The sequence below is a fragment of the Pyrgilauda ruficollis genome, unplaced genomic scaffold, assembly GCF_017590135.1.
Source record: "Pyrgilauda ruficollis isolate IOZ18807 unplaced genomic scaffold, ASM1759013v1 scaffold62, whole genome shotgun sequence".
In the NCBI taxonomy this organism is placed as follows: Eukaryota; Metazoa; Chordata; class Aves; order Passeriformes; family Passeridae; genus Pyrgilauda; species Pyrgilauda ruficollis.
In genome coordinates this window covers 2,136,615-2,273,152 of record NW_024527933.1, presented here as the reverse complement: position 1 = coordinate 2,273,152, position 136,538 = coordinate 2,136,615, and the positions used below count along the sequence as shown (strand labels likewise).

Genomic DNA, 136,538 nt, shown 5'->3' with positions numbered 1-136,538 from the left:
GACCTATCAAAGAACTGGAGTCAGGCACTGCCAAGTTGTCATGTCAAAATCTTGAGTAGTTTCAGGTTTTCTTGCCACATCTCACCCATGTATAAAGTAAGGATGTTTGCTTCATAGAATACCTTGAAGTATTATGAGCCACAGTGAAGATGAAGAACACATTGTCTAAATCACATCTAGTTTCTGTCCAAAAATCTAACATTGATAGACTAATGAAGTTATGGGGTGTTTGATTTAGAGAACTTCTTTTAATTCCTAGTTTTGCCTTCTTTCTTTTAAAGGGACAGGTTCATAGTTACAGATTTGTCTGGTCACAGAAAGCATTCCAGCACTGGAGATCTACTGAGTATTGAATTACAACAGGTAAGACCAGTTATTATACCATGAGGGATTTTTAATGTAAAATAAATTGTTTAGTAAAGTGTTTCTAAATAAATTTCCTTAGTGTAGCTGTCTGACTGCACATGCTTTAGGTGTAGTGTTTGGTAACTGAGCTGTTTCTTTCCATAGGCCAAAAGCAACTCCTTACTCCTTCAGAGAGAGGCAAACGCACTTGCCATGCAGCAGAAGTGGAATTCTCTAGATGAAGGCAGTCGTCTTACCTTAAACCTTTTAAGCAAGGAAATTGATTTGAGGAATGGTGAGGTAAAGAAAGGGGTGATTGGGATGAAACAAATCTTGGAGGATGTTTATATGTATATAAGTGCATGAATTTTAACTAAGAGTTGAAACTTGGTTTTAGCACTCCCAAATATTTATTGCACTGTGTGCAAGCTGAGTTGCTGTTGTTGCACTCAGTTATTTCCCTGAGATTAGGCAGGTGCACCTGCTATGCTGCTGCTGTAAACATGCATTTACAAAAGTGGGACGAATGTGACAATCATTTTCATGCAATCATTAGTTTTTGTCCAGTTGTACATGTTACAAATTTAAACATTTTGTCAATGGGCTCAAATTTCTTTAGTATTCATTTTATCTGTTTCAGTACTTTATTCTGATTTGATTTAGCCTTGTATCCTATATTGTCCATGCCTGAAGTTCATTTTTGTCTGACTAGCTCTCTTGTGTTGTAGAAATGTTGTGTGCTAGAAATGCATGTTCTGTTTTCACTTTAATTCTCCAGTGTTGTGTGAAGCCAGTGAAAAGCCAACTTGATATTTAGAGAACATATTAATTCTTTTTTAGACTGATTATCCTGAAGACTGTGCAGACACAAAGCCAGACCGAGACATTGAATTGGAGCTGTCAGCCCTCGACACAGACGAACCTGATGGGCAGGGGGAACAGATAGAAGTGAGTAACAGTTGGGTCTTTTCATTAGTCTTTGTAGATTAGTATGTTGATAGCAAAGCCTTTTGGTTTTAGTCCTAGTAATGACATCCTTTATTTAGCACCTGGGGTCTTGTACTTCTCACTCATATACCTGGCAGTTAATACTAGTGAAGTTAAAAACAGCTCACAGTTTATACTGCTCTTGTCATTCACAGCCATCTTTGAACAATTGGCTTTTCCTTTAGTGAAATGCGGAAGACATTCCAATAATATGACATAAAATGAAGGAGTTTTATGACCAGACTCCTGTTTGCATTAGCATGGTGTAGTAGAACTTCATAGGAAAATGTAAAGCTGGTAGGGACAGAGCTGATGGGCATTTCTCCTTCTCTCTTGTAGGAGATTCTGGACATACAGCTAGGGATTAGCTCCCAAGAGGATCAGCTGCTCAATGGAACAACCGTGGAGAACGGGCATCTGCTAAAGCAGCACCAGAAAGAATCTATGGAACAGAAGAGACAAAGTTTAGGTGAAGACCTTGTGATTCTGTGAGTGTTAGACAAACAGCAGTGTCTGCCAGTGTTAGACAAACAGAAGCATCAGAATAGTGGAAGCATGGTTGTGTAAGGATGAACTACGTACCTGCTCAGACTTGGATTAGACATCTGCATTGTTTGTACATGGTGGAGTGAGAAGAACCTGTTAAGAAATAGAATTAGGCCACAAAGCTGAAAGTCCCAGGCTGGTACCATTGTTCGTATGCATCGTTGTAATCGTACACACTGAAACGTGTCACAGCTGTTCAAAATACCTTTCACAGTCAGTAAGCAAAAAATGCAGAATATTTTTATAGTTAACAAAAATTAAGAAAAACTTCAAAAGGTTAAATGGCGGACTGTTTGCACAAATCTCCATGGAGAGGTAGATTTTGAAATACACTATTTTAGGTTTATATGTTCTGTAGTCTTTAATGAGTAAAGCAGCCTTTGAAAATGAGGCAGACTACTTTAACATCTCGAGGTTACCATTCCAGAGGAAGATGTTTAGCCTGTTGCTAAAAATGAGTTTGTCAGTATTTATTTAATGCACACAATTCAGTTCCGGATACTTGTGCATGTCCTTGTTTAATATTTGTGTAACTTATTTTTCTCCTCAGGGAGGAGCAGAAAACAATCCTGCCCGTAACTTCTTGCTTCAGTCAGCCGATCACAACATCTGTTAGCAATGCAAGCTGCCTGCCCATCAGCACATCAGTCAGTGTTGGCAGCCTCATTTTGAAAACTGCTCACATTATGTCTGAGGATAAAAATGACTTTTTAAAGCCTGTTGCAAATGGCAGGATGGTTAACAGCTGAAAGGCATTCATCTTTCCAGCTTGTGACCACACCATGGAAGCATTTACACTAGCTTTTTATATATATAATATATATTATATAATGTATATTTTTTTTAAAAAAAATAATATTGGGGTCATGCATTTCCTGTGGACTCTTTGATACTTCAAGCCCCTCTCGCATTAGCATTCTGAAGAAAAAAAAACTTACTTTAGTAGGGTAAGGCGTTCACTTTCCACAAATGAATGGAATTTGGACATTGTTTTACTTAAGCTTAAAGCAGCTTTTTATGAGTTTGTAGCAATCCGGTGCAGTATCTGAGCCATTCTTGTTGAAAATGGCTTCTGTAGAAAACTAACAACTCAGTTATTTAAACTAGCAGGATCCTACGATGATACATCTAGTGAAAGGAAGACTAACTTATTTGTCTCTATTTTGTTTCACGAGAGGAGAACTTTTGTCTTGTTGCAGCTGCTTTTTCTTTAGTTGTGGAACTTTGCATGGAGTCTTGTTTCCTGTTGGAAGACTGAGAGGTGGAGATTTGGACTTGAGGCTTTTACAGGGTTAACACACCTTTAGCTTTGCACTGCTATGTTATTTGCAGGTCTGTGGGGCAGTGCTTTGCTGCAGCTTTTGGTTTCCATTCCCCCCAGTTTATGCTTTAGTACTGTAGATACACATACACAGGCTACTTGTCCAAGTAAAGTTACCAGAAGTAAATCAAGTGCCTAAGTCCTCCAGCTAATGTGCTAGGTATTGATTTCCCCAAGCTACACATGAAACAATTTCCAACGATTTTGAGAGGTTATGCACTAATGTAACAGCAATTTTGGGTTTTTTTCTTACTTTTCTTTTTTTCGTTGATAGTTCTCAACTTGGAGATTATAGGATCCAGATGACTTGGCAAAAAGTATCAGGTGCTCTTGGCTTTCCTTTGAAAACCCTGTATCTAGTGTTTGCACTGACTAACAAGATGGTATTGCTGTTTTTTGTACTGTTTTGTTTTAATTTAAACTAAATATTGGGAATTTAAGGTGGTTGTAATTACCTTTGTTAAATGTTGTTAATCATAATCTTGTATTCAGGTTTAATTTTTGTTTATTCAGTGGCAACTTATTTTCAAAGACCTTGAAAATACAATGAGATAGCATTATCTGACCTTCAGAGTGCTGAAAACTGTATGAATTTATGCCCTGTTAAGAGGTGACAGAGAATCATGTTAGACATGTCAACTGAAAATTGGTTTTTCATAAATACACATGAACTAGAGCCCTGGGCATATTTTTTTGAGAAGCTTAAAAATCCACTTTTTTTTTTTTCTTTTAAGAAAGCAGGACTCTCCCTCCTGATGATTACTCTCTTCTTGTTTGTCCTCTTATTTTTCTTTGTGACAAGTTTTACATTTTTTTATGTTTTTATTAACTTCTGTGAAGTTGTTTACTCTGAAAATTGTACTGGAATATTTTAAGCCAAGCTGATCTTTCACCAGGTGTACTGCATGTAAGGGCTTTTCCTGCTAGCAAAATGCTTAAAGAGGATCATGTTACTGGTCGTCTGAGTTGTTATTTTACAAAATCACAGCTATGTGGTCGGGTAAGATTTTGATAACTGTTTTGTGCACGCTTCTGGGGGGTGGGGGTTGGCATTTCCCTGAGGGTTACTGATTAGACTAAGTAAATATTGGTGTTTGATATCTCTCCTAACGAACCTGTCCATGAAATAATTATGTTGTAAATATACCTGCAAATCCAAGGGTTAGTTTTGATATTCTGGTGTCAGTATGGAAGATCTTACACATCTATTTAATACTCCAGTGTCAAGGAATGTATGTAGAAAAACAGTCAAGTAGTCTTTTCTTAGTTTCCTTTGGCTGTTGCTGTACCTTCTCCAGCCAGTGCCACCTCACTAGGGTTAGACTGACGCTTCTTTCACTCGCTACGTGAAGTGAATGGATACAAGAACCAGACCACCTTTGTCACCTTAACTTATTTCCTATTGATGTTAACTTTAACTTAGAATGTTAGACATAAATATGATTGTTGTATATTTTATACCAAGACCATTCTGTAAATATGAATTTATATTACTTTTGAAATGCTTCTGAGATACTATTATTTGCTGTACAATGTAATTCCAAAACAGATATGCAAACAAGTATGTCTCTTTCATGGATATTTAAACAGTGAGATCTTCCATGTTGAAGGTGATGTAATTTTTTTAAAAGATTTTTAAATTTTAAATTGCTATTTTGTTACAAAAATAGAGAAAATATAAAGGTTTGAGAAGTCCTTATTTGCCCTCAGGGAAAGAGCCCTCTGTGCACCAGAACTCCACAGAACATCTTCAGCATGATCTGAGGGTGAATATATACTACATAAATTGATTGTGTATTTACCTTAACTTTTTAATTTTAAAATGGCAATTTTAAAAACTTGGTTGTGCTCTGCTGGAGGGGTTTGGGATAAGCTGCTTACACACATTTGCCTGTTTGTCCAGTGAAATAAGCCTGACATATTCCTGCCAAGGTCTTGGCATATTTAAGAACAAGTGTATCTCTAGACTCTTGTCTGCAGCGGGAGGTCCCGTGATAGAGCAGTTCTCTAGGATGACCATACACTTCATGTGGAAAGTTGGCTCTCAGCTGAGGCTAGAGTTTTCTAGTTGAATTTTTAACCTATAATGACAGGCAAAAGAATTATTTGAGGGTTTAACAGCATGCTGGCTTTGTCTTACGGTTTTAACACTGACTGGGTGGTTTTTGCCACCAAACTAATGCCCTCCAGTGCCCTGACAGGGAGAAGAAGCTGCAGGTGGGAACACCTGGCTCTGGCTTCCTTCTTTGTTGAAATTTCAGCCCTTGACCCTTTACAAACAAGTATGTATTCATTTGTTAATTGTAAATCAGGTGCCTTTGGGCTATGGAAGGGCTTATTTTCTGACACTGAGAGAGTGACTTACCTTTGTGTGTCAATAGCAGTGATGCCCATTTAGGTTTTGGCCTAATTTACTGTGCTGTCAGAAAAGAAGGCCCGGAGCAGATCGGGGAAAGAGATTGGCTCTTTTGCTTTGCTTGGACAAGCATTTTGGTTTGGTTTGGTTAATTTTTTTTTTTTTTTCCCCATTAGGGGTACAGCAGGGATTTCACATGCAAGAGAGACAGGAATTATTAGTATCTAAGTTAATTGTGTTGCCTCACTACCTGGATTCATTCCTTGGTTTGCCTCATTTCCCACATAGGTCTTAAAAGAGACTAATGCTTGTGCTGGGAGAATGCTTGTGTGAGAAAATAACTATCTGTACATTCTTAACATATACTTAGAGCAGAGTGATTGCCCTGCTACTGATATTTTGTTCCTGTAAACAGGTGACAAGAAATGAATCTTAGTGTTTATGCAGATTTTGCATTGTAGAATGTATACTAGACCCTTCAAAGGCAAGGTTAGACTCTTTGCAAAGCAAACTGGCGTTGGTTCTTGGTAGTCTAGTACAGGGACACTAAAGTTTGGCATTTGATTTAGGAAAAAGAAAACAGTTGCACACAGCTGATTATGTTAAATAAGCTCTTAATTAAGCTCTTTGTAGAAGTCTAATTTGGAAGGTTTTAGTGCTTTGATAACTCAGTTGAAATTTTAATTTCTCCTGTACTCGAGAGCTGAATGCTGTTCTTGTATAATAGTGTACTAGGCTGGATGAGGTACAAAATAATGCACAGTGGTCAGAAACAGCTGAGGAAAGAACGCTTAAAATAACTCAATCTAAACTCGGAATAGTTCCAAACATTGGTTTTGTTTGCTTTTTTAAAGCACAAGTTGTCAAGTTGTACCTGTTGCTGTACATAAACACTGTATGCCAGCAGCTCCTTGATCATATTTGTGAACAGACTTTTCATTATTAGACTGGTATTAAAGGAAGGTGTTGAATTTGAGAGTGTAACAAAATGAGAAATGATCAGATGATCTATAGGATGTAAAAGTCCATTTTTATGTTGTAGTTTAATCCCTTTGTTAGGAAGTTCCCTCTCATTGAGGGACCTCTTCTGCAAGCAGAACACAATAAATGTGCTTTTTTAAATGACCCAATTTCCCAGTATAAATGAACAGCTGACTTTGGCAGTAGTCATCCCCCTGCATCTCTTTGCTGGCAAGGGAGCAGGACAAGGGTGGGAAGAATCCCCAAAACTGTCACTGATGAAATGAAACAAATCTGAATAATCAAAGTGCCCAATGCCCAAACATAATTCTACACCCCATTTATTTAAGGATGCTTGTGGAAGCTTTTAATCACTCAAGATTCTGCTGTAAAAGCTGAAATAAAGCAGAGCCTGGCTGCGTTTCTTACTGCCAAAAGCCAAGGTCATTTGCACATAGCCCATGGATTTCTCCAGAGTAGATCTCCGTTACCCAAGGCATGGGAATGCATGCGTTTTCTTAGCTGGGCAAACAAGTACATTATACAGTAGTTGTGATACAACACACGTGGCTTTGATTTGTACTGCACATACCCACTGTACAGCCACTCCGAAGTATTGTGGTTAGCTTGCAGCATCTGCTGTCGCATTGATACTGTTTACTGCGTATTCTTTTCCCTGGAAGTTTTAAAGAAAATTTTTTTTTCTTGTTGCATTGATTACATTTTATAAATTTGCTTAGCTGGAAAGTTTGGGAAAAGAGGCCTGTTTGTCAATTGTACAACCGATTGTGAAGCTCTAGTGTGAATATTTTTACGTCTGTATTAGACATTTTCTTTGCAAATCTATTGTTCGATTGAAATGTAAATGAAATAAAAGATGGTGTACACCCATCATGTATAAAGCAGGCACCATCGCTACGATGGATTTAATGCTCATTTTTATGGCGCATTCTCAGCTTCTATTTAAAACTATAATTTAAAGAAAAAAAAAATCTGTAAAATGAAATGGGGATATATGGGGGAGTAAATTCTATTCCGTTTATTTCGGTTTTGATTCCCAATGGTAATGTTTCCCTTCGTGTTAGAGTAGGGGGGCCCCGGCGGGGCCCGTGTGTCGCTGTAGCACTGACGTGCAGAGGTTGTAGCTTTGGCTGGGCACGGATAGAGCATCCCGGTTCGGTGTTTGAGAGACTCGATGGAAGAAGTTTGCAGTATTGACATGTATTTGCATGCACGAATAAAAATTATTTGTCCACCTTAACGGGCTGTTTGTCGTCAGCGGGGGCTGGGGAGGTCCGGGGGGAGCGGAGGGAACGGAGCCACTCCGGGCTGGGCGGAGCGGGGCCGGGGACGCGGCCGGTGCCGGTGTCGGTGCCGTTCCCTGGGCGGGCGGTCCCGCCGTGCCGGTGCCGGTGCCGGTGCCGTTCCCGTCGCGGGGCGGCGGCAGCGGGGCCGGGCCCGGCTCCTCCCCCGGCCGCCTCCTTCCCGCCGTGCCCCGCGCAGCGGCCCCGGAAGGCGGCGGGAGCGGTGAGGCGGCGGCGGGACTGGGCCGGGGCAGCGGGGCCGCTTCGCTTCGCTCTTCTCGGGAAGCGCCGCTCGGGCCGGTGCTCCCGGGCCCCGCAGAATCTCGGGTCGGGGCGCGGCTCCCCGGGCGGGCGAGGAGCGGCGGTGCGGCCCGGGGAGGGCGCGGGGAGCGGAGCCAGTTCGCTCGGGGCCCGCGGGGATCACCGGCCACAACCAAGCCCTGGTCCCGCCCCAGGTCCGGCCCCGCTGCGGGGCGGTCCCGGTAATCCCGGGCCATCTGGCGCTGTAATCGGCTGAATCTGGGGTTAGCTCCCGCGGAACCTGCGGCGTCCGGCAGGAAAAGCGGGAGCCGGGCTGAGTCCGTGGGCAGGAGAACCGGGAGCAGGGCTGAGTCACACTGTCCGTGGGCAGGAGAACCGGGAGCCGCGCTGTGGCACACACACGGCCTGGGCTGGCTGGAGACCCCTGCACCACCGAGCGTGAGCCCACATCAGCTGATCTGATTAAAATTTCTTCTTCCAGGTCTTGGTAGAAGCTTGTCTCTGAAAGACTGGGAAGGAATACAGGTCAGAACACTTTAATTTGTATAATTACATTGATAGTTTTTCAGCTCAAATAAATTGTTGTTGAATAATGCAAGTAATACTCGGTAGCTGGGAATCGGCCTGATGGAGCTGTCCAGTGAGGCTCTGAGGTTTTAAACTGAGTTTTAAGTTGTGGTTTAAGAATTAAGCCAGGTGACTGACTGCTTCGAGGGCTGTTTGAGAGTGGGCTGTGTTCTCCTGGGGTTAAAAACTGCCCTGAGGAAATAAAGGACCATCGTGATGCATGTTTGATCAGGAATGCATCCTCTCTTTTGTTACTTTATTTTTAGAGCATAATGACTACTGCGGATGATAAACTGCTTGGTGAGAAGCTGCAGTATTATTACAGCAGCAGTGAGGGTGAGGATGAAGACAGTGAGAAGGAGGATAAAGAAGGGGAGAGCAGCATTCCTGAATGTGTAGGCGAGGTGGAGCTCAGCAGCGATGGCAGCGCTGTCAACACAGGTATCATCATATCAATGTACTTCTCTTGGACATCCTTTGTTTATTGGAAATTTTGTATGTTCTTCTAAAACTCTTTTTTTTTAAATGGAATTCCTGGGTTTATGCATATTTGAGTCAGAGGCTGATCAATTCCTGGCTGTTGTCTAACCTTATTTTTAATAGCTGTTCTTTTTTTAATGTTTGACTTCTCCTATGAGAGAATTCAAATTCAGCATCATATCTGAAGCAATCAGGTTTTGGATAGAAAGCTGAGACAAGGCTGATTTGTACAATTTGGATGATAATATATCATTATTTTTGTTCTAATGAAAGCCATGCTAACAATAGGGGGACTCTTGTGGGCTGGTGGTTCTATTTCAAGAGCACAGATATTAATCTTTGGGACAATTATATGAGTAGCCAAGTTGAATAAATTGTAGCCTTCTTATTAAAAAAAAAAATAGAAACTCAAGGACATGCAAATGGCAAATGACTTATTTCAATGTTTTGCATTAAAAAATATGTTATGCATAAACAAAAACGTTTATGACTGGGTCGCTGTTTTACTGATTTATAAATTATTCCTTGCTTGTAAATGGTAGGTAAAATTGTGTTGTCTTTTTTACACGAAATGGCTCCACACTTACTTGCAGGTCCCAAGGGAGTGATCAATGACTGGCGAAGGTTTAAGCAGCTGGAGACGGAGCAGCGGCAGGAGCAGCGCAGGGAGATGGAGAGGCTCATTAAGAAGCTGTCCATGACCTGCAGGTCTCACTTGGATGACGAGGCTGATCAGCAGAAGCAGAAGGAGCTTCAGGAAAAAATCAATGGAAAGGTAGGGTGGCACAAAGGCATTAAAATGCCACGTAAGTGTTTAACAGTTTTGTTTGCCTGTGATGACAAATAAGTGACTTAGCTGCAATACCAAAGAAGTCCAAAAGCTTTTTCCAGATTTCTCATCTGTTGACCAAGTCAATCTCAGGGGATTAATATGAAGAGTTGTCCAGCAAAATTATGAATGCTGCCTCCCCTGCCTGATATTAGGAGCCCTTATTAGTATTTAGTAATTAATAATTAGTATTTAGTATTAAGTATTAATTTAGTATTTAGTAAGTGGGTGTTGAGAATTTAACTCTGAGCTCCAGAAATTGCAGACATTGGATGTAGTGAATGGTTTTAATCAGCTGGGCTGTTAACTAGCCCTGAGCTGTAGTCAGAGAAGTTACTAATTTGCAGACATGTCTGTGCCTTCAGATGATGAAAGTTGGCTGTGCTCTCCTGTATCTTGAGTGGTGCAGGTAAGTTTAATGAAGCAAGTGACCAGATGCAAAATACATAAAATTATGTTAATTTCAATTCTACAGGCACGATGGTGCCACAAAATATTAACTGAAAAGCTAAATAAAGAGCTGGTGAGAAAGAAGCTCATCTTAGGTCAGGCACAGTTTCCAAATCAGCGCTCCCAGCTCGGTGAAAGCACATGGCCACCATTAACCTGGATTAAAGTGGGAGCATGGAGCAGCCACTTGTGTTATTAGTGCAGCTTGTGGAAACTGGAATACCCAGGGCTGAAATCGCTGTTCCCACTGGGCATGGTTTCTAATTAGATCAGAATGGAGTGTAATACACAGGGTGCTTGAACCTTCATGGGTTGTACTTTGCTGTTATTAAAGATGAGTGACCCACATTAATCCTCTTGATTTATGTTCTCATTATGTAAGTGACCCATATAGTGGTGCAGATGTTTTTCAGGAATCTGTGTGTTTTTTAGATGACTTTACAGGAATACAGCATGATCCACAATGATGAGGATGATGAGGAATTCCTGCAGCGCTACAGGAAGCAGCGGATGGAGGAGATGAGGCAGCAGTTGTACAGTGGGCAGCAGTTCAAGCAGGTGTTTGAGATCACCAGTGGGGAAGCATTTCTGGACACTGTGGACAAAGAGCATAAGAGCACACTGATCATGATCCATATTTATGAAGATGATATCCCTGGCACTGAATCCCTGAATGGCTGCATGATCTGCCTGGCTGCTGAGTACCCAACAGTGAAATTCTGCAGAGTGAAGAGTTCCCTCATTGGTGCCAGCACTCGCTTCACTAACAATGCCCTGCCAGCCCTGCTGGTCTACAAGGCAGGGGAGCTCATTGGCAATTTCGTGCGCATCACTGACCAGCTTGGAGAAGATTTTTTTGCTGTAGACCTGGAGGCTTTTCTGCAGGAATGTGGTTTGCTGCCAGAAAAAGACCTACTGCTCCTGACTTCTATACATAATCCATCTGCATGTTACAGTGAAGACAGTGATCTGGAAATAGACTGAGCCATTTATGCCAAGGGCCCGTAGGTGTAGTTGTGCTGTGGGATGTTCTTGTGCTAGGGATTGTTCTCTCTCCTCCATTGTGTGGGTATGTATTCCTCCCCTTCATGCACTTTGACTTTTGCTCATTAAAAATAACAACAAATTCCTAACATTTTCTTAAATTAATTCCATATCTACAACTAAAACAGTCTCATTTCTGTGCAGTTCAAATGTGTTTTACTTACCACGAAGTTCTAACACGATTCAGTCAGTTTAGGAGATTGTTGCAATGTCTCAGCATCCTTGCACGTTTCAATTGAGATGTGGCCACCAACTCCCTAAGAAAATAACTGAGACTGCAAATAAAAGAGTTTTTAACATTCAAGACTTACTAATCTGGTGCTGAACAGCACCAGTTAAAAGTGTGAGGTCCCATGTTCCATTCCAGTTTGCAGTCTCCTTCCTGGGAGTATCTTGTTCTAACACTTGGCCTTAAATTTTTGTTCCTTTCTCAGTTACAAATAACAACAACCCCTGGCTTCCTCTTGAAAATTGTTTTTCAGCTGGAGAGAGTTCTTCTTCCCTTAACCTTCCCTGAGACATAAATGTAATTACAGTTCTTAATACATTCTTGGGTTCTAAAACACCAATCCTTGGAGTTCACAGCAGTCACTTGATCAGAAAATGAGCTCTGCCTCTTCAGAGAGACTGCCTGCTACAAAGAGCTCCAACCTGTGTGCTGAACAGCAGCAAGGAGAATTTTATTGGCAAAATGCAGAATTAGGACTGGAATAACCTCAGGATTTCATCCCATGCTAAAATTACTAAATTAGTGGTAAAGTTCTTTTCTGTCTGCCTTCAGTAGTAGTAAGTAGACTATCATTACCTAAATACATGACCCAATGTAATGCCATGTTTAATGATTAAATTTAATTGCAATTTTTATGTAAAGCACTTTGGAACATCAGAAAGAATTGCAGATGTGTCTGTGGATCCTAATAGGATGTTAATAAGAATGGATTTTGGACTAGAAAAAGAAGAATTTCTAACTGTATCTATTTGGACTGTGTTTTAAAAAGTAGTATGAAAAGAAAAATAAATAATCCGTAGTTTAAAATGACTGAGTTGGCACAGATTGTAGCTGTTTTAAGGAAACTGGCAGAAATCCAGGTTTTCAAATGTGGTGAGAGATTATTTCTTTTCATCTGAAAATTGCAGAAAAAAAAACCCCTATGTAAGTTATATGGGATTAAATCATTGAGTGTGGATATCAGCACATTTAAGGAAAATATCAAAGTAACTGTAGCTCATATCCAGGGTGAGATTCAGTGAAGTCTGTTGTGCAGACAGGGTGCATTTTAGCATCATCATAAAACCTGTCTTGGAGAGGGGATCAAGGCAGAGCTGTCTGCTTGAGTTGCTTTGAAGTTCTATTTTTATAAAGTGCTTTTTTTTTGCCCCCCATGGCAGCAAAACTGTAACAGGATCAAAACCTCCCCTGCTGCTCTGTGTCCAATGGCCTGGAGCAAGGTGAATCCTGGTGAGGAACCTCCTGTGCTCAGGTAGGGGAGAGGTGGTTTGCAGTGCCAGTAGCAAAAAGGAGAAGAAAAAAGGTCTGAATCCAATTAATCATTGATCTGGAAGAATATACAAGCACAAGGGAGGGAGGGGAGAGAAGCTGTGCCCTAACCCTGCTGCTCGTTCATGCACAGGCCTCACAGCTGTGAGCAGGGAGAGGAGGCTGAGCTGGGAAAAAGCTGCTGCTGCTTTTGCCCTTTCTTGAAGCTGAATTTTCAAGGAGTTCTATAAATAGGAGTTGAAAAAGCACTTGTCATGTAGGTGTGCAGCCTCTGGGAAATGTTCTGTTTTGGAAGGAGCGGCGCAGTGCAGGGAGGCAGCCAGGAATGGTGGGTGTTACAGGCCCTCGTCCTGGCATCACCTGGCTTTGCTCACAGTAAAGATGTTCCAATACAAACAGCAGAGTTTGGGCACGGAATGCGAGGGCACAAGGAAGCAGGATGGTTGCTTGGCGAGGGCAGGAATGAAATCCCAGGATGAGCTCAACATGGACATTTAATCGTGGTGCCAGCACGGGTGCCCTGCAGTACAGGACAAGATTTAGCCAAGAAAAGATTACACTGAGTTTTTCTGGCCTCCCATCTGCCTCTTCTTTGTAAAATGTTCAAAATATGCCTTTGCTGAAAACCCAAACAAGTTTTCCTGTTTGGTCACTGGCCTGACTCCTGTGGCAGGGGGGCCTGCTGGGGTGGGCTGGGAGAGTCTGGAGACTCCCTCCAAGGGGGGATTGCTTTTCTCCTCCTGCTCAGTGAATCATTGCCTCTGAGACCACACAACCCCAGATGCATGTTTTCCTTGTTGCTGCAGGAACCCAGGCAGCCCCATCCTCCTGTCCCTGTCCATCCCCACCGCAGGCAAGCCACAGCTGGGCTGCTCAGAGGCATGTTTAAAAACACAGAGGATGTCCTACGAGCTGTGTTTACCAAGAGCTCAAATAGAGGGTACTTCTGGCAGCACTCTCCTCTCCAGAGCACAGCAGGGAGCCCTTGCTGTGGTTGGTGATGCTGGTGGCCCACACCATGTGTGGGTGCAAACACTGCCTTGGATGTGGCTGTACCTTGTGCTGGGCAAACTGGTGACGGTGGGAGCGATTTCTGCAAGTTGCCATGGCTGGAAAACCAGCACAGAAAACAAGAGCTCAGCAGTGCTGGGCTGGGGGAAGCTCTGTGTGCAGGGCTGTGGGTGCCTGGGCTCCTGGGGGAGATGTCAGTAGTGTCTTGGATGCTGTGCCTGGGGTTGGTATGTGTTGGTCCTTCAAAGAAACGATATCAAAGCTTTTCCTGCTAGCAGGAAGGAGATGCTTTGCTGTCCTGGACTGGTTGGAAGCGGTGCCAGGTTTGCCAGCGGTGGCTCAGCCGAGCTATCCCAGTGGAGCATCCTGCCTGGCAGAGAGCAGCCAGGCGCTCTCGGTGTGCCCCGGGGCTCTCGTGCAGTTATCAGCTGGTCCCAAAGCAGCGCTGGCAGCCCCCGATAGCCTCGAGCAAACGAAGGATGTTTGTGGTTTAACTGAAACGAGCCGAGCTTGTGCCTGTCGCCAGATGGAAGGGAAGGATGCTCGGGGCTGGAGCGGCTCCCTGCCAGGAAGGGAAGGGAAGGGCGGTCACGAGCACAGCTGGAAGCCACCGAGCACAGCTGGAAGCGTGCGGGGAAGGACCGTGTGCTCCTCTCCATTGCTGCTCAGCACTTCTGCACAGCACAGTGAGGCTGGGAGCACTGGGCAGTCCGTGTGCCCAGGGCCAGCCAGGGGAGCACAGAGCAGGTGAAGCTGCCTGCTGTGCCCTCGGGGTCTTGTTGGCCTCTCTGCCTCCCTACATCCCATAAGGGAAGTAAAATCCAGATGATATCCTGGTAATGCTGTCCCACTTCTGAAGGGTTAAAGAGAGTGAGTGAGAAGGCTCATGCCTTGGGAGTCTCTCCTTGCACATGTTCCCTTGCTATGACGTTCTCCTACTACATCCCTGCCAAGGCACCAGCCCTTTAAACCTCCCTAGTTTAAAATTCCTGTAACACCTCCCTGGGAATCCTGCTGGATGGAGCAGAGGCTCAGGAGTGCTCTCCTCCTCCAGGACAGCAAAGGAAGGAGCTGCAGCTGCATGCTCTCTTACAGACTGTGGCTATTTCACATCTACAAAACACCCAGGCAGCCAGATTTATGTGTGGATAGTTTTTATGTGAGAGAAATACACAATGTTGGTCTAAGCGGTGTCACCATGGAAATACAGAATATCCTGAATTGGAAGGGACCCACAAACATTATCACAGTCCATCTCCTGGCCCTGCCCAGGACAACCCCAACAATCCCACCCTGTGCCTGCATTGTCCAAACACTCTGAACTGTGGCATTTGAGCAGCACAGGGCTGGGGGTGGCCAGAGGGGAGCAAAGTTCCAACTGCCTCAGGACACTCAGAGACCCCCATGGAAGCTTCTAAGGGAGAAGTTGCTCCATTTATTGCTTCAGGTGCAGTCAGCAATGGCCCAGCACAGCGCTGGTGGGCACAGCCAGAAATAGAGGAGTTTTAAAAATCATTTATTATTTTAAATGTCCTTTTTCCTGGAGCTTAACCAGGATCTGATGGGGATCAAGGCCAGTGACAGTGGCTGCCAGCTACCACATGGCTGGGCAGGGCAAGGGCTGAGCTCTGTTTCGAGAGGAGGACAGAAGCAGACTCTGTGTGCTGTGAGGGTGTGTTTGCTGAGCTGTTAGTGCAGAGAAGGGTGATGATTTTGGGATGGAAGAGACTCCATCCCTTTGTGTGCACAGAGGTAGCATCTTGCTCCGAGCAGCCCTGGGCTGGCAGCCAGTGGCACATGCCAGGGTGGCACAAGCCAGCATGACACAGGTCTGGGGATCGACCTCATGCTTCTCTCTGGTCTCCTCCAGAAGAGACACTGCTTTGGTTCCTTCTCCCAGCTGTGCATGTGTGCTGGGTAGGCTGTTGCAGGAGAACTGGATCAGAACAGGCTTTTACTGCAAGCTCAGGCACTACTGAGCAGCACAGACACTGAGTCCTCCCCATCCCTCCACATGCTGCCACCTCCTCTGCATCCCTCGGGCAGCCCATCGCTTCACCAGGTGCAGCAGGGGAGGAGGGAGTGCTCCCTGGGCTCTGGGCTCCTGTTCTGAGCAGGAAAGAGAGTCTCTACTGGAAATAGATGTTGTGTGAAGAAAAATTGGACTCCCGGTGAGTAAGAATTAAGTCAGTGCTAACCAGTTAATTAAAATGAAATTTTTCCAGTCTTACACTTTTCACTGATTCTAAAAATGATTTTCAGGCATAACGTGGATATGACCCCTCTGAAGAGGGACTGCTGGTGGCCTGGTGCTGGGAGGCAGTGGGGATGGAAGGTGACAAAGCACAAAGTCCAGAGTGTCCGCTGGGGAACTCCAAAGCTGTTTTGTGCAAGGTATTCACTATCAAGAGAGCTGGGTCTGCTGAGGACAGGGCTGGCAGCCACACTCCCATGGCACTCAAGCTTTTCAGAGAGCAGGGAGCAGCCTCTCCTGGAGGGCTGGCATGGAGGACACCCAGGGTGGGACCATCTCCTGTCCTGTTTCTGTTCGGCACAGGGCTGGCAGGTTCCTGCATCCCCACCATTCGCTGTAGGAAGGAACAGGATCCTCAGCGCCGGGCTGGGAGCTCAGCTCAGCCTGCACCAGGGCGAGGACAGTCCCTACCTGGGCAGGTCAGCCCTGCTAGAGCTCTGTAGATGATCCAGCAGCCCGAGGGCTGCCGTGTTCCGCAGCGTCCGGCACGTGGAATGCCACGTACGGGCACTTCTTCACGTTGAGGCACACGAGCTTCTCGAGGGATGCCGTCTTCACGATCTCAAAGCCAGTTGCTCCACCAAATGTACTGGGTTTCCAGTACTCTGGGGAGCAGATGGGATTTCCAAAAAGCCCCTTCAGGGAAAATGGAGCTCCGATCTCCACCATGCTTTCCCCAAAAATGCCATTGGGTTGGGGTTTCTCCAGCAGCAAGCCTGGGTAAAACTCCAGAGCATCAATGTCTCCATACAGCTCTTCCAGCTCCGCTGCTTTCTCTTCCTCTCCTGCACCAAGTGAACATCAGAGTGCTTTAGCAAGAGACTCACACCTGGCAAGGACTGGCCTGGCAGTGGGCAAAGGGGGAGTGGATCCCTCGCAGGCAGTGGCAAGCCTGACTTCCAGGCTAGGGACTGTCCTTTGGCCTGGTCCTCCAGCCCCCAGGAGGAAGGACCCCTGCATCCCCTGACACCCCTGCATCAGCCCACTCTGCCCCGCTGTGGGGCCATGAGCAGGCAGGGCTGGCACGGGCAGGAGCAGCTGCTCCAAGCCCAGTGGCAGAGGGGCAGCTCATGGCCTGGTACTCACCCACGGGCACAGAGTCCCTGCCCTGCCCCAGCAAAGCCCCAGGAGCAGCTCTGCAGCCCTACCTGTCAGCTCCTGGAAGGACTTGTAGGGCTTCATGCCAAACCTTTTCCGATACTCGTTGAAGGGCTGGAGCCTCAGCTGCCGGGACTCCTTGATGACCCCAACGGCCACGTGCAAGACATTGGCATTGATGGTCTGTCCCCCACCGATCTGGAGGGGAGAGACAAGGAGGAGCACACATCAGGCACAAGGCAGCACCAGCTCCAGAGGGCCACCACACTAAAGCATCCATGTCCTGGGCTCGTGTTGTGGCACCAGCAGGTCACTGCAGCAGCAAGAGGAGGGGGAGCTGGTGGGCAGTGCAAAATCCAGCTGTAGAGCAGCTTGGTCAGGTCAGCCCTGCTCCCAGGGCTGGGCACAGGGCAGGAGAAGTCCCCAGTGGACAGGGACCCAGGACCTGAGAGGGTGAGAGAGATTTCAAGCTCACTGCGAGAGCACAAGGGGCCTCAGGCTCAGCCTCAGCTGGGCTGCTTGGCACAAGCAAAGGGTCAGGAATGGAGCTGCAATCGCTTGGAAGAAAACATCCATGCGATGGCAGCAAAGAACAGTGCCAGGCGCTGCTCCAGGGGGAGCTCCCGGCTTCCACAGGCTCCTGGCATCACCGGAATGTTTACTGCAGGGCACCAAGGGCAAGCAGCTGGGGCTGCCAGGGCCAGCCTTGCCACGGTGCTGGTGGGGAGGACTCCTGATGTGCTGCCCTGGGCAGACTCGGTGTGACATGGGCACCACTGCACGCGTGTCCCCCTGGGGAGGGCAGAGCAGGACCTTACCCTTCCTGCTACCTGCTTGGAAAAGGACTCCACCAGCGCCTCCACGCCGTAGTCCATGAGCATGGAGGTGTTGTAGAGGAACTGCTTGTAGCTGTACTCTTGTCCCTGGATGATGAAGGAGTCGGGCATCAGCCCGTGCCAGTGATAGAGCTGGTTGAACTCCACCGCGATGCGATTCCGGTACTGGAACTGTGACCCAAACAACAGCTCGGGGTCGAACTTGAGGCTCAGGTAGTACCCACTGAGGTGCTGCACGTAGTCCTCAACAACAATCTTAATGGTCTCCCCTGGGCAGGAGAAAAGAAGCAGCTGGCAGCAGCAGGAGCCACCAGCTCTGTACCTGAGATGTTACCCACATCTACCACAGCAGCCATCCACCTCCTCCTGACCATTTTGGGTGGACCAAAGCCAATTTTTTTGCTATATGGACCAAAACAAGCAATTCCCAGAAGGATGCCAGAGCAACTGCCTTAAAGGCAGTTTTGGCCATTACCCTCAAAAAGAGGCTGGCCAGCGTGTGAGTCCTTGGGGGCCGCCCAGGGGGGTGGGACAGGGCGGTGGCAGTTCCTCACCGATGAGGATGAGCCGCGCCGTCTGGAAGAGCTGCTCGTCGCTCCAGGTGGGGTGGTCCCGCTTGAGCAGGTCGCAGACGCGGTTGTGCTCGCGCAGCCAGAGCGTGGCGTACACGCAGAGCCCCGGCAGCAGCCCGAACACCTCCTGCCCCACCGCCAGCTGCTGCTCCTCGGGCACGCCCGACGGGTACACCATGTGAACCGGAGCCTCGGTGACCATGGGCGGGTACACCTCTCCATCCACCACCTGGGGACACACCAGCGAGAGGGCAGAAAGGGCAGAGGGGACAAAAACATCCCGGTAAAAGCCTGCCCAGCCATGAGCTGTCTCCCTAAGGGCACCGCATCTGCTCTACTGCAAGAGGTGAGTAGAGTAGAAACACCTCTCTCCTACAGCCCCAAATGCTTGCTGCCATCTGGGCAGCTGCACCCCAAAGATTGTCCTCCAGCCAGCAGCCACACAGGGCATCAGGGCTGGGGTCTGCCAAGAACTGCCTGAAGAACATGGGCTTCAAACAACCCTGGCTCACAGGGCTGGGGTGTGTTTCAGTGGTGCTGGGTGGTACCTGGAATTTCAGCTTCCCATCTCGGAAGAGTCGCAGCTGGTGCTGCCGCTGCAGGTTGTCCCCGTACAAATGTCCCAGGTCCACCTGTGGAGAGAGCAGGGCATCGAGGCTGCTCCGAGAGGCACAGGGACCCCAGCACCCCCTCGCTCCTGCTGCCCCCATGCCCTCACCCCATGCCCCAGAGCCTTGGTGAAGCCACGTCCCATCTTCCCAGATGTCTTGAAGAACTGGTGGGTGAAATGCTGGGCGAAGAAGGCAAACATCATGTTGGTGCCTCGGGGATCAGCCTCAAACTTCTGCCGCAGCAGGAACCTCTCTGCCAGGAGCTGGGGGTCAGGGAGCTGCAGCTTCCCTGCAAAGGATGGAGGTTGAGGGAAGATGCCCAGTGCCGACCCAGCCGGGCGCTGGTGCTGTCTGCAGGGTTGCTGGTGGTGTCTGCTGCAGCATCAGGCACAGACTTATCTGCACAGACACCTTGCAGCCCTGTCACACAGGCTGTGACATGCCCCAGCAGCTCAGCCTGAGCTGTCCCAGCAGCAATCCAGATGCCATCAAGCTCCTCCTGCTGCAGAGCCAGTCTGGGCAGGACAGTGGCAGCACGTGGCACTGCCAGTGGTGCTTTGCAGATGCGTCCATGGCAGCAGAAGCTCGGCCATGGCTGGGTGGGAAACACTCAGGGTGTGGGTCCCCTGGACCAGCCACGTACCTTTGGTGCCCATGGGCGTGGGGCAGTTGTCCGGCACGGGCGGGAGGACGCGGGTGTAATAGCTGACGTTGGCATAGGCCTCCCAGCTGATGTAGCCATAGTCAGAGTTGAAAGTGGGGGGGCTGGGGATGAGATTGGCACGAACTGAAAGGAGAGAGGGGGATCACCACTGTGGGGCTTGAGGCAGCAACCCACAAGCTCTGCCCCTGGTCCCTGCCTGCCTGCTCTGTGCTGCCAGACACCCCCTGACACCCCAAAAACCAGAAAGGTACCAGCAGTGGAGGTATGTGGGTGTCCTGGGCTTTGCTCCGAGCCTTTTAAAGGCTGCAATTCCCTGCAGAAAAGGAGGGCTTGTGCTAATATGCTAAGTGGATTCTTGGATGATGAATGAGATGACAAACCCATAGAAATGGTGAAGCCAACAGCCGGAGCCTTGTAAGCGTGTCGCTCCAGCTCCAAGAGCTGGAACCTAAATATTTATGCAAAGTGATGAATATGGAGACATGAGTAACAAGGGCCATATTTCCAAGGGCTGCTCTCTGTGCAGCTGTGAAACAGCTCCTTGGCCTGGGGAGTGCAGCATGCCAAGAGCTGCTCGTTTTCCAGCCAGCTGGCAGCTTGGCACAGTGTTGGGGACCCCCTACACCCCACTGCAACCTGGCTGGGCAGCCCCCCCGGGCACAGTGACAGTGTGACAGGGTGATGGAAGGACAGGGTGGCAACCTTCTGGGTCTTGTGGTGAGGTGACTCAAGCCTGATGCCCACCCTGCTCACAGGAGCTGCTCAGCATCGCTGCAGCCCTGCTGTCCCCACCCACACATCTGTGCATGCCAGGGGGTCCTCGAGTCCTGCTGAACCCCAAGACCCTCTCCAAGCCCTCACCTGTCAGCACGAGCCTCATGAGCGTGTCCCTGATGAAGGTGCTGTTGATAATGTCCCAAAACCACTTGAAGTGGGTCAGGATGAAATGGTAGAAGGCAGGACTGGGCTTCAGCAGGTTGTGGAGACGTGTCCAGAACTCAGCTGGGGGAAACAGCCCAGTCAGTCTCCCTGCTGAGGAGCCAGCCCAGCCACACCAGTGGGTGCTGTGGGCACAGTGCTGCCCTGGCACCCACAGGTGCCAGATCCCCGGGACAGGACTCACGGGAGGTGCAGTTGACCCCGTAGTACCCGGTCCGCGTGCAGTCGCACTCGTATCCTCTCAGGCCGACCCTCACACACACCCCTTGGTTCTGGCAGGGGAAATAGCAACAGGGATTCACTGCAGGGGGAGAGAGAGAAAGAGAGAGACATCACCATCCAGGCAGCACATCGCTGCATCTGCTGGCTCCCTGCTCCTCAAGGGGGACAGTGCCTCGGACACAGCCCAGCCAGGCCCAGCTCAGGGGAGGAGGTGCAAGCACTGCCCTGTTGTGGTGGTCTCCCCCATGCCTGGGGGCGTAGCTTCGTGCCTGGGGGGCTGCTGTGCCCCCAGAGCCCCTGCCCGGGCTGAAGCAGTGCAAACAGCCACTGTGTTAATAACAACAGCCATTGTCAGGGCCGTTTGCTTTGGCAGGGCCCCGAGCGGATGGAAAGGGCCTCTCTGGGCTCACTCCCGGCTCCCGCCCAGCCCCTTCCTCCACCACCTTCATGCCCAGCCTGCAGGGACGAGATAAGGCCCCTTCCAGCCCTTCCCAGGGCAGTGGGACCACGTGGGACAGGGAGACCCCCTGGCACAGAGCAGCTCCCACGCTGAGCCGGCTCCATCCCCACCAAGCCTCTCCAGGCTGTCCTGGAGCAGGAAGATCCTTGTAACTCCACCATCCACAGCCCCTCCAAGAGCAGCAAACCTCAGGGGACACAGAAACACAGTCCAGGGTGGCCAGAGGCTCCTCTGCCTTCCATCAGCCAAAGGAGTGCTCTGGAAATTGGGATGTTCTCTGTCACAGCTGCCTCCTGAAATCCTCACCAGTGGCATTCCCAACTCACCAAGCCAGGTCTGGACAGAGCCTTTGTGCCAGGAGGGAAGTACCTAAAGCCCAGACCTGGCTGCACACCTGGCTTTGCCAGAACACACTGGAGGCCACCAGCCCCACCAGGGCACACAGCACTCATGGACAAGGTGCCACCAGCCCAGCACAGTGCCCAGCTCTGGAGCTGCTGGCTGCAGGAATGGGGGACGGGCAGCACACCCCAAGTGACAGCCACTGCCAGTGTGCCCAGTGCCACAGCTGATGGAGGAAGGTCTCCTGAGCCCAAAGCTGCTCCATGTGGCTCCTGAGCTCACCAGATCCCTGCCAGACCTGCTTCAGGTTCTTCTGGAATTTGGGAACAGGTTCCATTGCTGGGGTGGTAGGATGGGCATGCAGAACAGAAACCACATTTTTTGCATAGGAAATTGCAGCTAAAAATTAACATCTTTGGAAAATAAAGGCAATTTTGTGAAGTTGCTCGGTCTCCCAGCAGGCACATACTCGGGGCAGGGCAGGGAGCCCGGGGCTCAGCCAGCAGCTCTGCCGGGCTGTGCTCAGCCCTGTGGTCCCAAATCCCTCACGGCACAGGGCCCAGCTTGCAAAGACCTGTTCAGCTCCCAGCACTTCCATCAGGCTCCCTTTCATCTTGGATCTTTTCATGTCTCCAGACGGGAGGCAGCAGGCAGGATCTTATTTATCTCAGACAAATTAAGGTCAGACCACCCGTTCAGATTTTTGCAAGATGGGAATTTTTGGAAAGAAGGAAGTGTTGCAGCGCAGCTGGAGCATCCTCTGGGCTATTCCCACGCCGGTAGCTCCACACTTGGCTCTGCTGCAGACCCGGTAAAAGCCCAGAAGAGCAGCCCCGTGCCGTGCCCGGTGCAACCCGGGCAAAGCCGGGCTCTTGTGGGCGCCGCAGCCACGGGGCTGGGAGGATGCTCCGGCACAGCAGGTCGAGTCCTGCCCCATCTCTCCAGCTGATACGGGAAGTCAGGAGGAGTTCGCTCGGCCGGGGCGCTCCCGGCTGCGGGGCTCGATGGCACGGGGTGCCGAGCCCTCCTCCGAGGCGGGTTTGGCAGCGTGCCGGGCCGGGCCGGGCCGGGCCGCCTCCCACGGTTCACCGCAGTGTCAGCGCCGCGGCTCCCGGAGGTGGGGTGGGAGCAGCGTGTTCCAGCCAAAAAGGGTGGGAAGGGGCTGGAGCGTGTCCTGGCCCGCGACACCAGCCCCATCCCATCCTGACGGAGCCTCCCTCTGCAGCAGCTCCGTGCCTCTCCACGCCCCGGCCAGGAATCCTGCGCTGGCCTTGCCAGAACGGCTCCAGGTGTGGGGAAAGGCGCTGCCGGCGTGCCCGGGGAGCTGAAAAATGCCAGATTTCGGGGACAACATCCGTTCCACAAACCGCAGCCAAAGCAACCTGGGGTGAATCACGGCCGGGATGGAGCCGGGCTCGCTCCAGTGGACACGGCCCCGCTGCCGCAGGCTTTGAAGACAATGGAACGCTTACGCACTTGGTTTTTCTGATCCTGGAAGGTTTCTCGGGCCCACAAACTGTTCACAGCACACACACCACAGCCAGATTGTCATCTGCAACCACTTCTGGCAGCACCATGAGCAGGAGCAGCGTGCCAGGCTCACAGCTGTGTTCCACGTGGGCTCGGCGATCCTCCCCCTGCACCTGAGCCAGGCTGCCTGCCAGGGATGGCCTGCAGGGGTGACACAGCCCCGGGGCTCTCCTGTGCTAGCTGGCTTCACCCTGCAGCCCGGGCTGGCTCTCCGTGAGCCCCACTGCGGAGGGGATGTGCTGGGAGGAGGTGCAGAGCAGGGGCAATGGAAACAGACACGAATGCAAGGCAGCTCTGCCAGAGGTGCCCACCTGCCTCCACACAGCTGGGCCTGTGCCCAGCCTGCCCTGTGGCTGGGGCTCGGGCACACAGGGACGCTGGGGTGCTGCCACTGCTCCTGTCTGGCAGTGTGAGTTGTGCAATGGCTGCTGAGAGGACAGTCGGGTTTACTTTGCAAGAACGCTTGAACAAAACTAAACCCCTGAAGGCAAGTTAGCAGCCAAAGGCAATATCTGCAGGGAAAAGTGAGAAACACCTTGGGACCAGCCTGGCTCTGCTCGCAGCCAGAGGAAAAGTCTACAGAGAACAAACACCGTGGCTCAGAGCCAAGGTGCAGCCAGCGAGGAGTCAAGTAGAGTGCTCTGAACAGCAAACATCAAGTGAGCAGGAGATCCCAGCCTCAGCCCAACATCCTGTTATTTGGTCTTCCAGAGCAGATCCGAGGACTAGATTAGGGCTGTGGTGCTCCTGGTGCAACGCTGGGGAGGAGCAGAGCCTGGATCTCTGCTGGCAGCACCTCAGGGCACAGCACAGTTCCCCTAATTTCTCAATCAGATATCTCCCTCCCTAATTAAGGCTTGGAAAAAAGCCGTTTTTTCGTGTACATCATGTATCCCAGGTATTTATTTTTCCTCCACATAATGAAATTTGCTTTGATCCTGCTGTGCAGCAGTCAGCTCCAGGGCTGCACCATTCCAGCTGTTGCATCTGTCCCAGCTGCTTCAGGCACGTGGGTCCTCAGCATGTCCCCAGGCCCTGTCCTGTGATCAGCAGGACACACAGATGCTGGCCCCAGCTGTCCTCAGCTCCCAGAGGAACTTCTCAGGAAGACAAAACACATGTAAAGAGATGGCCAAGCCAGAGAAGGAGCAGCGCAGAGGTTGTCCCTTGCCTGTCCTCACCACCTGTGGTCCAGCTCAGCCAGTGACAGCCAGGTCTGTCCCCTGGGGTCTCTCCTTTCAGCAGATGTGGCTGATGTGCCCTGCAGTGGGGTGCCTGCCACCTCCCCAGCCACACCCAGCCACACTGTTTCTGTGGGTGGACTGTCCCATCCTGCCGGGTCACATCCCAGCTCCTGGAGTCCCCTGCAGAGCTGACATGGCTGCCCTCTGCATGGCCACGGGATCCCTGGAGCCATGGGTCATGTTCCCTTTCTGGGATGTTCACGGCTGAAACAGGAAAGTCTGCACCTTGAGCTCACTGGTTTTGCAGAGGACCAGCTGCTCCAGCTGAGAGAAGTCCCTGCTCTCCTGAAGGATGGGGTGGGAAGGGGTGCAGGCAGTGGGAAGGGCAACACCCCCTGCTCTGCACCAGCTCTGCTCAGCCCAAACCCACTCGGTTTGTGTCAGTCCTGCCATGGTCCTGCTCCCCCTGCCATGGGGGTTCCTGCTGCACTCCACATGTTCAGCCTGCACTGTAGGAGCTGGGGACAGAGCTGATGGGGTTTGAGAAAGGGTTTTATCTAACCACATGCTCCATGGGTGCCTGCCATAATCAGCATCTCCTGGTGTGCCTGCCGTTGGACAGCACGTGGTGAACTCCTACGGGGCATGGCAAGGAAACGATGGCTGAGGCCACCAGAGCCATCCCGGCTGCTCCCAGCCCTCCATCCTCACTCCCAACTGCAGCGTCACCGGGCGTGTGGCAGCGGCAGCGTGTTTGGGGACAGCGGCAGGGGCCCTGGCTGCCAGCATTCGCGGGTACTGTCCCCCTCTCCTCCGAGAAGCCCCGTCCCGGACGGGAGGCTGCCGGAAGCAGCCGGGCACTGCCCCTCAGCCCGGTGGTGGCGCCGGCCCGGGGTGGCCGCGGTCCTGGCGGGGGTCCAGCCCTGTCGTGCGTCCCCGGCCGCCTCGGGCCAGCGATGTCTCCCCCGGGCCCTGCGTGTGGTCCCTGCGGGGCCGCTGCGGGAGGCGGGGGGGGAAGTTTGTTCTACCCGAGCGCTTCTGCTCCCAGCCGGGCGTGACGGGCCGCAACCTGCGGGCACCCTGACCCGGGCGGGGGTCGTGGGGCTCCTGCCAGCCGCCCCTGCCCACCCTGCCTGCCGTCCGCCCCGGACACGGAGGGCACCGGCGGGCGAGGACGAGCCGGGGGCGACGAGCGCGATCCCGCCCGGGAGCCGCCGGTCCCCGGCCCGGTCCCGCAGCGCTCCCCGCGTCCCCGGGACTCCCGGTACTGGACCCTGCGGTACCAGTCCTCTCGCACCCCCCGGTGCCGAATGTCCCCTGTTCGGGATGTCGCCGCTCCACCGGTACCGACTCCCCCGCGTCTCCCTCGCTCCCTCCCTCCCTCCCGGTGCGGTCCCGCCCCGCGTACCGGAGCCGGTGCCGGCGGCGCTCCCGGCGGCGCAGAACAGCACGGCGTGGGCGAGCAGCAGCCGAAGCCCCGCGGCCGGCGGGGCCCGGGCCCGGCACCCACCGCCCATGGCAGAGGCAGCTCCGCCGCGTCCCGCCGTCGCACCCGGCGCGGCCCCGCCGCCCCCGCCCCCGCCGCGCTGCCTCCCGCCCCCGACGGGACGGGACGGGGCGGCCTCCGACAGCCCGGCCCGCCGGGGGACTGCCCCGGCTGCGCTCCCCTCCCCTGGTCCGCTTGGCCACCCCTGCATCCCCAGCCGTGCCCCGATCCGTGTTTCTCCCGGGAACCCCAAGCTGCCTCGTTTCCCTCCCAGTTTCCACCTACCCGAACATCTCCATGCCCTGCTTCTGGTTCCCACATCCCGCTGCATCCCCACGCCCTTGTTCCCACGTCCCCCTACATCCCCATTCCACCCATCCAGGTCCCCCAGGACTCCATGCCCACCCCCTGATCTCCTTGGCCTGGCTCAACTCCTGTGCCTGGCCAAGAGGCTGCTCTGGCAGTGCTGCCCGGCTGTGCCAGGAGCCTGGCTGCCCACAGCCGCCAGCGGCCAGAAAAGCTGAGTTTATCGGTGAAACCATCGCTGGGTGTTTCCTCCCGGATGCTTTGTTCCCAGCATCAGCCGCTGCCAGCCGGACAGGATTCAGCCAGCCCGGCTCGGGCAGGCAGCAGCCACCCCACAGGAACAGAGTGGGGCTGGGACAGGCTCTGCATGGCTCTGGGGTAGGCGAGAGCGTGGTGAGCTGCAGACCTGGCTGGGATGTCCCCACACTGGTGGAAGCCAGAGCTCAGAGCCTGCTGACCCTCTCCTGTGCTGCGCTGTGGAAGTGGCAGAGACCCCAGCGCGGGCCTGGCTGTGTGAGAGGATTAGCCTGGGTTTTGTTGAGCTGCAGGAAGCCCTGGCAGGCTGGGGGAGTGCAGCTCCTGCCTGGATCCCGCTTGATTCCTCTGCGGGGGTTTCAGCAGCAGGGAGGGAGTGTCCTCACAGGGCAAGTGGCTTTTACAGGTGTCCAAAAATGCACAAGGGTCTCAGATCCAGCTTCAGCAGGCAAATGCACCAGCCATGACATAAACATGAGCTCAGCAGGCTCTGGATGCGCTCACACAGGGTGGGGACTCTGCCTCTGCTCCCGCTGAGGAGCTCACCCAGAGAATTGGGGCAGGTTTTGCTGTTTGTGTGCAGTTGGTGCAGTCAGCGTGTGCGGGGCCGCAGCTGCCCCCTGCCAGCCTCCTCAGGGGGGTCACAGCCCCAAGGAAGGCAGTGGTCCACCCTGTGGGTGTGTGTATTTCCCCTCCATTCCCTCTTGCAGCACCTCCAGCCCCTGCTCTGGCCGGTCCCCCTCCTGTCCTGCACTCTGTTGACCGCAGCACGTGTGACCTGGCACAGCCTGACCCCCTCCCCGTGCGGGGCAGCCCCGCGGTCCTTGGGGATGTCCCGCTGCAGCAGCGCTCGTTCTCACTGCCCCCTCCTTTCCCTCTCGCCAGGTTTCAATAACCACGCTCTTGCACAACACCGGAAATGGTTGCAACAGCCCGGGGCCAGCTGTCTCGCCAGGGCTGCCATGGAGGGGCTGTCCCGGCACTGCTGGTGAGGGAGGGGGCTCTGCAGGGTGTCCTGCAGACTCCCACCGCTCCTGGTGTCTCTCGGGTATCCAGACCCCTCACTCCAGTGCTCCGTGCTCAGCTCTAATCCAGCAGCCACTGAACTCCCTGGTGCCAGCCCCGACTGCCACCAGACGTCCCGTGACTCTGTCTGAGCTGCAGCCCACGGTGCCTGGCCTCAAGTCCCAGGGTGGCAGCCAGCCCTGGGTGCCCAGATGAGTTCCTGTCCCCAGCCAGGGCAAAGGAGGCTGGTGCAGCTCGGGCGCTGTGTGAGGCTGTGGTCTCACAGCCTTGGTGCAAGGACAGGGCCACCTGAGGCACAGAGGGCACGTCTGGGGATTTGCCACAGGCTTGGCAACCTGGGCACTGTGTCTGGCCAGCAAATGCCCTGACACCTCTCTGGAGTAGAAAGGGGATCTCCAGCGCGGTGCTGCCAAATCCCACGAGTGCCTCACTGCCCTGTCCTGGGGACAGCAGGAGACAAGCAGCCCCCGGGCCCTGCTGCTCCAGGGCTGCTGGTGCTGCCCCCGGGATGTGCCGCCGCCAGACCCAGGGGATGCTGCGGGAATGGCTGCGGCACTTCGGCTGCGGCGCAGCACAGGACGGAGAAGGCAGGCTCGGAGCCGTGCTGGGATGCAGCAGAGCCCCGCCTGAGCACCGGTGAGAGGTCACCGCCCCGGTCACGGCACCGCGTGTCTGTCCCGGCGGGGGCGGCGGGGCCCCGGTGCTGCCGGCGCGTCCTCCGTGGGGAGGCAGCAGAACACCGCCGATGGCAGCGCGGCGGCGGCGGCGGGAGGCGCTGGGAGGCGCTGGGAAGCACGGAGCATCGCTGGTCCTGTGCAGCTCTGCCCTGGGCCGCCCCGCATCTCCCCTCCGGTCCCCTGAACCCCTCATTCCCCGAGTTTGGGGTGGTGCTGCCCCCGGAATGCGAAATGTAACTGGAACAGAGGGTGAGACACCAGCACCTGTGGTGGATCAGCACACAAAATCCTTCCCTCCATCTGCCCAAGGATGCTGGAGCCATGGGAACACCCGTGCCTGGGGACACCTGGTGCTGTGCCCCGTGAGACAAGGGGCAAAGGAGCAGCTGAGGGAGACCACCCACTCTGAGCCGCACAGAGCCAGGCAGGGGAACCTCACAGCTCCCCACACCAGCCCTGTCAGACCTGTGTCCCTCTGATCCCAGGGGATCTGCATGGCTGTGGAGCATCCCATCCTTGTCCGTCCCTGAGCAGCTTCTCTGTGGCATATGGTTCAGTGGGAACATTGGCTGTGGGCTGCAGAGGATGGGCAAAGAACACGGAAGCTGAACCCCACATTTTTCTGCTGTGAAGCTGAGGTCACTGGTGGCAAGTCCTCGTGGGGAATGTCCCCAACAGCCACAGAAACAAGGCACAGCAGATGCTGGTGGCTGAGACCCCTCACGGGACAGTGCTCAGGGCTAGTCCCCTCTGGCTCAGGGGGGCTCTGTGGGCACAGGGCCAAGCAGGGCAGCCCAGGGGGCCAAACCCTCCCCGAAGGCTGAACAGGGCTGGCGGCCCCTTCCCCAGCTCTGCCGGGCACAGCAGAGGAGGACCCAGCATTTCCTCCAGCATGGGGAGCTGACAGACAGTTTGGGGGGCTACAAATCAGAATTGAAAAGCCGGGGCTGGACAGGCTGTCTGGGAACTCGTAACCTGAGCCCCAGGAAAGGAGGACTCAGGAAAGCGCTTTCAGCAATCATATTCATCATCTTCAGCTCGGGCTCATTAGGCTCGGGGAGCCCAGCCCCGCCACCGCCAACGCCTCCCGCACGCAGATAGAGCCGCCGGCTCAGACAAATAAATGCTTCCAGCTTCCCGGTGGATGCGGCAGGTCAGGGAGCATCTGATGCCAATTACCCGCGGTGTAGGGTTCCCGGGCAGCCCCGCGCTGCGAGGCGGCTCCCGCCCGGCTCTGCCCGGCCACCGACACGTCCCCTCCCGTTCGGGGTGGCCCCACGGGTCACCCTCTGCTCGCGGTGCCAGCAGCGATGGGGGCAGCCGAGGGGAGAGTTGCAGCCTTCTGCCGCAGGGGAAGAACAGCGCTGTGCCCCCGCGCTTTGGGCTCCTCCATCCCGGACCGGGGCCCGGCACGGGGACTGATCACCCCAGCGCTTCAGGGCATGGTTGAAGGCCACCTTACCGTGCGGCCAACCCCACCAGCTTGTCACTGCTGCCACTCCCTCTCAGGCTGTCCCCACACGCGTGCTCACGACAGGGACCCTCCTCGCTGCTCCCTGGCATGGGGCACGGGGTGGAGGGATGTCCCGGCTGGTGCAGCAGGTTTGGAGCCATCCTGGCCGAGGGGCTGGCAGAGCCCCGAGCACTGGGCAGCCCTTCACCAAGCAGGGGGAAGAGTTTTGGGGCTGGGCATGGCCGTGTGACAGCACGTGGGTGCCCTGCTGAGTGTGGGATCCCTGGGGCTGCTCATCCCCACCTCAGGCCTTGAGCAGAGGACAACTGTGGGAGTCTTGTCAGATTCAGGTCCAAAATCACAACAGGACATGGAAACCCATGGAAAGGGCTGGGGAGGGTCCAGGTGTCCATCCTGATGGCAGCCAGCACAGCCACACAGCCTCGCCAGGCACGCTGGTGAAACGGGCACAGGTGGCTCTGCTGGCCCCGTGGCTCCTGGGGACAGCTGCACGTTCCCTCTTCTCCAGGCCCAGGCTGGCCTGGATGTCCTTAATTGCCCAAAGGTCGGTGTCCCCGAGCCCGGGGCCACGTGTCGGAGGGACTGCGGGCAGGAACCTGACACGGACACAAGTCACTCGGGATCAACGCTGGGGGTCAGGAAATTACAGCGGACACGAACCTAAATACGCTGCACGTCCCCCCAGGTAATCAGGGGCCGGGCCAGATTCCAGCTGACAGCTTAAATGCCTTAATTCCTCGGCCCCGTGGTTCGAGGGGGTCCCGTGTGCCGTGGGCTTCTCCCAAATGGTCTCTGAGCTGGAGATTTGTCTGTAATTGGAGGCGTGTTGCATTCCCCTGAAAGTAGCCAGGTCCCGCTGGAGGGGGGCTGCGGGAAGGCAGCAATTTCCCTTATGGAATTATTTACCTGATTAGAGAGTTTATTTTATCAAAATTGCTTCAGAATGGGGTTGCTCAGTGTGTCCAGCACAGGGAGCTCCCCGGTGGGGCTGGCGGCCTGGAGACAGGTAATTTGTGTGGTTAATGGGACTAATCCACCAGGCAATTACACCAATAGATTTCACGGCTGCGAAGTGCTCTGTTCCCATTAATTAAAAATCTGTTAAGAAGATTAGCACGTAAAGGTATCAAAAGAAACCCACGAGTTTCTTTCCCCACAGGCCCCCCGAAGGCGAGTGTGGGAGTGCTGGATTGCTCACATTAGCACAAAAATGATTCTTTTAAAGGTAAGGGCTTCACATCCAAAGTGACTGCTGACAGTTTACCCCGACTCCTCTACCAAGAGGTCCTTTATTTTTAATTACAGTTTTTTTAAAATTAGCCCTGATTGTTCGCGTGGAGTGTTAGCTTAAATATATTTGGAACGTGTGTTTGCCCTGTGTGTGGTAGCACAGGGTGAGGAGGGCAGCCCCTGGCCCAGCCCTGCACCCCCTGTGCCCCCACTGCTGGGCTGGTGCTCGGGACTGCCCAGGAGGGGTCAGGGCTCCGAGGGGTCTGAGCTGAGCATCAGCATCCCACTGAGATGTCAGGGATGGTGACGGCACCACCACTGGTACCACCACAGGTGGAGGCACCAAACCCAGCTCTGCAGCAGGCACTGGGCTGCGTGGGCACCTCCCCAGTGTGCAGGGGGCACACGACTCCCACCAGAGGCTTCTGTGTGGCAGGAGACCTGTGCCACCACCGCTGCACCCCAGGACACCCCACTGCCACCCCAGCGGGAGGCTGCCGGCCAGCCCAGCCCAGCCCAGCCCCTCGTGCCACTCCTGGGCTTTGTCCACAGCCAGACACCAGCAAAACAAAAGCAAATTCCCCAGCAGCTGAAGGTGCCATTTTTATGGCTGGGCTGAACGGAGGAAGTATTTTTTGATCTGTTAAAAATCCTGAATATTATCTGACAGTTTATCTTGTTTCTCGAATCCGTGTCTTTGCAGCAACGCCAGCTCATTTACATGTGTATTGCGCCTGCCTCCACGGGTGCTGAGGTCAATTGAAACTCAAGAAAAGAGGAGAAATTTATGCAAAACTGTTGATTGCATTTGTATGTAATGAAATCATCCAATATTCATCTGACTATAGACTCTAATCTGAAAGGAGAAGTGAAGGACATAAGAGTCACTGGAAAGCAATAATGAGCTTCTGTAGTGATTAAAAAAGCACTTGAGTTTTCTGAAAATCCAGCCAGAAATCGTGTCTAATCAACACGGAATATAGGAGGCAGAGATTACATTGATACATTTTGCAAAGCTCACTGCTGAAAATGTATGCGCGCTGTAAACTCTGACATGCCATCCAGGGCCTGTTGGATACAAATCCGGGCGGCACAATCAGCGCCCGCTCGTCCCTGGCACAAAGCAATCTCGGTGTCTCTGCTCGATGACTCACAAGGAGCGCAATCACATCTATTTTGAAGAGCAATGTTGTTTTTTAACTATGTCGAGAGCTTCCAGCTTCCTCGGAGTTTTTCCTTGCCTTCGCCTCCGTTCCGCGTGTCCCTGCGGCCGCGGGCTCGGTCCGGCGGCTGCGGCAGCCCGGTGCCTGCCCCGGTGTTGGCCAGCTGCTTGGAGCATGGGAACATCCTGGTGGAGCTGAGAGTGGCTTTGGGCAGCCTGGGAAGGGCACAGGTCTGTCCTGAGCAGGGATGGGCACAGGGGTGGGCACAGGGATGTTGGGACTGTGACCCCCAGGGGACCCCCACCCCTCCAGGCCACAGCAGTGCCCACCAGGTGGGACCCTGCCAGTGCCCCAGGCTGGCAGGTGCTGTCAGCAGAGACCTGGGGACAGCCCAGGGCACAGCAGGGCGTCTGGCCACGGCCCTCCCTCACCCTCTGCCCTGCCAAGGCCAAACCGTTTGGTGGCTGATGTGGCATCACTGACACCGACCCACTTTAAACAGCCCAGCTGCTTTCTGGCCCACGTCCCTTCCCCTCCTGGGTTATTTGGCACAGCTGGAGCTCCTTTCCCACCCGCCAACAGCATCAGCTGCACCTTCTTATCAGCTCTGGGTGCAATCCAGGCTGGAACCAAGTGAGAGGCTCCTGCTGGTGCCAGTGGAGGAGTGTTTGGAGCAGGCAGACTTTGTGCTGCAGCTCCTGGTGTGGAGCAGCAGATGATTTGTGCTGTAAAGGGAAAGTGGGACCTCTCCAGGGCCACCCTGTGAGCCAGCCAGTGGTGAGTGCCCATCCTCTCTTTTCCTGGGTGGTGCTGTGTGACTGGGGGGTGCTGGGGCTGTGCTTTTTTAATGCTTGTCCTGCAGGGAACAGGATGGACAGTGGGGGCACAGCTCCCCAGGTTCATGTCCTATCTGCCCTGCTTTGGTGGTACCAGGGCTGAGAGCAGTTTCTGTGGGCCCTGTGGCTGCTCCTGGCTGATGCAGGGCACGGGGCTGAGAGGGGGACACAGGTGAATGGGCTCCCAACCATCCAGGCAGCTCTGCCCCCAGCCCAGCACCAGGGTAGTTTACCACAGGTTTTGTCCCTCGTGTAGTGCTAAATATTTGGGAAATTCCCATGTGCATGACCCCCTGTAGCTCCACTGCCTGCCTCCAGCAGCCCACTGCCACCACCCCAAGGGCTTGGAGAATGGGGAGAGGCTGGAGAAGGCTCCAGGAGCAGCAGCAGCTCCCCACCTGCCCTGGCTTTGTGGGGCTCCCAGCCCAGCTGCTGCTGCTCCTGGGCAGGTATCAGGGAAACCCTTCCAGCCCAGGCTGCTGTGGGGATGCTGAGGCTGCAACAATGGCAAAAAAAAAAAAAAAAAAAAAAAAGCCCAGTTGATAAATGTCAAAAGAAATCCAGTAATCGGCTGAAAGCAATTTCCCGAGCTGTGGAACCGCCCTGGGCTCGCCATCTTCCTTTATTCATTTATCATGGTAAGGGCTTTGGCCAAAATACACAAAGCAGAGAAATTGTTGACATGTGGGGCCCTAGCAGAGCAAATCCTTCATCCTCCTCCCCCTTCCCGTGGCACACAAACTAACTTTTGGGGAGTTGTTTATTTAAGGAGTGCAGAGCACTTGGTGCTCTTTGAACCCAAATGCCTTGGGAGCAGGGCTGGGGCTGCCACCACCTTCCTGCCACTGCCTCCTGCTGCCCTGGAAGTACCTGCTCACTGTGAGGAGCTGAGCTGTGTCAAGAGCTCAGGACCTGCTCTGCTTGCACCTCCTCCAGCCCCTCAGCTATGGTGCCAGAGACTCAGGCTGGGGAGGCAGATGCTGCTTTTGGGAAGTTCCTGTCTTGGCTTTAGGTCTTCTCAGTCCTGGCTAAAGCAGCTGTGCTGACAGCACTGGTTTCAGTTCTCTCCCCACGGAGCCCCTGCCCACCCTGCTGCCATGGCAAGGGGCAAATGCTTGCTTGGGAACACACCAGCCAGCACCTGGCTGTCATGAGGCTGCTGCTCCACACCTCATTTTGACTTTATTTCCAGCAGAAATAAATGCTGAGGTTTGCAGCAGGAGAGGCAGGTTCCTCTCGTGCCTGGCCTGGCTCCAGGGGGCTGAAGGCATGGGGCAAAGATGGGGCACAAAGTGAGCAGGGCAGTCCTTCCACTGTGCCTCCAGCAGTTTCCAGTTCTCCTTCTTGATATTTTATTTTCAATCTCAGCTCATCCACTTCTGTTCCCACCTGGATAAAGGACAGCAAGGAGAGCTCCCCCCTCCCTCCAGCAGACCCCAGGGCAGGCAGTGGGAGCAGCCAAGGCTGCCCCTGCCCACCCCTGAGGCTGTGGCATTCCTGCTCCAGGGGCACTGTGGCACTGGGATGGTGTTTATCCAAGCAGCTCCTTGGTCTTTGCTGCCAGCAGCTTGTCCATCTCTGCAGCAGCCTCATCTGCCATTTGCTGGATCTGTGGCAAGACAGTACAAATCAGAGCTGATGTGAGGTGATGCCACAGTTTAAAGGGGAAGGAGTGACCAAACCACCCTGTGGAACAAAGCTTCAGGTGCCAGCAGAACCCCAGCAGTGCTGGGGCAATAACTGGCTCTTCCTGGGGATTTGTTCCCACCAGCCCTCAGGGAATCTGTGCCAGGGTGTGAGAGCAGGGACTGAAAAGAGAGGCCCACACCAACTCCTGGCTGAGCTGCACAAGTGGCTTGGTCAGGTTTAACAGAGAGCCTCAGGGCAGAGACAGAGCTGCTGGTGCTGGCACCAGGGAAGAGGGGCTGCTACCTCTGCTGGCACTGCAGGTAGTGTCAGTGCCAGGAGTTCACACATCACGTAACAATCTGTTCATCTCTTGTAAAAAGAAATAAAGTGGTGATTGCTCAAGCCCTGCCCAGGGATCAGCTCTCTTGGTAACAAGAGATGGACATGGCCAGTGTGCAAAAGGGATGAAAACAGGCAGGTAAAGTCTGGGGCACACCGTGTGTCATGCACGGGATCCATGGGATCAAGATCTGCTTGTCTGCAAGGTCTGACAGTGACCTTGGCTCATAATGGAAAATCTGGGTACAAGAAAAGAATTCCACTGGAGATGTTACCTCCACCAGTGCAGAAGACATCTGTGTGCTCTGGGAGAGAGGCTTCCCAGCAGGGTTTGGTTACAATGGCCATTTTTCCTGCTTGCACAAACGCTCTGTATATCGATGTTTATTTTTGTGAGCACACACAGAACTGTCCCAGAGCATTTGCAATGTATCTAACTTTAGCTGCTAATAAACAAACAGCTAAGAAGTAATGGCCTGCCTTCAGAGGCATCAATTCAGCAGAACACTTAGGCTTGAGCCTGAGTTTATGCCCAAGTAATTGACTTTAGTGACATCTGCTCTTAGGGAATTAGGCATGTGCTTAAGTATTTTCCTGAACTGGAGCCAAAAGCTCAGAACAGAGATAATCTTGCAAGCCTTTTCATTAATAGCAACTGGAGCAAAGCTCATTAACACATTTGCAGTGGACAGGCATGGCAAAAGTGGTGGTACAGCCATGGCCATGGATTGTTTTGCTCCCTAAATGCTGCTGGTTGGTGCAACAATCCCTCACAGTACGAAAGCTTTTGGGAAATTCTTTTTCCCTGTGTCAGCTTACAATGGCTCATATCCTAAATCTGGCTTTGAGACTGAAGCCCCAAACCTCACAAAGAAAAAGCAGATACAAATGTCATTGCCAGCTCTAGAAATCCAGCCCAGGGCTGTCCATTGCCCCGCTGGGTTCTCAGTGCTGAGGATTTGTCAGCAAGGGCTGGGACAAACCACTGAGCTGTGGGACACCAAAATATGGCAGAAGGAAAGACAAATTACCTGCTTTTCTAGCAGCCAGATGGTATCTTCTGACACTTTGCTCTTGGACTTCTTTATTTGGGTGATGCTTTTGCTCCTCACCTTTCTCAGGGCCTCTTTGGACTTGTTGGTGGACTGCTTGGCCAGCTTGGCCAGGCTCTCCCTGTGCTCCCTCGTGACCCTGGGAGGGAGAGGAGAGGAAAAACACCGAAAGGAAAAGCAGTGTCATGTGTAGCACAGCCAGATTTATTTTCTGTGCAGGACTCTGGGTAAATGAGTGATCCTCTCCAACTGGTGCTGCCCTGCTCAGGGACACACAAAAGCTGCTGGTTTTAGATGGAACTGGCTCTGTGTGGAGACACTGCCTCAGGGCAGAAGGACTGAACAGCTCAAGACACGTTTTTATTCTGCTTTGGTCCACCTGAGAACATCTGCCAGCTCTGCACAGCATTCTAAAGAAGCAGCCTTGAACCTAGAATGGAAAATTTCCAGCTCAGCCCTAAGCTGGGGATCTTGGACTGAATCTTGCTTTTTAGTTCTTGCTGCAGTGCCTGAAAGTCATCTTGAAATGTTCAGACTTTCCTTACTTCCTGCTGCCAAAGCATGTGTGGGAAAGAGGAAAAATCCAGCTCCAGACTCAAAAGATCAAGCGAAAAGTGTCATCCTAAAAAGCACAAAACTGCAAAGCCAGGAGGAAATGTCTGCTCCTGAAACTCGGGTTTGCCTCCCTGCAGCTGAAGAGCCTGAATTATGTACCTGGAAGCTAATGAGCTTCTCTTTCACTCAATCTTATCCCAGCTCACCAGGACCAGGATTTCCCACCAAGATGATATGAACACCTGGGTTGACAAGAGGATGCTGCTGGACGTGGTAAGTCACAGGTAACTCAGAACAGGAGAACTTCTGGTGAGCCCTCCCCTGATGTGGGGCCAGTTACTGCTGTGGTGTCACCAAAAAAATGTTCAACTTTCTATCCCAAACTAAAAACTGGTGATGAGGGGGTCTGGCCATCAGAAAGGCTCAGGAATGGCTGATGTGTCCCCTAAGCTTGGGTCATGCTCCATGACCACTGTCAATTGCTAGTGCTTAACATTAATATTTTAATTATTTTCATAGCTCTTGGAGTTTCCAGACCGCCTGGAGAAGGAAAATCCCCGGTGCAATCCCTGAGACTCACTAGCAGGAGAATGCGTGGGGGTGATACTGCAAAATAAACATTTCACAGGAGTATTTAGAAATTGGCTGCAACAGCCTGGCTCACTAAAACCCTGGGGCTAGGACTCTTTCCACAGAGAGCTCAGGAAACGTGGGGTGAGAGTGCCTGGGCTCTGCCCCTCAGCGGGTGTGGGTCAGGGGGGGCTCTGGGGGCACAGCTGGACCCTCAGCCTGTCCCCACAGCCAGGTTTCTGGCAGCCATCCCCACCGCACAGTGCCAGAGGGAAGAGGTTTCCCAGAAGCAGTTGGTGTTTACAGGAATTCGGGATGGCCAGGAAAGCTGGCAGACCCAGAGAGCCAAGCCAGCCCGGGCACCCCGGCCTGTCCCCTCCCTGTGGAGGGAGCTGGCCAGGGAATGTCACATGGAATCTCAGAAAACCCTGAGCTGGAAGAGCCCAACACCTGGCCCTGCACAGGACAGCCTTCAAATCCCACCCAGTTCCTGAGAGAGTTGTCCAAGCACTCCTGGAGCTCTGGCAGCCCTGGGGCTGTGCCCGTTCCCTGGGGAGCTCTGGGGGAAGAGCCTTTCCCTGAGCTCCAGCCTAACCCACCACATGTGGCAGGAGGCTTCTGGCCAGCACAGGCTGACCAGGAGGGAGCAGGGATCCCTGTGCTTCCCCTGCACCCCAGCACTGATGCTCTGGGGCTTCTCACATCCAACCTCCCCTGGCAGAGCTCTGGCACACCCGGAACGCCCAGTGCCAGCTTACAGGCACAGCACCTTCCCAGGCAGCTTTTTGGGTGAAACAGGGAGTCAATGCTGGCTGCTCAGCCTGCAGGAGGGAGCTGGGAATCTCTGCCATCCCCTGCTGGCAGGGAAGGAGCTGGGAATCTCTGCCATCCCCTCCTGCAGGGAGGGAGCAGCAGCCGGGGGCTGCTGGGCTGTGCCCAGGGTATCGCTCGCCTGCCCGGGGCTGCCGAGCCTTGAAGGAAATGTTTTTGTTTATGCAGCACTGCCAGATTTCCTCTGCTTCTTGGCACGGGGTCACAGCTTTCATGCCTCCTTGTCTGTCTTTATTAACACCAATTTCTTTTTATCACCGCGCAGCGCCGGGGAGTTTCTCAGCGGGTTTTATGTTCCAGCCAGACTGTGTGTAAATTCTCAGCAATGCTACCAATAATGCCAGAAACAGACACTTTTCCAAGCAGATGCTGTTTCTGGTTAAGGAATCCATCAACACGAGCCAGGCCCCAGGTTTCTAAGGACAGTTGTTTTAATCCTGCCCCCAGATCTGGGACTTTTAAGCTGTTCTTAGGTATGTTTTCTTTTCTGTCTAGCAACCATCGTCCCTACCCCTTCTTAAAGCCAAAACAAAGTGTGAACTGAACTTGGGGAAAGGGGGTCAGATGGGGAATGAGGACAAGCTCCCACCCAGCTGCCATGGAGCAGCAGGGTCAGTCCCTGCCATTCCCCCAGGGACAGCCTTGTCCTGCCTGGCCCAGGGCAAACCTGCTGACTGACATGGCAGGGGGGTCACATCTTTTTTTTTTTTTTTTTTTTCTGAGGAATATCTTTTTTTCTGCCTCCCCCAGCACTGCAGCCCTCGAGGTCCCACCCCAGAGCAGACCCTCAGAGAGGACAACCCAGCTCAGCTCAACACAAGACATTTCTCTGGGTAAGAGTGGTTCCTGTACCTCCAACACCAGGAATTTCCTGTGAAGGACAGGGATCAGTTAAAGGAAAGCAGGCTAAACTAAACACTCTGCATTCATAATTGCAGATAAACACGGGCTGCAACATTTATTGCTCAATAAAACAGGCGAGAGGCTCCTGATGATGAGCAGGAGCAGCTCAGAACAGCTTTGGGGTGTTTCCAAGTGAAATCTTTTGGTCTTTTCTCCCCATAGTAGGTATCTTTGCTTATTTCTTAAAGGGCAAAGGGAAAAAAAGGCTCACAATGAGTCATTAAACTTTCAAATGAGTCATCTGGCTTTCAGTAAAGCATGTGTAAAAATATTACTGATTTACAAACAATATCCAGTGTAACACAATAGGTCCAAAAAAGATGAATCTAAAAATGAGGCAATACCATAAAAGACACAAGGTCAGGTCAAATTTGGCCAAGAGATCAACCAATATTAATGTTCCCATGGATGGTGTTCTTTTTTTTTTTTTTTTTTTCCCTTTTTTTTTTTTTTTAATTTTTATTTTTAAACCCTCAGAGGCTACTTTTTATACAAATAAATATTGCCTGTGCAGTGCTAGCCACACAAACAGGAGAATGCCTTGGGGAGCAGAGGGATCCTGGCAGGCAGCAGAAGTAAACACCAACCACACGAGTGTATTTTTTCTGTTAAAACTGCATTGCAAAAACTAAACTGATGGAATAAATACTGAAAAGCAAACTCCATGTTTTAATGCTCTGCTGAAACATTCTGGAGCACAGCTGGGCCTGCACAAGGCAAAATATGGCACATGTGTGTCCAGCTGATAGGTCACACTGAGGAGTGTTATAATGACAGATAAGGACAATTTGGATTTGGTTTCATTTTTACTGTGCCTCCCTTCATGAAAGAACCAAACTCTGCAGAACCAATATTAATATTGTCTTTTCATCTCTGATTTGTTGCTTGTTTTGCACACCTGACGTAATTCTGCAATTTCACTGCATCTCTGTCATATATTCTTTCATGAACTGCTGGAAATAATGTAAAACTTCAAGAAAAAATTTAAAAAGTAAATGAGGAATATAATTATCTTTGCCCTGCCTTTTTCATTAGGGAGTTTTAAAAGGCTGGAAGTGTTTGTCTTTGTGGTAAGTGGCTGAAACTCCCACAGCCCCAGACATGGAGCTAGAGAGCAGAGGGGACTGGAGTGCCAGTGAGGGCAGATCCACGGGCACAGCTCCCAAAATCCTTAACTCAGGACTTGCCAGGCTCCCCAGCAGCCAGGAAGGGACCAAGAGCTGCAAGCCTGACACAGGAGGGGAACACAGGAGCTTCCCTGGGAAGAGAAGCCCTGGTTTTGCTCTGCAGCACCACAGAAGATAGTGACAGACCGCACACATTTGTTTAAAAACACAGTATTTTGTTAAAGCTCGGGATTTGCAGTTTTGGAGTTTCCTCCCCTGCAATTCCTATTCAAGGATGACCCAAGTGCCCATTAACAATCAAACCACTGTGCAGCAACCCGGGAGCCTCAGCAATTACAAAGATAATGGTGCCCTCCTCCTCCTCTGCCTCCTCTCCTGAGGAATGGGGGAAGGGCAGGGAGCACAGGGAAGGAAAATCAGCAAATAGAATGATAATGTCATTGCCTCTCACCACCAGCAACGGAAAGCTGCAATTAGACTGATCAAAATGCTGGGTAAAATTCCACAGAATGTTTAAAGGAGATTTACAGCACAAGAAATACCTGCTTCATCTCTACCAAGAAGTCACCTGCTTGTGCAAGGGGTTTGTGCATGCCCTGTGTGGGAGCTGCTTGTCTTTACCATGGTTGAAACCATGCCCAGCCACACCTGCCCAGGTGTTCAGATGCTCCATAAGGTCTGAGCACCCACAGGAACTGATGAATTTTGCTTGTGCCTCCCAGGGCTGTGCCAGGCTCTGTGTGTGTCAGCGGGTGGAGCTGCTGGGAGATTTCTCATTTCATCTGAGAGGAGCCCCATTCCCAGGCAGAGCCAGGATCACTTCTCCTGATCCAAACTGAAGCATGGATGCAGCAGCACCTCCTGCCTCGCTCAAGGTCTGTGTTGGATGAGGGAAGTGATGCCCAGCCCTTGCCCAGAGACAACCTGTTTTTCCAGCCCCACACCCAATTTTCCACACAGCCAGTGGTTACACACTGTGTAGTACACAAAAGAGTGAGCAGATTTTTTGCCAAAGCTATAAATTTCCTTCCCCTCACTTTCATCAGTTCCTTTTAGTGTTCTCTGCAGCAAGGTGCTGCTCTCCCCTAACATCACTGCTTCAACACCACTGTTCTGTGCTGGTGCAATTGCAGGAATTTAGAGCAGAGCAGCAAAGAATCAGCCCCTGGATTTAAGCAATACAGTTTCAAAAGCTTTTGGCTCTCTCTTTCAAAGTGCTGCAGCCAGCCAGGACCAAACTTCTTCTGCAGAGGGAAGATGAAAAATAAGATCAATCATCAGATACCAAGATGTGGTGACAGAGCTCAGACATTCCCAAGAGGTTTCACAAGACCCTCCTGAGGGCTCAGATTTTTTCCCTGAACCTGAACTGCAGCTCTTTGGAAAGCAGCTGCATGGGGATATGCAGCAATCCTGCATGTTTACCCTCTGAAGGGCACTCACTGCAGGGCTCTGTGTTATCCTGCAGGATGCAGGGCTCGGGCATGGCACTCACTTGGGAACTGGCACCCGGATCACCGTCCCGTCCACCTCTGGGTTCAGGTTCATGCCACTCTCCCTTATGGCCTTTGCAGCTGCAGCTGTGCTCTGTAAAACAGATCAAAAGGTAAAGGGAATTAGGAAATAATCATTCCCATATGCCAGAGCTCTGTCAATAGTTGGCAATCCATCTCCACGGAACATGGAAACATTTACTTGTGTTACCAGTGAGATCAGGAAGTTACATTGGTGCAGAGAGCTTTGATCAAACCGAATGGGGAACTCCGGATTGGGGTAGGGGGGCACGCCGGGAGGAGAGGGGAAGGGAAGCAACAACAAAAGAAAACTCTTTGGCTTCTTTGAAACCGTTTGAATGGTTTGAGGCAACGCAGAGTGAAACCGCAATAAATTCCCAAGGCAGGGCCCGACTGTGGCAAAGGAGATGAAAGATTCTGAGCATTTAAAAATTCCACTTGAGTGTTTCTCCCTAGAAATCACCCAGTGCCAGTTTTGAAACCCTAACGAACTTAACCACTTCAGCACCACAAGCTGACCACAGGACAGAAGGGCAGTGGCAGACGGCTGAGAACCAGCGCTCGTGCCCAGCTCTGTTTATTTTACAGCTCATAACTGAGGATTAACTTCTCCAAACTCCCCCGCCGCTGGCTGGCACTCTGCTGTGTTTGGAAGGTGGGCTGGCAGGTTTGCTTGGTGACTGCAAGGTGATTCCAGGGCTCCACCCCAGCACAAGGTGGGAGTGCACCTCTACAGAGTGCCAGGCTTTGGGGTTAAAGCAGAGTTTGGCCAAGAACACCCACAGGGCTCTGCCAGGTCACTTCATTCTTGACTCTGACAAGCCCCAGGAGTTTTTTTCCTGTGCATGATGCTATTTCTGATACTCTTTGCCATCATTAACTTTAGCTCCAGGCTGCTGCAGTATTTATGTAGCTCAGACTGTATTTATAAAGCTCAGCTTTTGCCAACTGAGGCACAAACTGAAGCTCTGCAGATTTGTTCAGGTCCCTCGTGTGACATCACTGAATGAAATGAATGCTCTGCTGGTGTTCTGCAGGAGACAACTGCTGTCCCCTGAAACTACAAGGGCAGAGAGAATGCAACCAAAATGATCTCAGCACATTAGGAATGTCAGTGTGTTATTCCATGGACAGTGCCTGCTCTGCAGGAAAGAAATACTCAGTAAGAACTGTGTTGTTTAACATAGATATTGGAGGAGATAGAAGAAGAGGAAAGTAATGAGAGAAGGGAAAATATTGCAATATTGCCTCCATCCCCTTGTAGCCTGTGAAAAAATAACTGTATTTAAAAACTCACTGTTTGGTTTTATAACTCTTGGGAAGACTTTGGCTCTGCAAGTCCTCTTCTGTGATTATTTTGTTTCTCAGACTCTTCAGGCAATTTTATTTGCTTCTCAGTGTCATGAACTACTGACTGTATGCTATAAATAATGACATCAAGTGATCGTGTCTCTAATGGTTTTAGTCCAATCCATCACAAAACAGGTGTGGGTACAAAGCAACTGTACTGAGAGAAATGTTCAAGTGCTCCTTTAGCATAGGAAGCAAACGTGGGCAATGCTATCTAGAGGATGTTTAATTTCTCAGGCTGAGCTCCTGCCTGGACACAGGATAAGCCATGGAGGGACTTCCCTGGCCCTCTCAGCACCGACACGCCGCGGGACCTCGCTGATGAGGGGCCTCCATTCCTCAGGGCCTTTATACCCTCTAAGAAACACTTAGGCATCAAGTGCCTTGCACTGACCTCCTCTGAGACTTTGCTGACTTAATTAATTGGGGAAAGCCTTTGCAAAATAAATAGAGATAAGCCCTGGCACAGCTCCAGCCCTGGAGCAGGAGGAGTTGTTAACCTTGTGCCCCGTGCCTGGCTCTGGGACCTGCTGCAGGGCACCACCAGGCTTGGACTGAGCTCAGCTGGGATTTGGATTTGCTGCCTCGTTCAGGGGCAGGCCTAAGGCTCCTGCAGAAAATGAAAAGAGCTTGTCTCTCACAGAAGATAAACCAGAGCCCCTAATTCGGGCTCTGACCTGGAGGAGCTGCCAAGCCCAGCAGTGCCCAAGTCGAGCTCTGTGACAGCACCCAGCACGAGCCTGCTCAGCCCCACCTGGGAAGCTGTTCAGAAGGTCACAGCCTCCTCTCATGAACTCTCAGGGACAGCAGCAGCCCTGGTAATACATAAACAAGTTTCAGAGGTGTCTGATGAAGTCCCCAGCACAAATTCCAACTACACGTCTGGCTCTGTGCATGGCCACGTCTTGACAAGGAGCTGAAACAAATACAAGAGGGCTGATACATCACTGCAGCCATGTGTGCAGTTCAGGTGAGTGTGTGTGCTCAGACTTCTCATAAATGCATGGGAAATGGGGAGGGCTGGAAGGGCACAGTGAATCTAGGGATCTTGGTGTTCTTTTGCAGATCCAACTGCAAAAGTGCCTGCAAAGCAAACCCCTGTAACTCTGGCACTCCTGAGAGCAACTACAGCACTCAGTAACTCTCCTCTGACCCTGTGCTGCTGCAGGTGAGCTGCTCTGGGAGCCACGTGGGGCTGGGAGCTGCTGTCAGCAGCAAAATGCCCCTTCTGCTCTGTGTCAGCTCCAAGTGACACAGCCCAGCCCCAGCCTGCAGCCCTGCCACGTCTGACTGACTCTGTCTAAATGCTCCTTTGCTCGGCATCGACCTGTTTGTTCCCGTGGCAATTATCTCCCCTGCCAGTGTGTCCTCACCTCTGGAAAACTGGTCATGTTCACTGTCATGAGCTGAGGTGACTTCTGTGAGATCTGCCCCAGCTGGTTCAGCGGAAACTTCCCATCTTTTGTCACCACAGTTATGTGATCCAGGGCCCCTCAAAAGAACCAAACACAGGGAGCTTCAGTGAGACAAAACACTGTGCAGGGATGCTGAAGAAAAACGTGTCCACATTGCCCCACTTCCCTCCTGCCATGCAAAATGCAGAGGTTACAAAGGAAAAAACAGTGTTTATTCAGACTTCAGGTGCTGTTTGTGTTCAGGCATCCCCTGTGTATTCACAAGTTAAATATTTCAAAGCTGCTCTAAAGCACAGAAACATGAAAACAAAACTCTTGTTTGTTTTTGCTGCTAGAATAGGAAAACTAAGCAGGATTGTTAAGAATTAAAGGGAAATGGTTATTTTTTAAATTCTTACAACTTAAAGAAAACCAAAATGTTGCTATAAAAATCAAGACAAATATTGTCTTTAACTTAGCAGTGCTATCTTAAACCCCTCTATTTTTTTCCAGGCCCCCAGAGGGGTGCTGTACACTGCCTAATTTAAAGTATTCCATTTCTCCCTGAGCTACTCTTAATCTGCTCTCTATTTTCTGCTGTAAAATGTTAACAGGCCAAAAGGCACATGGGACAGGAGGTACTTTATCAGTGCAATTTAAAAAAATACCTATGGTTAAAATAAATAGTTAAGAGACCGAGCTACACTTCCCAGCTCCATTAAAGACAGAAGTGCCCCTGCCAGAGCTGGGGTGGTGAATGATTCCAATTTGGTCATTGTTTAATGTTAAATTTTACCCCTGAAACTTGATATGCTTACAAATGTTCAGAGTGTTATAGTAACTGCAGCTTAGGCAAACATTCACATTTCTTCCTAAAACACAGGATCCATGAAGGAGGCTTGTACAGGTTACTGCCCACAAAGATGCACAGCAGAAAAAGGTTTGTATATGCCAGACACCAGCCCAATGGCAATTTCCAAAAGGATCATTTAATGGCAATTGGATTTTTCCTGCCCTACTGCACCATTAGCTGACAACCTGCTTCTTCATCACATCTGCAAACAGTTCAGTTAGACACTTTTGACATCTCCCACTTAAAAAAGCTATTTCCAGGAAGCTATTAACAAAAATGGATCCTTCCTGGTCAAGCTCAGGGTGAAGAAAGCCTCAAGCTGGGATGTCAGGGTTGTAGGAATTGGATAACTCCAGGAAAAGAAAATTGATTTTGAAAAAAATCTGAGTTGTCCATTACTAGGATTTGTATTCTTATTTACAGGCTACAGAGCATCACACGAGGAAGTTACCAACCTGGTGAGGTTCTAACATTGAGATTTCTGCTGAAATCTTCTTTCAGAGCTTCTATGACTGCCTGCATGTCTTCACTGGTTTCCTCCAGATTGATAATATCCTCAACTAGGGCAGCACTGATATTCACTTTGGCTTGACTCTGCCCTTTACCTTTAGCTGCAGATTACACAAAAAATTAGCTTCTATTTCTGACAAGTTAGTTAGAAAGTAGAAAGAAGATATTATTAAAGTGCTGCTCAGACTTAGAATCAAGTCTAAGATAAACTGAAGCAAAACCAAAGTAACTGTATTTTCAATGAGTAAAGAGCTCACCACTTGAGCAGCCAAAAATAAATAAACACATTAAACAATACCTATAAATATTGAAAGAGAGGTTGCAAAACCGTGAAGAAAGCTGCCATTTTTACCTCTTTTGGTAGCCAGCTGTCTGCTCAGCAGCATCGGCTGCACACAGCGGCCCGGCGGCAGCGGAGCCGCGGGCAGCGCCCCGGGCAGGGCACGGGAGCAGCGGAGCAGCAGCGCCGGGAGAGGCCGGAGACAGCGCAGCGCCAGAGCCATGGCTGCCCACCTGCGGGAGAGGAAGGCAGCGGGGCAGCGAGGGGCTGAGCCGCACCGAGTCGGGTTTTACCGGGGGCAGGCGGCAGCTCCGTGACGGGGCAGCAGCTCTGGGGGCTGCCGTGCCCACCGGGCACATGCTGCGAGAAGGGCTCGGCGGTGCCGGCACGGCCCGTGCACATCTGTCCAGATGTGCCCGTGACACCAGCCCACGGCTGGGAGCGGCTCAGCCGGTACCGGCTGCGCGCACACCGGCGCGGCTGAGGCTGCCATTTCTGCCTCAGGGCTCGGACAGCCCCACATTCACGGGGTTTATTCCGGCTGCGGGGCTCCGGGCACTCCCCGCGGAGCTGCGGGAGCGCACACGGCACTCGGGCCCCGCGGAGTCGGCGGTGCGGGCGGCAGGGAGCTGCCGCTGGCGGCCACCGGGGGCGGCGGCCCTCCCTGCGCCGGGGACACCCGCACCCGGCCCCGGTCCCCATTCCCATCCCCATCTCGGTCTCGGTCCCGGTCCCGGTCCCGGTCCCCATTCTGATCTCGGTCCCGGTCCCGGTCCCGCACAGGTGCGCACAGGCCCCGCCCCGCCCATCCAAGCCCCGCCCCTCATCTTATCCCGCCCCTCCCTGGCCCCGCCCACACCGCTGCCGCCGCTCAGGACGGCCCGGCCCGCTCGCCCCGGTGCCCCGTGGAAAGCCGCGCCGAGGACCGGGCATCGGGGGCTGGCAATCGGGAATCGGGGGCCGGGATCGGAGCCCGGAGGCGGCGAAGGGGAGGGGAAGGAAGGCGGGAGAGGGCGGGCGCCACCGCCTCGCTCACCGTAGCGCGGCCCTGCGCGTCCCGGACAGCGTCATCGGCCGCGCCGCAGCGTGGCGTCACCGCGCGGCGCCAAGGGCGGGGCGCGGCCTGCGCGGGGTGGCGGCGAGCGGCGCAGCCCGCACGGCCATGGAGCCGGGCCGCCAGGCGCTGCCGCTGGAGAACGCCTCCATCCTGTCCGAGGGCGCGCTGCAGGACGGGCACCGCCTGTGGATCGGCAACCTGGACCCCAAGATCACCGAGTGAGTGACCGCGGAACCGCCCCCGCAGCGGCGCCGCCCCGGACGGGGCCGTGTTCCCGCAGCAGCGCCGAGCCCTGCCCGGCCTTCTCCGGCCCTGCCCGGCCCCGGCCTCAGCCCGAGCCCTGCCCGGCCTTTCCCGGCCTCAGCCCGAGCCCTGCCCGGCCTTCTCCGGCCTCAGCCCGAGCCCGGCCCGGCCCTGCCCGGCCTTCCCCGGCCTCAGCCCGAGCCCTGCCCAGCCTTTCCCGGCCCCGGCCTCAGCCCGACCCCGGCCCGGCCCTGCCCGGCCTTCCCCGGCCTCAGCCCGAGCCCTGCCCAGCCTTTCCCGGCCCCGGCCTCAGCCCGAGCCCTGCCCGGCGGCTCGGGCTGGGGCAGCGCTCCCAGCTGCTGCCTGTGCCCCGCGGCCGGGGGGCTCCTTGCCCGCTGCAGAGGTTGTAAAGCTCTGAGGAGCGGCCCTGCCTGCCGTGCTGTGCGGGCAGGGATCGCCCAGCGTGCTGTGTTTGTGTGTGCGTGTCCTCCCCGCAGCGAGGCTGCGCGCAGCACCCCCTGAAGCTGAAAACTTCCCCAGTTTGGAGAGCAGGGATATGTAGAATGTCAGGCTGGAGATTTTCAGGGTGGCGGTGCTACAAGGAGTGGTAAAGCAAGGCACAGCCCTGGGAATTGTACCCAGAGTGGTTGGGGTCTGTGGGGAAGTGCAGGTGGGCAGGGCAGACCTGCCAAGCAGCAGCTCTGCTTTGGGGTTTTGCTGGGCGTGAGTTCAGCAGAGCAGGGTGGCTGCAGCAGTGGGTGGTGAGGAGGTGGGAGTGCTGGGACTGGCTGCTGTGGGGGTAAATGCACGAATCAAACGTGTGTGTGAGGATTTCATGTTTTCTCCAGGCTATGGATAATTATCTCCTGCACAAGCATAGCATTTGAACAGCTGAATTGTCAAGGGAATATGATGTGCTGTCCAATATTTGGATAGGGTGCTGTGAAATCACTAGGTTGTATAAAAAGGAAAGCAAACCAAAACAATTTGGGCTTTGCACACTCACAACAAACAAGCATTTTTGATTAACTATTGTGTATGCCTGTCGTGGAATACTTTTTCCTCCTGGCTCTTTTTGTCTGTGTGCAGGTGCTGGGGTTTGTTCTGAGTGTGGCTCATCTGAGCAGAGCAGCTCCCTAATAGCCTCTAAATGGGATCATTAATGCTTTGTGATTTCAGCCATTCAGCTTTGGAGGTTTCTGCATTCATTACCACTTCTGTCCCACAGCTCTGTCCCTGTGGTTTGTCCACGTTCACTGACCACGTGAAATTCGATGTTGGAGTTCTTGAGTGTTGTTTGCTGGGTGCTCAGGGGTTCAGGAGCAGGGTGAGGGTGAGGGTGGGAGTGCATTGATCCTTCACGGCCCAGGGGGATCCTCAGTGCTGCTAAAGACCCTTTCAGAGTAGGTTGTTCCTTTTAGTCTTGGCCAGATAAGTAATATGGCAAAATTTACTGTTTTCATCACTTGGATGAAGTGAGTTTGGTGGTTTCTCAAACCTGGAATGCTTCCATGCTCCTAAACGTTTAAAGTTTGCCCAGTGATGAGTGACAGTGCTTGCTGCTTATTTCAGGCTTTATAATTCTGTGTCTTGCTTTTTGTTTTGCTTTAAAATGGCTCTTCTCTCCAGCAAATGATGTTGTGTCTCCATTTCCTTGTGAATAAAAGAAGAGGAAGCTCCTTTCAGCACATTGTCAGTGTAAAGAAAGTGTGTGGTCAGTAAATTTCTATAAATCATCTTGACCCTTACCCTCTCATGCTAAGGGCTTACATCTCCAGTTCTGGTTGTTCCTCTGAATTATTCCTGTTGAGGTTACTACTCACATGACTAAATCAAACTCCTGAAAATGAAATGTTTCTGCATTTGCTGATTTTATCTGTTTTTTAAAGAGCTGCCTTTGTTATTTCTACGTTGGATTTGTTTGAGGCAGAGTAAGGTTGATTGAGTTGTTGGCAGAGTTAATAAGTGGTTGTGACACTCTCGAGCAGAAACGAGATCAGAAAGTCTTGAATCAATCCAAGACTTCCATTTAAAGAGCAAACTAGAGCTGCAGTCAAGTGCTGGGGAGTTAATAGGTAATGTACACATTGCAGCACAAGCTGCAGGAGCAGCATTTATAAATGTAGGGCTGCCCACAAATTACAGCCTGGGAGCTGATGCTTTGGGGAGGTTGTTGCACACACCGAGTGACTGTGCCTCAGCTGGGGGTGCTGACATGCCCTGGGCACTGGGTTATGGTGGCTCTTCAGCTGGCATTCCTCCCTGCTGGCAGTGGTTGTGGGTGATTTCTTTTGTCCAGCACCCTTAAAGCACTGCCTGCCTGTGGGAGCAGGTGCTGTTGGGGGTCTCGAGTGTGTTCTCAGCAGCTGGGAGCAGGACAGCTGGCACCAGGGGACCTCACAGCTGCTTGTGGCACAGGATGGTGTCTCCAGGCACTCTGGGAGCCGTGAGATCCCTGCCGTGGGGTCTGCATGAGGATGGCAGCAGGTGGTTCCTCGTGGTTTGGTGTCAGCACCACGGCAGGGCAGGGCACGCGCTGTGGCTCAGCTGTGTGGTCTCATCACCCCGTGGGGAAAAGCCACATGGTTCAGTTCTGTCTCCGTGTGGCAGGTGGGCTGAAATTGCCTCCTCTGCCCATGCCTGCTCCTAAAGCTGCCTGAGACTTCCCAGCTTTTTGGGCAGGCAGAGATCTCCTTTTCAGCTCTCTGGTTCACATGGCCCAGTTTCCCGTAGCCTTTCAACGCCCATTCATTTTCCAGGGGCATGAAGGAGCGGGTGTTGAACTTCCTCAGCTGCCGTGCTGCTTGTCGAGGATCCCATCCCGATGAGTCTCACCTAGAAAACAATGTGTGCACAAGCTGTTGTCACAGCCCCCCGCTGGCAGCTCCCAGTGGGGCAGAATTCCTCGCAATAATAGATTTCGCATGTGGCCCGGTCCCCGCGCGGGGTCCTTGGGACAGCATTGTTCAGAGGAAGCCTTGCCTGCGTCTGAATAGCGCTCGGGGTGCCAGGAGGAAGAGAGGAGGAAAAGGAAATGGGGGAGCTGCAGGTTTGTCTCGCATCCACATCAGATGACAGGAAGTGGGGATGGAGGTTGGCCGCGGATCCGCGGAGGGGCTGCAGCCGTGCCAACGCTTCCAAGCTCTGGGTGACACACGTTGTTGCCATAGTAAAGCTTTTTACATCTTCTCACCTTTTTTTTTTTTTTTTTTTTTGGTTATTAAGGCTTCAGGTTTTCCATGACAGTCTTCTTCTTCCGTAACTCTTGGCTTGAAGAGCTACTTGTCAAGTTACTGTTAATGCCCTCAGTATTTTAACAGTAACAGACCATAATCACAGCCTAAAACATTGATTATGCAGGATTTCTGAGCTGCTCCACAGAGAGGAGGTGACCTGCAGTTGTAAAATTGCAGGCACGGTTGGAAAAAGGGTTCTAAACAAAATAGATCACATAAGTTATTTCTAGACTGTTGATGAAAATTGTTTTAAAGGAGCAACTCTCAGCTCACTGCTAAGAAGGTATTATTTGAATGCAGATGCTCTCAGGAAAAAAAAATTAAAAAACACCCCCAAAAAGTTCCTTTTGACAAGGCAGCTGCAGGGTCTTTTAGTGCAGAACTCAGGGAGAATCCTCCCTGCCCTTCCCCTGCCTCTGTAATGGCCAGAAGGGGAACAGCATCCTGCTGTAAGGACTTTATTTCCATACTGCTGGAATTCCCAGGGCTTTTTGGAGCAGTGTGTTCACAGAAACAAACCACAGAGGTGCGTTTACATATCTTGGAGGCTCTGGAAGTCCAACACATGGAGTTTTTATACATCACATCTCCAAAGTCAGTGTTTTCACTGGTACATCTGTGTCTGCTTTTTTGGAAGTGTGAGGTGGTGAAATTTGGCTACTGCATAATCAGCTCCTTTTCTTCACCCTGCTCTTTCCAGTTCCCCTTGCTTTCAGAGCAGTTTGAGAGCTCATAGGTGTTGCAAAGGATGTAGGAAGCCTTCCATAATCAATGACAATGTGTGTGTTCCCCTGGGGGGTAGCTTGGCCCTGCTGCCCTGCTCGTCTGTACACACGCTGCACCTTCACCTCTTTAAAAGTGCACATCCTGAATGTCCACTGTGACCCATCCTGTGGGATGACTCACATTCCTGGAACTTTCTTGCCTGGCTTCTGAAGCTTAACAAAGGGCTAAGGCTCTTTTCAGACATCCTATCAGGCTTTATTAGGAAAAATGTTGTCTGCCCTTCCCATCTGGACAGTGCCTGGTGCACTTGGCTGCCTTGGGCCACTGCTGACCATTCATGGCTGGACATGGGAGGTTTCATCTGGTGCCTGGTGTTATCCTGGTAGGCTCTCTGAGCACTGAGTGTTACCTTAAACACTGAAAATTGGGGTTAGACTGTGTGGCTTGCTAACAAACACAATACAGCTGCTTGGGAGATGAGTCCTGACCAAGACACCCTTATTAAACACTTAAATAATTCTTAAATGTCAGGGATGGGGTCAGGCAGTGAAGGAGCAATGTCACTTTTCTCCTGGGTCAGCCAGTGCTGTTAAACACTTCAATCCCAGGGAACCAAAAAAAGCTGCAAAGAACTTTCAGGATTAGATGTGGCCTGTACAGCATATGTGCTCCTTGTTTTAAGTTGCTCAGTGCACCAGATACTAAGCAGACAGATTTACTCTGGCTTTCCCCAGTTTTATTGGAAACAGCACACTCCCCACTGGATGGCAGGAAGATAATTGGCTAAAAAAGTGTCTGACTTCCATGAACATGTCACTGGAAAGCTGTCTGAACAATACAGCTGCTTGGGAGATGAGTCCTTACCAAGACACCCTTATTAAACACTTAAATAATTCTTAAATGTCAGGGATGGGGTCAGGCAGTGAAGCAGCAATGAGTGTCACTTTTCTCCTGGGTCAGCCAGTGCTGTTAAACACTTCAATCCCAGGGAACCAAAAAAAGCTGCAAAGAACTTTCAGGATTAGATGTGGCCTGTACAGCATATGTGCTCCTTGTTTTAAGTTGCTCAGTGCACCAGATACTAAGCAGACAGATTTACTCTGGCTTTCCCCAGTTTTATTGGAAACAGCACACTCCCCACTGGATGGCAGGAAGATAATTGGCTAAAAAAGTGTCTGACTTCCATGAACATGTCACTGGAAAGCTGTCTGAGCCAGAAGCACTGGCAGATTTAGGCTGGATGATGCTGAGGGCTGGCTGGTGCCTTTTTTGTTGAGGCCTGCTGGCAATTCCTGGCTGCAGGTTGTTCTATTTATTCTGTCTTTCTGCATCCCCATCTTTTCCAGGCAAGTGTCTGTGTGCCCTGGAGTGTCCTTGCCAGAGCACTGGCACGGCTGGCACAGGGCAGGGATGGGTTTGTGCTGGGAGAGGGCAGCAGGAGGAGCAGGGTCCTGAGGGATGCAAGTGCTGTGGGCTTGAGCTGGGACAGGAGTACAGGGGATGGAGCTTCAGGTGCTCACATCAGGGCTAGAGAGAGAGAGAGAGAGGAGGGTTATGCTTAAAAGTAGGAGTGATTTAGTGAGGCAGGAGGCAAAACCCTCCCAAACCCCTTGGGAGCCATTGCATAATTGTCCAAAAGGCAGCTATTAATAGATCTCTGTGCCCTTCAGCTGGCACTGCTGGGAGGGAGCTTTGTGCCTTGGGGCTTTGGAAAGTCACTGGTAGTGCTGCTCAGAGCTGTGGATGCTGAAGGGGCACTGCACAGGGCATCCTCCTCTGCAGGGATTTGGGAATGTGTGTGTGACACAGCTGAGTGAGAGCTCTGTGTGTTTGGGGTTCCTGTCTGTCTCCTCATGTCAGTGGGATGAAACATCATAAATGTTTTCTCTTCCCTTCAGATACCACCTCCTCAAACTCCTTCAGAAGTTTGGCAAAGTAAAGCAATTTGACTTTCTCTTCCACAAGTCTGGTGCTCTGGAAGGGCAGCCCAGGGGTTACTGTTTTGTCAACTTTGAAACCAAACAGGTAAGTTGCTTTTTATCTAAAATTCTGATATAAATGACTGGCTTCTCTCCCTTTTTTTTCATTTTTTTAATGCTAATTCAAAACTACAACAGGAAAGGTTAAATTCAGTGCTTTGTCTACACAAACCCACAGATTCTAACAGCTCTGCTCTGTCACAGCCACTGTGACTGCTCCTGGAAGTAGCAACAGTGATTTTCTTTCTCCTCTGCTGTCTTCTTCTGAATCCTGCTTTTTAGTGCTAACCAGAAAGGGCCAGTTCTTTGGTCCATTTTGCAGCTGGTGGTAAGGAAGTCAGAAGAGCCCCAACACTGTGCATCTTGAAAATGATTCACAGCAAGGTGGAGCAGCAAGGCAGATAAAGTCTGGGTACTGGGAGTCTCAAAGGTGTCCCTGGATTGGGATACAGGGGGATAAACTTTCTGTGCTGTCAGTGAGCTGTACTTACAGTAGGCTAAATACCAAAGAGAAAAGGGCTCTTTCCATGTGAGTGGGTTTTGACTAAAGGCTTGGTTTGTTTATGGAGCTGTCTTCCTGTGCAGGAAGCAGAGAAGGCGATCCAGTGTCTGAATGGGAAGCTGGCCCTTTCCAAGAAACTGGTGGTGCGGTGGGCACACGCACAAGTCAAGGTAAGCTGGCTGCAAGGAGGAATTGCTTTTCCTTTGCAAAACTTAAAAGCTTTAATAATAAAGCCTTCTTATCGAGGCAGTCTTGGCCTGGCAAAAGAATTCCAGTCTGTTCTAGGAAATAACTCGGGGAGTTGATGTTTACAATCTGCAGCTTCTCCTGTCTGCCCGAGCTGTGCTGGATTAGCTGTGAGTGAGGACAGGCCCTTTAACCTGGGGGTCTTTGGGAGGGGGTTTCTGCTCAGAGCAGTGTGAACAGATTACTTCTCTAAATGCCCATGTTTTAACTTTTCCCAAACTTAGTGAGTAATTGGCTGGAAGTTTGAATCCTTCCCTTTGTGGTTTTTTTGCATAGGAGAAGTATGGAAATTCCCAATTACCGGTTACTGTGTTACTTGGTTCCACTTCTGAAAGCACTTATGTGGCAGCAGCTCTAATTAGTTTTGACTTTAAAGTAACATACTCTGCATCTAAGCTAAATATCCCTTTATTCCTTGCTCCGTCACATAAACAATCAAGTTTTTAAGATTGACTTAGGCAGTTCCTTCTGGAACATCCTTATTTTAATTTTTTAAAATTCTTTTCTTGTTTCTCCTACAGTTATTTACTATTTTGTATTTGATAGAGCAATTTATTTTGAATAACTTTCTTTGCAGATAAACAAATTTTGGGAGAAGCAGAGAGGAGATGCCTGTTGCTATTTTCCTTTGGATAGTTTTATTTTAGTTGATTGTCCTGCCAGCAGCTTCCTGCTTTGTCTTATCAAGTATATTAGTGCATCTGTTTTGGATGCTTAAAAATCCAAACCAGGTATCTTCATTAATGGAGACCACATTGTTTTAGTTACTGACTTCAAGAGCTCTTGTCAGCACATCCAAGCTCATGCAAATCCAGTCTCCATTTTCTGTGGCTGTGGAGCTACTGGAGTGCCACGTGCTTCCGGATGCCTGAGGAATGATCAGGCCAAGGAGTCTGAGCTGGAGGAGTGAGTGTCTGCCCAGCTGCTCCTGGGTCTGGGGAGGAACACGCATAAATAATCACCCCGCTTCACATGCCATTTTCCAATCCCTGAATGGAAAGACTTAACAGCGCAAAACTTTGGCTCACTGTAACAAGAGTTTGTTTTAGACAAGAGCAGCACGGTGCTGAGCAGCTCTGAGATGAGTGGCCAAGGCTCACCAGACGCTGTCGGTTTGAGCAGCTCTGCTGAAAAACAAACCTGACTCTGTGCCAAGCGAAATAAGGAAGCAGAACACTGCAAATAGTTCAGGAGGCCCGTTGCCCACAGAGATGACAGACTCACAAGCTGCCTCCTACAGAAAGGAGGGGGTTCCTAACTGATTTTTTTTTCCTTTTTTTCCCATCTTTTCTCCCAGGACTGCCCAATTCTGTGCAGTTTTGTGCTTGGGTTACCTTCTGACTCTGCACATAAAGAGCACAGCAAACAGTGCAGTAGTTACCTTCAAGTTTACCATCTGTGCTTCCTGCCTTATGTAGAGGGGAACAAGAAGTGACAGCATAAGGTTTAAGGATCCACAGTACAATGCACATAACTGTTCAGTATCCAGCCTGCATTCCATGTTGGTACTAACCAAATATTGTGGTTGGGATTTGTTTCAGTGTTTGGCCACCAAAATCTTCCCTAGCAAAAGCTCCACCAAACCTGAGGCTATGTTAATCCAGCTTTAAAGTCCATCTGTGGGAAATGTTTCTTTGTTCCTAATTGCAGCTGACTCAGTCCTTGGTCTCTTGCTTGCAGAGATATGATCACAATAAAAATGAGAAGATCCTTCCAATCAGTCTGGAGCCATCTTCCAGCACGGAGCCACCCCAGTCCAACCTGAGGTAGGAGATGGGTTGGGTGAGAGGTGACCCTGCTGTGGGACTGGCAGGGAACCAACTTCTTCCATTTCAGTAAGATTTGGAGTTGTTGGCATTGTTTGTGTTAAAAATCTAGCATGGCAGAAAAGCTGTTTTTGAAAGGGCAGTGCCTGTGAAGTCTCTCACTTGATGTGGGACACTTCAGACTGGAAGTTTATTTTCTAACTGCAAAGCCAGTTAGAAAATAGTAATAGGAGGGTAATAGGAGGGGTATGAGGTGAGATGGGGAGTTGGGAATGTGTAGCACTCCAGCTCCTTTGGCTAGAATCTCTGCACTTCATGTGAATTAGATTTTTACTTGCTTATTTGGTTCAGCAAAATGCTTAATGAGCAAGAGGTTCCACAATAGTGGCAGAAGATTAAAACAAAGTCACAGGTAGTGCTTCACACAAAACTAATTTTAATTTTTTTTTTGCCAGTGTTTTTTTGCCTGTAGGTCTTGTCTGTGGAATGTGGTTAAATTCTCCAACCACTGCATTTACCTAAAGCACATAGCTTTCATGTTTTTCACAGTTTGTTTGTGTGGTTTTCCTCTGTGTTCTGTCAGTGGAACCCTGTGAGGAACCAGGACCAGATTAATCACTTGCCCAGAGATAAAATGAGCTTGTAATTCAGAAGTAACAGGCTAGGAAGGAAAGAGCAGAGGGCTTTGAGTCATGCAGATTGTTAACTGCATCATGGCACAAAGGGGTTGTTCCAGTGAGGATGGATGGTGCAAGAAGCCACAGTGGGGCAGGGAACATTCCTCCCCATCCATACCCAGTGGAGGATAGTGAATAACAAAGTCCTAGGAATTTGGGGTGTAACCTAGGATAGCTTCTCCCTTTGGGATAAACCCTGCTAATGCTGAAATAATGTTTCTTCCTGACCTAATTAGAGTCTGGGGTTTTCCCATCCCGAGCGGGCTGTAGCTGGGAGGAAGTCTGGCTTTCATTTCTCTGCTGTTCCCAGCAGCCTGCTCCGAGCTCTGCTCTGCTGCACATGCTCAGAGCTCCTGAAATGACATCATTTCAATGAAGTAGGAAGCCTTGCCGTGTTCTTGTCTCACTCAGTGTCCTCAAGGAAGCACTGAATAGGTGCAGGGGCTGTTATTTTGGGGTGCTGAGGAGTCTCTTGCAGGAGCAAACCCGTGCAGAGGCTGAAATGCAGCAGTGTGGGCTCTGGGCAGTGCATTCCTGCCTCGCTGTGGATGCAGCAGTGGGGGCTGCCTGGCCCCTCCTTGTGCAGGGAGGATTCTCATGTCAGCAGAATCTCTGGATTTCTGTAGTTTGGTTTCATGCTAAGATCAAGCTCAATGTCCCTTCTGCTTTTTCTCTTTCCAGTGTCAGTGCAAAAATAAAGGCCATTGAAGCCAAGCTGAAAATGATGGCGGAAAATCCAGACGCAGAATATCCTGCAGCACCTGTTTATTCTTACTTCAAGCCACCAGATAAGAAAAGGACTACTCCTTACTCCAGAGCTGCCTGGAAATCCAGAAGATGATGCTTATGAATGGATGATGGTAGCAAGAAACACTGCTTTGTATACCTGGAGTCCTCCAATGCTTTTGTACTTTTGTAGAGTGGGAAGGACAATGCCACCTGAGCAGGGCACGGCCAGCACAGCCCTCTGTCACACCTGAGGGTCTGCACGTTCCTGCCTGTGCAGCTCACAGCTGAAGGCTGTTCAGAGAAATAGGTTCCCTTCAAAGCCTCTGATGAACACACAGGCAACCTCTCGTTAGTGTGCATTCATTAGCCAGATTAGAAACAGTAACCAGCGTTCGGAGTAAGGCACATCCAAAAATACTCCATTTAACTGATTACTTTTTAAAGTATTTTTGAACGAAATGTATTCCAATTCATGTTTTAATGGAAGGAGAAGCACTTGTTTTTGATTAACATGCTGTAGTTATAATGGAAAAACTTTTTCATCTCAATAAAACTCATTTTAAATAGATCTTGCAACACCTTTAGTAACTGTGCATGCAATATTTTATATGCACCAGGGCCAATTGATTTTACATTTTGATTTGCACACTCCACAATGTTACTTTATGATATGGTAATGACACAGCCCAGGTATTTTCAGTGTCATTTAGGCTGTAGGTGTGTGCCTGCCTGTAGGAATTAGTGTATTTACACATCACTGAGGTCTGTGCTGTGCCCTGAGCTTTGGCATTTGTGTTCAGTGATCCCTGATGGTGGCGGCTCCTCGTGAGCCGGGTGTGGGAGTAACTGCAGCCTCTGAGACATCTGCAAGCCATGAACTCCGTGTTTGCCCCCTGTCCTGCCCAGCTTTGGTTTCCATGGGCTGGTAGAGATGGTCAGCTGCCTCTGGTGTGAGGTGGCACCAGGGTTTGTGGTGAACTGGGACTGCCCCAGGGGCCAAATCCACAGATCTGATGGGAGGCATTGCTCAGAACCATCTGATCTGCAACACATTTTCCCCCTAAATGTCTGCAAAATAGAAACCTGAGGAAAAAAAAAAATCTGGCAGCATTTTCTCCTTTGTGCGCACAGTGCTGTGACTGCATGTGCCAGGAGGATGTCAGAGAACTCACGTGCTCAGGTCCAGGTGACAATGGTCTGGTTTTCCCCTCCTGTCAGACCTCATCGGTCACTCTTGAGCTGCTCCCCCCGAGCTGGTTAATGGTGGTCTCAAACAGGAGGGGGAAAACAATTTGGAAACAGCCCCCGTTTGTGCAGGCAGGAGTTGCTCAGTGGCACAGCCCAGGGAGGTTTGTGTTCCTGCAGCAGCAGCACACCTCCCTCCAGGCAGAGCTGGCTTCCTGCTGCAGAACCAAGCACCTGGAACGGAGCCGTGCCTGTCTGTGGCGGAGGATTGTTGAAAGCCTCAATTGTTCTGAAGTAGGTCTCGTGCTGTTAATGTTTGTTTCCTAGTTTTTGGGTACCTGACTAGAGGGAAAAGTAGTATTCTTGGGAGTTTGTACCCCTCTGAATGTGAGTGACGCCCGTTTTCATTCCTCTGTGAGCAGCCTGTGTTTGTTCCTGCGTGCTCTAACGTTTGTAGCTTTCCGGGTCTGTATCTGCATTGTTTAGAACAGCTCTGAATTCTGTTCCCATGGGGAAGATACCTGAAGATACCTGACTTCAACTGGTGTGTGGCTGTGCTCTCCTCAGAAACATCCTTTGATATTTATTTGTATTTAAATACAATTTGTTGAAATTCTTACAGCTTTCAATAAACATTTAAAATGCATGTTTTCCTCCAGGAAAGCCGAGGGTGGCAAGCAGGAAGTGAGTGAGGGTGGTAAATGCTTGGCATCACCCGAAGTCCACTGACAGAACTCGGGTACAATAGCATCAGTCTTTTTTTTTTTAAATTATTTCTTTGCCCTGCCGTGGTCGCTAACAGAAGTGCCTTGTGTGTCCAGCCAGGCTCAGACCTGGGGGAGCTTTATTGCAGGTCGGTGCTTGTGTTGGTCACTGCTGCTGCCGCCGGCCTGGCAGGCGCTGGTGCTGCTGCCTGCGGCTCCCCGGGGCCCCGACAGCTCAGCGAGCCCAGGTTCCTCACCCTGGAGCTGGGAGGAGGGAAATGCTCAGAAATGGGGTTTTTTTTCATGAGCATCAACCCTGGGGCTTTGCATGAGACCGTCGTAAAGGAGATTTGAAGAGCGCCGGGGAGCAGCATCACTGCGGCCGGCGCTGGAGCCGTGAGTAGGGAGGGTGGGAAGGAGAGCTGGGCTTGGTGCCTGGCTCCTGTGAAGGCGAATTGGGCTTTTCTCACCTCCAGCCTACACTCCTGTCCTCTGAGGGGGTTCCTTGATTCCCCGGTATTTCCAGCAAATCCATGGGAGCAAGGTGGGTTACTGAGGGCAACTTTCACCATGGCCACAGTGTGGGTTTTTCCTTGGTATTTGAACCATTCTGCCTGTGGTGACAGTCCCTCACTTGGGACAGGCGTGGAATCTTCACTCTGGGAGCACAGAACATTCCCAACCCCAAATTCTGGGATTCTGGCCGAGCTGCTGCTTGACACGTTGCCACCTTGTTGCTGCCGTGTACAAACTCCAGGGCTGGAGGAGGGAGCACATGGGGGTGAGGACAGGGACGGACTCAGGGCTGGTACCTGATAGCTCCAGTGCTTTGAGTTCCTCAGTCACTGCCCAGGCCCTGTTCCTGGTGCAAGATGCACGTGTGAGATTTGTCTGCTCTCAGCAGGCAGTGAGAGCAGAACACCGACCCTGCAGAGCCAAGACTTACTCCCAGGGCTGGAGAAGAGCAGAAGCTGGGCTGGAGTCACCCCATTCCTGAGCCTGCTCTGGCTCTGCAGGGTCTGGAGAGCTGGGTCTGTAATCACGAGAGCAGTGCGAGCATCTGCTTGGCTGCGTGGTGCTGAGCCATGGCTGCCAAGCCATGCATCGCTCTGGGGATGCAAATAAACCCCACACGGCCCTGCCTCGACCGCTGCTGCGTAGGGGGACAGACAGCTTCATGGCTGAGCCCAGGAAAACTCCTACGTGTTTCTCCTGGAGCAGCCAGAGCCAATTCAGACCCCACCAGTGAGAACGAAGGGTTGAAATTGTCCTTTCTCAGCATCTCGCCTCTGCACTTGTCTGTGTCCCCCCGCACTCGGCCTCTGCAGAGCTGGGGACAGAGGAGGACAAGCTGGCAGGCCTTGGGTTCCGTTTCCTGGGGGTTACTCGGGCTTTCCTGCAACCTCGATGTTTAAACCTAATGCCTTGTATTTATTCTAAAATGGCTTTCATCTGATTTCCCTCTCGGTTAACAATTTAGCTGTCACAATCAATAACGGCGAGGATCCATCCCCGGCCGCCATCAGCTCACGTTACCGTCCTGCAATTACCCGGCGGTGGCACCGCTGCCGGGGCTTTGCTGGGGAATTATCAGGTTACTAATGAAGCCCGGGCAGCGGCGGGCGGCCAGACGCCGCGGCGGTGGGCGCGATCCCCGCTGCCGCGATCCGAGGGGGGCTGCGGGGCCGGCCCGCACCGTGCGCCCCGTCGGGGCGGGCAGCGGCGGGGCCGGGGCCGCTCGCTGCCTCCCGCGCCAGAGGGGTGGATTTTTCCATCCCGGCGTTTTCTGGGGCGTTTTGTGCTCGGCGGAGGGAGAGGGGGAAGAATTTCGATTTTTAATTACTACCATTAAAAAAATCAAATTTGCAATTCTTTGGGTGGCCTGATGGATTCCCTGATTGACAGCCGGAATTGACACTCTGGTACCTCTTATCTCGGGCATTTACGGCAATTTCTAATTGCAGGTAGTTTGGGGGGTTTTTCAGCGCCTTGGCTCGCATGGGAACCGAGCGATTACTTCAAGAGGCCCGGGTTAAGTGCAGGCAGGGGGAGAATTCAATCCACATTCAAATTGCTTCATTAAAGAGACGCAGCTTTTGTTGCAAAGGATTTAAATGGCCACTAGAAAGTTCTTATTTATTGTTTTGAGGCGGTTTATATAGGGTGCCCCGCGCTCGCCCGGCGCATGGAGCCGCAGCCTCCCTCTCCCGCTCTCTCCATCAAGGTGATGCCGCCGGAGCCGCTGCCCAAGGGGAGCGCCCGCTGCCTGGACCCGCACTCCCGCGCCATGGTAAGTGGGGCCGGGGGTTGCGGGTTTCAGCCGGGACCCGCCGGGCCGGGAATGCGGGGCCGCACTGGGCCGGGGGTGCGGGGAGCTGTGGGGACGCGCCGGGATCCGCTGGGCCGGGGGATGTGGGGACGCGCGGGACCGGGGATTACGGGGTCCCGCCGGGGATGTCGCGGGTTTGTGCGTCCCCGCCGGGCAGGGGATGCCGAGGGCTGCGGGGACCCGGCGGGACGCTGCGCTTCGGTGCTGCGGGGAGCGGCGGGGCCCCGGCTGACGGCCCCGCGGCGGCTCTGCCCGCAGTCGCAGCCCGACGGGGAGCCTCTGCCTGGAGCCCTGGAGAAGGAGGACGCCCGCTCGGCGCCCAGCACCCCTTCCACGCCGTCCGTCTGCTCCCCGCCATCCTCTTCCTCCTCCACGCCGTCCGCCGGCAAAAACGTCTGCTCCAGCTGCGGGCTGGAGATCCTCGACCGGTACCTGCTGAAGGTGAGCGGCGCGGAGGGCGGCGGGGGCGGCGGGGGGCGGCGGGTGGCCCCGGGTCTCAGCCCCTTCTCTGCCGCAGGTGAACAACCTCATCTGGCACGTCCGGTGCCTGGAGTGCTCCGTGTGCCGCACCTCGCTGCGCCAGCAGCACAGCTGCTACATCAAGAACAAGGAGATTTTCTGCAAGATGGACTACTTCAGGTAGGGACCGGGCCGGGGCCGCTCCGGGGGGCTCAGCCCTCGCCGGTTGCCGCGGGGTCGGGGCCGCTCGGGAGCTGCCGTGGGGAAGGTTCGGAAAACCCGCAGGGCGCCCTGGAGCAGCCGGCTGGGAGACGACCCTCGGGAAACGGGGAGAAAAGAAGGAAGGGAGTTTGGGATGCAACTGCACAACGGCCCGGAGGGATTCCTGCCCCCCGGCCGGGCTGTGCGGGCGCCCCGAGCCCCTGCTGCTCCCGGCTCCGGGGGTGCGGCGTGCCGGGGATGGCCCCGCGGCGGGGAAAAGGGGCTCGAACGGCCTCGTCCCGGCTCCTTCCGGAGGGGAGATAGGTGCTGGCAGCCTGCGGTGCCCAGCGGCTTTCGGGGAGCCCCTGTCAGCGCTGTGGGCCCGCAATGGCCGGAGCGTCCGCGGCGGGAGCGCGTTACGGAACGGAAAGGAACGACGGGCGGCAGCTGCGGCCCGGACCCGCACACCCGGGACAGCCTGTCCCGCAGGGAGGATGTCCTGGCTTCGACAGGCTTTCTGTTCTAAACCTTAAACCACTAATTCCCCCCCTCAATTTGACTCGCACGAGGAGACTGAGTATTTTGAACTCCTCGCCGGGATTTAACTAAACATTGGAACCCCCGCTCTGACTTTCCCCATCCTACGAGGATGAGGGAATGCTGTTTGACCCGGGAGGAAGGGGAATGGCGGGCAGGAAATGGGAATGACCCCGGCAGGGCACGGGGGGCTCGGAGCATCCTCCGGCCGCGGCAGAGCTCGGGGCTGCCCCGACGACAGCGGGCAGGGGAGCTCGGGGGGCACCGCGGAGATTCCTCCGGTGGTTTTTGTTAAAGGGTCTGCGAGTGCCCGATTTTCCGCAGCTCAGCCCCTGCCCCCGCCGGGCTCGGTGCGGTGCCGCCGGCAGTGCGGGGCTCACGGAGGCGGGAGCGGGGCTCGGAGAACCGGGTCCGTCCCGAGGCTGCGGTGCTCTGCGTCCTGCCCTGTAGTGGTTTTTGTTGTTGTTATTACTATTATTATTGCTATTATTTTCAAACAGCAATTTTCGGCGATTTCAGCGAAATTTTCCCCACTCAGCACAGAAAGGCACAAGGGGGTCCCGGGGCCGCGGTGCTGTTTTGGAGCACTTTGAGCGTTTTCATTCATTTATCGCCGTTCTGGTGCCGCTGATGTTTGGTTTCTTTTTCGTTTGTTTTCATGAGCGTACCTTTCCAAAGGCGGTTTTAAAGTAGCGCCGCGATCTCGAAATGACCTTTGAGCAAATATGGCAAATAACAATGTTAAAATTAATCTGTTTCACGACCCCCCGCCCGAGAAGCTCCGAACCCCTTCCCCGTTGGGAGCAGCCAGGCTCTGCCCGCCGCTACCGGCGGGGCCAAGGGAAATAAAACGAAAATCGCGGAAGCCGCCGCAGGACGCTCCCGGTTCCTGCGGCACCCGTTCGGGGGGCGCGGGGGCTCCCAGCCCGCGCTCCGCACTTGTCTTTTACAAAGAAAGGTGGGGGTTTGGAGAGATTTTTAAATTTTATTTTTGTGAATCTCTGAGCGGCGGCAGCGACGGCAGCGGCGGCGCTCGGAGCCCGGCGGGTGCGGAGCTGCCTCGCTGTCCCCGAGCCCGCGGGGATCGCTGCGGCCCCGGCCGAGCCCCGCTCGGTGCTCGGGGGTGGTGGGCGGGGGTCGCTCCCGCCGCCTCCCGCGGCAGAACGAGCCGGGCTGAACCACCGCCGGCGGTGCCGGTGTGCGGCCGGGAGCCGCTCAGCAGGGCTGGGATCCCTCCCGCTACCCCTGGCAAACTCGCCCCGTGTCCACCCTCTCGGCCACCTCCTGCACCCTGGGAGCATCCTGGCTGGCATCTTGTTGACTCCAGCCAGTGGAAGCTGGTGCGTGGCGCGGGCTAAACCTGATTCCCGGGATGGATTTTGAAAATTTTATTTGTTATTTGAGGCAGATTAAATGTGTGAGGGTTTGGGGGTTTTTTTAAGCAAAGCAGAAACCCCATCCTAAGGCGTGTGGTGCTTGGAGCTGAGGCAGATGGAAGGGGCAGTGAGAGGCTCTTCATGGGTCACACGGATGCTGGGCTGCTGCAGAGCTGATCCCTCCGACTCCGGTGCTGTTGGGGGACGCTGAGGATGAAAGCTGTCAGGCATGGGGCTGTCATGTCACAGCCCCACTGCCCACAGGGAGTGTGGTTAGGCCTGCTCTGTGCAAGTGTCCCTTCTCTGTCCCCATGAGGAGCTGTGTAGGTGCTGGCTCTGCCGTGATTCCATGGCCTCGTGTGCATTTTTAAGCAAATGCTGCTGTTTCCTGTGTCTTGTCAAATAATTACATTTGGCATCTAAGACTCCAGCGCTCCAAGGAGAACCAAATTAAAATTGGAGCTCATTGAGCAGAACACTGTGTTCCCAGCCATGCAAGGGCTGCTCACAGCCAAGCTCCCATGGCTCCGGTTGCCCGGAGGCCCAGAGTGATCCTGGTGTGATTCCCGTGATCCTGGTGTGATTCCCGCTGTGCCCTGCTGTGACCTCGGTGGGCAGTCTGCAGGCCTGTGACCTTGGGGTCACTGGCCTGGCCGTGGCTCAGGTGGCCTTCATCCCAGAGGTTGTGTCCCTCCAGGATGATGCTCCTGCTCGGGCACTGCAGTGGCACAGTGCGAAGATCCTCGCTGAGGCAGCGCTGGGCTCTGCTGTGGGACTGGGCAGATGTGAGCCACAGCTGGCTCTGAGGGCTGTGCTAGAGGCTTCCTGCAGAAGGGGACAGGACCCAGGAGGGGACAGGGATGTTTGAGCTGTGCGTGGCCCTGGGGCTGGTGCCCCTTGCCCTTTCCCTGCAGGCAGGGATGGACAGGAGGGCTGAGGGAGCTGTGGCACCTGGGGACAAGCAGCGTGGGAGACACAGGATGCACCAGGGCGTCCTCCCGCCTCTGCTCTTCCTGCGCCCCAGATGATGCGGCTGCCTCTGGGGGAGGTGGGATGAGTCTTCCTGGGATGAGTCTTCCTGGGATGAGTCTTCCTGGGATGAGTCTTTCCTGTTGTCAGTTTCCATCTCCCAGAGTTAACCTTTGGGGAGAGCATCTGCTCACCTGACCACAAACCATGCATGCAGGGCATGAGCCCATGGTTCTGATAGCGTTTGGTAATGCTGCAGTGTGTGTCACAGTTCTGGGCTTGGACAAATCCTCTGGCTCTGTGTCTCTTGCTACATGTGGCCCTGTCCCCATTCGCATCCCTGTCCCTACCAGGCAGGTGGCAGGAGTCCTGTGGAGCCCTGGGGCTCTTTGGGCTCTCACCGCGCTGCGAGCTCTGTGAGCTAAACCCTGTCTTGTGTTTGAGCTGTTATTTGCAGTGGTGATGGTCGGGGCAGAATTCTTGCAGACCTTTTTCTCCCCGTTCCTGTGTCCCTGGCAGTGGTGGTCCCTGCAGTGTCACCTCTGTGGGGTGACAGTGGGTGCTGGTGCCTGGCCCCAGCCGTGTCCCCGATGGCTGCAGCGGTGCCGCAGACGGGAGTTGGCCGAGAGCCGCAGGCGCAGCGTCAGCATCGCTGCTGCCGCAGGCTGTGCAGCCCTGTACCCGCGCTGTGCTGAGCCCCAGCCTCTCTGCAGGTTCTGCTCGTGGTGTGGCCCTGCAGGGACAGGAACATCAGCCTCTGCCTGTGCTGCTGCCACGGCCATGCAAGCCCCCGCGCCTTTCAGCGAACCCTGTCCGGCTCCCTGGGCGCTGCTGCCAACCTGGGGGTCCTGCCTGGTCCTCAGGAGATGCCTGGGTGTCTCCCCAGACCCCAGCGGATGTGTGCTGGGGACGTGTGACCTTTCCTGTGCGGTGCCTCAGTTTCCCCGTGCCCGTGCTGTGCTCCCCCGCCTGGGCTGGGATTGGCGCGGGGAGCGGCGATCACCACGTGCCATTAGCTCCGTACGCCTGCCCCTCGCTTGATGCTGTTCAGCAAGTACGACTGTTTACATAGCACATTGTTCAAAGTAATTCAATTTACAGGAATGATCTTTATTTCTAAATAAAAAATTAATACAGTTCTTTTGTTTGTGCGTTTATATAAACGAGCTGGCACAAAGTCAGTTTACAATGTTCCCATCTGAAGTAAATTAGTGAAGTCTCTTAGCTAAGTCTCTGTATAATTTCAGCACAGAAATGTCCTCTTTTTTTTTTCTTCTTTTTTGGTCAGCTATGGTCAGGCTGAAAAATGTAGACCCTTCTTTTCCTCCCAAATAGTTTTGCTATTAGTAATCCCAGCACAGGACAGTATTTCCACATCTTGCTGGGCCCGTGGTGGGCAGCAGTTCCTCGGTGTGGGGTCGGGCATGGGCAGCACACTGGCCTTGGTGGCCTGGCCTGGGCTCTGTCTCTGCCTGTCTGCAGAGCCTGGGGCTGCTCTGGCCACTGAACCCAAGGTTTTGTGCTGTGGCGTCTCTCCTGTCTCTTGCTGTGGTCATTTCTTGTCGGTGTTTTGTGTCTGCACCAACAGATTCTGGAGCTGCTCGGGCAGGGCTGCCTGTGGCTCTGCTTCCCACTGTGGTGAGGGGCTGGCAGGAGCCCTCGGGAGCCTGAGGTGACAGTGGCAGTGCTGGGCTGTGTGGGGAAGTGCACTGACTGTGTTGGAGCCAGTACCACCTCTGGGGTGGCAGAGGAGATGCTCCCTTCTCTCCTGATGCTCTCGCTGCTGTTCATTGCGTTTGTTATTTTAAGCAGCAGTAGTACTGAACATGCAGATATCAAACCTGCCTGGCACCTCGTGTCACACACTGACCGGGGGGTTCAGGGCCATGGGGGCCACATCTGCTGCTCCCTGTGAATCACCTGCCCTTGACCATCAGCCTCCTGACAGAATGGGGGTTTTCACACAATCACCTGGTGAGGGGATCCTGGCTGTCTGCTTCTTGACTGTGCTCAGCTACCTTCCAGCACAGCTCACTCCAGCACAGTCATCATGCTCTCACAGTGAGGAGACCTCCTCCACGGGGGAAAAAGCAGACGTGTGCGCCTGTACGTGTGAGGAGAACACACATGGTTTGATTTATGGCAGCGGGAGAGGACCAGCTCTGACACAGTTTCCATCCGAGTGTCACACTGGCTGTTATCAAAATAAAAAACCCACGGGCTTGGAAGCTGATTCACGGCGCTGCGTCACCTCGGCCCCTCGGCCGCGTCTGGCGCCGCAGGGCTGCACCGAGTTCCACCCACTGCTGCCCACACCGCTGGCACTGCCACGGCACGGGCACCGCTGGGGCGGCCCCGCTGCATCTCTGCATGCACGGGTGCTGTGGGAGCTGGCGTGGTCGGGGTGAGCAGCGGGGTCGGCAGCAGCACCTGCACCCTGGCATGGTGCTGCCTGTCTTCCCCTGCCTGCCCTCACCTCCCTGCCCTCCCTGCCTGCCCTCACCTCTCTCTTCTCCTCCGCAGCCGGTTCGGTACCAAGTGTGCCCGCTGTGGCAGGCAGATCTACGCCAGCGACTGGGTGCGGCGGGCGCGGGGCAACGCCTACCACCTGGCCTGCTTCGCCTGCTTCTCCTGCAAGAGGCAGCTCTCCACCGGCGAGGAGTTCGGCCTGGTGGAGGAGAAGGTGCTGTGCCGGATCCACTACGACACCATGATCGAGAACCTCAAGCGAGCGGCAGAGAACGGTACGGAGTGCCGGCGGCCACGGCCTCGCCCGTGAGAGAGGGTGTCACTGTCCCCAGTGAGACAGGATGTCATGGTCCCCTGTGAGAGAGGATGTCATGGTCCCCCTGTGAGACAGGGTCTCACTGTCCCCCTGTGAGACAGGGTGTCGCTGTCCCCCTGTGAGACAGGGTGTCACTGTCCCCAATGAGACAGGGTGTCGCTGTCCCCCTGTGAGACAGGGTGTTGCTGTCCCCTGTGAGACAGGGTGTCACCGTCCCCTGTGAGACAGGGTGTCGCAGACCCTCAGCACAGGGTGTTGGGGTTGGTCCTGTCATTGCCAAAAAGGATGATGGGTGGCCCTGGGGGGTTTGAGCACAAGGCCCTGGGCTGGCAGAGGGCTCGTGGCGTGGCCAATGTGCTGGCAGCACCTGCAGCTCGTGGCAGACCTGTGTGCCATGGGCAATGCCAGGGACAAGTGCCTGGTCCTGCACAGCCTGGAGTGCAGAGCGTGAGGAGGCTGCTGGGATTTGAGGCTGTGAGTCAGAAATGTAGAAGGTGGGATTGGTGACTGGACAAAACCTTCCCATCATTTTCCACCCGTCCTGCCCATCTGGGGTTGTGCCACGGCCAGACAGTGGAGCCGGTGTCACCGGGGTCACGCAGCACTGCAGCTCCTGTCCCTTCCCCACCCTCCTGCATGGCAGTGCCCAGAATGATGCTCAGAGGAACAGATCTGTGGGGTTAGTCCAGAGGACGGGCAGTGCCAGGACCTGTCCTGTGGTGGAAAGTGCTTCAGCACACGGTGGGCACAGGGAGTGACATGCCATGTCCCGGCCCATGCAGCATGTGGAAACCATTAACAACCTGACAGGAAAATAATATAGTTCAGTTTGCTGTGTTTGAGAAAGAGGATGAAAACAGAGTGCCCAGCTGGGCTGGGAGGGTCCTGGTTCAGGACATGGCTCATGGTGTGTTGGTCCATCTGGTCAGCTGCTGTGGGGTGTGAGGGAGGTCATGGGGAGCAAGGATGGAGGAGGAGAAGCCACGTGTCCTGGGGGAGCAGAATGGTGTGAGGACAGCAGGGTCTGGCACCGGGGAGTCCTGCAGAGCTGTTGCCCTGGCTGAGGGCTGGCAGGGTGGGTTTGCTGCTGCTGCTGCTCTCAACGACCTGCTGGAGTGGGCTGAGCACAAGGTTGGGCAGTGCCGGGGCACCTGGTGAGTGTCAGGTGTCACTACCTGTGTCCAAGGGGTTTTGAGAAGGGGGTGGGATCACTTTGGAGAGCTGTAGTTGCTGTGGAGTTGCAGGGCCACACTCCCCCCTCCAGTAATTACCCAGCAATTTCTTCTGCACATGAGGTTTTACATACAAGAAAAATAAACAGATGTTGCTGAAGTCAGAGTCCCATTCATCATCCGAAAAGAACAAGTCAAACTATATGAGAAAGTCCTTCAACTCAAGCCAAGACAATCACAGCCTGGTCCAGCTTGTGGAGCGATCCCTGGGCTGTGCAGGCGCATCCTGGGCCGGGGCGAGCGCCAGCCCTGCTCTCTGCCCTCCCCCACCCGTCCTCCCTCGCCCCTCCCTCAGCTTCACCTACACTGCCAGGGGCAGCCAGGGTGGCACAGGCTGCAGCAGGGCCCTGGGCACCCTCTGTGAGGCTGCACAGCAGCGTGAGCATGGCTGGGATTGCCCTGACACGGGGCTGGGCAAGGGGGAGGTCAGTGCCCCTCTGGAGTGTCCCCTTAGTGTGGCTGCTGCTCATGCATGGCCACCCCAAAGCTCCTGCTGCTGCTCTGGGACCCAGGAGGAAGAGGAGGTCAGGATGCTGGGACAGTTTGAGGCTGGGGAAAGGAGCGAAGAGCTCATTGAAATGCTCTGAGCACATGGAAGGACTGATGGAGGCAGAGCCCTTGAGGGAAAACAGGATCACAGGGGGCAGCGAGGGGCAGGAGTGATGGATGTTGGTGAGCCTGGCAGAGACAGAGTCCCTTCTGAGCCACTCCCTGGAGAATGTGACCAGGAGTCAGGGCCAGAGGGACATCAGTGCTTGCCCTCACACACCACCTTGACCCTCTGCCTGCTGCTGTCTCCCCTTATTCCCTGTGCCTTCCACCACTTGCTGCATTTTTCTTAATTCTGCAGTAAACTCTTGGGGAATGGTTGTTTCTCCTTCCCTGCGTGCAGAGGGGCTCAGCAGCCCAAGGCAGCTCCCAGGTGGCAATGCTGGCTCCACTCTTTCTGCTCCCACTGCAGCAAGAGGTGCTTTGGCTGTCCCAGGCTGTGATGCCCGGGCTGTTGTCCCTCCCTTGAGGGGATGCCCTGTGGTGCCACCAGGTGTGGCGTCCCCCCGAGCAGCAGCTGCTGCACGTGGTGGGGCAGGCCGGCTCCTGCCCTGTGGCTCAGAGGAGCTCTCTCCTGCAGGCAATGGGATCACGCTGGAGGGGGCTGTGCCCTCGGAGCAGGACAGCCAGCCCAAGCCGGCCAAGAGAGCCCGCACCTCCTTCACCGCCGAGCAGCTGCAGGTAAGGGCAGCAGGGCCAGGGGGGCTGCGGGGGCCGGGACCCCCCAGCCTCACCCCGAGCCCCTCTCTCCTCTCCTCTCTCCACAGGTCATGCAGGCACAGTTTGCTCAGGACAACAACCCCGACGCACAAACGCTGCAGAAGCTGGCGGACATGACGGGGCTGAGCCGCAGAGTCATTCAGGTGAGGGCAGGACGGGCACGGGTGGCCACCACCGGCCAGGCAGGGCAGGCAGGGGGCACCTGAAGGCTGGCACCAGCCAGGGCTCACACTCACAGCCTGTGGCTCCTCACCCCAGACCTGCAGCATCCAGCAGCTTCGAGCTGCCTCCCTGCGTGCCGGCTCCTCTGCTCCCGCAGCGATGCCAGCGCCGTTCCTTCTGTGTCTCACTCGTGGGTTTGCTGTTTGTTTTTCCCTCTTGTGATGCGATGAATCAAAACCCCAACAGCCCCAGCCATCCACAATAAATCACTGGCTGCAAAGCTGCCGCTAGCAGAGCGCTGTGCTCTGTCCCAGCCGCTGCTGGGAGTGTGGCAGCTCCCCCAGCAGCCGCCCCTGCCACGAGCAGGCAGAGTCAGGAAGCATTGGCATTGAGAAGTTTAAAGAAAAAGGAGTTTTGCAGCTCCAGAGGACACTGTGGCAAGGAAGTTCCCACCCCTGATGTGGGAGGAGAAGAGGGTGAGTGGTGCCGTAGGGACTGAGAAATGTCCCCTCTGCAGCTCCCAGCCAGTCCAGCTCTGCCTCTTGGTGACGTTTGTACTCATCACTTTAACATTCTGCTCACACACTTTCTGCACACAATAAAAACACGAGAGATTAAAATAAATTTGGAGCTTTCATCCGAGATTGTTTTGCCAATGACACTTTTAAATTTTGCGTGTGAAAATCTGGCTTGAGCCCCTGTTATTGAGATTCTTCATTTAGCTAAAGATCAAGCAGGCTGCACACCAGGTGATTTTTTATGTGGATGTTTTTTAAAGGCGCTTTGAACAGGAAATAATTTGTCAAATGCTTAGACTGTTTCCTTCTCTATGGTCCAGTGTGCTCTGCCTTGGGGAGCTGATCTTCACTCAGTCTTGGAGAAAGTTTTTACTCACAGCTATCTTTCAAAAATTAAAGCATAAGGAGCAGATCACCTCTTTAGCATTAAAAACCCCTTTCCATACATGTTTTAACTCTAGGATGGAATTCCCAAACTACTCCTTTAATTAGAAACAGTGAGATATGACCAGAGATCTCACACCTGCTGCTTTTCATCCCTTTTATAAAAACTTCGAAGAAACATCCATCCAAGGACCCCGGTGAAGGACCACATTTTAACCCAACTGTCTCTCAGCTGTCACAGCCCTCGCTGCTCTCTTTTCAGGTTTGGTTTCAAAACTGCAGAGCCCGCCATAAAAAACACACCCCGCAGCACACGGTGCCGCCCTCGGGAGCGCCCCCGTCCCGCATCCCCTCCTCGCTGGCCGACGACATCCACTACTCGCCCTTCAGCAGCCCCGAGCGGGCCCGGATGGTGACGCTGCACGGATACATCGAAAGTAAGAGATGGAGGGGCTGGGGAAGAGCCCGGGATGGGCAGTGGCAAAACCCTCCTGGTGCTGCGGGTGCGGGGGTGGTGCCCGTGCTGCTGCTGCTGCTCCTCGTGGCTGATAAACTCTGCCCCTGGGGTTAACTTTCCCCAGGAAGGTCAGTGCCTGGGTTTTACTGCCTGGCCCTCGGCCCTGCGGTGCTCTCTGTGTCGTGGAGGAGAGGTGTGAGTGTGCCCTGTGGTCTCCTTCCTGCTCAGGACAGCAGAGTTGTTTTCTCTGTTCCCAGTGCCAGTGAATGGTTTGTGAGTGATGGGCAGCTTTGGTCATGCCTGGACACAGGTTTTGGCTCTGTGGCTGTGCCCCTGACCTGCTGGGCACCTCCTGGTCCCTGCATACCCCGTGGGACCCGGCCGTGCCGCGCAGAGGGCGGGTGTTGTTTGCAGTAACAGAGGCTGAAGCCTCCTCTCATCCACAGGTCAGGTACAGTGTGGACAAGTGCACTGTAGACTTCCCTACACTGCTCCACCAGTGCACCTCAAAGCAGACATGGAAGGACCACTATCTAATAGGGGTGAGAAGGTAAATGTAGTCCCTGTTCCAGGCTCTGGGGCCAACCCTCGCTGTAGCAAAGATTTGTGTGTAACACCATTGCCACCGCTGTCTCCTGTCAGCATCACTGCTTCTCCATGACCTCTGCATCTGCCACCCACCCGTGTGTCTGCTCGTAGTTTTGGGGGCCCTAAGGTTGACGTACCCACTGTTGGTCAAAATGGCATCACTGTGTGTTCCCCTGGGCAGCCCTTGCTGTTGTGACATGCTGGGACTCTGTGCCTGCATCCACTGAGGGCTCTCACATCCTCCTGCCTGGATCCTCCCTGGTTTCCCCTTCCCGGTGCCCTGAGCTCTGTCCTGCTCTGTCCCTCAGGTGCCTGCACGTGTGCTCAGTGTGAACAGCACCTGGCTGTTCACAACGGAGCAGGGGGAACCTGTGGCATGTGCTAACTTCCTAGTTTTCCACGAGTTAACAAAAAAGATTCATTTCTTGTGGATTGCAGTATTGCTTAAAAATAATAACAACTGGCTGTTACAATATCTGAAGTAGGAATGTTATTTCACAACTCTGGCCAGGAGACAATATTGCATGTTGATATTTTTCTGTTCAGCTCTTACAGTATCTGTTCTAACACAGCTCATTGGGGGCAAGACTTCTCAAACATGACGCTAGTTTCAGTGACTTTCTTCTGAGGAAACACTGAGCCTTTGGCAATTCTGAGTGGTTTTTGCTTTTGTCTTTGCTGTTAGAAGTTCTCAGCACCTCTCTTTTCAGATCTCTCTCAGTGCAACTGCTTATTGAGCTCTATTTCAATGGGCAGAAGCAGGGGCACAGCAAAGACACTTTTTCTGTCTCAATTCTACCATTTTGTCCTGTGTGCCAGCAAGCTGCAGAGTTTTCAGAAAATATTATACAGTCCTGGTGCTGTTGTTAGAGAAGCTTCACTGCAGCAAGCAGCTCCTGATTTAAATGCAATTACTGGCTCGCAGCTGTTGCAGAACAGGGTTCTCAGGACACGGAGCTGCCCCCCAACCAGCTCCTTTTCTAAACAATCGCTTGCATGTTGAATTCCTGAAAACTGAAGTAGCCTTTTTCCCCCACATCCAAAATTTTTTAAAAGCAGAGATAGCTGAGATCCTGAGAAAACACATTTCAATGCTGAGTGTGTGTTTCCCTCTGCGTGTGGGGCAGCCCCACTGTCTCTGGGGGTGCCCAGTGCAGTGGCTGGTGAGAGGTGAGCTGTGACCAGCCCAGCTGCTGCTTCTCCTGCCCCTGCAGAGCAGCGAGCTGCAGGGTTTGAGGGGAGCCTGTGCTGGTCACTGGGTGGGGTGGGCAGTCAGGACAGCTGGACAGTCAGGACAGTCTCTGTCCTTCTTGGCAGCTGCCGTATGATGGAACAGATGAATGAAGTGCCATTTTTGGGGTGCTGCCCGGTTTTGTTTGGTTTCACATCCAAAGGTGTGGTGCACCTTTCCTGTCACCTCTCACCTGGGCTCCTCAGTGGCATCTCCTTCCCTGGGCAGAGCTGGCAGCTCTTGGGCAGAGAGCTCTTCCAGAGAGGGTTTTCCTACGGGGAAGTGTCCTGCCTGGCAGAGCCCGTGTCCATCCTGCCGCTCCCTGCCAGCGATCGCTGTGCCCTGACGCTCCCGTTCTCCCCCCAGGTCATCCTCTTTCAGTACTGACTGCGGGGACTCTTCCTCACGTGCCCGTGGCCCTGCCAGCACCGCTGCCCCTCAGCCGCTGACAGCGCCCGGCCCTCGGCCGCCGGTCCCGCGGGAGAAGCTCAGCCCCAGCGCTCGCAGTTCCTTCCACTGAGCAGCACCTCGCGCCCGCTCCGATTTCTCCAGCGACACTCTGTGTGTGTGTGTGTTGAGTGCACAGTTACATTTTACACTTGTTTCTTGTGGACTTGTAGAATGACCGTGAGTCTCTTCCAAGGCAGTGCCAGCCACAGTCAAAACTGGTGACTCTACTGTGCTCGCAAGTCGTGCTCCCAAACCCACGGGAATATGAACGACCCAGAGCACGCTGAGCTCAGGGGGGGTCGATGATCACCTCTGAACACAAAGGAAGGAGGAATTTTCGTGGTTTGGCCTGATTCTCTCTTTGCACCAGTGAAGCAGTTCCTGGACATCCCTCCTTCTTTCCACTCGCATGTGTGAAATCTGAAATTGGCTTTATGGCTCAGCAGCTCGATATATAGACAGACCTCCCTGAGCCAAACTCGCAGGTAGCTGAGACTCCACTGAGTGGAAAACATGATGCCAGCTGGAAATAGGCAGTTTTTCTTCCTCCTCAAAGTGCTTTAGAATCACATGTCCTTTGATCACTCAAAGGTAAGTAAATCTTAGTGTTTTTCCCCCCGTTTTGTAGGAGGGGAAGCAGAGATGTCCTAAACTGAGAGGAACCATGAGGGTTGGTGGCAGAGCCAGGTTTAGCACCCTGAAGTTTTTGATTGCTGACTTGTTCTTAGAACACTGAATATCTCTCTCCTCTCACAGCCATCTGCCAAATCTTTTTTTTTTTTTTTTTTTTTTTTTTTAAGATTTTTACTCTCATTCTTTATTAACAAGCTACTTAATTTCCTTGGAGTCATATTGGATCACAAATGGGTGATTTCAGAATGCACCTACAGAAAACTCTCAGACAATCCATACTCTGGGACTGGGAAATGCTTGATGGAAGGTGGTCATAAAGGTGTAGAAATGTTCTGCCCTGCTGTGGACTCAAGTTCAGTCAGTGGAAAGAGTTGGGTAGAAACTGGAGACCACTTAAAAAGGTGAAAGCCACAGTAAGGCCAGCAGGAACCGTCGCTAGCCAAGTGGACAGCAAGGGGATGGCATCTTCCTTTGTCTGGTAGCATGGTTCTGATCCCCTCTGCCCTCCTGGTCTCTCTTGCTGGGGTAGGGCTGCTGGTCCTGCCAGGCCCTGGGATGAGGGTGCATCCCAGGAGAATGGCTGGGCTCATGGCAACAGCACAGGAAGTGCTCAGCAGTCTGGCCCCAAGTCAGGAAAAGGACTCCAAAACGATCCCATCCTTCACTGATGGTAATAACGAAAGCTAAACATGAGACCTCTGCCAGCCCTTCTCAGTTTGCACCGAGCCAAGAGCAGGTCTGTAACCAAACCTCTCTCCACGCAAGCACATGGGCCTGTCCTGCTGTGAAGTGTCTGTGAGGCTGCTCTTCCAAGAATGTGAAAGCCTACCCTGAGCCACAGCCAGTGAGGGATGTGACTGAGCCGTGCCCGAGGAGCAGGAGATGGGAATCCATCTGCTCCATAACTTGTTTTTAATTGGAACTGTAGACACACGTGTTTTCCTCTCTGGGAGATCCTGCATCAATCCACGGCATGGGCCAGGTGGGCAACCATCCTGCTGCTCTGGCCAGCCCATGCTGCACATGTGGGGAGCCTTCTCCTGCCCGCGTCCCCGAGCTCCGTGTGACACCAGCAGCCGGACACGTGGCTCCACCGAACCACCAGGAACGCTCCAGCAGTGGCGTGGGGAGATGGGCACGTCTGCTGAGGTGGCCACTGAGATCTCTTGGCTTGAGAAGCAGCTGAGTACAACACACGTGGATGTTGGTTGGAACAAGTCCACACACACACACACACACACCCCCTCCTGTGTGTGTCCGTGTACTGAGCGATGGTACTACCTCGGACAGCTGGGCCAGTGTCTGTCAAACTGCAGCCAGCAGCTCTAGTCCCAGTTCAAAATAACATTTGAAAGGAGAGAGGGGAATTAAGTCCACAAAATGCTATTGTCACCTCCAGCTGTGTGAGTGACCATTCCCAGAGTGTGACCAGTGACGAGGCGCTGCCACACGCCTGACCTGATGGAGCCACCTCTGCAGAGGCGTCCCTTGGGGAGGGGACAGTCACCAGTGGCACCAGGTGCATCCTTTTTGTCCTTTTCATAGCAATGAGGGAAGGATGAGTGCTCCCTTGGCTGGCTGTTGGTGAGTGTTTGTCATCACAGGTTGAGGTGGTTGCTGTGCCAGCCTTGAGATGCTCGTGGGGGCCGGGGGCGTCACCGGGGCCTGACTTTGTTCTCCATTTGTGCTTGCACATCCTAACGACCATTTAGTTGTGGAATTAGTGCCATAAAGGAATGGGTAGTTATTCCATTTGACTCAGAAGGAGAGATTCAGGCTGTAACTTGCCCTGACATCCCACAGTCTCTGAGATTGCCACAACTGTCCTGTTGAGGGAGAAAAGGGGTTTGATGTGTTTCTCCCTTCTGTATTGGCAATGCAGTGAAAGGGAAACTATGAAATATGTATCTGCTGAATACCAACTCCGTCAGAAAAACCCCCCTTGGAGATGTCCTGGCTATCCAAGGGTTTGTAAGCAGTGCCACGGCAGGGCCCAGGGAATGTCGGTGTTTCTCTCCAGGGATGTGGGCTCACCACAGACTGTGCTCGGGGCACTTCCCCCCATAAGTAGCCAGGAGCAGCTTTGCTAATTCAGAAATCAGGCTCTGTTTATATTAAGCCCAAATTGTTTGCAAAAACTGGAAGCAATTCAGCTTGTGCAGTTTTAGAGCTAATTATGTGTATGGAAAATACTCAACTGTACCAAGAATGTAAGAAATCTTCTAATTTATTCAATACATTGTTTCACAACATATTTCACACTGACTGTTGCCACTGAACCAAACCTTATCTCAGGTCATTTGCATTCATCTCCTGTCTGTGGATTAAAAAAAAAAATAAAATTAAAGTCATTCTCATTTTCTTAGTTTATTCAGTAATTGCCAGATGGGTTCTGGTGCAGCAATGCAGACTCCACGCACTAAACTTTTCCAGTTGCTATTTACAAACCCTTTTGCAGACAGAATCCACTGAAGACAGCCAGTGAAAGGCTCTTCACTCCAGTTTAATGAGGTGACTAACAGAGCTCGGCTCTGGAAGTGGGATGGTTTCAGGTTTTATCACCAGTGATTTTTTTCTGGCTCATGCTGGTTAACCCAATGCCCGAGCTAAAGGTGCTTACAGAACTCACTCGTTGGGACAGGGAGTGGGAACCAATCCTGCACTACTATCAGTGATTTATCTGTAGGATGCCAACTAAACACCAGTTTTATTTCATCTGCCAATCATTTTGTTGTAGCATGTTGCAATTCTGCATGTCTTGGCTACAATGGTTAAAAAAAAAATTTTCTCTGAATGAGTGGACAGTCAAGACTAATATTTATTTTAAAAAAGTAAAACAAAATTGTAAGCACTTTTTGTAAAACCAATGTCTGTTTTGTTACATACTTTTAATGTTGTGCTTTGTAAATGTCTTATTTGTGTAATAAATAAAGTTAATGCAAGTAGAAGTGCTGGCACTTACATCCAGAAAATGATGTAATTCCATTTTATTTTATTTTTAAATACTTTCTGGCTTACTAATCAAGCAGCAACCCACCCAGTTTTCCTCTTTTATTATTTTGTTAAACTCTGGCTTCAGGAGACTTCAACAAACGTTCGTAGTAAATGGATATAATTTCCTAGTTAGCAAACCCGTCATTAAAGAATACCTCTGGTGTACATTATTACAATGATCAATCAATATCAAAGTACTGAGCAAAAAGAGAGGAAAGGAATTCACCAGGACAGCTAACTAAAATCTGGGAAAATAATGTTGATTAAGATGGATTTGAATGACTTCAACACCGAATCCGAGGCACTCTTTTTAACAAATTGTTTTCAGGCTTAATAATGTTTATACATACTACACTGCACACCTCTCAGGAATATTATTGTGAGTACAGTCGGCTTTTTTGTCGTGGCTTTTGCTCAGCATGACTGATTAAATGATTATTTCCATTTTTCTTTGAGCTGACAAAGATGACAGAAAGATTATATTCCTGTCGAGGGAAAGGGTGAGACAAATCCACGAGGACAAATTGCGTTTATTGTGAATCAGATTACCTGCTTTGCTGGAATACTGTCTAGGAAAAGCCGTGTGATGGTTTCGGTTCCTGCTCAGCTGTTATATCCCAGGCTTTCCGGCAGGTCCGAAGGATCCATTCATGCTCATCATCGTCTGGAAGGGAGAGAAAGGAAGGTTAAATATCCCCTGTCAGAGCTGCTCCTTGCATCCCTGGGCTCCAGTCAAACAAGTCATTTCTCCCTTGAAAAATAAATCCATTTTTTAGCCGTTGGCATATCTCAGAACACTTTTTTTTTTTTTTGTTTGTTTGTTTAAAAGATCGTGTGCTGTTGTGTGGGAATTTGTCAAGGCAGGAGGTGCTGGCTCTGTGGCAAGGACTGATTATTCCTCTGTTTGATAAGCTCAGCTTGGGTGAGCCACGAGATTTATATGTACAGATTTTACATTTTGCCTTTTCGGGCAAAATACGCAGGAGAAATGTTTTAACTATCAGAAATTAAGATTAAGCATTTTTAAAATACTCTGGTTGTGTTGCTTGTTGGTTTATAAAAAGTGAAGGTAAAGGAAAATTTTCAGTAAAATCCCAGGTTCTTATCTTGGAGCTTTTCTTTCCATGCTGTTTTTGAGATGTGTCTTGTGGCAGGTATAAGCTGATGTAGTGGCTGAGAGATATTTTAGAGCAACTCCTGTGTCCCTTGTTAGTATTCATGTCTGTCGTATTTATTCTGAGAGCATAATGACAGTGTGGAAAGAAAATAAAAGCAAAGACAATGTAGGAAAAAACAACTGACCAGCAAAGTTTGAATAGTAATTTTCTGCATGATTTACAAAAAAATAGCTTGGTGAATGTTGAGTTGTGGCTTCTTAATTTCAGGGATTTAAATAGTCTTGTCTCCAAAAACTGTTCTGCAGCCTTTTCCTTTGTGTTTGTGTAGGGAAAAAAGGGATATGTGTAGTAAACCAGGAAAAACAAACTTCAAAAAGCCTTGTGGGGGGAAAAAAAAAAAAAATCAAAGTAATACTTACAACAATACCTGTATTTATTTTTGTACAAATGAAATATATTCGAGCTGCTTCTTGTGTTTACCACTGTCTTAACAAATTCATATTAGCTGCTTGTGATGTGTGTAAAAATCTAAATTTCGAGGGTTCGTGGCAGCCCTGGTTACGTACAAGAACAGATGAGTGGGAGGAGGATGGAGCTGAGAGGGTGCAACCCCCGTGACCATCACGGTCCCATTTTTCCTCCCCGCTGAGCACCCTGCCTAGGCAGGTCTAACAAAATGGAGAAAGAAGCATGTTGCTTCTCCAGGAGTCAGATTTTCCTGGAGATCTTTTGATTGTGGAGTTGTACCTTCATGCTAAAGTGACAGAGGAGCATTTGACGTGTGCAAAGGGTAGGAAGGGGATGGGAATGAAGTGTTAGGCTAAGAAGTTTCCAGAGGGGTATGTGACAAATTCTGGTGCACAAGCTTGGGGCTTAATCTCATTGACTGTGGTTGCTTGTGAATCAAGCTTTGTCTATTTTTTTTTTTTTTTTTTGTTTTTTGGGGTTTTTTTTTTTTTTTTTTTTTTTTGGGGTTTTTTTTTGGTTTGTTTTTTTTTTTTTTTCATGCTGCCCTCTCTTTTCTGTCACTGCTGGCCCATCGAGTGGGGTGCACACCCTGAGGTGCTGCTCACACCCAGCTCTGCTGGCATCCTGGTGCAGGCAGGGATGGTGCCAAGGTGCTTGCTTTAATGACTGCAAAATAGCCATAATTTGGATAAGATAGCTAAGTTCAGCTCTTTCCGTGTTTCACTGATTTTTTTTTTTATTCCTTAGAGATCCACAGATCCATAACAAAATACCCTGTTAATGGCACATTACTAATTTGGGTGTAAAGTAGGTGAAAATAGACGCTGGAAAAATATGCTAAAAGGGAAATTAAAAACATGAGCACAGAATCTTGCTTAAAGACCATGCAATTCTCACAGGCAGATTCCACCGAGGGCTGCAACAGGAATGCAAATGCGGTCCTTAAGCTTTCTCAAAAACAACATCCAAGCCATAATCAATGTGCTGGCTTTTGTTCTACGCACTAGGTGTTGGAGATATGATCATGTGAGCCTCCCTGTGACAGATATTGTCCACTCTGTGTGGCTTTCTGGTTTTAGCTGGAATTGCCTTAACTAAAAAAAAAAAAAAAAAAAAATTAAAAAAAAAATAGATAGTTTAACTGAGTTTGTAATAATTGCATGTAAAGGAAACTTTTGTCTGTTTCTGTCATGGTGAAGGAATAAGAAAACTTAGAGATGCTGAGCATCAGCATGTCTGGCTGGCAGCTGGGCACACCTGGCTCGCCTGAGTGCTAGAAATAACCAGCCTGAGTCCTTGACAGCCCTCACTCAGCTGAGCATCAAGGGCATAAGCACAAAGAAGGGCAGATGCTACCTTGGCTTCACAGGTTTCCAGCATACCCTTGGTTTGCCCAGACTGTCTTGTTCTGCACTCTGGGATGTCCTGGTCTCCTAGGAAAGCACCCAGGACAAGTCACTCCAAGGATCTTGGCCCTACCAGACTGATTCCAAAACGTCTTGGTTGGTGCAGTGATCTGAGCCCATGCAAATGAAATACACGTTCACAAGCCCTGCTTAACCTGCATGGAGTTTAACCAGATGTAAAAACTGAACGAGAGATGTGAATTTCAACTTTGTGCATGAAAAGGAAAAATAAATGGAATGACTGATCATGAAGCAAATGCCTAGAACTGCTGTCCAGGCCAGTGTGATGTACAACTGCTCCTCGGTCTAGGTAAGGGGAAATGAAAGAATTGGTCCAGGATAGGAAGAAGAATCACAGCCCAGGGATGAGAATGGCTCCAGGGCTAGCTATGGCAGAGGAGGCAGGGAAATATTAGAATGTAAAGAGTTAAGCTATGGTAAAACATACTTTTGCTACACTAAAGAAGACTGGTTGATAATTACTGTAGTTTTAGGGCTATTTGAATCAGTGCAGCTGCAACCTCTTCAGTAGTAACCCCTGAAACAAGACAAACTGGGTTTATTGTACTGAACAAGTCTTAAAGCTCCTCCCTGATTGTTAGTAATTGGCAGCAATGGACTTAACAGCCTCTTGACTACCCTTTTTACACTCTACCTGACTGTGCAGCTAACAATTTAAATCACAGATGCCGATCCTTCTTTGTGGCAGCTGCTTGTTAACTACACGTTCCTCTTTTTCTGCCACTGGCTGCTTCCATAACCCTGCAACACCAGGGTTAGATTGGAGAATCACATTTCATCAATATTTAAAATGGAATTAAACCTTGAAGTTTGATTAATGCTACCAGATAGTGAGTTGTAATTACTATTTTGCAAATTACAATTGTTTGAATATGTTAATATGATTGTCTAAGCACATCTTCACCTTCAGAAGTAATTTTCCTTTTAAAAAAGATTTGAAAAAAATACAAACTCTTTAATCAGTGCTAAATTATCACCCTGTGCACAATTAGGTAGAATGGGGTTCTTCGTGTGGTGTGCTGAATTTTGTGTCAGCATATTTATCTTTAAAAGTTTATCCATTTTTTAGATTTTCCTCAGTAGAATAAACAGTGATGGAACAGACTTTGCTGAAAGAGGACTAACCATGCTGGTGTTTGAAGGTAAAGGGAAAAAGCTTTGTCTGAGCATTTCACTGCAATCTGGTGTATCCCTGTGCAGTTAGCAAATGTTACCCAGTTATTTCCTCCAAAGTCAGTGAAATATTATCAGTATTATCATGACATTATTGGAATCTTGAAACTGAAACAGCAAAAGATTGTAATGGATGAGCTCTTGAATTATTTCCTTGTGTCTCAATCAAAAATGAGATCAGTTTCTAGCACCCACTAAATATATCCTGAATATTGGGGTGAGCTCCTCAGCCAGCCCACACTGGGGCAGCTCTCTGGCATTTTTGTGATTAATTCAGGCTGTTTTCATTAAGCAGGCAGAGGCACATGGAGCCAACCCTGGTAGCCACCTGCAGGACTGGTCCCCAGAAACAGCACCAGCCCACAAAAGATGATTAAAGCAGGGGGGAAGTGTCCTGATGTCCTGAGCCAACAGGTCACTCTGGGAGCCTTTGGGTAAACAAGACCCAGCTAAAGCTGCTGGCTGGAATGTGTTCCTCTAAGAAGCCCATTTCAAAATCGGTTCTTCTCACCAAATGCTGCCTGGCAAGATTCTGCCTTGTTTTGAGGGGCTTTAGGGGAAGTTCCAAATGTTGGCAAAGTCCAGACAGGTGTCACAACCATTGCTAGGTGTATTCCACAGCGAGCTCAAAGCGCAGCCCACTCAAATCAGTGGATTTCTGCTCTCTGCAAAATGAAACCACTTGCCTCCTTTCCAATGTTCAGGCTAAAAGTAGTGGCACAAGAGATTTCCCCAAATACCACACTCCAGATTTATCTCTCAGCTGGGATTAGAAACAGCTGAAAATTCAGGGTGGCCTTGCTTCAGGGTGCTTCCAAGGGATGACATGAGAACACGCTGTAATTTAGGTGCGTTTAATCTTGCTATATTAAATGCATATTGCAAAGTTTAGAATTATTTGCTTTTAACTATCATGTTTCTGTGTTGCTTATGGAAACCTCAGCTGTGAGAGACTTCTGAGGACTCTGCATGCTTAGGTGCCTGCCATGGCACAGAGCTGAGACGGACAGCACTGGCAGAATTGGCATGGAGGCTTCTCTTAACTATTGCTTTCCCAGGAAAACACCAAGAAGTTTGATAAAATTAGAATACCCAGTGGTTTGAACAGGGGAAAAATGACACTGTTCACCTTTAAAACCTTGTCTGACTGTGTTAGGTCTTGGCAGCTGTAAGTGCTCCTGATGCCTTAGAGGCTGTGTCTGCACTGGGGGCCTGGTGCACTCTGAAATTCAGATCCGTGGCTCCGTCCCCTGCCTGCTGGAACCTGATGTGAGCGGGTGCCACCCCTGTGTGTGCTCAGTCAGAGCCCAGGAGGGGAGCTGGTGTCCCTGGGAGGTGCCACCACCGGGACAGGGAGCACTGGGAGCCCTGGGAGCCCTGGCACAGCCGGGGCCCAGCCCTGCCCAGAGCTGTCTGTGCCCAGCTTTGAGGGGTGTGTTTGGATGGTGTGTGTTTACAGCACACCATCCTCCAGCAGCAGCTGAGCTTCCTCCCCGTTTGCAGAGGGCCAAGCACACGCAGCCCATTGTAAACAACAATATCACTGAATTCTTCCACATCCCTGACTCCTCCCAGCACCCGCAGCGCAGTTTATCATCTCCTTCCAGTGCACAATCACAATGACCTGTGATAGCATCTCAGCCATGGGCTCTGCCTGGCACACCCCTTCCATTTCCACTGCCCCCTCCGGGTCCCTAGCACCCCTTTCCTTACTGCACCTGACCCCACCAACATCAAGGCTGGCAAGAAAATGGAAAGTATGTTTTCAATTAACCTTCGCTTCCACCCACAAATTCTCACCCTTCCATTCTCTTTTAATTACTGTCATTCCAAAATGGCCCCCAAATGAACTTTCCATCTCTTGTAAAAGTTGTTTTCACATGAGCTGTATATTGAATGTAAGTGCCTATAAGACTTGTGTGTAACCTATTTAATGGATTCACAATAGGATGGTTAGCACCCAAACAAAGGTGTTATTCTTGGCATGCCACTCTTTGGAACTGAAACTTCCACAATTTTCAAAAAGATAAGGCCAGGAAACCAGAAGGAACAATATATCTGCAAAAGCTATAGCTACTGGAATTACCGTAGTAACTTCCATCATGATGCAAATGTTAATATTATCACTGCTGGCTATAGCCTGGAATATAAATTATGTTGGTTCATAATCTATTTTGCTGAATGGAGGATGTTTCAGATTAAAGCATGCAAGCCAAATTTAATCTAAAAATGTGCTTGCTTGCTCAGATGAGAAGTCTACAAGTATCTTTGTCTGTAACCTGGGCAGACTTTGACACTGAAAGACATATGTATGAATTTTGCAATGGCATCCAAAATGTGCTTGATCTTCACACATTTCTATACAAAAAGATACAAAAAGAGCATATGATGGGTAGGAAAATTGGTCCAACATTTTAAAAAGTGTTTAGGGTAGAGTAAGGAAAAAAAAAAGGGTAAGAAAACCCCCTCAACTTCTCATAGGAGTCTGGGATTGTCATTTGAAATGGACTCAATTTCTCTCTGCCATCTTCACTGCTCAGCCCTTTGCCTTGCCCACTCAGCAGTCCCACTGTGACACTTGCCAGGGTTCTGCCTCTCCTCCTGCTGAGATCTGGCTCCTCAATTAATTTATTTGTTAAGCATTGGGGATTATCTAGATCCCGAGCTCTGCCATTGGAACAAAAGCTATCTAACTAAAAAAATAGGAAGAGGTAGATAAGTGACACTTTGAAGATCCAGATCAAAGAGTTATAATACAATTTCTGACCTGCTTCTGGATGTAATATTTTTCAAAGCTTTAGGCTACCATAGAGTCTGGAAAGCAAGTACCAGAAAACTGGAATTGTATGAAAAGGCTAAAAACCTATGTCCTGGAACTAGATCCAAGGGGAAAAAGTATGTGGGAGATGGAGGAGACAAGACCAGAAGGTGAATTTGTAGGTAGCTCTGTAGAGCCCTGTGGGCAAAGAGAAGAAGCTGAATGCCATGGCAGAGAGAGAAAATATTTTTTGCACTGGTATTTTGGAGGAACATGAATCAAAGAGGCCAGAAGGAGGAACTAGCAGTAAAAAGGACAAGCACTGCAGCTGTTGCAAGAAAAGCAAAGGGCTACTCGCATTCGTATGCTCTGCTTGTGTAAATGGAGAGCAGCATTGGCTCTCTGCTTTACAGCCCTGCTTTCAGAAATAAGTTTGTCAGCCAAAGTAAAGAGAAAAAGATCAATGGATTGCAATAAACGGCATTTAACATAAAAATGAGTAAAATTTACAATCCAGTTAACTTGTTAAATGTTACAAAATCAGCAAACAATAGACACAATTTGTTTTGTTCAGAGCCCAGAGGTAGAGACCAAATCCTCTAAATTAATTTCTGCAAAAGCTGGGGTTTTTTTCCAAACAGGTCTGGATCCTATTCGTTGTAGAATATACTGATTACCAACTATTTTTAAGAGCTTTACACAAACATTATTTCTTTTGTTGTGTGAAATGCAGAATCAGCCATCTGGCAAATGCCCCAGAGCTAAAATCTTTTACATGACATATAATTCAAAATGATTAAATATACAACAGAAAATAGCTATAGCATTGCACTTAAAATAGCATGAACTTTTACTGCCGATCAAAACTGATTTCTTTAGCCTAACAAGTATCCAAAGAACAATTATTTGAAGAGCTTTTAAGAGTTTCAATATGTAGGAACTAAACCTCATCTAAATTCAGTATCTTAAGTCAAATAAAAAAGAAACAAATGTACAAAAGATTAAATGGCTCTGCCTTATAAGTAGACATTTAAATCTATGGGAAGCTAAATTCATTCGAACAAAAATACTATATTCCCTCTGTATGTGTATTGCTGGGGCTTTCCTCTCCTTGCTCAGGGCATCTGCCAAAACAACTCGTGCATTCTTAGGCAATGACTACGGGACTAGCCTGGAATCAGGCTGTTCATCCCCTCCCTCCATCATCAGAACGGGCAATTTCAAAGAAGAACAGGGAATAAAGCTCCGTGCATGATCCCTCAGTGCAGTCAATCTTTTTTCCTGCACGGCAGTTGACTCGAAGTTAAATTTGCTGTCTTTTTTCCAGAAATACTCCAGGCCTGAAAAATTGCCAGGTCCTCATCCCACACCCAATTCTCCAGTAGTTTCTGAGAAAGAGCACGCAAACATCTGCATGTATTTGGGGTACATGAGGGTAGGTATAGAAATATTACCCTGAGCGATTATTGAGTGGTTATGGCTGTTTCTCAACCGCATTTTTCAGACAAGTCAAAGTCTACATTTCCCAAAAAGCACTTGGTGCAAGTCAGATCCGTGTGGAAAAAAAAAGTCCAAATGTAGATTTCTCTCATGGATTTGTGTACTTGGATAAACCTGAAATGGTTGAACACATCGTTGCTGACTGTCCAAAACATTTGTGCTTCTCAGTTCTTTCAGACCAAGCTGGAGTTCTCCATCCCAAGGTAACAACATGAGGAAACTGTAAGTCTGTGATTAATAAGGCTTAGAATTCAAATGGCTTTGCCCCCTTGCCTGGGGAGTTGGGCCAGCCTCACAACCTCAGTTCTAACCCCAGACTTCTCTAAACTATACAAAAATAATGTTCTTGAATCTTGACCTTTTCAGCTCATAATGATTCCTGAAGCAGCAGGATTTTTCCTGCTGCTTTTCACGAGACTTTCAGGCTTGTAGAAATGCTGATTGCAGGCTGGCTTGGGACTGCAGCAACACCAAACCCCCTCTTAATAAGACACTTGTCCTGGTCTTCTAGGCCTAATCCTGCTCTTAATTCAGTTCCCTGACTGAGCTCAGAGTGAAAAGGCAGATTTTGAGTCTTTCTGCTCTTGATTTATAGGAAGAGGTACAAATATATTTCAGGTAATATTGACTGCACTACAGGAAGCTCCCCTATGCACCATACTAATTAAACCTGAAGAAGAAATACGAAAATAGTGGAATAAATATTCTCATATTAGAATGAGGAAAAACATGTTTTATATTATTTAACCTATCCCTCTGAAAACCACAGGAGAAACAAGGCAATTTTCATCAGAAATATCTTTGCTTTTCATCAAGACAGGTGACCCAGGCAATCTGCTGAGATCTTTTCCGTCTCAGTATAAAAAATGCCCTTGATGGTATTTTCTCTTTGAAAGTTATGGGTTTTTCTGATATTTAGAGGGCCTAAAATCTGACTGTCACAGCTTTTCTCATACCTCTCTGCTTTGCATTAAGAATAATGTCTTGTAGTTTCTACTTTTCACTGAAAAACTGGGAAATCTTCCGATCTTTCTATGGACCAAACTCTGTTACAAAGGTGCCAGGAGTCGTATTTCTGGGAGGGAAAAAAAAAAAAAAGAGGAATACTCCTGGTGAAACAGGAGCCTGGTCCCGGTATCTATTAAAAATAAACAACGTATCTTCTTACAAATGAGCCTTCCCATTCTTATTTATGTGCTCAATTTTGCGTACTTTGCAATACTGGCAAAAAGAAAAGCTTGAAGAACACATGGAGAACCAAGAGAAACTTGAGCATCCCCAAGGAAACAGAGGTTTAGGGACGGAGTAATAACTGCGAGGCTGTAATGAGAATTTGGAAAAGTTTGCTAGCTAAAAACTATAACAAAGCTGTTGCTGTCATTTCATTCCCGGGGCCCGGTTGTGTTTTCAGGACGGGCCTTTGCGCCGCTCCAGCAGCCAGAGCTCTGCGAGTAAACGAGGCTCAGACCTCCGAGCTCGAGGCGTGCAGGGCTTGCCAGGCTCCTCAGGAGCCTCCCTGGGGCTCCACATCCTCTCATGTCCACGGAGAAGTGCTGGAAGCAAACTCAGGAGTTTCCAAGGGCCCGGCTCTGGAGCTGTACCTGGGCGCTGCCAGGCTGGGGCCAAGGCCGTGCCCAGGCCCAGGGATTCCTCCTCTCTTCACAAACAATTAGCAATTAATTCATAACAGCACCGGGGTGAAAGGTGAGGACTGGAGTATTCTGAAGCCTGCTGCCAGGCCTGAGGAAGATAGTGTCATTTTGGTAAACCTGTCAAGCTGTTGTAAGAACTTCCTGAATGCTTCCTACCATCTGCTTTTGATGCTTTCAAGACTTGGCTGGAAGCCTGGAGGTTTTCCTGCTCTTTCCTGCCCAACCTATAATGGAGTAATTCTGGATCTGTTCCCTGTCATCTCAGCCTCTTCCTCAGTTTCTTCTGCTTACAGCTGGGGTTTTTTTTAATTTTTTTTTTCTCTTTACTTCAGTGGCCTTGTGCCCTGAATCATCTCTCCTGGGGCGGCAGGAGTTCCTCTGATGTTGAACAAGTGCCGGGTTTTTCAATTGTGTTCATGTTCTTGAGAGGAAGGGTCTGGCCTACATGACACATTCCTTCTTCACACTCACATCAACAACTTTAACTTTGTGTCCAGGCCCTGGCTGGAAGGGCCACACCAAGCCCATCTCCAGCGCTCTGTCAGGCCGCACGCTGCGCCGGGCTGCTGGGCCAATATTGATTGGTATAATTTGGAGGGTTTGAGATAAATGTCATAAAGGACAATGAGTTCAAAGAACAGATTAAAAAACAATAAATTGAATTCCAAGGCGTTCCCTCCTGTACTAATCTGTGTAGGTTCCTGTGTTTTTGGAAAGCATGTTGCTTATCTTCCTCATCAGTAGGCCCACTGCATTCCAGTATTTTGGATCAATGCCATTTGTAATAATCTAGATCAGTTTTTATTCAACGTTTATAAAACAGGCCATGTATCACAGGGTATATTTTATAGCAGATGGTATCTCCAATTCATTTAACCCCTCCCCACTTCCCTCCTCCAATATCACAGTGCACACTCACAAAAGCTCTTGAAAGTAGAGCGGAGCAGAATTTTTTTACAACAAATAGTAAATTTGCTGAAAAATGAAGTTTCCGAGCAACAAAACTGTTAAACTGTATCATACTGAAAATGAAATGTTCTGTTTTCTAGAAAAAAAAAAAAAAAGAGGTTTTGCAATTTGGACATTTGAGGGGGGAAAAAAAAGCAAGGTGGGTGGCTGCTTTCAGAAATCGGTTTAATTTTAAAACCCTCTGCACTGAAAAAGTGATAAACACAAAGATGAAACAGCCAGAACACAAAGTAGGGGTTTTTTTCAGGTCAGATTACATTTTTTTAGTTATCCCAGTGTCAACTCTTTGGGGATCTTCTGTGGCTTTTAATTTGAAAAGTTTCTCTTCTGGCTTGGTAAGAACTAATTTTCCCCAAGGTTTATTAATTTGAGGACCTATCCGTGTACTTGCCAGACTCTACTCCAAACACGGCTCTCCAAGGTGAAGGTTTCCTGCCCAGGAAGGTAAGACCCAGACTCATTTTAATAAACTGGACTATTCCAGCATGCAGGGATAAGCAGATGCTTCAGCACTTTGCTGGTTGACAACATGGAGCTTTTCAGCTTCCAGGATCAGTGATGTGCCCCTCACAACCACTCCCTTGCTTGAGATCATAACAGGAGAGACTGAAGATTTTTCTGAGATTAACATACCAAATGGTAATAAAACATATTTATTCATATATGCTTGGGAATACTTCATTGTAATTTTGCAAAATATGATTTGTACAGCTCTGGGGATACATAAATCACTGATAAAATAAATAAGTTAAAGATATTTTAGCTCAGTGATAATAGAACCAAGCCATGGAGTTGTTTATATTTTGGCTTTAATCAGGCAGCCTAGAAGATATAATAAACCCTTCTTAGTTTACCTTGCAGAAGAAGTTAAATCATACCTGCATTTCTCAGAAAGTTGCGTTTGTAGTCAACAACTACTCTGGTTTTGGGGTTATAGAATCCATCACCACAGTCATAACAACCTTTTGGGATTATTTTGGGAGGATCCAGATTTGTAAGCTGAGCAATGCCTGAAGGGGAAAAACATGGTTTGATTTTTTTTTTTTAATTTATGCCTTTGATCAAGATAACTAACATACATCTCCATGGTGTTTGCTATAAAAATAACAGAGTTACCTCACAATAAATTTTGCAAAACATTTCATCAATTTTGCAGATGGGGAAAATGGAAATGGAAAAATGCACACCCAAAGATTGTGTGATAAAAAATGATCACTTTGATTTCCTCATTCACAGCCCTGTGATTCAGCCCACCAAATTCACATTACAAGTCCAGCCCTAAAATCCAAAATGGGGCCAGGAGAGACTCGCTGGCTTCACAGAACTCCATGTCATCACTAAAATATTCTATGTATTGTGCACATTAAGTTACAGATTTTACTCACTTTTTTTCCCTTATAAACCCACCTTTTGACTACAATAATAACAACATTATAAAAGCCTTTATCAAAAACACAGACTGAACACAAACATCTGTTTTGGCAACTTCTAAAAAGCTACGTGGGGCAGATGCTTGAAGCTTCATTTGTTGTCCTGGATGCAAATTAATTGCTTTTGCTCGACTGCTTCCACCTTCCCCAGCACCCCCCGTGCCCCTTCCCGGTCCCCTCGTGTCCCCTTTGTGCCGTGTTGTGCCCCGGCCCCACCTGCCGCGCATGACGCCCCCCAGGTACCGATCCCCCACCAGCTCCATGGCGGCCCCGACGGCGCGTCCCGGTCACCAGGGCAACGGCCCCGCCCCGGCCCCGCCCCGCTCTGGCTCCGCCCCCCGGCGGCCGCGCGTGCGCGGTGCGGGGCGGGCGCTGAGGGCGCTCAAGGAGAGCCGCCATGCCCGGGGTGCTGCGGGTGCCTCCGCTCGAGGAGCTCGATGTGCAGGAGGTGAGTGCGTGAGGGCCCGCGGGACCTTCCCCGCCCTTTGATTTTTTTTTTTTAATTTATGCCTTTGATCAAGATAACTAACATACATCTCCATGGTGTTTGCTATAAAAATAACAGAGTTACCTCACAATAAATTTTGCAAAACATTTCATCAATTTTGCAGATGGGGAAAATGGAAATGGAAAAATGCACACCCAAAGATTGTGTGATAAAAAATGATCACTTTGATTTCCTCATTCACAGCCCTGTGATTCAGCCCACCAAATTCACATTACAAGTCCAGCCCTAAAATCCAAAATGGGGCCAGGAGAGACTCGCTGGCTTCACAGAACTCCATGTCATCACTAAAATATTCTATGTATTGTGCACATTAAGTTACAGATTTTACTCACTTTTTTTCCCTTATAAACCCACCTTTTGACTACAATAATAACAACATTATAAAAGCCTTTATCAAAAACACAGACTGAACACAAACATCTGTTTTGGCAACTTCTAAAAAGCTACGTGGGGCAGATGCTTGAAGCTTCATTTGTTGTCCTGGATGCAAATTAATTGCTTTTGCTCGACTTCTCTGTACCAAAAGCACCCTGCTGCCGCAGTGAGGGGGTACGAAAGGGTTAATCAGGATGTCAAAAGCTGCAGATAATAAAGGCCTGTCCTGCCCCAAGAGACCCCAGAGCTGCACCCCAGGCTGGGCTGGTGGAAGGTGGTGTCCACATTCTCCTGGCAGCATCTCAGGCTTGTATGAAATTAGCCAGAGCATTTCTGCTCCATGTTACTCATGTAGCTGAATTAATCTTTCTTAAGCAAAGTTGTTAGTTTAATTCCTTCCAGACTCCCAGGATCGCAAATGCAATTTAGTACCTGGTGGTTTAAAACCAGAACAGATTTCTGTGTAGAATCTTCTGTCGTAGCCGTCGCAGTAAAGCCATTTTTCCTGCTCGTATTCGAGACCATCTGTAAAAGTGTATTTCCCCTGCAAAACACGTTTGAGTGCAGAGTTAATAAACATGATGGATGGACGGAACCCGGGCCAGGTCGCACGGGCAGAGCCGCAGCAGAGCCAGCGCGGCCCCGCTCGCCTTTTGCCGGGAATCCTGCGCGGTGCCCGGCACCAGCAGCCTCCCCCCACCCGCCCCGAGGGGTCAGACACTGCCTCGGCTGGGAAATCCGCGTGTTTCACCTCCAGGCCTGTGCCAGCGGAGGTGCAGCCCCCCCGGCCGTACCTGCGTGGGCACCCCGCGGTCCCAGAGCGCCCGGTACGCGCCGCCTGTGGGGCGCCGCAGCTCGCCCTGCCCGTGGAACATCCCGTCCCACAGCGAGCCCCGGTACTCGGTGCCCATCGGCAGCGTGTAGTAGCCGAATCCTTCCATCCTGGAAGACATGGAGAAGGTGGACGGTGGGAACCCCGCGCCCTCCGGTCCCACCAGCCCCCCGCGACCCTCCCTTTGTCCCCATTGCCCACCTGCAACGCCAGCGATTCCCCTCCCAGCAGCCCCTTGCCCTCCCCTGCGCCCCGCTCCCACGTGTCCCCTGCGAGCCCCGCTGGAGGTGGCGGTGAGCTCGTCCGTGCTGAAGGCCGCGGCGCACCACTACGGCTCGCAGTGCGACCGGCCCAACAAGGAGTTCATGCTGTGCCGCTGGGAGGAGAAGGACCCGCGCAAGTGCCTGAGGGAGGGCCGGCAGGTGAACCAGTGCGCCCTCGACTTCTTCAGGTGAGCGGCCCCCGGCCGGGAGACGCCGCCGCAGCCCCGCGGGCCTGGAGGTGACGGTGCTGCGGGGCCGTGCCCGGCAGTGCCGTGCCAGCGCTGGCGGTCACTCGTTCGGCGGAGCGCCTCTGCTGTGGAGACGGGCTGGGAGAGCTGCGGCTCTTCAGCCTGGGGAAGAGAAGGCTCCGGCGTGACCTTAGTGCAGCTTTCAGTGCCAGCAGGGGCTACAGGAGAGCTGGGGAGGGATTGGTGACCAGCGTATATGATGTGACAGGACAAGGGGGCATGGCTTCACACTGACAGAGGGCAGGTTTGGATTAGGTGTTAGGAAGGAATCTTGCCCTCTGAGGGTGGGGAGGCCCTAGCACAGGGTGCCCAGAGAAGCTGTGGCTTCCCCATCCCTGGAAGTGTCCAAGGCCAGGTTGGATGAGGTTTGGAGCAACCTGGCATAGTGGGAGGTATCCCCTGCCCAGGGCAGGGAGTGGAATGAGATGAACTTTAAAGGTTCCTGCCAACCCAAACTATTCTGTAATTCCATTATTCTAATTAAAAATGCTGCTGCCATCACCACCTTCAAAATTTTTATACTTTCTTCTTAAACTTTAACTCCTGGGAATAGGGGCCATGTGTTTTGTCTTGCTTATTTGCACATGGATTTATCCTGTCACTTGAAGCTCTTGTGCCTTTGTGCCAGAGCAAGCAGCCTGGGTTTTTGTTGGGAACTCAGGGCAGTGCTGTGACGCTGCTGCACCTTGCAGCTGTGTGATGACCTCCAGAAACCAACCTGAGCCCTGCAGTGTCTGTCCTCCCCGTCTCACAGGTGAACCACTGAGAAAGCTTGAGCAGGTTGAGCTTGCCTCTCCTGACCAAACATACAGCTCCAAGGCACGTGCCAGTACTGTTTGCACACAACCTAATTTAATTACCTCAAGGCATATCCACCTCCAGTGCAGCAGCTGAAACCTCTGCTCTGAGCATGGCTTTTTGAGCTTTAGACACAAAGTTATTTGGAAGCCTTAGAGCACCGTGTAATATAACTAAATTATTTGGCAAAACAAAGGTGTCCCGTGGAGGAGCTGTGAACATCCACCCAACGAAAACCTCCTCCACATACCAACAAAAACCTCCTCCACATACCAACAAAAACCTCCTCCACACACCAGTTAAGTCACTGCTGTCATTAATTGTAGCTGCAGCGATGGAAGTTTCACAGGTATCAAACACTGACTTGAGTGAAGGTTTAGATATTCCTGAGAGCAGAGGCTGGCATGAGAGGGGCCTGAGCGGTTCTGAGGGCTTTGTGCTGTGGTGTCCCCAGGAGCATCCGCACGCACTGCGCCGAGCCCTTCACGGCCTACTGGACGTGCATCGACTACACCGGCCAGCAGGAGCTGCGCCGCTGCCGCAAGCAGCAGGCAGCCTTCGACTCCTGCGTGCTGGACAAGCTGGGCTGGGTCAGGCCCGACCTGGGAGACCTCTCCAAGGTAACTTCTTAAACCCCTTGGTGCGCATAGATCCTGCTCTCCTTCCTTTGTGCACGTTTTGTCCAGACCAGGTTTCCGGCGTCTGTTGGCGTGATGGGGTTTTGTGAACTCGGCGTTGGAAGTTGGTGGGGTAGTAGAAGTCAAGACTGGCGGCGTTTTCCAGGGTTGCTTTTCTTAGACAATTAAATTCTTGCTTTCTGCTTTTCCTGGTAGAAGCTTTTCCTTTAGGAATGAAGCTCATGCTCACGTGGAGCTACTCGGTAGTTCTGATGAAGCACCCCTCCCTTCCCTTTTCTTAGAAGTACTGAGGAGCTCCCATCAGCTGAACAATGTGTCCTTGCTATTGTTTGGTTCTTCTTGGTAGTTCTTCCTTGAAGTTCTGACTCAACCTGGCTATTCAATGCTGTGAGAAGTTGTGTCACTTCTTTGCATTTCTTTCCAGGTTACGAAGGTGAAGACAGACCGTCCTCTGCCTGAGAATGCCTATCACTCTAGACCCAGACCAGAGCCAAACCCACCCACGGAAGGGGAGCTGAAGCCCTCTCCCCTTGGCAGCAGGCTCTTTTTCTGGTCCTGGTGAAGTGGGCAGGCTGTGCTGTGACTCAAGTGCAGAGATGTGGCACTTGCACATGTAAATTGTGTGGTGTGTTCTGGGTATCACTAATAATTAAAGAGCCCAAAACCATTACATGGCTGAGCAGACTTCTTTAAACTCATAGCAACGAGAACAATGCATTTCCCTGTTTTGCTCAGAGCTCTCTGCAGTCACACAGCCCTGGGGACCCTCTGGGCACCAGTAACGTCAGCTGGTTGATCATGATTACCAGGATTGTCTGTCATGTGTGCAAACGTAGTTCCAGTCTTTGACTTGCTGGCTCATCAATCACAAACTGGCGTGAGACTTGATTTACTTACTGAGAACATTGCCTCATGGATCAAGGAAACTCTGGGAACAAACAAGTCATTAATGTCTTCCCTTAGTCTTGCAACTGATAATTGTGAATTCTTTCCAAGGGACTCCTGTAGAGATTTAACCTAAAATCTGTCTTGGAGCGAGGGGTTAGTGGAATCTGGCATTTGCTAGGTGTGGGGTCAGTGCAGTTTCTGCCATGAAGATCCCTGTTGTGCTTCCTAGCTGCTCATACAACATTGGCTAGGGACTTCTTGGACTGTTCTACTGGGGAAACACAAGCTACTTTATCAGAAAAATCATACTAAATTTTCAAGACCTTTCAGGAAGAAATTTCTCCTAAAGGATCTTGTGCCCCATTAAGCGGGGTAGGAAAGGAGCTTTTATTCTGACTGAAAGGGTTTGGGGCAAATCCTTCCCAATTTTTCACTGTGATCTTCTTTTTGATGGAGGAGTTAGTGAGCTTTTTAAAATTTATTTTCTGTACAATATCTGAAAGTCACATTTTTCATAGGAGTTGGATCTAGTCTTTCATTCACCTCCATCCAATAGCATGGTCAGAAAAAAATCCAATGAACTTGTTTTTCCAAAGCAATACGCAGTTTAACTTGCTCTGGTTGGGATTGTCTCAACCATGGCAATGAGTGGAACTGTGCTCTGCTCCTTGGGTAGGCTGCTGGTAGTATGATCTGAAGATTTACCATCTCCTTGTTTGAGGTGGGATTAAACTGTAATGGTTCTCTAGCTGCAGCATGTGTTTCTGATCCATGGAGCTAGAGGGAAAATTGTATAACATTTATCTGAAAACAGCCTGTGCACTGTGTTGCTTCTGGGCTCTTGCTGCTTTCTGCTGGGGTGACTGAAACTCAAGGCAGGTGCTGTGTTTGCATTTTAATGTACACACCAGGCTGTCTTGGCTCTCCCTGCCTGAAACTGTGAGCTGGTGCTGCACCTTTGCAGTTTCTCCATGCCCATCACAGCCACCATCTCTGAGCAGCCACGTTTTTCTTGCTGAAGAAAGACAACCCTTCTCTGCAGAGGCTGAAATTAGGACAAGCTTGGGGTCTAATTGCATTCAGCTGAGTGAGTGCAGTGAGGTTTGGCCAAGCAGAGGATGAGTTGTTCTGGGATGTTAACACGTATCACATCAGATCTTTGCTGACCCACTCCAACAGTTGATCAGGAGTTTTTAGATCTTACCATGTTCTTTTAATAACTTACTATTGTCAGCATATTGTATGAACCATTGCACTGCTGAACATCTGCTGTGGCATTAATAGGCATGGGCATTCCAGTAGTCAGCCCCTGATCACAATTTAGGAGTATTTTTTCCTATTAGATTGCTTCTGAAAAAAAAGACATTCATAAATAGGGGAGCAGGTTTTTTCAACAGCCTGATAGGAACCCCACCCTTAAGTTGGCTAGTACTGCAAGCAAAAAAAAAAAAAAAAAAAAAGTGATTTATGTTGAGCCTCAAAGGTTTAAGACTATTTTCTGTTTCTTGACAGCTGAATATACAGCCTCTGGGGTCAGAGCTGTGGGATCCAGTAATGATACACTGATCATGGTTTAAATGTCAGATTTAACTGTCTGCTGGCCTAGATTCCCTCTTCAGTTTCAAGCAGGAGTGGGCAGGTGAAAGTACAAAAGAGATCTGCAGAGAAAGATTATGAAATGATAAAGCCAAGTAGAATTCAGCTGTAGTCTGAGCATTTCCTTCATTAACCTCTGTGATAATTGTTTCTTGTCTTTATCTCTTGGCTAAATCTCTGGAAAAGTGTTGCCATGAAAAGAGGCTTTTCATGGTGCTTTGGACAGTGCCTGAAGGCAGCTATTTCTGCTCAAAATCCTTTACTTTGTGGCTTTACTCAAACCTGGATGCCCCTTTGGAGCTGTAATGGAAACTAGAACAAGTGGATGTCAAGATTCAGTAAAGACCATAAAAGTATTTTTGAGGAATGTGTCTTGACAATTTTTTGGCAGATGGAGAGCAGACACAGATTCAACACAGATATTTCCCTGGCCCTGTGAGAAGTGTTATTTGTTGTGCTGTGGGATCTCATCTTTGCCAGAGTTTCTAATCACATGTTAAATTAGCAGAATGTTAAGCCAGTGTTGTAGCTTGTTCCACTGTGGGTCAGATTGGGCAGAACCTGCTCCATTCTTTCAGACTGTGGGTGGGAAGAGTAAAATTGAGCGTAATTTCAGATCTCAGCAAGGTGGGACTGCATTTCTGGTGCAGCAGTCTTGCGTGGCAGTAGCACAACAGCACATTTCTGAGAATGTCTCTCTCCAAAACATCTGGCAGCTGGAGATGCCCTGGTTTCAAATGGTTCTGCTCAATTCAGGACTGTACAATCCTTCTGAAGCTCTCTGTGTGCTCTTGTACTGGAAGAGTTTAGAAGCCAGGATCCAGCTGGGCAGTAACAGATTTCAGACTCCCTCTTGTGGCTGCGTTAAGCAGATTTTGGGCATCTCTCTGAAGATTCTGCCATTGTGAAAATCCAAAGGCTGCTGAAAGACAGAAGCTTGATTAGATCTTTTGTCTTTGCTATAAAATTCATGTTGTCTCAACTTGATTTTTCCTACATATAAAAATTCTTGAGTATGAAGGGAGAAGAGGAAGAAAAATTATTTGAAAACTATTGCCTCAGTCATATTTGGTGTGGTTTAAGGAAGCTAAGGCAGAGTTGAAGTAGATGGAGGTGGCTGGGAAGTCACAGTGTACATTGTAATTCCTTCTCTGAATCCAGAAAGGAGATGACCCTGGTGCTGCAGAGAGCAGGGTGCTTCTGCACCTATGGGGCTGGTGTGAAATGAGTGGGACGGGCAAGGATGGGGAGCAGGTTAATTGCAGCATTCACCTTTGTATGAAAGCACATTATTTCTCTTTGTTAGGAGCAGACATGGCCTCACCAAATGGTCTTACTGATGTTAATAACTCTGTTCATAATTTTCTGGTTTTTCATGTGAGCCCTTCTACCTGGGGACTTGATCTGAATCTAAGGCGCCTTCTGCGTGGCTGAGTGTGGTGCAAATAGTACTTTGGCAAAGGGAGGAGGTCTGAGAAAACACAGCACAGCAAACTAGAAGCAAATAGTCCATGGTGTGAATTTGGCTTTAAAGCAGTAAATCAGCACTGCAAGCAGAAGCAGATGCTGGAGGACAGGTGGCTCCCAGACCCCCAAGGCAGGTCAGGAACAGCTCACTCCCTGGTGAGTGGGCTTGGTGGGCTTCCTGGGCTTGTTTTCTGCTTCAGCAAATTTCTCCACTCCCACGTGCTGCCAGAGCCTTGGCAAGCCCCACACAGGCTCAGTGCAGGTTCCTGTGTGCTTGGCAAGGGCAGGCAGTGAGGGAGGAGAGCCCCATTCTCCTGTGCCCAGGCTGTGCCTGGCTGTGGAGAGCTGCCCCAGGCTGTCCCAAGCTGGGACACAAGCAGAAGCTGCTGGGACGTGAAAAGTTTTGCTATATGTCATACATCCAGGAATAGGGGCCCAAAGAAGAGGGTGCTTAATGGGGTAAAAGCTCTTTTTTGCATCCCAAGCACATCCCCATTGCTGCTGCCCGAGAAATATCTTAGATCACGTTTGTCTGTTGCTGGTGCCTGAACAAAAGGATTCCAATCTGCAAGTTCCTGTACTCTTGGCTGGGCTTGGCAAGTGCAGGTGGTTCAAGGGAGGTTTGGTTCACACTGTGTTCTGCAGCACAAAATGGCAAAGAGCTTTTGCACTTTTGATGGGGTTTAAATTAATTTTTCCCTTCTCACCAGGGTAAATGAGGGCTGGGAAGAATGGCCATGCCTGTTGCTTTGTTAAGCTCAGCTTTGGCTCCAATTCTGGCACCGAGAAAGGAAATAAAATACAGGGAAGGGGAGCTCTATAAAAGAGCTATGGGTCTGCTCCCGAGTTGATAGGTTAAACCACACAAAACCCTGAATCTGAGGCATTGCTCTAATATTTGTAAAATCAGCATGGCAGCTCTGTTAAGGGCTATGAGTCAGCCTGAGGGTGGTTCAGCTCTTTATAAGTAGTAGCACAGCCTTCTGCTTCCATGCGAACAGGAGCGAGGATTTTAATGGAGCCAGAATTACCCCTTTGGTTAGAGCACTGTCTGACCTCTGCTTTGTTCTCTCTGCCTCCCATGTGCAGCTGCGCCGAGACAGGAACCTGACCCAGCTTTGGGAGAAAAGGGCTGGATGGAGCCCCTAAATGTGGGATCAGTTCAGCCCTTTCTCCCTGCCAGCTTCCCGTGCCCAGCCCGGGCTCCCTCCGGGCTCTGCCGCTCGGTCCCTTATCGGCCCGGGCTCAGGTGAGGCTGCCCGGGCTGTGGCTCTCAGGCAGCCGCAGGCAGCGGGGCTGGCCCGGGTGTGCTGGGCAGGAGGCTCTGCCCGGCCCCTGGCGCGGCCTCCGGCGCTCGTGGCCAGCCTGAGCTCCAGGCTAAACAGAGGAAGGTGAGGGTCAGCCGCCGACAGCTCTGCCCAAGGCTCAAGAAGCACATTTTGGCAGAGGAAAGAAATACAATACAAGCAGGGAGGGAAACTCGACTTCCATCCAACCCCCTCCAAGAAGCTTTTGGCTCCCTACAGCTGCTGGAGTCTTTACTACCAGTTACTGGGCTCTTTATTTTTACAGGCTTTCATGTGTTTGTTTTCTGTCTCTTAGACCAGTGTTTCAGAGGGGACAGAGCAGAAGAGAACAGGAGTAGTGGGGACTGGAGGGTATGGCCCTGCACAGGGGGACAGGCAACCCAGCTTCCCTTTCCTGCCTGTCACTATCTCATTGTGTGGCCTTGGGGCACTGTCACTTCCCTCTCTGCCCTGGCTCCTCTGCGATGGGGTGGTTCCACCCAACACAGCTCTCTGCTTGTTTACCATCTTTGTCCTTGTGAAGAGCCTTAAAGGAGTCTTGGGGGAAGCTCTGCCTGGGCAGGGCAGGCACAGCCACGGCCCAGTGCTGTTCTCCTTTCCCAGAGCAGCAGGAGCCGCACGGTCACAGGGTGTGGGTGGGCAGAGGAGTGGCTGTCACCTGCCCTGGAGCCTCTGCCCTCTGTGGGCACCCAGCTCTGTGATCAGAGAGGAGCTGGAGACCTCACTGTGGGGTGGAAGAGGAGAAATGTCTCTCTCAGCACTCTCGGAGGGGTATTTCCCAATTCTGAACTGCTCCTGCCTGTCAGAGATCACAGTGGCAGCACCCTGCCTTCTGCTGGGAGCCGTCCTTTGCTGGTGCTGGGAATGGTGTGTGCAGGGAGCCAAGGAGCAAGGGAGGAGGTTACAGCAGAGAGAGTCCCCAGAACACATGTAGCATCCAGCCCTTGCACACCCCTCTCTGCTCCCCATCACTGCTTGCTCAGAGCCTTTGTTTCTTCTAACCATGAGTGAAACCAGTTGTGGGAGGTTGTGCTCAGCCATGACATAATCTGAGTCTGGGACTCCACTGGAGGAATCCTTTTGAAGATTTTCTAGTCTGGCTAATTACAATAAAACTATGGAGGTGCTGTGCTCTAAATCATCAGAAATTAATAACTGGAGGTTTCTGCTTTCTTTTTTGCTAGGACACAAGCCAGAGCAATTCTGCCTACATCAGCAGTGTTTTCTTTCAGGAAGGTCTGTCAGAAGCACATTAACGTGTTCACAGAGCCGTTGTCCATCTTTGGTTTTGGTAGCAGATAATTTGATTAAAAAGATGTCACTTCCTTGCTCCTTTCTCTGCACTGCCCTTCTGTGTTTGTTTCAGCTTGAGCAGCAACAAAGGCCTGCAGGATTTATCTGCTGTTTATTGACATTTTTCCTTTCTGAAGCGCATCCTTACGTTACCCCACAGAGTTCAGCTTGTGTCAGCCACAGACGGGTGATTTGAGGAAAGGCAACAGTAGCTGGAAATGCCCCTTCCAGCCTCATTCCATCACAAAATACCCACATCAGCAATGCACTTAAAAACTGAATTTGAATATCTACTTCCCTTTTAGCTGTTGTTGACCTTAAAATACGTATTTGCTATTTTCATCTGTATTTTACGTATTTTACATTTTCATCTGTATCCTACTTTTGGGAGGGTGTGTAAGTCCTTGTCATCTGGAGAAGCCTGTGGTGTCTCATTCTCTGCTGAGACTGAGTCTGCTCCCTCTCGGTGTCCCTGGCAGGCTGTTCCTGCCTGGTCACTGCTATTTCCTCTCCTTTTTTGCCCTGGGGTTGTAGCTGGAGTCACACAGGTTGGTATCTCACCTGTAGCTTTCACATCCACGTCCACAGGTGAAATCCTGTGTTAAACCAGGACTCTGGAGCTGTGGAGAACCTCGAGAACTTCAAGCCCCATCTTGGTGTTTCTTTCTGCCACCGCAGGCCACCTGCCCTGTGGATCTGGGGGAAGAGAGCCCCACAAGCACTGCTGGAGCTCTGTGTCCACCTGTCTGCAGTGTTTCCAGAGCACCTGGAGCAGCCCAAGCTCCCGGCTCCTGGCGCTGGGCCGAGCCCGTCGCTGGGATGTGGGTGGCTGGGCCCTGGTGGGCAGGCAAAGTGCTGTCGGAACAAAACTGAATTGAAGTGATTCTTTTCCTCTCCCCTTGGCCTGCGAGGAAATCTTTTTCCATTTACTATAAAACATGGTCCTTAATAGTGCTGAAGTGTTCTACATATTTTAAATAAACATGAGTGGATTTGAGCCCAGGAGGACATGAAAGAATGCAGCATTTGCGGGGTACCGGCCCGGCACACATGTCAGCAATTTGGCTGCCTTGTGTACTTTGGCTTTTAAAAAAGCATTTAAAAGTAAACAAATGAAGGAAAATCTGGCAGCTGGATTTCAAAGTAAATTGCTTTCAGCTGATATACCCTGTTTCCAGCTTGCTTGGGTAGTATCAAGCCATACACATCCAGCAAGAAGAGCGAGCGGCCAAGGAGAAGAGCGGGGGCGGGAGAGAGAACAAAAGCAGGGAAGTTCTGTGGATTTAATTCTTCCATTTCCTTCCTTTGCACCAAACCCTCCCTGCCTGTCAGTGCCCTCTCATCAGCCAGGCAGGTTCATGCTTCAGACAGCAAACTGCTCCATCTTCCCCTGGGCCCCGTTCTGCCAGGTTCTACCTCCCTTCCATCACGTCTGGAGCAGGAGTGGGATGGTGTGGGATGGGATGGGATGGGAGTAGCATCCACAGAATGCTGCTCAGCTGTGACCTGTAGTGCTGCTTGAGCTGCTCTATCAAACCTTCATCCCAGCCACTGCCCCACCAAGCAAAGGGTCAGCCCCATCCCACAGCCCAGACCAGCGGGATGAATCCATCCATGAGGGGTTTGGGAAGTGCAGGCTGGAATGCTGCTCCTTTGGGACTGCCAGGCTGGAGGGGGGGGTATCACCAGTCTGCTGGTGGAGGGAAGCAGAGGTGGAAGTGACAGAGATAACAAGAGATAACAGAGTCATTAGAGGAGCAGGGCTGTGGGGAGGCCCCGCTCCTGCGGAAGAGCCTGGAGTGTCCCCGAAGGAGGAGATTCAGCAAATGCTGACAGATGACAGTGAGGTCCCGGGCTGGACAAAGGGGAGGTTGCTGAGGTCACACTTCAGCTCAGCTTTGGGCTTCTTGTGCTTTGACTTGCGTTTCCTCAAGTTTATAAAACTTTCCACGGGTTGGTTCAGTGGAAAGGGCAGAGGAAACTGGTGGGTCTGGAATCCCGGTGCTGCGGGGCCAGGGCAGGGCTGCTCCAAGCCCTCCGGCAGCCCCTGCATGCACAGCACTCATTGCTGGGGCTGTGAGCTGGGGCCAGCCACCAAGTGTCCCCAGGGGCTCCCAGAGGTGACACAAGGAGGGTGCGATGCCCTGGGCAGGTGCCCTGGCTCAGCACCCCTGGGGAGCCCCACGGCCCAAGCAGAGCACAGACACCTGGGGTGACTGTGGTGCAGGTGTGGTGGCCCCGTGGACAGCGTGAAGGTGGGACCTGCATAAGGAGCTGTGGCATTTGTCCAGTCCCTTGGGGACTGCAGCTATGCCACAGGCGATGCCAGGCTGGCAGGTGATGCCAGGGTCACAGGTGATGCCATGCTGCCGGCGTGCCCCTGGTGCTGCAGTTCCCCTGGAGCACCCAGGAGCCAGGAGAGAGGCAGCCAGAGCAGAGGGGACAGTGTCCCTGCAGCTCCCTGAGAGAGCCACTCCGCCCCTGGCTGTGCTGGGCTGTGGGCACGGCTTTGTGTGATGCTCTGTGCCAAGCATCAATTATTTGGTGTGTGCCCCTCTAATGGCTCTTCTCCTCCCTGGAACTCAGCACATGGGCTCCATTTCCCAGTTTAGCACTAGCTCCAGGCTCTGGCAGTGCAGAGGTGCTGCCAGCTGGAACCTGCAGGGCAGAGTTGGGGTGGGCAGTGTGGGAGCTGGAGGCAGCCGGGGCTCAGCCTCTGTCCTCGGCTCATCCTGCCAGCAGGGCTGACAGTGCCCACGTTCCAGCATAGCTCCCATTATCCCTTGGCACAGGAGGACCCTGGCACCTCTGTTGGGAGCTGGCAGTGCCCGCATGCACCTGCCAGCACCAAAGAGCTCACCGGCATTTTCTTGTCCCTCATTAACGTGATGGAAAGTCATTTTTTGGGTCCTCTCCCCACTGCCACCTCCTGGATCAGGATGGGCGTGGGAATGCCCAATGTGCCCATGACCCTCCCACCCCAGGTGCACAAACCCCCAGCCCACCTCCCACCAGGCCAAGGAAGAGGCCCTTCCCAGCAGCTCATTTTTGGCTGATTCCATAAAGCTGGGAGGGAAAAGGGCCTTCCCCTGTGTGGAGCACGTGGAGCCTCCCTGCCTGCAGCTCTGGTGAGTGCTGTGGGTGCTGGGTTTTGGTGGGGTAGGTTGTGCTCTGGGTCAGGCTGTGTCACACACCAGTGTGGCTGTCACATGTCCTGCCAGGAGCCCTTGTTGGGCATCTCAGGTGCTGTTGGGAAGTGCCTGTGCATGAGCTCTGTCCCCAGGATGTGCCAGGTGGCTGCAGCTGGAGTGGGAGGGTGAAACCCACTGGTGTCCAAGTGCTCATAACCCAAAAGTTCCTGGTGACCTGTCGTGTGCCCATCTCCTCCCCTGCGGGATGGGCAAAGGGCTTTAAGGCTCTGTAGAAGAGACAAGTTACTCCTATAAAACAAGAAATGAGGGAAGGAGGAGAACTGAGCCTGCTCCTGGTGTCCCTGGCTGTGGGCAGCACTGCCAGACCCTGCCCTTCTGTGTCCCCAAGCCCCTGGAGCACAGGGACCCGTGGTCCCACAGCCTCTCCCTGCCCATTCCCAGATCTCTCCACAGGCCGCGGGCTCGGCGTGCGAGGCCAGGCTCTGTCTGCTGTTTCCTTATAATTTAAAAGCCTTCCTCACATTAATCTTTTTATTTTTATTTTGACAAATGTATGTTTCCAGGAAGTTGCTGAGGTCAAAGCAGCATCTGTTGCTCGTTATTTTGGGGGGATGCAGAGGGTCTTTGTGAGGGTTTCCAAAGCAACAAGGAATTAAGTGGTTTGTAAAGCGGAGAGGAGGAATGAGGAGCAGGCTGGGGCTTCCCGAAAGGCGGCTGAAGATGCTGATGAAAATCAGATCAACTCGGCTCTATTTTCTTGGAAACTTGATCTATTTTTCTTGTACAACTGTCAGCCTGACTCCCGTATTCCAAGTGCTTGGCCACTGCCAGCTCCGCGTTTCAGCGCTGGGATTAGCGTGGCCCCGGTCAGACTCACTTTCCCCGGCTCGTGCCGGGTGCTGTGGGAAGGGAGTGGAGCTTTTGGGAGTGGCAGTGCATGTCCCCTGACTGGGGACACAGGCCAGAGACCCCTGGGATGGGCACCAGGCCACTGTCCCCTGCCCCAGGGCTGTCCCTCACCCCAAACTCACACCACGAATTGCCCAGTGCACCCCACAGGGGGCCTGTAGCCAAAAGTGCTTTTTCTTTCAAAACAAGCTGAGGAGAGTCTGGTGCCAAGGCGAGGGCTGCAAGGAGCCCAGGAGATTTATCGCTGAGGAAATACTTTCTCCAGCGAGGGCTGACGGCCGCAGCAGGAACAATGGGAGATTCGCAACGTGAACAAAGCTGATTTCGTTCTTCTTTTTATCAATGCGTTTTCCTTGCGGATCCTCCCTTCCTGGAAGTGGGAGATGCAGCTTCCCCCGCGCGCCGGCCGTGTAATCAGCAGGAATGGCCATATCCTGGCTGGGAAGCGAGCTGTGAAACGCTGTCGCCCGCAGTGATTTATGAGCCCGTGGCAGCGGCCAGCGGCGGGGCTGGCCCGGGGACAAGGTGCCAGGGCGCGTGCAATATCCACGTATTCTTTCTGCTCCTCGCCGGCTCCCCGGGGAGCCGCCGGAGGAAGTTAATGGATTAGACACACACGTTCCACTTGATTTTTATTTTTTATTGCCGTGTCTTTCCAAATGCTTTTAGCAGATGTACGAGCACAATGGAGCGGGGCGATGAGCATCCCGGCCGGGCGGGCAGCGGGGCAGCAGCCAGGCTGGAAAGGTCAATGGGGAGAGTGCTTGCGTGGGGACACCAGGACAGCCTGTCCTGCCGGGTACAGTCCTGCCCCACCGGGGCCGTGCTCCTGCTGCGGAGAGCAGGGATAAGGGGATTGCAGCTCCACCGCAGCCGGTGCTGACCGACAGCCTGAGGCCGCGCAGGGCCGCGGGCACGGCGGAGGCAGCCGGGGCCGAGCGGGTCTCACACCCTGCCTGGAGCCGGGATGTCCTTCCCTGGCGGCTCACGCCTGTGGAAGTGGATCGTTCCCCCGCCAGGCTCACACTTCTGCCACATTATGCAATCTTCACCCGATACTGGGAATATGAAATAATTATTCCAAGTGATCAGATTTTAATTATGCAACACAGAGGATGATTATTGTACACCAAATTGGTGCCGAGTGCTTAGTTATGTATATGCCAAATTTAGTCTATACTATTATACCCAGTGGGTGGCCGTAGACAATCAGGAAGTAATTAGTTTTGCTGGAGGTTGTTCGCCTGCCTGGTTCGCTGTGCTGTCTGGGGAGCGTCTTGCTGCGCTCCGTGAATACCGCGGGCTCCGAGTTCAATACCGTCTTTTTGTGACAAGCTAATAAGCTGTCTGCATGGCGGCCTGTAATTAGCGCTGTCGATATTCATTTGGAAACGGAGACCGCGCTGAGCGGCTCCGCCGACGGCGCTTCCCTTTGTCGTGGCTCTGGGCTGGTCCCCCCTCACCGCCCGGGAGGGCGATGGGTGCGCGGGGATGGGGATGGGAATGGGGATGGGGATGGGGATGGGATGGGGATGGGGATGAAGATGGGGATGGGGATGAGGATGGGGATGCAGGCAGGGACCGGAGGCGCTCGCTGCACCCTCAGGTCCCTGCTGAGGAGAGCACCGGCCGTGAGGGTGCTGAGCCCCGGAGATCAACACCTGCCCCGCACCCACTCCTGTGTCACCCCGGCCCTGTCCTCCATGGGGGAGCTGCCACTGGCCCCAGGTGTGGGATGTCCCCAGGGCTCTGTCCTGGAAGGCTGAGCTGGTGTGGGGTGTACGGTGTCAGGGGGATGGGGACATGGAGGGGTGGCCATCCCCCTCCCCTGAGTCGTGGGCAGTCGGGGAGCCCTGAGCATCACTGGGGTGTGCTGAGGAGCTGCATGTTTGCACCTTTCCAGGCAGCCTGGTCCTGTGGGATCTGGGCTCTTCTGCGGAGGTCTCACATGCAGAATTCCTGAAGGGCCTGGGGCTACATGAGCTGGGAGATCACTGGAGCATCACTCCCCTAAGTAGTGTTTGCAGCTGGTCAGTGTTGTGGGGGCATGAGGAACCGTCCACTTCTGTTGGAATGGTCTGGATTTGCTGGGTGGGAATTGTCTGAAGTATGGAGCAACTTTTACCTCTGTTACACAAAGGAAACTTTCCTCCTCTTTCTGTCGGAGATGCTCACTCCATTGAGATGATTGGCATACTGGAGAGCTGAGAAACTAAATTGTTTATACACTAATGAATAGAAGCTTGATTGCAAGATCCTGTTTGGAAAATTATAGTGCTGAATTGAAGCCGTACAATTACATCCAAAATGCTGCATATTCATTTCATCTGCTTTGCATAGAGATTAACAAGCGAGCCCTAAAGCAGACTCTGAAATTAAAGCTAACACCAGATTTAGTCACAGGTTACAAACTAAATGGCATTGTTTGATGGATATGAATCTTTACCACCTGCCTGCCTGATGATTGCTAGCAGCTTAGCAGACAGCAAAGGAAAAAGTTTCTTCCCATGAAGGAAGCATAATAAGGCTCTGGGCTGGAAGTGCCCCCTCCCCACGCAGGCAGCCCCCCGGCAGATGTCTGCAGTGGGCCTGGGGAAGGGGCTCCCTGCTCCCCACTCTGCCATGCTGAGGCTGCACCCCCTCCATGGAGGGATGGAGAGGTGGCCTGGAGACCCCACAGAGGTTCTGGGTGCTCGGTCCCTCCATTTGGGCCTCCCGCCCTGCACGGGGGAACAACCTCACAGGGTCCTTGTCCCTTCTGGAGTCTCTGTGCTGAATTGCCCCTGGATTTCCTTCCTCTCCTTGCAAGGGTCAGGAGTCTGCAGAGGGCAGGGGTCTCTTGCCTGTCCTGACTGCAGGCAGCCCTTGGGATCCCAGTGCCCTGGCATGCCACTGGTCCCATCCCATCCGGCTTTGCCATCTGCATTCTCCTGCCCTCCATCCTCTGTGCTGTGGACAGGATTTATTTCAGCAGTAGAAATGGGACCAGGAAAGAGCAAAAGGAGTGTGTGGGAAGCAGGGCCCTGCCTGGTGCTGCCCATCCTGGCAGGGGCTGCTCAGGGAGCAGCTCAGGGGCTCAGCAGTCATTCCCAGCAGGAATCTTTCCTCTTTGGGAATACCTGGGAGTTTCCAGTCCACCCCACAGGCTCAGGACCCACTGTGCACGGGCCCCACGGGGCAGAGACACAGCACTGGCTCTGCAAATCAGTTTATTTTTTTCTTTAAAAGTCCATTACCAAACCACAGCGTCCTATGGAGGGGCTGGGCTGTCACTACTGCACTATGGGACAGCCCAGCTGAGCTTTACAACCCCCGGCCCGGTCCCCAGCCCCCTCCCAGCTCTGTCACTGCCATGGCTGGCTCTGGGTGTGTGTCCTGTCACCCCCTCTCCCTGTAGGAGCAGCACCATGCCAGGGACAGGCAGCACAGCTGCTCCAAATCTCCATTTCTGCTTGACACTTCCCAACTTGACTCTCTGACACTTTCCCAACATCCTCTGACAAACAACCAAGGTGGATGAGCATCACCCTGCCACTGGCTTCTTCCTTAAACCTTAACTCCTCCCAGGACACTCACATTTCTGAGACCAAACCCAAACCACACCGTAACACCCTAAAATCAGCACAAGGAGCAGCCTCCTGCCTGCAGCCAGCAGCAGCTCGGGGGGCACGGGAGGGCTCTCTGCCCTGACCCCAAGACATGGGGTGCACCCTTCCTTAGGGGGTCACCCCCCTGCTGCAGGCTCCCATGGCCAGCCCTGCACCCATCAGTGGCCTCAGAGGGGTGGCCCAAGCTATGTGGGGAGTGGAAAAAGGCACCTATGGAGGCAGTGGTGGCTTCACTGCGTGGGGACACAGTGCTGGGGCTGCTGTCCCCAAAGCAGAGCTGGGCACAGCGTGGGGCTGGTGGACATTGGCAGCTCTGGAGAGACCCAGCGTGGTGGCACCCTGGGGAGCTGGGCAGGGGAGTGGCACCATGGCTGTGCTGTGTGGCCCTGCTCAGGCTGCCACGGGTGGCAGCTGATGAACCAGAACAGCCTCTTGTCCCACAGTGCTGCACCATGCCCTGCCCAGGGCTTCCACCCTGCAGCTCCCTGGGAATTCTCTGCTGTGAGCATCCCTGGCTGTGTGAGCAGGGACAGGATGGCAGTGTGACAGCAGTGTGAGCTGGTGCTGACTGAGGCAGGGCTGGCCAGTCACATCCTCTGGGGTGGCCCTGTAGGTGGTGTGGGAAGCCATTATGTGGGACAGGGACAGGACAGGGACCTGTCTCGTAGCCTGGGCACAGGGACCCCCAATCCCAGCACAGGGCTGTGGATGGAGCTGCTGGGGCTGCCAGCCACCAGCTACCACCTCTTGTGGCCCCACTAAGAGGGGACTCTGCTGGGCCCCAAAGCAGTGTCCAGCTCATCTTCAGAGAAGCTGATGTGCAAGCAGGTGTCATCTGCAGGGGAGAAGGGCAGTGAGCTGTCCGTGGGGCTGCCCAGGGCCACTAACTCCTTGGCCAGGGCCTCGCTGGCTGTTGGGTCATGGATGCTGGCCAAGGGGGACATTGGCCCACTCTCTCCAGTCCTGTCCTTGCCCAGAGTGTGCTGGCAGCCCCCGGCAGGGCCGGGCTCCATGCTGGAGGCAGCACTCCGTGCAGGAGTCCTTGCCTCAGGGTCCAAGAGGGTGAGGGAGCTGGCAGTGATGCTGGTGAGGCTGGAGATGCTGGCACTAGGTAGGCTCAGGTGGGCAGTGCTCTCGGGCTTCACCTCCACTTCCAGGCTCGGGGAGGTCTTGCTTGACCTTTTGCGCAGGATGGGTGGAGGCGGGTTGAGCTTGGGGATGGGCGGCTGCCGCCTGCGGAGGGAAAGCAGAGAGAGGAGGTGATGGGCCACTACTTCCCTGCAGCACTCAGGGTGTTCCCGCTGCAGCTGGCAGGAGACAGAGGTGGCACACTCTACCTGTCCTCGTCCCCTCTGGCCGTGTCCTCCGCCTTCTGCCGGCCGCTCCCGTTGGGCAGAGCGAAGTCGCTGACCTCGGAGCCCTCCACGCGCCGGCTGAGCCCTTCCTGCCCCTCCAGACACTCGTCCCCTTCCTTGCTGCTGTAGCGGTGGCTGCCCCTGTCCAGGCTGACGAGGTTGAGGTAGGAGTCCCTGGGGCCCAGGGAAGGCAGCGAGCCGGGGGCCACCGGGCTGCCCAGGATGCTGGCAGGGGTGGAGGTGGACGGCAGGTGGACGTCCAGGCTGTAGTGGTTCTTCAGGTTCAGGGAGAGGGACTGGGCCAGGGACAGGTTTTGCAAGGAGTGGTCAGCTGTGAGAGATGGACAAGGGGCATGTGAAAAACTGGGGATCTCCAAAGCAGCTGCTGCCCTCCACTGTGAGGGGTGCAGAAATGCCCCAGATCCCCAGAGCCTGCTGGGATGGTACTGGGAACACTCCAGTTGCTTCCTGTGACTGCAATGAATGCAGTGATTGCCCAGAGGGATGGAGCTGGGGGCATGCCAGCATCCAAACAACCCCAGTGAGTGTGTCACTGTCCTCACCTGGCTGCCGATGCTCATCGCGGTGCTCCTCCCGGGCCTCCAGCACTGTGAGCTGCCGCACCAGCAGCGAGACGTGCTGCAGCAGGTCGCGGTTGGTCAGCAGGAGCTGCCGCACCCGGGCCTGCGCCTCGATCCGCGCCGCTGTCTCGGCCGCCAGCTGGTCCTTCAGCAGCTGCACCTGCGAGACGGGACGGGAGATGCGAACAGGGTCACGCGGACGGGGTGATTCGGACGGGGCGATGCGGGACCGGGCGATGCGGGACGGGAGGAGCATCCCCGGGAGCGCCCGGTACCGGCGGCGCCACAGCGCCCCCTGCCGGCCCCGCCGCGCCACCCCCGAACGGTCCCCCCGAGCCGGTCCGGCCGCGGGCGGGGATGCGGCGGCATCCCGGGGGTGCGGGGGGTGTCCTGCTGTCCCCCCGGCAACGAGAAACGCGCAGGGGATGTGCCCAGACGGGAGGCACCGGGCTCCCCTCTCTGATGCTGCATTGGGGGGTGGGATGGTTTCCAAAAACGGGATGAAATGGGGTGAAACGGGAGTTGGGGGCTCTACCGGGCCCTGCAACACTCCCAGAGCAGCCTGGGGCCGTGTGAGCAGCCAGCTCCGTGTCTGGGAGAGCTCAGCTGTGCTGCAAGCGATGCTGCACGTGGCGCTGAAAGCAATGCTGCGAGCTGGGCTGCAAGCGATGCTGAGAACTCTGCTGAGAGCTGCGAGCGGGAGCGCTGCCAGCACTGCTGCGAGGGCCGGCCCGCTCCCACCGAGCCCGGCTGGACGCTGGCCCGGGGGAGGAGAAGGGCTGGTGCCGCCTGAGGGGAGGGCAGGACGTGTACCTGGGCCACAGCCACCTGCGTCTGCTGCTGCTGCTGGAGGAGCTGCTGCTGGAGCAGCTGGAGGCAGTGCTGGGAGGCCAGCGGGGTGATGGAGGCCGAGGAGCAGGGGCTGCCCGGGCTGAGCAGCTGCTGGGAGCTGGCCAGGTGGAGGGAGCAGTTTTCAGCATCCTGGGCACAAAGAAATGGGCAGGTGAGCGGATTGACTGGCTCAGGCTGGGATTTGGATTTTGGGTCCCCACGGCGCTGACCCCAGCGCAGCAGAGGAGCTCCTGTGCTTGAGGCACCGAGGGGGTGTTGAGGGACAGCCCTGGGCTGTGAGCTCTGCACATCTGTGGGATCCCCAGTGTTTCAGAGAGGCTCCTTCCAGAGAGCTGGCAGAGCTGCCTTGGCGGTGTTTGGGGAGGGCAGGTCCCCAGGGCTCCCAGGAAGGAGACAGCAGGGAGTGACCCAAACACTCCACACCTTTCCGTGCTGCGGCTGCCCAGGCTGGGCGGTGTCCTGGTGCCTGAAGCATTTGCCAGTGCCTGCGGCCACTGCCCTTCCTGCTGCTGCCCTCCCCTGCTTGGGCAGTGCCAGAAGGAATGCACAGGAAAGCCCAGCCTTTCCAGGCACGCAAACGAATCCCATGGATTCGGGGAGTGCCTGTCACTGCAGCTGTTTCCAGGCAGCCCTGTGAGCGTTACTGTTGTGTGAGCTGAAGCGATGCCATTCAGGCCTCTCCGGGAAGTGCTCCCAGAGCTCTGTGGAGCACCCATTCATTAAGGTGGAGCTGCTGCTCGAGCTGAACGTGCCGTGGGTGCCTGCACTGCCAGGGCTGGGCCTCCTGGGGACGTTGCTCCCTTGGCCTGGAGCAGGAGGGCAGCCAGGGATCGCTGCCACGGCAGTCGAACAAGCAACTGCTGCAGAGCAGCACTGAGGGCACGGAAATCCAGCCTGGGTGGGGTGAGAAGCCTGCTCAGCCATGCACTGCAGCCCCCACCCCTGCCTCTCGCCTCAGCCCCCACCCCAGCCCTGGACACGGCCTCGCTGCGGGTGAACTGGGAGCTAACAGCCTGTCCTGAGCAGGGAGCCAGGAGGGAGGGCTGCAATGGGGTCTCCATGAAAGCACCTCCAAATCAAGCCATGATACAGTGACCCCTGAGCAGAGGCCCCTCAGCAGCAGCAGAGCACATGAACTGTTCTCCAGCCCACCCCCCATTACCTGGCCATTCTTTTCCTTTGAGGCTTGACCAGCTTTCAGCATGCCAAGGTCCCCCCTGGCACCTGGCAGCTCTCTGGGTCCCCTCTCGGACACACAGATGCCACCAGGATCGATGCCAACCTCGTCCACATCCGTGATCTTGGAGCCCTTTATCTGGTGAACTTCAAACAAGATGGACACATGAATGGGAGCCTCCTTTCCCTGCCAGGACCCAGTAAGAGCTGGGGCCCTGCACGGAGCTGGAAGCTGGGGGAAGCTCAGGGACAAGAGCCAGGACTTGCGCCAAGTCTCAGCATGCTGTGAAGGGGCAGGAGAGAGGGAATGGTCGACCGAGGGGCTGCAGACCCTCATCTCGCTGAATGAGGGGGCTCAGCCTGCCCCTCCCCAGCGCTCAGTAGGAGTGGGCAGGCAGGGCAGATTCCCCATGCTCCCCATCCGAAGGGCCCAAAGCTCTCACCCATGAAGGAGGTGCCACCTCGCGTGTCCCCACCCCGAAGCATCCCCGCACCGCTGCCTTAGGGAGGGGCGCGCCCAGGCCCCTCGGGGGCCCTGAGTCACCTTCCAGCGGCTGCTCCTCGGCCGATTTGTCGCTGGCACCGTCGGCCTGCCCGTCGGCGTTCTGCAGGGCGTGCTGCAGGCTCAGCTTGTGGCACACCTCGAAGGCCTGTCCCACGGTGCGCACCACGCGCATGGCCTGGCTCTGCGGAGCAAACCCGGAGCTGCCAGCGGGGGAACCGCGAGCCCTCCCTGCGTCCCACCCGCACTGCCGCCTCTCCTCCTGGGCTGGGTGTGCCAGCAGCGCCCCCCACTCTGCATCTGGGGGCTCCTGTCCCTGTGTGCAATGAGGGCAGGAGGGGACAAGCACCAGGCACGCTGTTCTGGGGACACCCAGCACCGGCGCTGCCTCGGGGGCTCCCCAGGGACCTGCACCCTCTGAGCCCGCAGAGATGCGGGTGCATCCCCAGGAGCATCCTACCTTCTTCTTGGATTTGAAGACGTTGCACCTGAAGGAGTTGTTTGCGCCGTCCCGTGCGATGTAACTGAAAATTTTCAGGTCTTGCGAGTCATGAGAGACGTAGAAAATTCTAGGTGGGAGAGAGACAAAGGGAATTAATTAAACCATGGGGAGTCTCTGCCCTCCAGACCACCTCTGCTCCTGTGTGTCCCCAGGATGGGCTGGTTTGCAGCCCCCAGGACTGGAGGAACGAGGCAGTGCTGGTGCATGGCCCCTCCTGCAATTTTCAAGGCAGGAGGTGATGGATTTAGAGAGCGTTTCAGGCTTGATGGAAAACCTTCTGGTTTCTGAAGTAGGCAAAAGCTTTTTAAAGCTCCTGTGGGAAAGTGAAAAATCTATAGTCTTGGAAAGAGAGTGGTTATTTTTAGCCCCAGCAATTAACCCCTGCCCAGGCTCCAGCGAGGCAGAACTGCCTGCATGGTGGTGGCTGTCCTGCCCCTGGGGACACAGAAGGTCCCTCCTTGGCAGTGGGCAGGTGCCAGAGCACAAAAGCCTCTCCCAGGGATGCTGAGTGCACTCCAAGGATTCCTCTCTCTGCTGCTCAGGCTGCCTCTCCTCCTTGCACTGCAAAACATTTTGAAGATTTTTAGATATGTTTGATTTAATTAGGTGAAAATGTGACAAGTAACTCAGCTCTGAATAGAGAAGAAACCAAAGGAATTCTTGAAATGCTTTTTTTCTTCTGTTCTTTCTGTCACTGGAATTTTTTGGGTGTTGAACTTGCAGTTAGAGCAGTTACTGCCAATGTACCACATCTTGTAGTGATCTTTTAAGAAAGCCAGAGGTGAGAACTGGGCACAGATAATTCATCAGCACATCCCCTGTTCCTGATCTCCTCACTAAGGGCTCTGATCCCAAAATCCAGTTGGGGGATCCCAGTTCTCGGGGCTGTGGGCTTGTGGTACAACAATTCACTTTGCAGATCCAACAGCCTGGAGCACCCTGTGCTCTTAACCCATCCTCAGGCCATGCACCATCCCTGGGGTCGCTTCCCATCCCCAGGGGCTCCTGAGGCACCAGGTTTATGTTCAGGTCAACCTCTGGGTGGGGCTTGTGGTCTCTGGAATACCTCAGTATCCCATGGAAGGTGCTGTGGAAAGTCAGTGCTTTCTTGCCATGTCTGTAAGGGTTAATTCCCAGTGAGCTCTTACACCTTAGAGTAAGGCCCTACTTCAGAAGCACTGGGAGAGCCATGCTCTGAAGGAAAACCATGGGAAGCCTGTCTTCAGAGGCAGAATCAGAGAGAAATCCAGGTTGAAGCATCTCCAGGGTCACCCAGCCTAACCCTGTTCAAAGCAGAACCAGCTTCAAAGCGAGATCAGTTCATCTCCTCTCCAAAATGTATGAAAAGGATTCTCCAGCAGCAGTAACTTTGTACCCTTGTTAATTTTAGATGCTCCTTTGGAAAGCCTTGGTGGAGGGGTCTCAGCAGGTGGGAGGAGGGCATGGATCCCCCAGGGCTGCCTGGCCCTCCCTGGTTGAATCCCCTGCCATGTACCTGTACACAGGATCATGCATCACCACCATCTTGCTCTCGTCCCAGGTCCACTCCTTTCTCTGTAAGCAGAGACAAAAATAAAGTAAATCAGGTGAAACTCCACCAAACTGAAGGGCAGGAAACCTGGGGAACAGTGCTTTTGTCCCAAGCCACAATCCAGACTGCAGTGTGATTAGATGAGCCATGACTGTTTCAACAGCATCTCAGATAAAAATAGATTTTTAAAAATCATTTATCATATCTGATCACAGCCTTCAGGGCTGAAAATGGTCCCTAAGATTAATTTATAACATCAAATATGCAGAAGAGCTAGACGTTTTGGGGAAGAAGGCTTGGAGCAGGGGCTTAGGAGATCTGGATTCAGTGACTTGGTGGAAAGGACAGTGGGGCAAAGAGCTGAGGGGTGCTCAGACCAGGCAGCCTGGAAAAAGCTTTCTGGTATTAGCAAGAAAAAAATATATCCCCTGAGAGATAAATTCTTTGGATAGAAAAAAAATCCTCTTCCCACAGTGTAATATTCCCACTCTCTTTCCAGCAAGGTGTTATTAGTTGGATGGAAGTGTTTTCTTGTGCAAATCCGGGGTGTTTTTTAAGAAAAGGCCAGTTGTGGTTGGCAGTGTGACTGTCCCTGGGCTGGAGCAGCCTCACCTTCTGCTTCTTGCGCAGGATCACCTTCACCCCGTCCACGGACACGATGATGCTCACCTTCTTCTTCTTAATGTTCTTGGCTTTGAATTCGTACTGGGGGGAAGAGAAACCCGAGTTTGAGAGAGTACTGGGGGTACCTGGGACAGAGTGTGGGAGTCAGTGTCTGACAGGAAAATGTCAGGGGTTGGTTTAATCCCAACTGCTGAGGGAGGTGGGAATTTGTTTTATTCTGCTGAGAAAAAACATTTTGGGAAGGACTTGGTGCAGTAGCTGGGATGCCAGGCAGGATCCTGGCTCTGTCAGGAGCATCCCCTGGGAGAGGACAAGTGGAATTCAATCCTCTGGACTACACCCAGACTGTTAATTTGGAGTTGGGAAGAGTTTTCCTGATGCATTGGCCGTGCCTGGTCCAGCAGGACTCTGCTGCAGAGGTCTGATGGGGAGGTGGCACCTGCAGCAAACACCAAGCAGTGACATCCCTGGTGCCCTTGTGTGTCAGCACTGCGCTGCACCGGGAATACCAAATCACCCAGGAGCTGCAGGGAGGGCCAGATGGGCGGCAGGAACGCAATTATACCTCACTCATTTGCATAATCACATTAACCTCGGTGGGATCAGGATCTCTGGAGAAAAACCCTGCAGGTGTCTGCAGCCTGAGCTCACCTCCATTTGTGTTAAAAATTAAACACTGACTTTTAAATGTTGCTTTAGCTGACAGAAGCATGGCAGAGCCCTTCTACTCTGGAGACCTTTGTTTACAGCACTCATCCTTCCTGCCCCCGTTTTAAGCACCATTTTTAGCTTCCAAACACAGCATTTTGATACTCCATATTTCTTGCAGTCCCTGTTTGAAATCCACCACTTTGTCACGTTGCTTTTGCCAATCAATACAGACTCTGATTCGTGGATGGGGAGGAAAAGACAATGCCAAGCAGCCTGAAATCTACCTAGGCCATGTAATTAGGCATCTAATTAGAACTTTGATTTCTTTATACAGCTGGGGACATGCAGGGAGCAAGTGAGATGTTAACGGAGTCCAGGCACCTCTTTTGGGATGCTGAAGTTGGAGGACTGTGTGTGGCTCTGTCACCCAAGCTCTGCAGAGAAGATAAACATCTTCCCACTCCTCAGCACCCATTGTGAGCCACGCCAGCTTTACAGACAGAAAATTGGGTGGCTTTCATGTTGAGCAGGCTTTTGATGCTGCTCATTGAATTCTTAGCACTCTGCAAGGTTTATGGTATCAGACAGACCCCAGATTAAACCACAGCCTTTTGATCTCCCCATGAATTATTACTTTCAGACAAGCTCTTTAAAAATCTATCTACGGCGCTATTGCGTGTGAAGCTGGAACTAAATTAGCTAGACCCGTTTTTTATTTATGGGGAGGAGTGAGAGGAAGAGTGAGGTGGTGAGTGCATCCTGCAGGCTGCTGGGGGCCCACGGGGATGCAGCAGTGCCTGCGGGTCTGGGGTCAGCAGATGGACTCGCCAGGCTCAGCACCTGAGAGGGCTCCCCCACCCTCTGTCCCTCCTGCCCAGTCCCCCCAACCCAGCTGCTCCCCCTCCCCTGTGCTCACCAAACTGTTTGTCCTTGTCTGCTCCATGAATGTCAATAAACCCGGGATAGACTGTTCTGCCCGCTAAAGAGCTGTTTATCTTTCTTTATACACAAATGGCTGGGAAAATACTAGCTGTGCTTTCCAAGAAAGAGCAATACAGTGTATTTTCCCATTGTAGCAACAGGGGTGCAATTACATTCAAACAAGGCTCTCTACTCAAAGGCTTTAAGCAAAGTCCAAGCCTGGATTTTGCAGAGATGCTTTTTCTTTCTCTCTTGGACAGAAAGGAACAATCAGGAGCAGCAGCAGTGAATCTGTGGGTGCTGCCAGGAGTGATGGCAAGACTCTAAACCCAGGGAACTCCAGCCAGCTCCCACACAGCACCACCCCAGCCTGGCTCTGGACAGGGCTTCAGCTCCAGGCAGAGCTGTGCAGCACCACAAGCTGCATGTGGCCACAGTGGCCTCAGTGAGGAAGGAGTTTGTTGGCCCTTCCCTCTCCATGGAGCCCGTGGCCACTGCTGCATCCTCGCTGGAGCTCACGGCCAAGGCACAGCCCAGCCATGGCCAGACCCAGCTTGGCCTGAAAACACTTAAAACTCATTGGTGCCTCAAATCTTTTCTAAAGGGTGAAAGCCCTCAAGCAGCCTGAGCTGTAGGATGTCCCATGTCCCATGTCCCAGCAGAGGAAGCAGGAGCATCAGCTGGGTGAGAGCACCGTGCCCGAGAGGAGGGCAGAGCCCCACGCTGACATCGCACCAGCTCACCTTGGACTCTGCATCTCTCCACAGAAGAGGCAGATGGAACACAGCTTCAGTCATTTAATTGCTTCCTATCAAGCAGGAATCAGTATTTTAATGAACTGATTTATATAAGGACAGGAAAGCACATGGGAAAAGCACTCTGAGACAGCTGACTTTCTCCTGCAAATGTTCAGGCATAACCCAACCTCCTTCCCAGCACCAGGCTCCAGGCTGACCTGTCACTGCTGTCACAGCACAGACTAGCCACTGATTTTCTTCTTACTGTTGAATTGATGGGATTTTCCCCCCCAGATCTGTCAAGGTTACTGACAAATCCAAACCCACATAGCAACATTGCTCTCTGCTGCCTTCCACGATTCAATCCTGTTGTTTGTGCTGTCCTATGGGGAAAAGCTTTCTGGATGCTAAAGGATCTGGAGTTGCCCCTACAAGTGGCAATACAGCAGCCTGGAAGCTTTCTTAAATATGGAGACAAGATGGGACATTTTATTAAAAAAATGCAGGTCAAACAAGGGTAATTAATTTCATTTATTTTAGCAGCGTCATTAATTCTATATTTGCTGTGTTTGACCTGGAATATTTTCCACTTCTGCTCTTAAATCCCTGTGTTCAAGACTTTGCCTTTCCTACGGTCCCACACGCTGCTGGCATGAAATATTAACTTACCCATGAGCTAAAGACTGTATGACTAGAAATGTTAATGGCACTGTGTGATGCATATTTCATTGGATAATTCCACCCAAGCAGATATAAATTACACATGCAGTTACCAGCTTCCATCTGCTGATGAAACTTGGGCTAATGCACATTGGAAATCATGTGCAGTTTCCAGCACTAGGAACAACCTGCATGAATACAGTTATTCAAGGAAGCAATTCTTAATGTGATTAATTACTGAAGGTATCAGGGCCTTCATTATGCAAATGAAAACTGTCATAAAATAGAGAGTTTGCAGGTCTTGGAGGCAGTCTCTGCTTCCAAAAAATGCATCTTCTTCATTAACAAGGAGCAGCAAGGCCAGAACATGCTCCTGGCCATGGTTCAAATGGTGTTTTAAGTTGTATTGAGGCAAATCAAAGCAGAAGCTCTGCAGGTTTTTGAAGCTGGAGTATGTCAATGCCCCCAGTCACAACTGGGTATGGACTTATTTGCATGCCCATAGGAAGATGCCACAGGCTTGGAAACCAGCGACTTCTCCCTGTGGCTGTAAATCCTCCAGCCGGCCCTCAGCCTGCTGTCCTGCCCTGGCCTCCCCCCGGCCCATCCCGGCCTGGCAGGCTGCAGGATCTATGTGTCCATAAACAACCCCAACAATAGCCCGTCCCAGCCCCCTCCCCAGGCTCGCCTTCCAGACGGACACAGGGAGAATGGCAATGAGGGAATGAGCCCGGCTCTGCCCCCCGACTGACCGGCTCCGGGCAGGGACCCCAGCCCCTGCTCCCGCCGCACACGGCTGCATCCCACTGGGGGGGCATCCTCCCCTTCCCTTCCCTTCCCTTCCCTTCCCTTCCCTTCCCTTCCCTTCCCCGTGCAGCTTCTGGTACTATACGAGTCCCATTTTAGGATTTAAAGCCATGATGAATTCAAGTATTTCCAGCTCAGGAATGTAATTAATTTCAAACCAGCTGACCTACACGGGGTGAGGACAGGGTGTTATCTCGGCTGCTGTTTGAACTACCCATGCTCGGAGCGCTGCCCTTGGAGCTGATACTCCGGAGAACTCCAGAGTTCTCCCAGCCAGCGGGGCTCAGCCCTGGAGCTGCCAAACCAGCAGTGTCCATCCCCACACCCTGCTTGCTGTCCAGCCTCTGATCCCCCCTTCAGCATCACATCCCACCGTCCCGAGGTCACCGCCGGCCCCGGTCAGCGCAGCCCTCCCTGTGGCTGTGTCTGGAAAGCGCTTTCCCGGTGTGTCCCTTGGGAAGCGGGAGCCTGTGGGAGTCCTGCGAGCCCCGTGCCCCGGGGCTGCCGGGCCGGCAGCTCTCCATGGGCCGGGCATAGCCTGGGGCTGTGCTGCAGTAGCTGGGCAACACGGACACAAAAGCGACGCAGGAAGCAGCGGAGACCAGGAGGGCACCTCCTGCCCAGTGGAAAAATGAGAATTTATGATCCTTGGAAACATAAAACTGCTCACTGGAAAGCAGAAAGCGAAAAGGGAGTACAATAGGCAAGGAGAATGCTGGCAATGTACTCGAAGTCTTTTTTTCTCATTTAAATGAGCTCCTTCCACCATCCAGCAAGCTCTCTGTAGATGCTGCAGACTGCTCCCCAAGCTGTCATGGGCCTGCTGGGTTTCTGGGAGTCCCTGGAAGGGCAGCAAGGAAATGTCCAGTCCATCCCACAGGATCCCTGGCTGAGCTGGGCAGGGGCAGTGAGGATGCTGCCCTGGCTGCAGCAGCTGGAGGCTGATCACATCAGGGGGAGAAGAAGAAAGAGCTGCCTTTTGTCCAGGTCTCCTTTGACACCTGAGCAATCCAGCTTCAGAGCATTCTGATGCACATGGTAATACAGGCCTTCCTCTTTATCCCCCTTCTCCTTATTTTCAACAGATCTCATCTTTGGGAGGTCCCAGACTGCTGAAGTCTCAGACAGGCCTTAAGGATAACTCAATCTTTCCACCCTAAGGTGACACGGCAAAGGATGTGGCTGAAGTTCAGACATTTCTCTGCTGCAATCAAGAGGATGTGGAGGAGAAAGCAGAGTTACACCCACGGGGGTGAGTGGGGCTCCTGCAGCTGATGGGAGCTGTGGGAGCCCAGGGCTAGCAGTGGCTCTTTAATTAGTCTTTTCCACCTCTGAAAAACCACAGACTGTCCTAGAACAAAGCTTCTTCACTTGCTTTTAAGAAAAGGTGGGACAAAAGCAGCCTTTGCATGGCCTCCTCCCTGTGGAAGAGATAGTGCAGTACTGCTGAGCTCCATCCTGAGAGGCACAAGCAGCCTCACAGCCCAGCACAAGGTGACATCATCTGGCCCTTGGTGCCTCTCTGACAAAAGCACCATTGTGTGTCTGTCACTTCCAGGAGCTCCCTGCTGTCCCCAGGTTTAATAGGGAGCTTTCCCACACACGGCCCTTCAGTTCTTGTCTTGCCAGGGCAGGCCAAGCCCAGCTCATGGGGAAGCTGGGTTTTATTTTCCTCCCTACCTCTATTCACTTTGTAGGAGGAAACAAATGACCTTTTCCATCTGCAGTGCCTTGGATGATTAATTAGCAGCAGTAATGAAGTAGTGTCTCGGGACCCCACCCCAACAGGAGCATGAAATGTCCCTACCTGAAAAAGCTGCTAGGTTACTGCAGATAAAAAGTGCTAATTCCATTAGAAGCAGGTCAGATTCACCTGAAATAACCCTGAGAAGTGAAACTGCAATTAAACACTGCAATGTCTTCAAGTAATTCCATATTTCCCTACAAACATCTGTGTCACCCTGCAGAGAAGGGCCTGGTTTAGTGCATGTTTCATATCCTAGCTGCCCTCCAGTCTGGTATGTAGGACAAGAGGCAAGTTAGGAGATTGGATTGCTTTCAGCCTTGTCCATCAAGGTTCACACAACAAAGCTCTGAAGAGCAGGAGCCAGGACTCTGCAGCAAGCTCAGAGCTCCATGAAAAATCCCCTGACCCCCTACATGGCTGTGGGAAGGTATCAGAGTATTTTCTATGTCTGTTTCTCACTTACAAAGCAAGGATATTCATTTTCTACTTAATTCATTCAGTTGTTCTGGTTACAGCCAGCCCCTGCCAAGTGACAGCTACCCAGCACCTCGCTGGCAGGGCCAGGCCACCAGACACTGCTTGTACAGACAGGAGCAGGAGGCAACTGAGGATTTCTGCTGCCTGCTCCAAAATTCCTGTTGTACTTTCAGTCCCTACCCACCCTCTCCATGAGCCTGACAGGCCACAGCAGGGGAGATGCTCCTGGCTCACTTCCTGGTACTTTGGCTAGGCTGTGCAGAGAGGGAAAAGAGGAGGTGGTGTCCTCAGAAGCAGGAGGGGGAGATGGGGCAGGGGTGGTTAGCAGGGCTGCTTCTCTGTGAGGTGGTGTTTGTTGTTTGTTTGGGGAGAGAATAAAAAGCCAATTTTGTTCTTCTGTGGCTTTTCAGAGGTGTGTTTGTGATGCTGCTCTTGAGGAGAGCAGAGCATTGTTCAGAGCAGTTTGTGGCCATGGGAGCCAGGCAGGGCCAGCCACTGCAGAGTGTGGGGCAGGGGCTTATTGAGGGTCCTGGCAGGGACTCACTGGCACAGCACAGAGATGGGGAGAAAACCTAATCCCACTGCCATGTACAGGCCCTGACAAAGGCAGGTACTGGGATTTTAGGCCTCTAAATAATGCAAGGCTTTGTGTTTATGTAAGGATGCTATTTTAGTGCAGCTAGTCCAAGGGAAGGGGGATGGCAATCCAGGGGGAAAGGCAGCCAGAGCAGGCTGGGTTAGGGTTAGGGTCTGAGTGCAGGGATGGAGAGGGAATGTCAGTGCTCCTGGGACCTGGGGCAGGCACAGCAGGTTCAGAGGAAGAGGCAGAGAAGTGCCCACGTGTTCAGCCTGATAACCAAACCAACCCAGCCCTGGCTCCCACCAGGGCCAGGTGTGACCTGCTGGGGTTCTCCATTTCCAGCACTGTGCTGCTCTGCAGCCTCCTCCTGGAAGCCTTGGTGACTTCAGGGAGCTCAGCATGTCCTCCCAAGGTGGATACCTATCCAAAGGAGAAGGAGCAATCTAGTTTGCTGTTGAGAATCTGGAGAAGCTACATCTGCATGACTAACACCTGCTCTGTGTAAATGCTGCAGGGAGGGAACATCTCCTGGCTCCCAGACTTGCTATCACACCCCATATGCATCTTGGGTGCTGTCCTCCAGCTCTGTGTTTTGCCATTTCTCCTACCAGGGAAATTAGCATTTCTTTTGCATATCCACAGCAGAGTCAGGAAGCTGGACTTGGCACCTTTATCTTTGAGCAAGCAGAATCCAAGCTAGAACGAGGACTTGATCTCCATTTGCATTCAGAACCAGCACTTGATTACAAACTAGACCAGAATGACAATGGGGGATGCTGAGTGTGCTGCTGTGTGCAGACCAGGCTTCACGACTCCTTGGCTAGGTGCAATCCATCTTTGTTCTCCTGCAGGGCTAAGAGCTCTTTGTTAGCTCAAGCCCTGGGTGCAGCTGAACCTTTCCACACCTCAGTGCCAGCAACCCCCATGAACAGCCTTGCTATGTACTGGTTTGAGACACCCAGGGACAGAAATAATCTGCTTTATTGCCAGGCAAGGAGACTTTTTCTCTGTAGCTGTTAATACTATCGATCTCCAGCAGTTCCACTTGAGCAAACATTTCTTACAGAAAACCCAATGACTTATAGCTGACCTCCAGGCACTGCACTGAAAGGATGAGAATTACCCAGATGTGCAGCCCTGAGCAGAGCCAGGCACAGCACAGCTCCCACACTGCTTCTCTCCAAGTGGGCCTTGCTTAGAAATTACTGAGTTCCTAAATTTAAAGGGAAGTCTCTGTGTTCTCCTCAAATTGTCCATGAAACTTCACTCGAATTTGGAAACAAGACTGCTAGTGTAAGAGACAGAAAATTCAAGTCTAATTGTGTCATTTCCAAAACTCCAGAATATTAAGCAGTTCAAGGACTCTATTAGCCTCAGGGGAGCTACTGAGATTAGTGAATCACGATGAGAGAAAAGCCTGGGTTTAGATATGGAAATTATGGAAAAAGAGGGTTTTATGCTCTCAGTATTTATTGTCACCAGCTGTACCAGAACATCACAGGCTCCTCTCTCCCCCCAGCGCTGTTCCCAGCGTCCCTGGGCTTGCAGTGGTGTCAGCAGGAGGTGTGAAGCTGTGGACATCAATGCATCCTGCACTGCCCACACACAGGTCAGAGATTAACCCCAGACAGAGCCCCCTGCCCCAGCTCACAGCTCCTGCCACCAGCTGGGACTCAAGGAAGCGAGACCAGCACTGCCCTGGGGGGCAACAACATGAAAATAGGAAACGTGCCTGGGATGGAAGTTTGTGCCCTGTAATCATTAACAGCAGGAGCACAGGCTGCAGCAGGACTGAGCAGGTCCATGGGGCTGTGGGATCACTGACCCTTGAGTGCTCCATGAGCCACGTGTGGCTCTGCAGCAGGTAAAGGACACTCAACAGGTGGCATTTGAGCCCGAAGAGCACCCGTGTGCCTTACACCCTCCTGAGGCAGCTGTGACTGCCTCATCCTCCACCACACTGCACCTGGCCTGAACATGTCCCTCTGCTCTTCTTCATCTGGCAGAAATAATCTGATTTTTAGGAAAAAAAGCCCGGAGCTCAGAGGTGGATTCCAGGTGGGAATTCCAGGGAGTCCACTGGACCTGGCTGTGCAGGGAACAGGGTGATTTGGGGCCCTGGCCTGGGATGCTCCTTCAGCGCACAGGGCCACATCCTGCCCTCCAGCAGAACTACCCAGGCAGGATCTCTGCAGCAGCAGTGACAGAAGGATGGAGGAAGTGGGAAGTGACTCAGGTGTCCTGAAAGCTGTCAGGCAGCTGCCAATTAGTCCAAATAACCCATCTGGTCCAGGGAAAAGACATTTAAATAATGTCTAATCACTGCTGCAGGAAAGAAAGAAAACCATTCCATAATGCCTTTAAAAAATCCCTGCTCCCTCATCAAAGCATCCTTCCTACCAGGGAGCCATTCAAGACTTTTATGCTTTAGATTTATCACACTGTTATTTGGTCAAAACACAAAGTAGCTTGTCAAAGTACTATGGATTCTGTCTGCCTTCAGGCCTCATTTAGTACAGAGCAAAAACAGATTGAAGAAAGCAAGCACAGAATCAAGCTACTGTTAGCAAATCTTATATTTTACTGGGCTGGATTTGGCTTTGTGCTCACAGCCCCTCAGGGTCCCTCTCCTCAGAACACTGATCAGTGGAGTACAAAGGGCCCTTGCATGTGACAAAATCAAGACAACACCTACAGGAGCACCCACTGCTGTGCCCTGGCTGCCTCCTCCTGTGTCCTGCACAGACTCAACCTGAGAACCAGAGAGGCTCAGCCAGAGCATGAGGATTACACTGTAGCCACAGGATGACTTTTTTTCAGATTTTTCTCTGCACAGAGAGAGACTCATGGGACAGATTTAAGCGTTTGCATCTTCATGGGTTATTCTGTTTTGTTCCTGAAACAAAGGAACCAAACAGAATAACCCATCACCCTGCTCCGGTGGAAATCCACCCCTGCACTGGCACTGGCTGTACAGGGAGGGTCTCTGCTCCTCCCCAGGGGCAGCCCCAGCCCTGTGCCCCTGCAGCTGTCACTCACATTTAGGCAGCTCCTTGTTACCAAGCCAATCCAATGTGCTCTCCACACTCTGGTTACCTTCTCAATTACATTTTTTTCAGGCACCAACAAAGAAGCAGCTTTGAGTCGTGGCTGAGTGTTCTTCACCAGAATGTAATTTGAAAGCCATTATATTTCATCTCTGTAATACTCTACAAGCAGTAACAAAATTGGTGAAAAAGTCTTTTTATTTCAAACTAGATAAAAGCTTTGCAGAGATCTCATATGGTGATATTTTAGCTAGTGAAATTAAATGCTTCAGTAATATAATGATAATACTGTTAAAGCCACTTTATTTTACAATTAAAAGGTACCTGCTTCATTGCCAAGATTCAGCATCAGACAAAAAACTCTGTCTTGTTCTATTTAGCACTAACATTTTAATTTAGCTTTTATCCATTTAAATGCTGCTTTTATTAGCCTTCAACTAAACTCCAATCCACCATGACTCTTATGCAAAACAGAATTAATGTGCCTGACTGGTTCCACCCCCTCACTGGAGAAGCCACGGATGTTTGAGGGCTCTGAGGAAGGCAAAAAGGTCACTGTTGCCTGGAGATGACACATTTCACTGACTGATCCCTCCACCCATCTGTTACCAACCCTGTGCACTCTGAACAGGGCGGAGGAACCGAAGCACCTCAGTCACCGGCCACTCCTCAAAAACTGGGTCATGAAATGTGGCCACCAAAAATGCCCTCAGCTGCCTTCTGGCACAGTGACCTGTGCTCACAGCTTGACCAGTCCCCACTCGTTTCAGCTCAGAGGTTAAGTGACAGAAGGTAACTAATTATTCTGTGGCAGGAAGTCCAGAGGTGATTTAGGGTTGGAGATGAGCAGGGTGGAAATCTGCAGGAGCTTCTAAGTCAGTGGGGCAGCTCCATTGTACGGTGAGACACCCCAAGCAGTGAGCAGAAGGTTGGATTCTTGTGGAATCTTGAAATCTCAGAGGTGTTTTTTCCTCTCCTCCCACTCAAGACACACGGAGCACAGTCAGTTCCCCACCACATCACACAATGCTGCCTAGAAACACTGTGCATGATGCCACTGCAGAAACAGCTCATTAAGAGCTTCTTCCCTTTGTTTTAAGATAATACAGACAGCAGAAAATGGGTAAAACAAGCTTGGGTTTGTCTGAAACAAAGCAGACTCAATTTTTCTAGAAAGCCAGCTTCCACATTTTAATTAGTCTTTTGTAAGGCTAGGAAAGCAGCTTGTGCATGGTCTCAAGGTGACCAGAGAACACATGGAGAGAGGCCTGAGGAGCTGCACCTGCATGGCCCACCCTTCCTGGGGCCTTCATGGCAGGGATCTCAGGGAGATCTTGTCCCACCTGGTGTTTTGGCTAACTGGTGCTGCAGGGCAGACTGGGAAGGGGAGAGGCTGCAGAACTCGGTGGCAGGATGGGAGCAGGGTGAGGAGCAGTGCCTGGGAGGTTGCAGCTCCTGCAGTCTCACACTGAAGCCACTTGTTCTGCCTGGAGAAATGGATTCTTGCCAGACATTCTGCCAGAGGGCTCAGCTCCTTCAGCATCCTGTGCTGCATGCAGGTAAGGCCCACAATGTGTCTGTCATCCCTTAAGGTAAGGTGGCATCCCTGTCATTCTTTATCTTCCTAAAGACCAGGGAACAGACTGTGGGAACCAAACCTGGGGGCCATCTGCAGCATGGAGCAGCAGGATGCTTTGCAGCAGAGCTGTGCAGTGAATGTGGTGGTCTCAGTGCTGCCTGCCCTGGGCAGGAGCAGGGAAGAGCTTTCTGGCAAGGCTCAGAGACCCTCAGAGCACATGGTGGGACTCCTGCCTCCTGGGAAGCCCAGCCTGATCCCCATCCCTGTGCAGGAAACTCTGCTATAGATGCAACAAACAGGAAAACAAACTAATGAGGCATTAGGGCTAAACTTAGCTGCAATTAACATTTAATTACTATCCTGAAAACACTTGCAGTATTTTGTCAGGGCCTGGAAAGGTAAACCCAATTAGCTTAATCTTGTGTGGTAGGAACCTTAAACTGGTTCAGATGCCTGTTCTCATGGATGGGACCCTGGGAGTAACTGGTGTTTCTGGGGCCTGGAGCTGAGCAGCCCTGTGGGCTGATCATGTACTGCCTGTGTAAAGCTGCAGAGCCTTTCTTAGACCTCTGCTTTGGAGAAGAGTCAGAACTGACACCAGACATTCTGCAGAAGGTGCCAGAGCAAGTTTGTACATGCTTGTGTATATTGGTTTGGCTGCCACAGCTCCCTCCTGGAGGCCATAGGCTGTGTCTAGCACTTAGCAGGGTAAACAACCCTTGCATGGCTCTCCAGAGATGCAGGGAAGGTATCCTAGAAAATGATGCTCTCTTGGAGCATACTCTGGGGTGAACACAATGTCTTCTTAGTGTTGGGGAGAAGGAGGAAGAGATGCTTGTGTTTCACACTCTAACCTTGTCAGAACTGTCAGTGTTTCTCCTGCACCCTCCTGTAAATGAAAGGAAGGTGCATGGTGTTCTAAGAACTAAAGAAAGGTCCACCCCAGCAGTCTGGAGCTGCTGAAATATTTTAAGATACTAGGTTTGTTGTCTGTCACAGCCCAGGGCTATCATTAGCTGAGCTCTGGATGCTCTTCCAAAGAGGCTGAAAGGGAAAACCCTCCAGGAACTGCAGCAGAACAAACTCCCATCCAACAACAACAGCTCCTGGCGTGCAGCTACAGAGCTCTGTACCCCAGGGCAAGTGCTCCAGCAGTTTGCACTTCCATGTTTGAGTCTGTGCCTCAGCTACAGCTGACCAAATATCTTCATTACAGAGGGAGAGGCTGCAGAGACTAACCAAGAAACCCAGCTGGGAGTTCAGCTTCTCTCTTTATTTAGTTGTAATCACAACTCCAGCTCAGATTAACATGAAGCTGGCAGGAAAATATAGCTCTGAACACAATAACCCAGGAAGGGCTTATAGGCAGAATATGTCAGAGGAATCCATGCAGCAGTCTTCCAGGTGAACTTCTGCCTGCCTGGGAAAACTGAGGGAACTGTATTCTAGAACAATCTCATGGACAAGCCCATGAAACATCTCTACCTCTGAAACCTGTCACACAGTAATAAATTAAATTGAGAGGGCTGAAGGCAATCTTCCTGCCCTCTGCCATCTGCCCACCTGGTTCCTCTCCTTCTGTAGGAAGAGCAGATAAATCCCACCCATATCTGCTCCTGAACTGTTGGAATTTACAGCCTGGCAGGGCTTTAAGTGCAAGGTGCTGGATGAGCCAGCCCAGCTCTGGAGTGCAGAGGCAGGTTCCCTGCAGCTGTCCCTGCTGCCTCTGCTTCACAAGTTTGTGCAGTAGGACTGTAACTTACTCCTGATTTAAATTGCTGTCATGTCACACTTCAACACCACCAGTTGATACTTGGCAGTCTGACTTACAGCGTGGCTGGATTGCACCTCCTCACTCAAATACTGTGTGGAGAAACTGCAAAGTGCTGAGGCTCTGCTCAAAGATGGATGCAGCAAGAATGATCAGGATAAAGAGGGAGGCTGAAGTGAGAACCCAGCTTTCATTCCAAGGAGAGCTCAGGCATTTCTCATGTATCCTGCACTGAGATTTATAAATGCTTCTGTTTCTCTGGCACACTGGCCTCTGGGGAAAAAGGCTTCTCAATTAAATTAAAGCCAACAAATGTGGAGGTAACAGAAGACACATTAGTCTGGATGCCTGCCTCCTGTTTGCTCATCCTGGTGTTTGGATGGGCACAGCACCAGTTGGCTGTTCCCTTACAGAATGATTAAATAATCCAACATCTGGCTCCTTTCTGAGTGTCAATACCTGCACAGGTCCAAGCTGAACCTTCCAAACAGAATGAAATTTGCAGGCTTCAGAGATTCTTAAGTGCAGATTCCAGGGAAATTGATTCTGTGCCTTGAAGGCAGATAAATGGAGTGTCTTGGGGAATTGCTGGCAGCAGGCTGTCTGTGGGGATGACAGGCTCTGTCACTTACTCCTACTGTGTCCTTGTACAGCTCACCACTCAAAATAGCAGCACTAGGCCTGCTCAGCTGGCTGTGAAGTGCTGGACTGAGGCTGGAGGTGCTCTGGGAAGGGAACAGCTCACCTTCTCCTCTGGTCAGTGCTGGCTCTGGGGAATGCATGCAGGATGTGTGGTGATGCTAACCCCGCACTTGAAGCCATCCATTCCCTGGCTAAAATTTTCCAAGCAACCTCAGCCACTTCAAGGAAGTGTTTTGTGTTTTACAAAACCCATCTTCACATTAGCTACCGCTTGAATTGTGAGCAGGAAAGATCTTGATTTGTACATAAACTCCCTGGAGTGCTGAGAAGGCTCCAATACCCGCAGAGGGATCCACTCCAGCAGAAGCCAGCTCCACCAGAACGCTGCCAGAGCACAGGAGCTGCCAGACACCCAGACCTGGATGGCCTCAGGCAGCTGCAGGCAGCAGATGCTGCTCCCTGGGAGGTGGGGGAACACCTGCCCGGGGGTGCTTGGAGCTGTGAGATGAATTGGGACTCTCCTAAGCAGGCTCTCGCTGTGCCTGTCAGGGTACAGTGTATTTATCCAAGCTGCAAACTCATTTCATCACCTCCCCTGCCAGGGCAAGAGGTAGAGGGATTAACTTGAACTCTGATCATATAATAACAACATGGCAGCTGTAGGCAGCTAATAATCCACTGTGAGGATTAGCAAACTTAAAGTTGTCTAGCTCTGCATAATGGAAAGCTAAGAACAGCAGCTTCCCTGTTCTACCTACTGCATTTGCATTCTCTCCAGTGGAAGCATAGAACATGATGAGACAAGGCTTTCCAGTCTGTTATGAAATGGGATCTAAAGTGTGACTAATGGAGTATTGCTAGCAATTCTACAAGCATCCATTCAGCCCAGAATATGGATTTAAGCTTTACTAAGAGACTGCACCTCAAATGCCTGCTGAAGAGCAGGTCACAGTTTCAGCAGGCTGATGTTAAACTTGTTATTTGAGGCTCTCTGGGAGTAAATGTCCTGAAGTCTGCAGGCACACTGCTCTGCTTACACATGGACAATCCCACTGATCCAGAATCCCTGGTGTAATTCACTGGCAAAAGAGCCCAGTACAAAACACAGAATGTGCCAAGGAGCAGAGTTGTCACCTGGTGCTGCTGCTCTCCTCAGGACCCTCCCAGGACATCTGGAGTCCTCGGCAGCTGGAGGCTTTTCCCCCAAGGCAGTTTTGGCTTGTATCAATTTACTGATGAGTAACCAGAGTAAGCAGCTCTGACACAGCCTGGAAAAGAGAGCTGTGACTCCTCATCCTCCTCCCTGCTCGCGCTGGAGCAGCACCAGCGGTGAGGAAGAGCCCTCTGAGCCATGGGCTGGCTCCATCAGCACCAGGATGGCTCCCACTCCTCCCATGACACAGGGAGCACAGGGAATGCTCTGCTGGGGATTGTACTGCACCACTTTTCTCTTCTGCTCCAGTGGAGAATTCCAGAGGAACACTGGAGTGCACAAAGGATGAAAGCTTCACCACGACATGCCCTGCCAACACTTGGCAGGGCTGTGGGACCTTACTCACTCTTGCACTGCAAACAGGCACTGCCACTCACAATAACACAGGAACAAAATACTCATTTCCCCCAAGAGCTTCTTCCACTGTTTCCTCCCAGTTGTAACTGGTGCTGCTGAGAGTCCATGGGAAAAAACTCTAGTGCAGACAAGGTCTCTGCATGCAAATGAATGCTACATAAATAACCCCCATCTTCCCTCAGTTCCTAGGTTGGGTACTCTGTGCACCAGAATTCTCTTCAAAGACCTCCCAGTTCATTCTTTATGCTCTAATTAAGGATCAGTGCCAATTAACTATCTTCAATAGAGGAGCATCTTCCGCTCAGCAGCCAGGAAGTGTCTGAATAAGATCCTGCTGTACAATGTGCACATGAAAAGGGAAGCCCTCCCTTTTTGGAATGGGCTTCCAAGATTAAAAACTCAGTATAGATTACTGGATGCCTACTTTAAAAATCCTGTGTGACAAGATTAAGTGACAGCACCCAGGAATGCAGAATGGTTTTTTTACATGTTTCTTGTGGTACTCAAGCATGCTGTTGCACTGCCAAGGCTCTGAGCTAGGTACCACTGTGGCAATAGCAGGTGTGAAAACAGAATGTGACACTTTAAGTGATGTTAAAATACTGATTGCCTTTTCTTACAAGGGTGTCGTAGATCAGCAGAAGTGCAATGTCAAATCTGATGATAAATATTGATTGAGATGAAAAATTGCCAATAATTATGCCAGCACCTAAACTGCCCTTGTAGTCCTCACCTATTGCTTTTATTTCCTACAGATACTCACCTGATCCATAAATAACCAGGCAATTTAGACTGCTGCTGAACTGTGTTCTGAGCAAGAGCTGTGCTAATAGTCTGAGCAGGCAAAGGGAGGGGAATGTCATTTCTAAGCCTGGCTGGAGATGAATACATCAGCTCCCCAGCCAGTTACAGGCTAAGTTTAAAAAACACTATTCTAAAGGAAAATTAGATGGTTAAACACTGTGGGGGAAGGGGGGGAAATAGGATAATCCCTTCAAAGCTTTAAATGGAAGATTCTCAAACTTGCTTCAGCTGATGTGAGACACATGAACAGCCTCAGAATTAAGACCCCTGCAAAACTTCAGCCAGACACAACAGCTGCACTGCCTTTTGGGGGAGATGCACTTGAACTGGTTATACACGAAGCAGATGTAAGCCACCCAACCCTGCTAATCACAGCTAAATCTGGGGACCATTCACAGGCTGCTCTGCAGAATGAAGGGGCAGAGCAGGAAGAGAGCAGCCTTGGTGATGAGAAACAGGAACTGTAAAACTGTACTGGAGCATGGGGAAAGCAGCAAATTATTCTAGGAGCAGCAGAATCCACAAAGTCTAGTCAGATGGGATTTACATCAATCACACCTGTCAGGGCACTAATATTTCAATATATAACACAATATATTTGGAACTGTCAAGGAACTCAAGTGCTTTTGGGAAGCACATTGTGCCCAGCTTATTCTTCACGCACACAAAATTCCAAACAGGCTAAATAAATCTCTTAGGTTCAAGAAGAAGCCCCATGACTGCTCAGCACAGGAGAGGGGGTAACATTTGAGTGTTGATAACAGATCTCTGCACAGAGCACAGGATGGGCCTATGCTAAATGCCTTGGGAATTTCTGGAGAAGCTCGCTGCAAACCTGATTGGGCTGAGATTTGAGCTTCAGATAGGAAGAGCTGGAGGGAATGTGGAACAGTAGATTGCAACCAAGTTGCTCCAGGGAATGTAAGCTTTAACTGCGTGGGGCTCAGCCCTTCTGAACTTACCCGGATCCTCCTCATGGCTGCCACGATCTCCACGCGGCTGTTGGGCCTGGGCACATCCAAGCTCCCGATGTACTGAAAGACACAACACGAGGTGGCTGTGCAGTAATGCACCAGTTCATGTGTGGGCTTCTTCAAAACAGACAGCGTTTCTCAGGTATTTAGTCCCTCGGACTCCTTTGACCCAGGACAGGACAGCATTATCTGCTGCAGATAATGTTATCAAGTTGGGGATTTCTGAGGTTGGGTGTGAAGCTTTGACCTCATTTGGGTTCTGGATGTGCTCTGCAGGGCAGTGTCTGCTGCTAATTGAGTCATGATCCCATGTGTCTGAAAATGGGACTGCTTTGTTCCTCCTTACTACACCTGTTCAAGACTGAAAGCACCTAAGAGCTGTAAAGCTTCCAGGAAACACCTTTCCTGGAAAAGCCCTGTGATTGTAGCTTAAGTTTTCAGTCTGGACCATGCTACCTCTTGGCACTGCTGTCCCTGCTTGGCTGGACCAGCTCAGCTGTCAGCAGAATCCTGGTAAACCCACCCAAATCTGTGTCCTACAACCCTGCTTAGGGGAGCTGCAGCTCTAACCAAAGTGCTTGGGGTTGAGTGTCTGCATTCCAGTGTCTGTGCAGTCCTAGCAGGGTCTGGGGTCTGAGACATGGCACATGGCAGGTGCCCATCCCCTCCACCTCTAGCCCTGCACCACAGCTACAGCTCCTCGAGCTGGCTGCCTGAAAGGAATGGCAGCACCGTCCATGCTCCACAGGTTATCATGGAACACCCACGGGCAGCTTCCTGCTGCTGGATTTCTCCCTCCTGCGCTGCCTGTTCTCTCCCCTGGTGTGCCAAAGCAGAACCTGCTTGTTCCCACTTTGGCAGGAGGCAGCAGCCGCTGCCTGGTGGCACTGGTGACAGCACACGTGGCACCACGGCTGCACAGGAGTGCCAAGGGGAGGAGGCACAGAGCTGCCAGCTCAGCCCTGGGAATGAGGAAACGTGTGGTGTCCTGGGCAGTCACACTGCGTGGGGAGCAAAGGCTGCTGATGCTGTCAAGTGCTGTGGCTCAGCTCTGAGGGAAGACCTGCACGCCCAGGGAGGACAGGGAGAGTGTCACTGAGGGAGAGGATGATGACAGCATGTGCTGGGAGTGGCCCTGGCAGCTGAGGGCAGCTGCTGGACTTGGTGCTGCTGGGGCCAGTGGGGTCCATCAGCTCCCTCAGGGTAACACAGCCCATCTCTGCTGTTAGTGTGGGGACTCAGGGTGGTTCACAGAGTTTAGTGACTCTCCCAGGAGCATTTGGTTCATGAACTGTGTCTGGGTTTTAGTGTGTGGTTACAAACTGTTGGTTTTTTGGAAGTTGTTCCCTCGTGGAGAGGAAAACGAGCAGCTAATCAGGAGGCCCCTGCAAACATTCAGGGTGATATTATATATATGAACAGAGACAAAATAATTCCCCAGAACAGCCCCATAGGTATTGCTGTTACTGACACAGTTCTGGATTTATTTCTCCACTGTACTACTTGCAGGTTGCAATGGGTTTTATCTTGTAAAATGTCTGCTTAAAAGGGCTTTCAGAGATGAGCTCTCCTGGCTTAGTCTTTAGTGCTCTTTCTCCTGCTTTGAAATAAACACCACAAGCAATCTGAAAGGTCATCTGGCTTTGCTGCTGCTTCTGTTAATGCCTTTGCAAAATGGCATTTTTAAGAGCAGTTAAGTTCATCTATAGCCTTTGGTAAACCACAGGAGAACCAAGCTCAGAGCACGAGAGCTTGAGGGCAGCAGGGAGGGGAGCAGCAGAGCCAGGGCTTCCCTCTGGGCTGGTGGGGAGGGCAGAGCTGTACTGCTGGGATCTGTGGCCTCTTTGGTGTGCAGATCTCCTTCCCTGCCTCTCTGCCTGTCAGGACAGTCACTGCTAATCCAGATGAGCTCCTTGCAGCTGGCTGGCCTTTTGTCTGCCAGCAGCAGAGCTGCAGTGGGGAACAGGCCATGCTCCTAATGACAAATTAATTGGGGCAAGAGGACAGCTGGGACTGCTGAGCTAGAGGAGATTCTTTCAAACTCCCTGCTCTGGTCTGGCTGCAGAGTTTTGGGTACCTGTCCTGCCACATGAAACTCATGAAACAGCACACAAAGCTCTGCCCAAACAAGCAGCTCCCAGTACTGACCTCCTGAAGATTATAGGGGGAGGAAGGCAGCTTGGAATGTGGAGATTAGAGAGGCAGTGTGGTCAGTAAGATTGCCTGGTGTGAGACACCTGCAGCCAGCTGCAGCCTTGTCATTGTCAGCGTCGCAGCTGACTGATGTGCCCACAATGAGCAGCATAATTGGAAGAGACAGACTGTAAAGCAGAACTGAGCAAGCATGTAACCAAGGTAATGCAAACCCCATCCCAGACCCACACATCCCAACAGGGTGTTATCCACTCGCCAGCTCTGGATGCCTGGAGCTGTCAATCTGAAAAGCCAGTTTCACTCAGTTAAAGGTACAGTTGCTACCCAGCTTTTAAAAATCAAATTAAGCATTTTTTTTTCTCCTCAGCACAGTCTGCAGCACAGCAAATGCTAATTTAAATAGGGAAATCACAGATTAAATGTTTTCTTCCCTAAGGAAGATAAATTTTTTAAAATACATGATTAACTGTCTATTCAGATTCATCCTGTATCCTGCTTAAATCTTACAGCTCTTTCAGCAGGAAAACCAGGAGGCACAAAATCCGTATTTCAAAGCTTTATTGGAATGTATATGCCCCTTCTTTCCAGCTCAGGAGACAGCAGGCGTGAATTCCATTTCTAATCTGTGTTAGGCCACCTGCAAAGAGGGGAAGGGAGCCTGTGAGTTGCTCCAGCAAAATGCAATTCTTCTTGTCAGCTGAATTATAAACCCATTCCCCATGCTGTCTACAGAATGCCAATTCCAATGGAGTCACTTTCTGAGAGTGCTGCTGTGCTGCCAGGCTGTTCTTCACGATCGATACGGAATTTCTGACAATATCAGTATTTCTTTCTGATGCCTGAAGGCTGCAGACCTTTGTCCAGCTTTTCATGCAGCGAAGGGGTCAGCTGGAGTAAGGCACTATTATTTGAGCAGCACATAGCAGTCTGCTTGTTTCCAGGGGAATAGGGAGCTGTCACCCCGCCGTGCAGGACGGGACAGGCACTGGATCAGACAGGGATGAGCACCTGGGACAGCATCCACGGCGCTGTCAAGAGGGGTCATTCCAGAGCAGCTCCCAAATGCAGCACGCAAGGCAGCGTCTGAGGATTACACAGCTGCAAAAACACTAGGAAAAGAGCAAGAACCTGTTTGATTGCGCTAATTAAATGTAAGGCTTTCATAACTGATTGCTGCTTTCTTTAGACTCCCTCAGCGTGGCCCAGGGCCACTTCCAGAGCTGAAGAATAACCGTGGCAGGGCTGGGGGGGGGCACGGCGAGCCCGGCCTCGGCCCTCGGGGCCAGCTCCGGAGCCCAGCCCGCGGGGACCCCGAGCCGCAGAGAGCCGCAGCCCCCTGTGTGCAGCAGCCAAAGCGGGGGAACCTGCCGGGGCTCCGCTGCCAGGGCCCCGAGCGCGGGGCCCGCGGGGCTGGGGCAGGCGGGGCCCGCTGAGCCCCCCGGCCCGGGGGCTGCGGAGGGGAGCGCGCCCGGGGCTCACCTTGGCCTGGAAGTGGATGCCGTGCTGAAAGGCCTCCTCGTTGTGCAGCGGGACGCGGGAGTCGCAGCCATCGTCCACCAGGTTGTACCGGTTCTTCACCGGCATGGCGGCGGGCGGGCGGCCGCCTCAGCCCGCGGCCCCGCCGGGCATCGCGGCCGGCAGCGCCCGCCCCGCCGAGCCCCGGGCGCCGTGAGGGGCTGCGGGCACCCGAGCCCGGCCGCGTTTTGAATGAGCGTCCGCGGGAGCGAGCGGGGCCCCGGCCCCGGCGCGGCGCCATTGGCCCGAAGTTGCCTCATGTGATGCGGGGGGCGGTGGAGCCGCCCGGCCCTGCCCGGCCGCCCCGCCCCGGCCCCGCCGCGGAGCCGCCGCCGCGACCGGCTGGAGCGCTCGGGATGCTCCGCTGGACGGGAGGGTCATGAGGGGTCTGGAGCATCTCGGTTATGGGGGGACGCTGCGGGAGCTGGGCCTGGTTAGTCTGAGAAGACTGAGAGGGGATCCCATCAATGCTTACAAATATCTCCAATGGCTGTCCTGAAGGAGTGGTCACCTACGTTATGTATGTCTCGTGTCAGTGTGACTTACAGCTCTGGTAGAAATTAGCACACGCCCTCTCTCAGAGTCCAGACGCACAGTCGATGCCCACTGTGTCGCTCGGTACTCTCAGGATTTGTGGCACCCCGTGTGCTCACGGTGTTCTTTCCTCCCAGGTCCCAGATGCCGCTCTGGGACACCTGGCACACCTGAGCGTGACATTCCCCAGCGGGCACCAGCACAGGGAAGGGA

At 51.8% G+C, this 136,538-nt stretch overlaps 8 protein-coding genes across 22 annotated transcripts in view; 4 read left to right on the top strand and 4 right to left on the bottom strand.

Annotated features, from left to right (window-relative positions):
- Positions 1–12,489, top strand: part of RC3H2 (ring finger and CCCH-type domains 2) — a 23,453-nt gene extending 10,964 nt beyond the window's left edge. For 2 of the 8 annotated variants that reach the window (XM_041484065.1, XM_041484064.1), the window contains 8 exons: positions 282–363; positions 511–645; positions 1,186–1,293; positions 1,672–1,801; positions 8,562–8,605; positions 8,914–9,088; positions 9,721–9,902; positions 10,839–12,489. In XM_041484065.1, coding sequence (XP_041339999.1) covers positions 282–363; positions 511–645; positions 1,186–1,293; positions 1,672–1,801; positions 8,562–8,605; positions 8,914–9,088; positions 9,721–9,902; positions 10,839–11,390 — 1,408 coding nt within the window. In that variant the 3' untranslated portion in view covers positions 11,391–12,489. Of the gene's footprint in view, positions 1–281; positions 364–510; positions 646–1,185; positions 1,294–1,671; positions 1,821–2,428; positions 7,777–7,939; positions 8,275–8,561; positions 8,606–8,913; positions 9,089–9,720; positions 9,903–10,838 lie in introns of those variants that run through there. The other 6 variants (XM_041484066.1, XM_041484067.1, XM_041484068.1 and 3 more) reach the window with 6 other exon arrangements.
- A 2,607-nt stretch (positions 12,490–15,096) lies between these two features.
- Positions 15,097–26,233, bottom strand: PTGS1 (prostaglandin-endoperoxide synthase 1). Of its 2 annotated transcripts, none has more exons than XM_041483964.1 (11): positions 26,080–26,233; positions 21,118–21,234; positions 20,856–20,996; positions 19,974–20,117; positions 19,438–19,619; positions 19,268–19,351; positions 18,702–18,948; positions 18,130–18,416; positions 17,362–17,509; positions 16,625–16,998; positions 15,097–16,547 (listed from the first exon to the last, which is right to left on the bottom strand). In XM_041483964.1, the coding sequence occupies exons 1-10, from the start codon at positions 26,186–26,188 to the stop codon at positions 16,643–16,645; spliced, it is 1,815 nt and encodes a 604-aa protein (XP_041339898.1). In that variant the 5' UTR covers positions 26,189–26,233; the 3' UTR covers positions 15,097–16,547; positions 16,625–16,642. The 2 variants fall into 2 exon arrangements, with proteins under 2 accessions (XP_041339898.1, XP_041339899.1); XM_041483965.1 differs by having other exon boundaries at positions 18,142–18,416.
- A 7,472-nt stretch (positions 26,234–33,705) lies between these two features.
- On the bottom strand, positions 33,706–47,203 carry MRRF (mitochondrial ribosome recycling factor). 3 transcript variants are annotated; one of them, XM_041483820.1, is made up of 7 exons: positions 47,068–47,203; positions 46,104–46,264; positions 45,697–45,852; positions 44,368–44,486; positions 41,626–41,717; positions 36,124–36,283; positions 33,706–34,733 (listed from the first exon to the last, which is right to left on the bottom strand). In XM_041483820.1, the coding sequence occupies exons 1-7, from the start codon at positions 47,100–47,102 to the stop codon at positions 34,656–34,658; spliced, it is 801 nt and encodes a 266-aa protein (XP_041339754.1). In that variant the 5' UTR covers positions 47,103–47,203; the 3' UTR covers positions 33,706–34,655. The 3 variants fall into 3 exon arrangements, with proteins under 3 accessions (XP_041339754.1, XP_041339756.1, XP_041339755.1); XM_041483822.1 differs by having other exon boundaries at positions 46,104–46,262; positions 47,065–47,176; XM_041483821.1 differs by having other exon boundaries at positions 46,104–46,298; positions 47,068–47,116.
- RBM18 (RNA binding motif protein 18) lies at positions 47,174–59,023 on the top strand. Its single transcript, XM_041483824.1, has 5 exons — positions 47,174–47,306; positions 53,192–53,318; positions 53,858–53,944; positions 55,701–55,786; positions 57,145–59,023. The coding sequence occupies exons 1-5, from the start codon at positions 47,194–47,196 to the stop codon at positions 57,302–57,304; spliced, it is 573 nt and encodes a 190-aa protein (XP_041339758.1). The 5' UTR covers positions 47,174–47,193; the 3' UTR covers positions 57,305–59,023.
- A 1,774-nt stretch (positions 59,024–60,797) lies between these two features.
- Positions 60,798–77,609, top strand: LHX6 (LIM homeobox 6). 5 transcript variants are annotated; one of them, XM_041483905.1, is made up of 10 exons: positions 60,798–61,003; positions 61,306–61,371; positions 61,669–61,851; positions 61,928–62,049; positions 67,476–67,696; positions 70,099–70,199; positions 70,286–70,381; positions 71,565–71,739; positions 72,206–72,309; positions 73,945–74,819. In XM_041483905.1, exons 2-10 carry the CDS (start codon positions 61,309–61,311, stop codon positions 73,963–73,965), a joined length of 1,086 nt encoding a protein of 361 aa, XP_041339839.1. In that variant the 5' UTR covers positions 60,798–61,003; positions 61,306–61,308; the 3' UTR covers positions 73,966–74,819. The 5 variants fall into 5 exon arrangements, 4 of the variants coding, with proteins under 4 accessions (XP_041339839.1, XP_041339838.1, XP_041339837.1 ...); XM_041483904.1 differs by having other exon boundaries at positions 60,798–61,045; XR_005956502.1 differs by lacking the exon at positions 60,798–61,003 and adding an exon at positions 74,829–77,609 and having other exon boundaries at positions 61,053–61,371; positions 73,945–74,619.
- Positions 77,610–77,761: 152 nt separating this feature from the next.
- Positions 77,762–92,042, bottom strand: MORN5 (MORN repeat containing 5). Its single transcript, XM_041483909.1, has 4 exons — positions 91,828–92,042; positions 91,466–91,577; positions 89,599–89,730; positions 77,762–78,319 (listed from the first exon to the last, which is right to left on the bottom strand). Exons 1-4 carry the CDS (start codon positions 91,984–91,986, stop codon positions 78,225–78,227), a joined length of 498 nt encoding a protein of 165 aa, XP_041339843.1. The 5' UTR covers positions 91,987–92,042; the 3' UTR covers positions 77,762–78,224.
- NDUFA8 (NADH:ubiquinone oxidoreductase subunit A8) lies at positions 90,467–94,482 on the top strand. Its single transcript, XM_041483908.1, has 4 exons — positions 90,467–90,598; positions 92,153–92,316; positions 93,629–93,794; positions 94,237–94,482. Exons 1-4 carry the CDS (start codon positions 90,548–90,550, stop codon positions 94,372–94,374), a joined length of 519 nt encoding a protein of 172 aa, XP_041339842.1. The 5' UTR covers positions 90,467–90,547; the 3' UTR covers positions 94,375–94,482.
- A 13,134-nt stretch (positions 94,483–107,616) lies between these two features.
- Positions 107,617–135,860, bottom strand: LOC121362475 (carboxyl-terminal PDZ ligand of neuronal nitric oxide synthase protein-like). The gene is made up of 11 exons (XM_041484001.1): positions 135,756–135,860; positions 132,111–132,182; positions 115,144–115,236; positions 114,496–114,554; positions 112,959–113,067; positions 112,541–112,682; positions 111,983–112,143; positions 110,782–110,949; positions 109,951–110,128; positions 109,370–109,718; positions 107,617–109,265 (listed from the first exon to the last, which is right to left on the bottom strand). The coding sequence occupies exons 1-11, from the start codon at positions 135,858–135,860 to the stop codon at positions 108,791–108,793; spliced, it is 1,911 nt and encodes a 636-aa protein (XP_041339935.1). The 3' UTR covers positions 107,617–108,790.
- Positions 135,861–136,538: the final 678 nt, after the last annotated feature.

What these genes read in the sequence shown, in the direction of transcription:
- PTGS1 (XM_041483964.1), bottom strand. Translation starts at nt 26,188, where the DNA reads ATGGGCGGTGGGTGCCGGGCCCGGGCCCCGCCGGCCGCGGGGCTTCGG. An exon ending in CGCCGCCGGCACCGGCTCCG is followed by an intron (nt 21,235 to 26,079) that starts GTACGCGGGGCG and finishes CTCCCCCTGCAG; the next exon opens with TGAATCCCTGTTGCTATTTC. An exon ending in CCAAGCAGGTAGCAGGAAGG is followed by an intron (nt 17,510 to 18,129) that starts GTAAGGTCCTGC and finishes TCTCCCCTCCAG; the next exon opens with ATCGGTGGGGGACAGACCAT.
- MRRF (XM_041483820.1), bottom strand. Translation starts at nt 47,102, where the DNA reads ATGACGCTGTCCGGGACGCGCAGGGCCGCGCTACG. An exon ending in ATCCGGGTGCCAGTTCCCAA is followed by an intron (nt 36,284 to 41,625) that starts GTGAGTGCCATG and finishes TCTCCCTCCCAG; the next exon opens with GGTCACGAGGGAGCACAGGG. An exon ending in TCTGGCTGCTAGAAAAGCAG is followed by an intron (nt 34,734 to 36,123) that starts GTAATTTGTCTT and finishes GTCTTGCCACAG; the next exon opens with ATCCAGCAAATGGCAGATGA.
- RBM18 (XM_041483824.1), top strand. Translation starts at nt 47,194, where the DNA reads ATGGAGCCGGGCCGCCAGGCGCTGCCGCTGGAGAACGCCTCCATCCTG. An exon ending in TCAACTTTGAAACCAAACAG is followed by an intron (nt 53,319 to 53,857) that starts GTAAGTTGCTTT and finishes CTTCCTGTGCAG; the next exon opens with GAAGCAGAGAAGGCGATCCA. An exon ending in GGGCACACGCACAAGTCAAG is followed by an intron (nt 53,945 to 55,700) that starts GTAAGCTGGCTG and finishes TCTTGCTTGCAG; the next exon opens with AGATATGATCACAATAAAAA.
- LHX6 (XM_041483903.1), top strand. Translation starts at nt 61,267, where the DNA reads ATGGAGCCGCAGCCTCCCTCTCCCGCTCTCTCCATCAAGGTGATGCCG. An exon ending in CAAGCGAGCGGCAGAGAACG is followed by an intron (nt 67,697 to 70,098) that starts GTACGGAGTGCC and finishes TCTCTCCTGCAG; the next exon opens with GCAATGGGATCACGCTGGAG. An exon ending in GCTGCACGGATACATCGAAA is followed by an intron (nt 71,740 to 72,205) that starts GTAAGAGATGGA and finishes TCTCATCCACAG; the next exon opens with GTCAGGTACAGTGTGGACAA.
- NDUFA8 (XM_041483908.1), top strand. Translation starts at nt 90,548, where the DNA reads ATGCCCGGGGTGCTGCGGGTGCCTCCGCTCGAGGAGCTCGATGTGCAG. An exon ending in AGGAGCTCGATGTGCAGGAG is followed by an intron (nt 90,599 to 92,152) that starts GTGAGTGCGTGA and finishes GCCCCGCTGGAG; the next exon opens with GTGGCGGTGAGCTCGTCCGT. An exon ending in TGCGCCCTCGACTTCTTCAG is followed by an intron (nt 92,317 to 93,628) that starts GTGAGCGGCCCC and finishes TGGTGTCCCCAG; the next exon opens with GAGCATCCGCACGCACTGCG.
- MORN5 (XM_041483909.1), bottom strand. Translation starts at nt 91,986, where the DNA reads ATGTCTTCCAGGATGGAAGGATTCGGCTACTACACGCTGCCGATGGGC. An exon ending in TTCTGGTTTTAAACCACCAG is followed by an intron (nt 89,731 to 91,465) that starts GTACTAAATTGC and finishes TTTCCCCTTCAG; the next exon opens with GCATTGCTCAGCTTACAAAT. An exon ending in CAACTTTCTGAGAAATGCAG is followed by an intron (nt 78,320 to 89,598) that starts GTATGATTTAAC and finishes TCTCCCTTCCAG; the next exon opens with ACGATGATGAGCATGAATGG.
- LOC121362475 (XM_041484001.1), bottom strand. Translation starts at nt 135,860, where the DNA reads ATGCCGGTGAAGAACCGGTACAACCTGGTGGACGATGGCTGCGACTCC. An exon ending in CAGCCATGAGGAGGATCCGG is followed by an intron (nt 115,237 to 132,110) that starts GTAAGTTCAGAA and finishes TCTTCCCCCCAG; the next exon opens with TACGAATTCAAAGCCAAGAA. An exon ending in ATGCATGATCCTGTGTACAG is followed by an intron (nt 113,068 to 114,495) that starts GTACATGGCAGG and finishes TCTCCCACCTAG; the next exon opens with AATTTTCTACGTCTCTCATG.